The 118243-nt window shown below is 45.1% G+C and overlaps 4 protein-coding genes and 2 pseudogenes across 5 annotated transcripts; 3 read left to right on the top strand and 3 right to left on the bottom strand.

Annotated features, from left to right (window-relative positions):
- Positions 1 to 32265: 32265 nt before the first annotated feature.
- Positions 32266 to 64919, bottom strand: LOC136491415 (serine/arginine-rich splicing factor SR34A-like; annotated as a pseudogene).
- Positions 64920 to 69660: 4741 nt separating this feature from the next.
- On the top strand, positions 69661 to 107813 carry LOC136491410 (protein FORGETTER 1-like). Of its 2 annotated transcripts, none has more exons than XM_066487694.1 (32): positions 69661 to 70332; positions 74436 to 74501; positions 74622 to 74795; positions 74874 to 75004; positions 75117 to 75193; positions 75586 to 75767; positions 75873 to 75950; positions 76708 to 76840; positions 77455 to 77515; positions 77719 to 77800; positions 78339 to 78461; positions 78738 to 78881; positions 79003 to 79105; positions 79487 to 79615; positions 84345 to 84415; positions 90249 to 90418; positions 90510 to 90603; positions 91893 to 91990; positions 92081 to 92216; positions 93507 to 93613; positions 94309 to 94404; positions 94483 to 94570; positions 94652 to 94769; positions 95347 to 95458; positions 95527 to 95650; positions 95725 to 95802; positions 95944 to 96062; positions 96549 to 96602; positions 96771 to 96873; positions 97465 to 97593; positions 106974 to 107085; positions 107337 to 107813. In XM_066487694.1, the coding sequence occupies exons 1-32, from the start codon at positions 69760 to 69762 to the stop codon at positions 107366 to 107368; spliced, it is 3897 nt and encodes a 1298-aa protein (XP_066343791.1). In that variant the 5' UTR covers positions 69661 to 69759; the 3' UTR covers positions 107369 to 107813. The 2 variants fall into 2 exon arrangements, with proteins under 2 accessions (XP_066343791.1, XP_066343792.1); XM_066487695.1 differs by lacking the exon at positions 107337 to 107813 and adding an exon at positions 107202 to 107324.
- Positions 71005 to 73656, bottom strand: LOC136493841 (uncharacterized). The gene is made up of 3 exons (XM_066489974.1): positions 71760 to 73656; positions 71557 to 71675; positions 71005 to 71472 (listed from the first exon to the last, which is right to left on the bottom strand). The coding sequence occupies exons 1-3, from the start codon at positions 73654 to 73656 to the stop codon at positions 71005 to 71007; spliced, it is 2484 nt and encodes an 827-aa protein (XP_066346071.1).
- Positions 85622 to 87189, top strand: LOC136494949 (uncharacterized). The gene is made up of 2 exons (XM_066491120.1): positions 85622 to 86528; positions 86762 to 87189. The coding sequence occupies exons 1-2, from the start codon at positions 85820 to 85822 to the stop codon at positions 86794 to 86796; spliced, it is 744 nt and encodes a 247-aa protein (XP_066347217.1). The 5' UTR covers positions 85622 to 85819; the 3' UTR covers positions 86797 to 87189.
- LOC136493837 (uncharacterized) lies at positions 101028 to 106793 on the top strand. The gene is made up of 5 exons (XM_066489971.1): positions 101028 to 101204; positions 101704 to 101968; positions 102039 to 102197; positions 102276 to 102643; positions 106755 to 106793. The coding sequence occupies exons 1-5, from the start codon at positions 101028 to 101030 to the stop codon at positions 106791 to 106793; spliced, it is 1008 nt and encodes a 335-aa protein (XP_066346068.1).
- A 1664-nt stretch (positions 107814 to 109477) lies between the features above and the next one.
- LOC136490762 (uncharacterized) lies at positions 109478 to 117480 on the bottom strand (annotated as a pseudogene).
- Positions 117481 to 118243: the final 763 nt, after the last annotated feature.

Here is a 118243-nt window from a genome sequence, read left to right as displayed (position 1 = left end):
GTAGAAAGCCCAACATTGCATATTTTCGGGTCTTTGGTTGCAAATGCTATATCTTGAAGAAAGGCACTAGATTGGGCAAGTTTGACAAGAAATGTGATGAAGGATTCCTACTTGGTTACTCCACTATAAGCAAAGCATATAGAGTTTAGAATTTGGATAGTGGTACTTTTGAGGAAGTTCATGATGTTGAATTTGATGAAACTAAGGGTTCACAAGTAGAGAATAAGAACTTGGAAGATGTTAGAGGCATTCAACTTTCAAATGCCATGAAGAACATGGATATTGGTGAATTGAGGCCTAGGCAAGTGAATGATGATGAAGATGATCAAGTACAAGTGCTCTCCAACTCAAATGTGCAAGATGATACGAATCAAGCTAGTGCAAGTGGCTCTCATGACAATGAACAAGATCAAGTGGCTAGTACATCATCTCAACCAAATGATCAAGTAAGTGCAAGCAATCAAGTTCTAATCCTCTAACCAACAAATATTGCAAGGGATCATCCATTGGACACTATCATTGGAGATATTTCAAGAGGTGTGCAAACTAGATCAAGATTGGCATCATTTTGTGAGTATTTCTCATTTGTGTCATCCATTGAACCAAAGAAGATAGATGAAGCTTTGAAGGATGTTGATTGGGTGAATGCTATGCATGAAGAATTGAATAACTTCACAAGAAATCAAGTATGAGAATTAGTAGAGAGACCAAAGGGACACAATGTGATTGGAACCAAATGGGTCTTTAGAAACAAGCAAGATCAAGATGAGATAGTAGTAAGGAACAAAGCAAGATTGGTAGCATAAGGCTATACACAAGTTGAAGGTCTTGACTTTGGAGAAACATATGCCCCGGTTGCTAGATTGGAAGCAATAAGAATCTTGCTATCCTATGCTTGTACCCACAACATTAAGCTCTATCAAATGGATGTTAAGAGTGCATTTCTAAATGGCTACATTAATGAAGAAGTATATGTTGAGCAACCTCCCGGTTTTGAAGATGATAAGAAGCCCAACCATGTGTACAAGTTGAAGAAGGCATTATATGGCTTGAAGCAAGCACCTAGAGCATGGTATGAGAGATTGAGGGACTTTCTACTCTCTAAAGGGTTCACAATGGGCAAGGCTGACACCACTCTTTTCATCAAGAAGATTGGAAAAGATCTATTTGTTTTGCAAATCTATATTGATGATATCATATTTGGATCAACCAATCAAGATTTTTGTGATAAGTTTGGAAAGATGATGGCTAATGAGTTTGAGATGTCCATGATTGGAGAGTTGAGTTACTTCCTTGGTCTTCAAATCAAGCAATTGAAGAATGGTACATTTGTGAGTCAAGACAAGTACATCAAGGATATGATCAAGAAGTTTGGCATGAGTGATAGCAAAGTCATTAGCACACCAATGGGAACTAATGGCAACTTAGATAGTGATGCAAGTGGAAATATGGTGGATCAAAAGTTGTATCAGTCTATGATTGGAAGCCTACTCTATGTGACCGCATCAAGACCGGATGTCATGTTTAGTGTATGCATGTGTGCAAGATTTTAAGCCTCACCAAGAGAAAGTCATTTGAAGGCTATAAAGAGAATATTGAGGTACTTGAAGCATACACCAAATGTTGGTTTGTGGTATCCCAAAGGAGCAAAGTTTGAGCTAGTTGGTTACTCCAACTCGGATTATGCGGGATGCAAGGTTGAAAGGAAGAGCACCTCGGGCACATGTCAATTGTTGGGAAGATCACTTGTTTCATGGTCATCAAAGAAGTAAAATAGTATTGCATTATCAACCATCGAAGCCGAATACATATCCGCCGATAGTTGTTGTGCACAAATACTTTGGATAAAGGCCACTTTGAGTGACTTTGGAATCAAGTTCAAGAAAGTGCCATTGCTATGTGACAATGAGAGTGCAATCAAGTTGACAAACAATCTGGTTCAACATGCAAGAACAAAGCACATTGATGTCCACCATCATTTCATAAGAGATCATCAATAAAAAGGAAACATTTGTATTGAGAGTGTAGGCACCGAAGATCAACTTGCCAATATATTCACCAAGCCATTGGATGAGAAAAGGTTTTGCAAGCTAAGGAATGAGTTGAACATATTGGATTTCTCAAATATGTGTTGATGCACCCCCCACTCATATGGCATGCCTCTCCTTTGAGCAATTCAAGGTAAAAGTTGATTGGCATAACAATACATCTTTGGTAAGGATATGATTAGTGCATCTAGTCACATTTTCAATTTTATTAGGACCTTTCAAGTGGTTCTATTTTATTAGGCTCATTCATGAAAATCAAATGATTTTGATGTCTATATGGTATCACTATTGTTTCTATGCTTATTTTGATCTAGTGGTAGCATATGATATGTTTGTGGGCTTGTAAACCTAGTGTTTAATCTAGAAAATAAGCTATAAGGGTTTAACTCAACATGGTACAAGATAACCCTTATTTGGAGGTGTGAAGAAGCTTGTCCTTGGATCAAACCGAGTTAAATATCTTTGGCAAATGATCTAGATTGGACCAAATTTGGGAAAATGATCCTCACCCCATTGATTGACATTGATAATCTCTACCTATCTATATTTTGAACCTTTGTGGTCATTGATGACAAAGGGGGAGAGAAACAAAGATATAAGTAATAGGGGGAGAGTTTGACATAGGGGGAGAGATATGACAAAGGAAAGGGATCAATTAAAATTTTGAGCACACAAGTAGAGGGAGCAAGCTCATAAACTTGTATGGTACATTTGAATGTGCATTTTATATGTTTGCTTGCATGGCACAAGTTTTAAAATTTAATATCTATGCTTGTATGGTGTATGCTAGTTGTCGGTTTGAATGATGAAATGAAAACTAGCATGTATAGGATATCTAGTGATTTCATTTCCAAATATTTCCAAGTGGTATTGAGCTAACTATGGTGCTAAGGATGGTATATTGGTGCACTCCGATTGGTATCATGCTTCAAAGGTCCATCTTTTATACCTTAGCATCATTTGGTAGACATTGTCTCCTATATTTCCTATCTAAGCATATGTGCAAGCTACAATCCAAACTCTTAGCACATATGTAGGGGGAGAAATTGCTACCATTTGGAGTTCATGAAACTTGTCCATATCCTTTTACACATGGTAAATATGCTTAGGCAAGCAACATGGATTCAATTGAATTTCAATTCATATCTTTGTGTAAGGGTTGTCATCAATTACCAAAAAGGGGGAGATTGAAAGCTCTAGTTTGGTTTTGGTGAATTGATGAAACCCTAAGTGCTAACTTAGTTTATCAAGTGATCATGAGATAGGTAGCACACTCCAAGTCATGAAGCAAATGAAGATCATAGCATGATGAAGATGTTGCCATGATAATGATCAAGTGCTTCGACTTGGAAAGAAGAAAGAGAAAAATAAAAAGCTCAAGGCAAAGGTATAAACCATAGGAGCTATTTTGTTTTGGTGATCAAGACACTTAGAGAGTGTGATCACATTTAGGTTTGATAGCCGTACTATTAAGAGGGGTGAATCTCATATCGAAATGCGGTTATCAAAGTGCCACTAGATGCTCTAACTCATGGCATATGCATTTAGGATCTAGTGGAGTGCTAACACCCTTGAAAATGTTTGTGAAAATATGTTAACACATGTGTACAAGGTGATACACTTGGTGGTTGGCACATTTGAGCAAGGGTGAAGAAGATAGAGTTGAAAAGGAGTTAATCGCGCTGGTTACAGAGTGACCGGACGCGTCCGGTATGATGACCAAACGCGTCTGGTATTTGGCGACGAACTCAGCGACCGAACACGTTCGGTCGCCACACCAGACATGTCCGGTGTGAATCAGCAAACGCAGTGTTCGACAGAACAGTTGATCGGATACTGGCAGCGTCCGGTCTGGTGTGACCGGACGTGCCCGGTCGAGCGTGGATGCTTACTATACTCGACCGAATGCTGAGGCTCAGCGTCCGGTCAGTTTCTAATAGACACGTCCTAGGGGCTTACTGGAGTCGACCGGACATAGCGGCTCAGCGTCCGGTCATTTGTGTTTGTGTGTCCGGTATGAGCGTCCGGTCATCGGCAGAATGGGCAGCAACGGCTATGTTGGTTTGAACTGGACACGTGGCAGTCTAGGAGCTACCAGACACATCCGGTAGGCTGACCGGACGTGTCTAGTATTCGCGGTCGGAGCGTCCGGTGTATTCTGACCAGAGCGTCCGGTCGATGCGCAGTCAGCCAAATATTTGAGCCAATGGCTCTATTTCATGGGGGCTTCTATTTAAGCCCCATGGCTAGCTCAAGCTCACTCTCTTGGCCATTTACATTGACATAGCAACCTTGTGAGCTTAGCCAAAGCCCTCCCACTCATCTCTATCATTGATTCATCATCTTTGTGAGATTGGGAGAGAATCCAAGTGCATTGCTTGAGTGTTTGCATCTAGAGGCACTTGGTGTTCGTGTTTCGCTGTGGGATTCGCTTGTTACTCTTGGTGGTTGCCACCACCTAGATGGCTTGGAGCAACGAGGATCATCGAGCGGAGGGTGGTGATTATCTCCGGCTTCGATCATGGTGATTGTGAGGGGTTCTTGACCTTTCCCCGATGGAGCGCCAAAAGGTACTCTAGTGGATTGCTCGTGGCTTGTGTAATCCTCATCTTGTATTGGTTGTGCGGCACCCTATTGAGGGTTTGGAGTGTGATGCCAATTAGCGCATGAACCTCCAAGTGAGTGAATCACCACAACGAGGAGTAGCTTGCCGGCAAGCAAGTGAACCTCGGTAAAAATCATTGTGTTTATCCTTTGATTCCGAGGTGATTGGTCTTCATTGTTATTCACTCTTGTGATTGATTGATTGGTTCCTTCATCTACACGGCGATATAACTTTCTTGATCACTCTCTTTATATTACCGCAAACTAGTTGTCAAACTCTTTAGTGTAGCTAGTTGTGAGAGCTTGTTTGCTTGGTTAGTGTGGCTCTTTAGTTAGCCTTTGAGAGCACACTAACATAGGGTAGTGTCATAACTATTACGTGAATAGATACTTTCTAAACTAGAATTGTGGTAGGTGGCTTGCATTTTGAGTAGGCTAGCGCAACTCTTGTTTTGCCTCATAATTATCTAACCATTTAGTTAAGTGTTGTTGTAGAAATTTTATTAGGCTATTCACCCCCTCTAGCCATTAGGACCTTTCATCTACTCAATAGGGTAAATTGGCTAGGTTTGGATTGATGATGTCAGACATTGTCCATAATTGTGCTTGGATCCTTAGTGTCTCAGATATGGTAGCGAGGATAGTGTATTAGCGTTTCCATTGGGATGGTGGTGTTAGTGGATTGGCCGGCTCACTTGGATGTTGAAGTTTTCAGTTTGAGCTGACTGTTTGTTTATGAGAGGGAGATATCCTTGTAATGTGACACTTCACCAATGAGCTCATGTAATATGGCGATGGGCTTAATGCTGGACCTTGTTGACCTAATAACATGGTTGGTGAATGCAGCTATATGTTCAATTAGGACAACAGAGAACCTATATAGCTTCCAATTTTACACCTAAATTTATACAGCTTCCAATTTATAGGGTGGAGCATACATTTCTTTCTCGAACACGTAGGAGAGCTGTGTATCATTTCATTAAAAGGAAAAGAAAGAGCCGTACATAGACCTAGAGACACACACACGCACCTGCTAAAAACCTAATAAACTGGTCACCTAGAAATTTTAAAAGAAATGATCGGACCAAAATCAGCAGCCCCTAAAAGACATGCAACACAAACTTTATAAAGACAAGGTAACAACTATTACCTTGGCATCAGCACAATGTACCTCCACTATCAACCCTCAAATGTGTTTGCAATTCCTGTTCATTTCTATATCTTAGGGTTTTCTGCTTTGGGTTAGCAAGTAGGAACCACTTACTTTTGAATTGAATTTGGTTTGTACCTCAACCATCAAAATTTAGTCCTTAAACTGTTGTATAGCCTGCAATGTAGTATTATCTTATCTACAATAATTCATTAGGACAGGAGACATGAAGCCTAGAACTAAATTTTCATGTTGCATCTTATGGTTTGTTCTGAATTTTGATTGCTGCAAACTTGCCTAAATGTAGAATCCTAAAATGGACAAAATTGTTTGCATTGTGAAAATAGGATTTAGCAGGGTACAGTTCATATGCTAACAGATCAATGAGTGGTTGTACATATTTAACAATTTGATCTCTGAATGTGAGGTCAAGCAAAGCGCTCAGTTTCGGTGTGTGTCTCAAGCACAAGGCTATATAAATTGTGGGAAAACTACCATGCTGCAAGCAAGCTTCGTCGATGTATTTGAAAATCAACATCTCATGACAAATGTATCCACAAAATTGCTCAGGTGCTGTACATGAGAATATGTTAATTTCCACTTTATGTGTCAAACATTTTGAAAAAGGGGATTTTGTGAACTGCCAGTTGAATATACAAGAACAAGAGTGAGCTGGCAAATAAGAGCGCACGGCCTATATCGGCGCGGTGGCTCCCTAGCGCGGTGGTGTGCTAGTGCCCTATCTCTCTACCCCGAAGGTGAGGCAGCCACGATCGGTGGTGGTGGTTCCGCATGGAGGTAAGAACCGGCTGTTGTGGTTGCATATTAAAGCTAGGGATTGTGACGGCGTGACACACGGAGGCAACGCTAATCGGTGGCTGTTGTGCAGGGAGGCTCAAAGGGGAAGGCCATGCCTATGACCGCATCAGTGCTCGCCGCCACCTATAGGTGCTCATGTAAGTTTCTGGTTCCTCTTGCTTGGAATTTTACAAAAACGCTAGCTAAATAGTCTGTTTTCGTGCCCCATGTCAGTAGGTGTTGGGTGAATTTTGGTGCTGCGCATGTTTGTATTTACCATTCCAATAGGTGTTTATGGTAGGGCTTCAATTGGCAACGCCAGACGCGATCATAATCACAGTCAACAAATAGATCATTTGGACCTAACACCACACACACAACTAATTCTCATTGGACATAACACAAGAATGGACAGTGGGTCTAACATACGAAGAACTATTTCTAACCAAAAAGGAAACTACAAATCCAAGGGATGGTCCCTCTCAAAACAATTGTTCATTGCCTAAGTAGCTAGAAAAAAATACTTCTTGTTGTTCCCATGATGGTTGTCAGTTAGGGTGGCTACCTCAACGCCGGTGGTGGCAGCAGCACCATCAGTACCTGGCACTGTCGCCACCAGAGGTGGTGCCGACAGTGCTCCTGGTACTGCGAGGCACATGAGGGGTGCGAGGAACAGAGCACACCTTTGGCCATAGTCTGCAGCGATCACCCTGATGGTGGCTATGTTGAGGTGGATGCGAAGGTGGTCAGGGATGGTAGGGCGCTGGATGGCTGGGAAGTTGAACTTGCATTGTCTGGGGAGGCACTCACCATAGTAGCAGAACATGGCGGCATCATAGGCCAGAGCGGCCTCATGGGCATGCCAAAACCTACCAATCCAGAGCCTGAGTCGGGTGTGTGGGATGTAGATCTCCGTAGCCCAGCTGCCCCAACTCTGCTCTCGTACGCCCGTCCAGCCTAGGGAATTCTGTGGGCGACGACAGGTGGACATTGTTGGCACCGTAGTGGGATGCTCTCCACAGTGCCGTTGGGAACGTCCCCTCCTCGCTGGTGCTACGTTGCTAGTTGGCACAGCTGCTGCGGACATAGCTCATCACCTGCAGTGTGCAAGAAACTTGAGCGAGGGTAGAGCGGTGGTGTTGAGTGGAGATGAATGTGATAGAGGGTGTGTTTTTAAACGCGCGGTCAGAGATAGACCGGTGTACTGCTACCTGGCTGGTCAATTACTGAAGTACGAAGTTAAAAACGGAGGGGACCATATTTCGATGTTTTGTAAGCACTAACTCGACCCTGAACCTACTGGTGTGGTTGTGCTAGATTCTCTTCTCATATAGTAAATGCATACACGCACCATTTCAGAATTCTATAGGTTGTTTTACTTGCTGGCAAACATAGTTTTCTGGGTTTGTTCTTGTTCCTATGCTTGTTACCTGCAAGGCATTTAGACCTACACCTCTTACACCATAGTGGTTATTAGCACACAAGGTAAGTGATGCTCTGATAAAGGTTTTAGGTGTGGGTGTATTGAGAGTGTTTCAGTCGGCGTCAAATTAGTTGTTCCGCTTTCTTGTATTTTTAAACAACTGATTAGAGCACCACTAAAATGAACTGCCATTGTCCATGCTTCAATGTAGCTGGGCATATTACCAGATAATATATCTGGATTAGGGAACGGTACTGTTGTTCCAATATGGAATACATGCCATCACAAACACCCAACACATATATTTATCTCAAGGTGGCAAATAAGGCCATTGGACAGTACATATGCGAGAATACACACAACCAAAGGTACACACATAGGTACTTAACAATGCACATGCTAGAATAGCATAGGAGACTAAGACTGCTAAACAACATATTGGAGACCGAGACTCTAGGTGGATGGAATGAGGCATGGGCTTCTAGCTGCACATGTGCTGGTATTAGCGATGGAATATTCGCTGGATGGTACATAGCATTGTGCCATAGCACTAAGTTACAACGTCCTCAAGAGACTGCTAGGATAGCATAGGGCTCTATACATAGCACCCCCAGACTTCCTAGAGAGCTCTGGTGATTGTGTCCCTGCCAGGGAGTGCATAAGTATAGGTTAGCAAGTCATTCAGAAGAAAACAGAAGATTGTTTAGGAACTGGCGCAAACCAAGGAGCATGCATACCTTTAAAGACTCCCAGAAGGGATGTACATAGGTGTGCCCTCTTGCTCAAGGCTGAATAGCTGTTCAACAAGCTGGACATACAGCGGGTCTGGTCCAGGACAGGGCTCTGTTCTAATGGATGTAAGAGGAGCCGCTAACGAAAGGATATCACCATAGCTTGAACAGATGGAGTCGAGGCGGTCAAGAAGTTTTTTATGAGACTTTAATAGATTGTTCATCTATACGCACAGCATATCATACCTGGTCTAAACAAGCTAGGACCAGGACATGAAGTGGTTCAGTTGCTTGTATGTTTCCTTAAAGGCAGGATAAGTTAGATCATTGATGCAAATATTCAGCCTCACTATAAAATAGCAGATTGCTTGCTCAAAAACACTTTCTTGTGCCTTATATTCGGTCATGCAAGGGACACTGTGGAAAGTCTGAACTTCCTGTAAGCCCTTGCTGCCCGGTTGGGAAGGAAGCTCAATGCTGAGCCAAGCCATCGTTTTCTTGCTATCCACCTTAGCTGCTCCCTCGGTGCGAATAACTGCGCCTATCTTGGGAAGGATCTGTCTTAGAATGCTTGTGCATGATATGTCAAGTAAAACTGGATCCTACAACAAAGTTAAGCAAATATGAAGAGTCAGAACATCTTCGCATGTATAGGTGGACCTAGAGAATTAAGCTACCACCTGAACTCATTTAGGCACGTGAGCGGGGTAAGCCAATACCATCATTCTTCATTCAAAGCCAACTAAATAAAGTAGTACCTAGGCCATAGGGACATGGGCACCCAAGCCGCTCGATGGAAGTGGTGGCACGGGGACATGGGCACCCAAACCAACCAATGGAAGTGGTGGCACCAGGTCATGGGCATCTAAACCATCCAATGGAAGTGGCGGCGCTGGTTCCTCGATGACGCTCTTACCCTTATCCATGTTGATGATGATGCTCTTACCCTTATCCATGTTCCTACCAGATGAGAGGGAACCTACTTTGTGAGAAATATAACATACACTGGTGCATACATAGGCCACATAACTTTTAGATTTAAAACAAAAGCAAATATAGTTACGACTTCATGTTTGTAGTTATATTTGTTCCAAATAAAAATTCACACCGGCACATGCTAAGCCCTGAAAAGAGGACCAAATAAGATAAAGTTGCTGAAAGTAGCATTAATGGTTTCACAATGTATATTCTTGTAATTTATCTAGTGGACCACCACCTGGCACATGGACCACAGCAAGCGCTGTTTTGCTATCTATACCAGGAACCTATCACAAGGAGAAATTTGGAAGGCTGAGTGACCCAGTGCTGACCTATGCCTGCTTGCAGACTACCGGTGCAGTCCTAAACATGGAACATGCCATATAAATAGAGAAGCCTACGCAGGTGTAGTATTGGCAGTGAACATGAACCCATGGGTAGGTGAACTACATGCACGACAAGGATGGGCTACTTGAGTAGATGGTGGTACTATTAACAGTACGTGCCTTCAATGAGATGCACCTCAGGCACGCTACTAATTTGGGAGGGCATAACAATAATGTCGGATGTAGTGCATCGCCATGAACATGTTAGGCACGAGTGGGTGCATGCGTGACTGTGATTACACGAGTGGTGCCTTTTGTCCACTGGCAGGGTCACCTGAGGCCCTTCTAGGTGCCACCTCCTACCCTACATAGGCTTCTAGGAGTCTGTGTCAATGTGTAGTAGGTACACCTGAGTTGTCCCATACCGTAGATAGGTTTGGGTGCCTACCCTAGATAGGTTTTTAGGAGTCTGTGTTGGTTCCATTATGGGCACACGTGCACAGAGAAGTACATTTTTGGCCGGCTACATGCATCTAGCCACATGCTGAGAAAGCACACATTAGGTACCCCTTGTGTATTAGATCTCTCACCCTGCTGATGGTAGTGCGAATGCATGGCCATATTTCACTTACTTAGTTGCTCTATTACTTCCATTGACCGGCTCGTGTACTGACTTAATGGTCAATGGTGGAAGCCTCAGCCGCAAAAAACGTAAGCAGTTAACAATAACCTATCTTGTAGGTCCACACTCACTCGGTATGGTGCCATGACCTACACACACACAAAACACAAACATATCTAACAATACACTAATGTAGCTTGTCAGCCCTTGCATCAAAGTTTGATGGATGCGATATTTAGAAGCCATCATCATGGCTTGTCCATAGAGCTAAATGGGTAGGGTGGGTCAGGAATTGGGTTCACCAATTACGACGTAGTTCCATTGAAAGGTCATGCTGCCTCTTTCTTGGTCAGTGAGAGGAAGCCCCACATGCGCTCAATGTGTTGCTGTTGAAGTATGTGGAGGGTCTGACGACTAAAAACAACACGCATCCAATGAAACGTATGAACAATTGATGGGACATGCATAAAAGGACAAAAAACACCTACCCTTCCTAGGTAGGATTGTTACTACGGTAGGAGAAATTTACACCATGTGTCTACTTCCCTTATATACAAATTTACTACCAGCTGCTCCTTTACATGTAGGCAAACTACTATCAGCTACTGCATTCCTTTGCATGCAAAAAATTACTATCAGCTACTCCCCTGCATGCAGGAAACTCACTGTTGGCAGCAAGAATTTACAGCGCATCTAATGCCTTACATGAGGCAGACAAAATGTGAAATAGGAACACAGCATGCAAGCCGCTCTGAGGGACAGTACAAGGTATGGTTAGGTACCTCATAACTCCTCCCCTGTGTCCACATCTATGGACATGCTAAATAATAAGATCTGGCATCAACTAAACATTGGCGGTGGTGAGACTGGTAAAGCACAACCCCAACTCCATCATCCTAGTTTCTACAATCTCAATGGCGAAACTTTCCCATTCTCTATTTTGTTCCCATTCACCAATTAGAGCACAGCCAAGAGGTACAACCCTCCTAGGGAGCAAACCACACAGACTTATATTGATGATGATGTTCTTACCCCTATCCATGCTCCTACTAGATGAGTGGGAACCTACTTTGTGAGATATATAACATACACTAGTGCATACATAGGCCACATAGCTTCTAGATCTAAAACAAAAGCAAATATAGTTACGAGTCCATGGTTGTAGATATATTTGTTCCAAATAAAAATTTAGACCAGCACATGCTAAGCTCTGAGAAGAGGACCAAATAACATAAAGCTACTGAAAGTAACATTAATAGTTTGACAATGTATGTTTTTGTAATCTATCCACTCGACCACTTCCTGGCACATGGACCACAGAAAGTGCTGTTTTCGCACCTACATGAGGAACCTATCGCAAGGAGAGATCTGGAAGGCTAAAGTACCTACTGCTGAGCTATGCCTGCTTGTAGACTGCTGGTGTAGTCCTAGACACGAAATGTGCCATATAAATAGAGAAGCCTGCGTAGGTGTTGTATTGCTGACTTACATGAACCCATAGGTAGGTGAACTACATGCACGACAAGGATGGGCTAGACGATTAGATGTTGTTACTGCTAACAGTAGCTACCTTCAATGAGATGCACTTCAGGCACGCCACCGTGTGTAGTAGGTGCACCTCAGCTGTCTCATACCGTAGATAGGTCTGGGTGCCCACCCTAGATAGGTTTTTAGCAGTTTGTGTTGGTTTCACTATGCACACCCGTGTACAGAGAACTACATTTTTGGCCGGCTACATGCATCCACCCACACCATGACAAAACACACATTAGGTACCCCTTGTGTATTAGACCTTGCACCCTATCAATGGTAGCGCAGATGCATGGCCATACTTCACTTACTTAGTTGCTCTATTACTTCCATTGGCCAGATCCTGTATTAACCTAATGGTCAATGGTGGAAGCCTCGGCCACAAAAAACGATAGCAGCTAATAGGAACCTATCTTGCAGGCACACACTCATTCGGCAAGGTGTCATGACCTACACACACACACAAAGAAACATATCTAACAATACATTAATGTAGCTTGTAAACCCTTACATAGTTTGATGGATGGGATATTTAGAAGCCATCATAACGGACTATCCATAGAGGTAAATGGGTAGAGTGGGTCAGGAACTGGGTTAACCAATTATGACCCAGTTCCATCGATAGGCCATGCTGCCTCTTTTTTGGTCGGTGAGAGGGAGGCCATATGCGACAAATGTGTCTCTGTAGAGGGTCTGAGGACTACAAGAAAGGCACATCCAATGAAGTGTATGGACAATTGATGGGACATGCATAAAAGGACAATAAAAAACCACCTGCCCTTCCCAGTTAGGATAGTTACTATGGTAGGTGAAATTTACAACACATGTGTCTTCGACGGGACATGCATAAAAGGACAATAAAAAACATTTGCCCTTGCCAGCTAGGATAGTCATGTGTTTTCTTCCCTTATATACAAATTTACCATCAGCTACTCCTTTACACGCAGGAAAGGTACTATCAGCTACTGTATTCCTTTGCATGCAAAAAAACTAATATCAGCTACTCACCTGCATGCAGGGAATTTACTATCGGTAGCAGGAATTTATAGCGCATCTAATGCCTTGCATGAGGCACCCGAAATGAGGAACAGAAGCACAACACGTAGGAGGCTGTGAGAAATAGGACAAGGTATGGTTAGGTAGGTCATAACTCCCCTCCTGCGACCACATTTATGGCCAGACTAAATAATAAGATCTGGCATCAACTAAACATAGGCAGTGGTGAGAGCGGTAAAGCACAACCATCATAGGTACTAAACATCTCACTTTGATGCTTGGCAATTTTTGGCAGGGCTTTCATGCACAGGCCATCCAAAATCTAGGCAACTGGGCAATGCATACTGTTGAATGACAGAAACAGCAAAACAATCAGGTCAGCATTCATCGCCCCTACTCCGTCATCCTGATTTCCACAATCTCCATGGTGAAACTTTCCTGCTTTCTATTTTTTTACATTCACCAACCAGAGCACAGCCAAGAGGCACAATCCTCATGTGGACCAAACCACACAAACTTATTAGCACATAGGACTCAAGGTGTGAGTGCACGCATTGCATAGATAGTAGTGTAATGTACAAGGAGCTGGATACGTTCACAAGGAAGACAATTGGACAGAACACTTTAATTGACCTGAAGCTAGCACACACGAAGGTAAAACAAATAGGGGGGCATACAGACTATTTCTTCGAGCTCAGTAACCAAAAATGGCTGGTGGCAACACAGCACCAAGCTACTCTGGCCGATAGGTAAAGGCCCTAGTTTAGGCACTGCACCTAAGACAAAGACATAAAGATCCCTATCTACTAAACTGGCATAGCGAACAAATAGATACATGAGCCTAGGGATCTCCAAAGTTCAACACAAGTAAGGACTCATAGGCCAAGTTCATACCATAATGGGACACTACCCAGTACATGACACACCTAAAACTGGAACACCGACTATGGCACCAACATGGATCGCATAGAGCAGCATCAGATTCATTAGTTGAAGCTGTGTAGCCACAGGTGGTTGATGGTGGAGCCCAAGGACATAGGCCTACTCATCGCTGCAAATTAGAAATACTTTGTCACCAAACTGATGGAACCAAACAATAAAATAGTATAAGAATGAATAGGCTACCTTGCTCTGGCTTTCTTTGCAGGGAATAAATCCCTATGAGCAGACCTTGATCTCTTGCCTAGAATGGTTCTGCAAAAAAACTATATAAGCAAATCACCCATACATGGTCCGTACTTCACCCAGGAAGGTGACCATAGCCACACTTAACATTCAATGTTGGAGGAACCTAATGTAATACCTTTTAAACTAATTTCGAGGGGTGCAAAGAGTGCACTACATGGATATGGCAAATGATTTAGATTACTTAGTACACAAAGGTACATACCCATGCTCCTCATGGACATCAGAGGGTACCTCCTTCCCCTTGCTAGATGAGGTTTTGGTATTAGCCACTATGGTAGGGGTAGGAGGAGGGGTTGAGCCACCATCTACATTGTTAGGAACCTTAGGAATGATAAGAACATGTGTCTGATCATCTTTTCTAGAGGCAACACTTGATGTCCCAATCTTGTTCATAGCTTTGGTATCCCTAGGATCATGCGGCGAATGTCTGGTAGGACCACGAGCCTCAGCAACTGTTGGATCGGGGAACACCCTCCTAGCTTGGAAGCAGAGCTGGCCAGTCCTAAATGTTTGCTCACTGATAACCACCTGGAAGACATACTTTCGACCAACAAGGCCACGAAGGGGTGCAGGCAGGAAAATCTGATTGGATGAGCTTTCTTCAACAAGCTCAGCAGCAGTCCACCGAACAACCTGTTCAGCTACTCCTCTGAAGAGAAATATTTTCACATGGCCAGTGGTATCCTCAATGATCACACTTAGCTTATAGCTTGGGTAGGAAAGAAGAAGACACATCAGAAACAAGTTAGCTACCTTTGTCTGTTGGGGAGGGACAGTAGCGTCTGAAGCAAGGATTACCTAGGAACAACCACTGGTCTAGCCTCATTGCAGTTAGTGCATTCAAAGCCATAGAAAGTAGCCTTCAACCCCCGCTTGCATGTATTGCAACCTTTATACCACCAACCGTTGGAAATGTCTATTTCTCTTACAACTGCGCTGCAGGTGAAACGAACAGCCTACATGGAAGGGCAGACTAAATTTTAGCAACCCGACATGAGTAGCGCATATAGGTAATTGCTATGAAGGAGGCAATACATTGCTGTCATGGGGATCCAATGCTAAGAGCTCGGCAACAATTTTCCTGTTGGTGCCTGCTTCATCAACAACACCCACATCTGCATCATCATCGCCGGGCAGGAACACAACTTCGGAGCCTCTTCCTTGTAAACTAAGGATAAGGACAACAACCATTTACACACCCTGCAAATCGGTAAAGGCTGAACAGTAGGGGAATCGTATTACCTAACACGAAAAGCATTCATTTCTAGAAGGTCAATGTTCATGTACCATTTAGTGCCATCACCGCTCACACATGTTGTGGCATCTACATTGGTAGTGGGCTGGACAGGTTATATCAGGAACTGGGCGTAATGCAGAGGATACATGGAAAGGATATGATAAATAGCATGCACCTAAGTATTGCTTCACTTGCACCCCATCAAAAACCATCACAACGGGTTCATCTTTATCAATGGTTTCAATAAGGACCTAGTCTTCAAATGAGGTTGCATGCTTGCCCCATAATGTAATTTGTAAGAGATGATCACTGCAAGCATAGCCACAATAAGTTTATGCTAACCAGAATACTCATAAACTACCATGGAAGCAACCTTAGATCATGTAGCTCCACCACCCTCCGCACGCACACACCATTTAGCCCACTAGATCGCAACACGGGATGTATGACTATAAGCTGCCTGATAACATCTATTGGGAATGCAAACACCATGTTACCTATGAAGTAAATCAGGGAAAATAGGAAAAGGGAACCTGAATAGGCAAGGCAAGGGCAGTGCATACCTACTAGGCCATGTTCGTTCCTCTATCTATGGGTTAATTCTTCAAAGTCCACAAAATTGAAAACATAGAGGGGAGGCTGGGTGGCCATCTCTATAGGTATCTCCTCTACAACAATCCACGATGTAAAATAGATTGTCTATGGGTTCAGTATAGGGCTATACTTCCTTGCTTGCCTACTAACTTGGAACTTTTTAATCATATAGGAGCTGCCTTTAACTAAAGAATCAGCAAATTTGCTAAGGTCTTTATGCCCGATGCAAGCGGTAATACCCATGCCCTGATGTAGAGAGCCTCAAATTGCATGGCCACAGTTAAGGGGAAATACCATATATCCACATGTAGCAAGGGACATACCTCTTCATCAACCAGAACAAGTTCCATGGCAGTTACACCCTTCCACTTAGAAGTCGAAGATAGTTTCCACATCCTAGCAACTCTAACCTTGATGGTCCAATTGTGCCTTGTTGGATTAATCTATGATACCAAGGTGTACTCCATCTGGTGGCGGCCCATCACCAAAAGAAAAAGAAGTGTATTAAATAAAGCACCATAATGCAGGTAAGATAGGAGACCATAGCCTGCAAAGGTGTGGGTCCAACATATATAGGGAAAAACAATTTACCAGAGCGTCCGAAGGACTTCTTTGTAAACAATGTTTTTAGTAAGGTTAGAGGCCAGGCCTGTGCCGTCGTCAATCAAAACATGTAGGCCATCTCTAGATGTGACACGGGATATAGCAACATACAACTGCCCATGAGAAAAAAACTAGGTGCGGTAGGTATAGGCCAACGCTATGCAAAGTTTGCCCTTGGCTCTTGTTTATAGTCATTGCATAGCACAATCTTATTGGAAATTAGCGTCTGCTAAGAACAAATGGCCATTTAGTGCTTGACACATGCAACGAAAGCCTAGGGAGCAGAACTTTGTCGCCAATGTGAGAGCTAGTTATTATCTGAGCTTCCAACATGCGGTCACCTAACTGGGTTATTATAAGAGGTGTACCATTGCAAAGGCCAGCACTCTAGTTTAAATTGCACAGCAACATTATGGGTGAGCCAACCTTAAGCATAAGTTTATGAGAAGGAATGCCCTTGAATTGTAGGGAGTTTAGGAATTCAACAGGGTAAAGTAGGTCTGCGTTACCATGGTCCTTGGAGGTTTCAACCAAAGAATCAGAACTAAGGTATACCTTTTTATGTCCTAGGATTAAAGAAAGGATGCAGTTATTAATCTCATTGATGGCATCATTTTTTGGAGCAATGATAGCCCATTCCCTTAGGTAGTTTGGGTCTGAGTAGAATGTGTGTAAGTTGGGATAGGTACATCTTATGATATTATCAATAGGGGAGCCAAGTTTTGGAACCAAGATATCATGAGGTATCTCAACCAGATCAGAGTCTCCATCATCAGTATGATTACTACCAGCAGCAGTGCCATCCCCAATACTCAACACCTAATCATTAAATGCTCTCACCTAATCAGTTGGCAAACCACTACGAGACATCCCAAGTAAGCGCATATTGATTGTTAGCTTTAGGATCTTAACATGTTTCCATAGATAAGAGTTAGTTATGGACGCATCAATGGTGTCTAACCTGCTGCCTCCCTCGACCACAGGCAGCACTTGGCGGAAATCTCCACCGAGCACCATGGTCTTACCACCAAACAAGCTATTAAGACACGAAGAGTCTGTCTCCCCAAGAATGTCACACATGCTACGATCTAAAGATTCGAAGCAATGTCAGTGGGTCATGGGCGCCTCATCCCATATGATCAAAGAGCTATGTGCTATTAAGTCAGCAAGAAAAGTTCCCCTCTTAATATTGCACACGGATGACTCATCAATAACTATAGGAATTTTAAACCAGGAATGGATAGTATGGCCTCTAGGTAGTAGTAGGGAAGCAACTCCAGATGAGGCCACAGCGAGGACAATAAGCCTCTCGGATCACAGGCATGAAATAATTGCATTCCAAAGGAATGTCTTGCCGGTGCCACCGTATCCATACACAAAAAAACACTGGCCTGATTTCCTATAGACGGACTGTGTGACAACATCATAAACATTTGTTTGTTCAATGTTCAGCTGACCAACAAGGGTACCATGGATTCACATGAGATCCTCATAGTCATAGGCTAGTTCCTCAGCTAGAAGCCTATTTGTAACTCTACTATGCATGGTTCGATCAGGCTCTGGTAAACCATAATCAGTCATTAAACCACCATTTTTGACAAACAAGCTATCCAGTTCAAGCAATCCATGGTTCTTTAGGTGGTCCTCTAGAACATTATAGGTAGGCAGTTGCACCATCCTTTTTATGCTATAAAGTATATCGTTAGTAAAATATTCATAGAATTCATTAAAGAGGGAGGCTACATCGCAGACAGAGCAAAAAAGGATTATAGTAACAAGAAGTTGTCGCATCTGAGCAGCTGATCCCCACATAGATGCTTCCCTAAGGGCCTCACGCCACTCACTATCATCGCCAAGAAGACCCATAGACTGGCACGCATCCTTAAATGTTGGATATAGGACACCGCTAATAGTTCGGAGGTCTGCATACGAAGTAGCACCCTTGGCAACATTGAGGAGCATACGAAGGTAATATAGCTCACCACAACTAGGATTGATATATATAGCCCTACCAATTTTTGTAGGCCCCTTGCATGGGCGCCATTCCTTATACTTTTTATTCTAGACCCACTTTGTTGGGAATTCTATATACGTTAACTCTTGAGCGCATGGGAACTTCCTATTAGCAGAAAACCATTTAGTGAGGGTTGTCTACATGTAACTATGGTCATGTACAATAGTAGACAAGGGTTGGTTAGCTAGGTACACAACGTTATTCATGAAAGGAAGGTGCACAGCCAGCCTTTCCACCATAGGGGTCCTATAGTGAATATCAAATTCAAACAAGCACCAGATAGCTTCATGCGAAGATAGATAGCGGCAATCGATGTACTCACAGACCAAATCCACATCCTCAGCCTGCCTCTGGGAATCTAATGGTTGGGCACTAAGGCAGCTACTACCAACCTCAACCTGCGAATTGTCCCCAGTTACGTTAGGTGCACACATTTCAATGATAGCCTTAGCATGGTCTGGCCCTTTTGTAATATATTTAAACAAGTATTTTATAAGATGTGTTTTATTACACCATTCAGCATTTATATGTGCTCTAAATCTTTTCAACAACGTCATATTGTATGGGACAACCCATTCGTTATCAAGTTTAACACCATATCGCTCGACAAAGTGCCCTATGTCAGGACGACGCCTATACTGCACAAAGCCATCCTCACCAACAATTGTGTTAGGTTGAGTGCCCTTTGGGAAGAACTTGGAGCACTTGTTGTTTTTCATGCACGGGCAATTCTAATTCAGCTGACCACAAGGGCCATGCACCATAAATTCATCGACAAGACTATAACCTAGTGGGTCAGATGCCCTATCCGGTATCTCTGCACATATTATTGAGTCAATAAAAGAAGGACGAGGGTCTTTAGTGTTACCTTCAAGCCAAACCAGAATATGAACGTGGGGCAGGCCATGCTTTTGGAACTCGATGGTGTAGAGCACTGAAACAGGAAATGGCGGTACCAGGATTAGAACGATGGCAGGCAATCAAATAAGTCATTCCATGGGACACTATTACCATGTACGTCCCTAACTAGATGGCAAGGAATAACATATGGGACCACACCTAGACAAATCAGCTACCCAAATGGTTTGCCCTGGTAAATCCATTGTGCAGTAAGCATCCACTAGATGCCTGGTGAAGCCTATTTTCCAAATAGGAAACATAGTGACAGAGGGTGGGAATTGCTAGCTATACCTGCACGTGCCTTCCCAAAATAAGTTCCTTTCTTCAACCCAGAAACAAGCTTGACCACCTTTAGCTTGAAGACTCGACTAACTATATCAGGTCTAGTGTCAGGCCTTTGCCCTAGAACAAATGTAAGGGCATCAGCTATTTCTTGCCACTTTGGATTACATGTAAAAGTAATAAACATATCTGGAGGCCCATATGATCGGCAGATGGCCATTGCATCCTAGTAATTCTGAACCATATACCGTTTGCTCCCTGTAAAGCTAGCAGGCAAAATAACCTTCTTACCAAGGCCACTACCATCAACATCACCCTTTCGAAGCACATCCTTGAGGCCCTTGTACACCTCTGACCTCAGGTTCTTATTGTTTCTAACTATAAACCTAAGCCTATTCTCCTCCACGGATGTGAAGGCGTCAACAATATATTGCTAGAATAATCGGTCACCACATATCAATGTGGTTGCCTCACATCTACGTTGTTGTAATATATAAGCATAGTACTCAAGCATTGTGACCTCACCTCTAGCTCCAACCCTCAAGGGCGCTGACCTTTTGTACCTAATTCCTATTTTGAAGCCCTAGTCCCCATAAGGGAACAAAACCAGGTACTTCAATGCCATATAGTTTGCATGTAGGTTGCTAATTCGTTTAAGGCCGCCACCCCTAGCCTGAATGATTATATCTGGGCTCTTTTTTTCCTTAGAAAAGTCCCCGACTATCAAAGCAGCTATCTCAGACCCTGTCGACGCACTATATTGGGGCACATTCTTGGACCTATCATGTAACAGCCTAAGATGTAACGGCTGACACTGGCTCTGTACCAGTAAGTCCCTAGCTACCCTAAATGATTTTACCAGTGCATTTGATTCATCAAACATTCCTACCAAGCCTTCAACTATCTGTTTGTCAACCTGCTTACCATCGTCAGACTCCCTATGCCTATCAAAAATCGCCATTCGATTTTGAACTTCATTTTCAGTGCCAAAAATATAGAGCTGTGCATAAACTAGGGACGCGCCCTCATCCGGTAGCAAAGAGCCAATTCTATGGTGGACCTAACCATTAATCTTAAACACATATGGACCAAGCCCCTTGTTTACACCTGTGTCAATCTTAGCACCAAGTGATGTGAAAGCAAACATAGAATTATATGATCGAACAGATTTAATAAAATATTTGGAAAGAACACCACCATTTGGATTCAACAGCCCATCTAGGAATGGAGGAGGGTCTTTTTGGAAAGGCAAACTGACCTTACCTCCTTTGTAGCAAAGATGGGAACGAACAATGCTTGTGTCACCTGGATATGACCTTTTCACACGTTCTTGGTACCAAAACTGCGCACCACAGTGCTGGCACTCATGTGCTGGAGGGCCGTAATACAAAGTTTCAGTGGAAAGGCAATCTAGACAAGGCACAAGCCATCAGACAACCTAGGAATCTATGTTATCACCACCTAGTACATATGTCTGTAGGGTAATCATAGATTTGTAGGCCATATATTGGCACCTGGTTTTTGCTGAGGCCCACCATAATTTCCTGCTATGGAATCAAAACTCGCATGTTAACATAAGGGGAAAGCAACGCAACAGCTATGCACACACACCTATACAAATGAGAAGGTACACAACTAACCTTTTTTCTTTAGCCGTCTTTTAGAACTCAGACGTTGCTGCCTTTCACATGCTGTCCCCTCAACTATACCTAGAGGCAGAGTGCAGAGAAGACAGCCAGAGCGAGGAATGTCTAATTAGTGCTGGGACCAGCGTGAATGAAAGGGGAACAGTAAACAACCAAACACCTAGAACTGAAGCTGCACTCTCCCCACGCTGCCTCTTGCTTGGCCGACTAGAGGAAGCTCCTTCCATGTGCCATCAATGTGTGCCTGCACACGTCGTTCGGAGCACCACAAAAATTATAGAATGATGAGACTAAGGTTAGGAGAGGAGAGGACCCACGCAAACAAAAGGAAAAGAAAATAAGAGAACATGAAACTAGATGTACAGCAGCAAGGCCACGAGCAAGGCTGTAGGCGCCACTTCTGAGGATCAAGATCATGCGCTAAACAAATATAGGCATAGCGGAACGATTTGGTCGGACATGATCAGAACATGTCTATATGCATAGAATGTGCTTATTATGTTCATATGCACACACTAACTAAGCGGCGTCTAATTCAAAGCTTTGTCAAGCAACTCGACACATTCATAGTTAGGCGTTAATTTTATAGAATCTTTCATTACGATAGGTTCACAGCATAGACCTATTGTGTCGTACTTCCTAGGCAGGCTATGCTGACCATGACATTATCCGTTCCTAAGAAATGCCATGGTATCTATGCTGGCAGTTTTAGTGTAACAAAGCCTAGGAACAATAGCACAAGCTACTGTAGGGGCGAGTTATATGAACTACAAGGAGGGGGGTTGCAAGCAATGGTAGGAAGCGATGAAGCACCGGGTGGCAGACCACATGCTTATATAGGCAAGAGCTGGAAGCTTGGATGAGGCATGGGTGCCTCTACTACCACCAGGTGCAAGGACCTCATCAATGGGAGTGGGGTCCAACCTAAATAAGGTGCGCATGCACGCTTGGATGGCTATGCAGTGCATTGGTATGAACATGTTAGGGCCTAGTGGGTGCATGCGTGACTGCGATCACACGAACTATACCTTTTGTCCACTGCCAGGTTCACTTGAGGACCCTTCTAGGCGGTGCCTCCTACCCTACCTAGCCTTTTAAGAGTCTGTGTCAGTATGTAGTAGGTGCACCTTAGCTGCGTCATACCATAGATAGGTTTGGGCGTCTACCCTAGATAGGTTTTTAGGAGTTTGTGTTGGTTTCACTATGCGCATGTGTGCATAGAGAACCACATTTTTTACCGCCTACATGCATACACATTAGGAACCCCTTGTGTATTAGACCTTTCACCCTGCTGATGCTAGCGTAGGCATAGGAACACGAAGGTGCCCACAGTTCTGAAGCGAAACTATAGCCGCACACATCATTTTTTGATTTTTTTAGACAACCATTCGAAAAGCCAAACTTCTTGGTCCCTGCTGAATTCCACTAGAGAAACAAGCCTCTGGTGTGGCCACAATTGATCAATAAGTGGTGAAGCTTGTATTTTCACTGCTTGTTAGGCACAAGGGTGATTTGTACGCACCCAACAACAAATCATGTGTTAGCCATGGCACCGGCGCCCAGTTTTACTGTGAACCATCACAGGAAAGAACCAAATTTGTCCAGTGGAATATCTTTTTCTGATTACTTTGATTTGAAGCTAGCTGATTACGATAGCATCTATTGATTTTTGCTATCTTCAGTTCTACTCGTAAATGTCTAAAAGGACCTGAGAAGGAGCTACTTTAGTTTGCAGCGTTTGGGGAACTACGTCCACAATTTCTAGGTGTCCAGATTCACACTGAGCTTGTGGGACCAGAAGTTCCCCAGTCTAGGTAAGGGACACAAGCAGGTTTTTGTTTTGGGCCTATACTCCTATGATATAGGAGAAGCCTAGCATGCAATTTGGTGTTTCCTTCTATTTGTCTGACATCCAGAGTTTGATATTTGCCTTACCATTTCATCACAATAGCTTTCCCATTTTATATCTCTGAACAAAAACATTTTTTAAAAAGCAATCTGTATGTTGATAAGCTTAGTGTTTTTTTTACCAAGCACGCAATAGATCTGTTTATCATTATATTAAGAAGGAAAAGGGGAAGAACCCTTACAAACCACACACCCACATTCCCACAAAATGTTCTTCATCTCATCTTCTTATTTGTTTGTTGTATGCTTTATTCAACAAGATCTACATTTTAAATTAGCTACTATATGCTCCTTAGCGATATATTGGTTTGAGCTTATGTTCTTTTCCCTGGTTCTGTAACTGGTATTGTTCACAAGGACAGTGAAGTTGTAAACATTTTCAAATATGCATGTTGTTCTGATGAGAGCTGCTGCTGTAAATCTTCTATTGGTTCCAAAGACTTGACCTGCACTGCAACGACACTCAAACTGTGGAAGGTCTTCTATCATGAGAAATGCAGCGATACAATGAAGGTTCTCCCTACAACCACCACTATTTTCTGAAATTATGCGAAGTCACCCACCATATTATAAACCCAAGCATGCCATTGACTGGAAATTTTAGAAGCAATGATAATACTGATAAGCTTTCACATGCATCACCTATAGTTCTATATTGGCTGGTGCTGTGCATAGGTCTAGATCCAGTTAATTCTAGAAGTACTAAGTTACTTGCAGTTTTTCCTTCTGTTGTAGCCTGTATGTTCAGCTCTCCAATAATCACTAGAATGTGTAGAACTCATCTCCTAGCAGGTCTATTTCTGATTTTCTTCTAATTTACAAAATAAAGTAAGAAAAGAAAAGAGCACCGCTCACCCATGAGCCTACCGCCGCTGCTTGCTGATCCCACCAGAGCTACAACTACCTTGTGCGCTGAACCATAGACCTAGTGGCAGAGTGTAGTGGAGGCGAAGCTAGGCTTTAGGCCCCCTGCCTGGCGCTGTCACAATCACATCTGCTACTTCTACAGGTGGCTGCAAGCAATAGGACAAGGTACGGTTAGGTAGGTCATAACTCCCCTCCCGTGTCCACATTTATGACATATGACAGTTTGGCCAATATACCACTCGGGTTGTCTACATTTATGGGACATCACAGGTTGTCTAGTATACCACTATCATTTATGATGCAGCCTAGTTTGTCCAATATAGCAATACCACCAAGTCCCTTAAGTAGCCATTCTTGGGACTGTAGTGCGCAGATAGTTCGTGCATCTTGCGAATCGAGTCCCCTTATTAGAGTCTAGAACAAACATTGTGCAACATGCTAGGTGCTGAGCGCATGGCAGCATTGGATGGCAACCAGTTTTGCCAGCCATGCCCACTGCACCATAGAGCCTACAACTACATCTGCCTGGATTGCCAAGCACTACATCAAGAAGCTTTGTGCCTACACTACCAAGTAGACCATGTATCCCACCGGACCCTATAGGTTCTAGGGTTCGCCCTTTATACACAACTCTAAGCCTTTCTTTATGGCCATCCCTAAGTAGCTTATGTTTAACTGAATAACCGCCTAACTCAACGTGCAGGTGCTAAAGAAAGCAACGAGAGACGTGTTACGTGTACGAGATGTGTCGAGTCTTATTGACATATTGGAGGTGCAACAGTGTGTCTGTAATGGGTGCAAAGTTGTTTACCTCAAGAAATGGTTTGGTAGTAAAGGCTCGGTGTTTAGGCCCAAGCCTCGGTACCACTAGATGTCTGCATGTGTTGGTTGCAGACGGAGACTGAAGAGCGCATACAAGTTTTGCTCCATTGAGTGCAAACACATAGGTTCATGTTTCTTCGCTTTTAATAAATAGTCATGGCCCTAAGCCTGCTGATCATTTCTTTGAGGCATTGTTATGTAGGAAGGGACTGCAACTCACATGGCACAGGACGCTAGGCTGCCCAAGCACCCATTCAAGGTGGAGGATGGCGCTAAATCTAGCCGCTTAGCGCTTCCGAGGACATCACGCAAGGGCCGCCCGATACACCCACCATTTTATTGACGCATACGCAGTGGAGGAGGAGCATACAGTTGGGAGCCAGTATGGAGAGCATAGTTCTATAATCAGATACATCGTTACATGTCTATTGATGTTTGTAATATATCGACGTTTGTAATATATGGATGTGGCAACTTAGATCTTGTTTTAGGTAGAAACCGGGCTACTGCATCGCACGGCCCACTTGTGCGCATGCACCGCTGGTATGCTATCCATGTCTCGCTTTTTAGCATGCAAACAATGTGTGGGCAAGAACTAATTGTGGTTCTAAGAATGGAAGCAAGGGCTCACATAATAGGTGTTTACATGTGTTGGTAGCACTATGTTTTTTGGCCATGCGTGGGCAACATCTAAGATTTTCTGGATATGGCGACACTGCCATCGACCGGCTTGCTAGGCAAGGTAGGGCCCAACCTACCAGAGGTGCAAGCACATGGCTTCCGCCTGGAGGTGGTAGGGGGCAGTGGTGCTGCCGGGCCAGGGCCTGGGCTAGCAGACAGGCAACCGACTTGGGCGCTGAACTGGGGCCAACTGGCACTTGGGCATAGGAACCTAGTAGCCGGGTACGTAGGCAGGCAAGGCTGGGCAAGCAGCGGATGAGCAGAGGAGGGTGTCAAACCTAATCAAGTTCCCTAGCTGAGATCGTGATGTCATGGAACATCACCTATAGAAGCCCTAATCAACCACGATCATACAATTGAACTCTGGTTTGGCTGAAGCTTTGCAAGTAGAGTCATTCTTCTTCTAACCAAGCCATCCTAGCCATCGGCTAGACCAAGCCTCTTTCTCATGATGAGTGAGTTATCACTCGCAGACATTGGTGGCCTAAACAGGTAATCAACCCATCTACACATGATCTAAATGTTCCATGATAGTATGTCATTTCGATTTACAAGACGCATGTTTATCCCGCTCAAACGGTTATTCCGCCCGATTAAGTGTTCATTTGGCCCAATGGTTAAAAGAGAAGCGGTCGACTATTTATCATCTAACATTTAGGATGACACGAGCATCAGAGTGCTTATCTAGTGCTTGCACCTAGGATGTCGAGTATGTGATTCCCACATGCTCACATATAGTCAATGGAGATGGGGATGGCCAACCCCTACCTAGATCTGACTAGGTTTGGAGGTAGAGCTCATTTGGCTAGGTTTGAAGGTGAGGGGGCCACGTGCCTGTGCGGCTAAGAAATGGAGATGGGGATGGGGATGGGATGAGAACTAGAAATGAGGATGAGTTGGGGCTAGGGCGCTGCATAAGTGCACCTGCACACACAAATCAACAAGTGATGCATGCATGCAAAGAAAGCACGGCCCCAGCAGCATGCATGTATGCGTACTCGGATGCATGCCGACCACCATGCTAATTAAGCACCAACCATGCATGCCGACAATCCATCGCCTCCTGCTATGCGCCATCGTCCATTTGCATGCCGCATACCATCAGAGGCACCATACTTCATTTAATGCAGCCACTTACTCATGGCATAGCAGCTTTTTTATGTAAAGGACACGTGAAAGCACTGTGTTGTAAATGCCCATACCATAGTAACTTTTTACATGCAAAGTACACCTACAGGGAAGCAAGCAAGCAAGGCCCCAGCATGCATGCAAAGTACGCAAATAGATACCTCATGCATGCATGCAAAGCAAGGCCCAACAGCATGCAGGCACGCGTACTCGCATGCGTGCCGACCACCATGCCAAGAATCCACCACCACTTACGTGCCGCGTACAATCACCTTCCAGGGTATTCCATGGCTACAAATAGCAAAGTAATATATAATACTACGAAATTGTTTCTATGTGTGTGTATGCATGCAGCTACAAGGAGGTGCTGAATCCCCTGGTTTTCGTCATGAACAGCATCCAAGACAATGAGGTGGCAGTCCAATCACGAAAGGTACTACGTACTACTCTATACTGTAATTCGATTGGCCAACTTGAACCTAGCGTTACTAAGAAATGCAGTAATAATCTCTACTGAACTTGTTTGTTTCTCTTATACGTATTGTTAGGGAATGGAAAAAATGGCAAGGTGGAAGAGGATGGCTAACCCAACCAGCCTGAATTCTGTAGGAGAGACGTAGATCCGTGTGCAATATAATTGGTAATATTGATCGTCATCATGCTTTGGATCATGTATTGCAAAATAGGAGTATATTGTTGGTCCCATTGAATAAATAAAGAGCCCTTTCTGTCATTCTGTGTAGGGCCACTCTTAGTGGTAGCTGTATTCTCAATTAATAGGGTGTCAACTAAGCAAACTTGGTGGCATGGCAAATAACTAAACAACAGAGATGAAATGAGAGTTTCATATAGGTGGGATGAAACTTTTCCAAGTCTGAATGTATCATAGAACTAAATGCAAATATGAAACACAAAAGAAACAAAACTATGCACTGTAGAAGGTATTTCAACCATTAATCAAATGCATTGAGAATGGCATACCAATCATTGTGACTTGGCTATGGAGTAAAGCTCTACGCAAGTGCTGAAACTGATCGCCCATGTATCAAATGCATTGAGAATGGCCTAACCACTGCTGCCCGCGCTTCGCTGCGGGTGATGTGCTTGGTATAGGTGGCTCATATGTCTAATATGTTTTCTCATCGTGTTGGTACAAAAGGTTGGTCTATTTGGTACATTAAATGGGTAAATATGGGAAGGAAAGGTAACATGGCTTTTTTATTACAATGTTGTAAACGAACATAGAGGTCGGTTGTCATTACATGGTGCCTATTGTAGGCCAGCAAATTAATGGCATGTTAGTGGAAAGAAGTATTTGATGGAGTTGGGCTAAAGCAACCAAAACACTTAGATTCGAAGCACAACATTGGCTAGGATTACATTATAGGTGGAAAGAGCAAAAACTACAACACAAGTATGTCTCATAACGTGAGGGTTTACAAAAGAGTGAATTACGATCCACTCCCCTTAGGCGAAACTACAACACATTTCATAAATCTGGAATCACATGAAAGATTACACGACGTCGAACACTAAATTACATCAGGATTTAAAGTTACATGGTCAGGAGCAACCTAGTACAACCAAGGCTTACTCCAGAAGTTGGGATAGACGAGGGCAATGGAGAAACAACAAGATAATGATTATCCAAAACATGGCGTATGACCAACAGATCCAGAAACAGGAGACCAAGAAGTCAAACATCGTGAACCCTAAGACCAAACTAACCAACGGTAGACTTGAACTTCTTTGAAAACCAGACCCTTCTTCTCAGATTACACCATCACCTTTGTCGGACGAACCCAGTTCCACAATGACGACTGGATCTCATAGCTCTGCTTCAGATTTGAGAGGGATGAGGATGGAGGAGAAGAGCAAGGACCAAGGGCATCTTATAGTGGCGAACAGAGATGTGGCATAGCGCACTAGAAGTGGAGATGGTATGGATGGGATACACTACTGGTTAACGCTATGGGGATACAGTCGGCCATGGCATGCTTCCTATGCAAGCGAGCGGAGGGGGGGAATAAAGGAGAGGAGAGAGGGTTCGCTTGACAAGGGAGGCATGTGGGCGGCCTTGTCCCCAAAAGAAGAAAGAAGGGAGGGGGTCCGGTACGAGGATGAGGGCGAGTATCAAGAGCAGACTAGAGGCTGAGAAAAGTAGAGGCGCACAATGCGTGTGGACGGTGAGTGCGGCACGATGTCGCGGCCATGCGAGGACAGGGTGCTAATGGGCCCGACACCAACGGTGTGCGCGGGGCACGCAGTGGCAGCGACCCGACGTGCGTAAGTTGGTAAAGTTGCCTAGCTAAATGCTTATGGTGCCGCGACAAAACAGAGGGCCCCTATGGAACAGCTACCACATGGCAAGGCTGAGGTGGTTAACCAGGCACCTTTGCCAAGTTACACCATGGTATCGCTCTCGCAACAGAATATTCTCCTTTGAAAAAATATCCTTGTGTTCTAACAGGAAATCCACAATGGGTTGATGAAGTAGTGCTTTTTTGAAGTAACTGAGTTAATACAGTTTCTAAAGAGAGAGAAGAGCAACAAGGAAAAGTTAGTATTTGAGTAGTCTGGAGTGATCGAAATGCTTAAATCGATGCCATGTCCCAATCCCAATGTCCGGTTTGACCACGCTACGCACGCATCGACACCTGCGGACGCTGTCGAGACCGGGACCCACTTGCATTTAGCTCTCATTTGGCTATGCCACACTCGCCTTGTTCACTCGCACAGTTCATTTTCTCTCCTTTTCCCGCACTTTGTCGGCTCTCAACTCTCGCCCTTGCCCCCATACCAGACCCGTCCCTTTTCTTCTTTTTGGGCATGGCCGCTCGCACACCTCCTTGTCGAGCGAACCCCTCTCCCCTCCTTTTTCCTCCCTCCACCCAAGCTCATGCAGGGAACGCACCATGGCTAACGCTCTCCCTACCTCGTGACCCACCAGTGTTTCCCTTCCATGCCGCCTGCACTTCCTGGTTGCTTGGGTGCGCCCGAGTTAGCTACATTTACTCCACACCTGCTGTCTCTTATGCATCATCACCCACCGCACGTCGCACCACCACCCCCACAACATCACTCGTGATGTCACCTCCATTGGGCCACTGCTGCCGCTGCTGTCCCCTACAAACCTGATTCCCTCAGGCCCCGATGTTGCTCAGTGCCGATGATAATGGAGTGCACCCACCCTCTAACCCGCCGTCAACCGCCTATGAAAAGCCCCCCAGCTCCCCCTTCACAACAATACACTCCACACTCAACACCAATCACCTGCATAAGCCCCCTATCCAAATGCCAACCTATTTCAACATTTTTAGAAAAACCATAATCTGCAACAATTGCCAAGTAAATTACGGAAATGAAGAAAACATGCATGAGGTCCAGAACAACATGATTCTGTCAACAATAGCACAAATCCACAGCATGCATTCAACAATCACTAATATAAAATTAAGAAAAGTAAATGGGCACGTCAGCGAACTATCCAACACAATAGTGCCAACATAGGGGGTCCATCGATACAAGTTGATACTAATAGTTAATACCAACAATTCTGGTACTGTTGCTAAGACAAAGATGGAAGCAGAACAATATGGAGGACAAGCATCCAGAAAAGAAGATCTCTAGACTCCATCTACAATCCTCAACAGCATATCAATTTTATTTAGGTTTCACCTGCAAATTTTGATCAAATTGTTGTCAGTTCAGCTGTGTTTGCTATTAACAAGTAGAGAAAATAAGAATAGAATCATTTTACATCAAGAGAGCGTGAGCCAGATGGGCTCCTACTTGGACTCTACTTCTTGGGGCTCGCTGCTTCACCATTTGCGGGCTATATAGACATTTTAGCAGATATAAAATTAAGCAACAAAAATAACAAAAAAATATTATCAAAATCATGAAGGGAACCTACAGAAGCATTAGGAGATTTGGATCTTGCTAGTGATCTACAAAATGTTCCAGAAACAACTGATTCAATATCCAAAATGCATCTTTAACAACTTGGTTCCAAAAGGCATGACACCACATGGAACGAAAGCAATAAAAGCTCACGAAAATTGAAGCGTTCAGTTCCATGCAAGTGTAACATTGTTGTATAATAATGTCAAAAGTGCATATATGAACTACAGCAACCATCTGCAGTGTGCCCGAGGTAGGAAGAAAACTCATTCCCCAAGCATTGAACTCCATGTACATTCCTAGTCACTATACCACCATAATCCAGATCACCAATCCTTAACGCTCCTATGTCCAGTATTCCAAACAATGCGGTTATGCCCCAGCTCTTATGTCAATAAGTTAGAGGACACTAGGTAAAATAATGGGATGATTTTAGCTTTCCATAGAAGCTCTCAATTAATAACCACACCTTACAAAACCAACTGAACTGTAGCAAATCATGGAAATCCCATCCTCAATATCCTAATGCGCAATTCCTAGATGACCGCATAATCCCAGATAAAAGGGCGAGCTAATTGAGTCTTCAAAAACAAAACAGAACAGACTAAGCAGTTCATATCGTTCACTGAGAGTCTAAGTAGTTGAGAAGGAACCCCAAAGAAACCAGACTATACAGCAAGCCATCATCATTGGTGCATGCCTAGGAGTGTAACTATGTTAACCTAAGCATAACTGATTTGCTTATTAGAGAATGATTAGATACCAAATATTCAGACCAATGAAGGATACGAAACAAAGATGATACTTCAGTAAAGACTGGTAACCACTGTTTTAGGCTAAGACAACAGCAATCTTTGGGGGAAAAAGGGCCCAGAGTCGGTAATAGGTAATTACGATACAGAAGTAGGCATATTTGTAATTTGGCCAGATACTCCACTAATGCATATATATTGTGCTTTTGTCAAAACAGTAGAAAAGAACTTGACACATAAGGATTCAAAGCATAAAAGTTGGAACAATGTATGTTACCTAGACGGAGAACGTCCTTTTGATGCAAACCTTGAATAGGAACAAACAGACCTCGACCAGGATCTAGATGCTGGACGGCGAGTCCTGGGTGGTTTGCTGCAAAGTATATTCCGTGTTAGTATTAGTTATCAACAAGGTTACCCATGACATATATCCCTTGACATGATATACATATCAAAGATTAGGGATTGTAGAAGGTCAAAAGTAGATACATGAAAAAAAACTATAGAATGAAATGATTCACCCTAAGACAGAAGGGAATGTATCATGGACTTACAGCATATTTCATATCATCACAATCTGTGTAGTCCACAATTCCTATGGTGCCTGTAACAAAATAGAAATATATGATAAGAACTTGAAAAAAGAAAAGAAGTGTTAAGAACATATATAGCATTACATCATATTCCTTGAAGAAGATAAGGTTGAAAACCAAGCAACCTAAAAGGATCAAGATGCCCAAGAGGGGGGTGAATTGGGCTAATTCTAAATTTTCTTGCAATAATCAAATCCTACGGTTAGTCCAATTAACCACTTGTGCCTAGAAAAGTGTTTCTATTAATCTAACGCATAAAGGACTTGCAACCTATGTTCCAAACTTACTCTAGCATGGCAATTCTATGAATATAAAAACAAGTATTGAGTTGCTCAAAGTAAATGCTCAAAGTAAATAGAGAGAGAGAGGAACGCGGCGATGTTTTGCTGATGTATCAGAGAGTCGCCACTCCCCACTAGTCCTCGTTGGAGCACCTGCGCAAGGGTGTAGCTCCCCCTTGATCCGTGCAAGGATCAAGTGCTCTCTACGGGTTGATTCTTCGACACTCCATCACGGTGAATCACCCACAACCGCTCACAACTTGAGTTGGGTCACCCACAAGCTCCGCCGGGTGATCACCAAGCTCCCAATCACCACCAAGCCATCTAGGTGATGGCGATCACCAAGAGTAACAAGCACGAACTCTCACTTGACCATGCGAAGCCTAATGAGAATGGTGGATACACACTTTGCTACTCTTGATTCACTAATGAGGCTACTCTCTTGGATTCTCAAATCTCAATCACCTCACTAGGACCTTGCTCTTCTTGGCACTCACAAATGTGTTTCTTAGCTGTTGGAATGAGCAAAAGTAACTCCACATATGAGTGGAGCTTCTATTTATAACGCGGGCTAAAAAACGAACCGTTATATGCCTCTACGGGGTGACCGGATGCTCCGGTCATGTTGACCGGACGCTCCAGTCAGTTCAACCCGCACACTAGTGTTTAAGTGTTGACCGGACGCTGGCAGCGTCCGGTCAGACTAGACGCGACCGGTCACATTTAACCCTCACTAGAACCTTACTGTACTCGTCCGGACGCTGAATCCCTAGGGTCCGATCAGTACTGATCGGACATGCCCGGTCATAGATTTTCTCTTCTGGAACCTTACTGGAGTCGACCGGATGCTGGACCTTAGTGTCCGGTCACTCGACCACTTAGCGTCCGGTCGCGCCAGACGCAATTTCCTTAATCAAATGAACTGACCGAACCCCGTAGCCAGCGTTCGGTCCGACCGAAGCCAGCGTCCGGTCCGACCGGAGCCAGCGTCTGGTCAGCATTTGACCCTCCATTCACTTCCAATCTTGATCATATGTGAATGAAGTTTGCTCCATAGGATCATAGGGCTGTTGTGGAGCTACCTAGTGCTAGTTTTAATAAGTGTGCACCACACCTAACTCACTAGACTCATCTAGGTTAAGCTACCCGTCCATACCTCCCTTAATAGTATGGCCAAAGGAAAAACAAAGTCCTAAACTACTCTAAGTGTCTCTCCAACTCCAATCGACACTTAGAACTAGTCATCCTTAACCTTGTCATCCATCCTTTGAAAACCGAAACGATTTCCATCGTAGGGGCATGACCACCTTGATTGCCCAATTGATCTCCATTACCATGACCTAACTTAATTGCCTCTACAAAACACATGTTAGTCATAGTAATCTTGTATTGTCATTAATCACCAAAACCCAACTAGGGGCCTAGATTCTTTTAATCTCCCCTTTTTTGGTGATTGATGACAATACCACCTCGAGTATGTGAAAGAGTGAGGTTTTTCACAAGCTTGGTTCATATAAGCTTTTGTCAATAAGAACAAAAGAGTTAGGCAAGCTTATATGACCCAAGCCAATATAATGTACTCAAAGGATATGAAATAAGCATGGGTATAAGTAATAAAGCTCATTTGCATCGGAGTAAAGCACGGAAGCAAAAGCAAATGAGCATAACACAAGTGATATGACATATAAAGGAATTCAAAGTAGAGAGCACACATGTCATATATCACAATCACATAGATATCACTATCACATAGATATAGTTTAATGCATGAAGGTAAACACACGAATGCATAATAGTAATAGTGTATCACACAAATAAAACTCCAAATGTATATAAAAGACTAGTAGCTACTAGGCTCCCCCTAAAAGTCGCTCCCCCTGAGTCTACATACTCGAACCCTCTCCCCCTTTGGCAACAAGCACCAAAACCTAAGGGTCGGTCGGCGGGGCTATAGCAGATGAGCCAGGTGCTGAGGTACAAGGAGCAAGTTGGAACTAGGTGCCATCATCATCTGACCCTGAGCTCTATACTAACTAACCCTCTGTGGCTAGAAGCATCACTGAAGCGGTCTAGGTCTGAGCTGGGGTAGGTGCAGCCTATGATGCTGCTGGTATGTCTATCGTAGGATCTGAAGATGCAACAGAAGAAGGGAGCCTCTGAGTAGTCACGGCGACGGGAGCTACTATAGAAGGACCTAGGGCATGCATATGTGGTGGTGTAGGCATCCCTATCAACTCACTAAAAGATGCTCCAAGACTTCTAGAGACTGACGTGTCAGGCACAAATAGCGAGGGTGACTGATACGGTGTGAAGCCCATCTAAAAAGGTGTGAACTATGAGGCTACCACTGGCAAGGATAACCACTAGGACACCTGTACTGTGGGAGAAGCAAGCTGAGCTAGAGGCTATCCCTGACTCTGAAGCCCACTGGGCTATACTGCTAGAGTCATCATAGTGATAGTAGGCTGACCAATCTGAGGCGAAGGCTATGGCTGTGGGGCCCCAATGGCTGTCACTACATGCTGTATGAATCCCAAAAGCTGCTGCTGCATGAGTAACTGCTGCTGATGCATCTGCTGTTGCTGCTAGAGGACCTGCTGCTATCGCTGGAACTCGTCCTGACGAGCCTAAAACTACACAAAGTTGGCAGCGGTCTCCTAAGCCTATCTAGCCTGATCCTACTGCATCCGCTCAAGGATAGCAATCAAAGCAGGGTCCATCTGTGGTGCAGGTGGAGCAGAGCTGGAACTGCCAGCCTCTACATCATGTCTGCATGGAGGCATATGAGGAATAGGCAGGTAGTCGTCATCCGAACTGTCACTAGACTCGCTCACCTCCTGCTGTGCCTCAAGCTACTCCTCCTCAGTAGCTGCTATGCCTCTAATAATCTTATCCTGCTGAGTTGCAGACTCTGGCACGTCAGGATGATGACGTGGCTGACTGGGTGCCTATGGTGTGCTATGCCTGATCCTTTATGCCATGTTATAAGCTAGAAACTCTATGGTGGCACCTCTATACTCTGCAACCATCTCTGGTGTCCTAACTTGCAAGCCTTGAGAATAAGGAATGTGATCCAATATGCATATGGAAGCTACCTACGACCCTTGAAGCCCTCAGCTATAGTATTCTCTATCTCTGATAGAAGGAGGTCTCAAATATCAAACATTGTCTGCTGCATCAGGGCATTAAGGAGCCAAAGCTGGAGGCGAGTCAAGCCCTCTCTGTATCCTATCCTAGGAAGTAGTGTCCTCCTTATGATAGCCTCTAGCACTCTAGCTTAGGAGTAAGGTCACTAGGGTTCCTCCTCGACCCCTCACCAAAGGGCTCCTTAAAGTAGTGTTGCACAAGATCTGTAGGGGGCACCAAACCACCATGAGGACGCCTGGGAGGCTCTTGCTGTCCATAACATACCTCATGTAACTTGACAGGCTACTCCTGTAGCCTCAGTATCTCCCTAGCCCTCTGACTCATCATCCTATAGTCTCTGCCTATGAATGCAAAGTGTATAAAGTTATGGTGCGGGTCAACATAGAGCGAAGCATAGAACTGTCGAACCCAAGATGGTACATACAATCCTGTCCAGCCAATCAGATTTGTCAGCCCCGGTAGATATGCAAGGTAGGGGCGAATGTGCTCTCTAACTACTATGACTATAGCCTCTATGCTGCAGACTCTCTGAGATCTGAAGACTACTCTACTGTTTAGATAGGCATTATAGAAATCCTCCTGCAGTGGTGTGTAGAAACCCTCTGTTGCTCTCTCATCCCTCCTAGGTGGAAACCACACATCAAACTCCATGAAGCAAAGCTGCTGAACCTGCTTGGCCGTGGCGGCCCTCAAGTCAAGGTGGGTCACTAGAGGTGGACCCTATGGTCTAGGCGGTGGACGAGATCCCCTCTGCTGTGTCGGTGGCCTTGGTGAGACTAGAACACAGATATGACCAGAGCAGCGTAGCTGGGGTTGTGGTGCCTGCTCTGTCTCCTCGGCCTCCTAGACCTGCTCACCCTCCTGAGACTATTGTGATGGCTGTCCCTCCTGTGTCTCCTGAGCAGGCTGAGGCTCCTGAGTCTGCTGTGGCACCTGCTAAGACTCCCCATATGGTTGACTCTCATCAATAGCATGACACTTTCCTACAATCATGATAGTCCTAGGTGCACCACCATGAAGGTGCTCAACTAGCTCGATTCTAGCCCTTGCGTCCGGTGAAAGCGGCTGATCTGCAATGACAACTCCACTACGGGCACCTCCTCTCTCGGCATGCTCTACAGCCTCAGCAACTACAGCTGCTCTCGTTGTCTCTGCATCAGGGTACTTACGCTTCTTTGATGCAACCTTCTTCATTGCCTTGCCTTTAGGATCTATAGGCAGGCGAGGCAGAGGACTCCGATCATCATCTCCTGGACCACCACCAACATTTTTGGTGCGAGCCATCTGATCTGACTAGAACCACTGCCGCTGACAAGATCAACTATCCACTGACACTTTCAAGGCTTGGCCTCGATCCATACTCACGATCTTGGCTTTGAGTTAACTGACAACTGCCACATGATCTCAATGGCACCGACTCGCTGCACGATGGAATAGATAGATATACGAATAAATATGATATTTCTAATAGATGCAAAACCCTAAGAGAGCAAGCAATGTAGGTATGAAATTGAAGCGACTAGCTTGCTACCTGATGAACTGATGATCCGAAGAAAAGGAGAGAAGCGTCACGCGGGGGATCACTGGGACTGCTAGGGTTAGGGTTCACGATGAATCGATGGCCCTAGTTGCAATTTGAGGTCAATGCTTGTAATAGCAGTGCGGGTTAGGGCACGACGGCATTAGAGTAAGGCCTTACTGATGCTAGTGGAGTGCAGCATGGGCACGGCGGCGCAAGTCCGGTTGTGGTGGCGCTGGGAGGTGCTGTGGTGCACAGAAGCGGCGGCGTGCAGATCTGGCACGATGGAGGCGCTGCGGTGATGGCACGGCGGCTGTGGAGGCACGCGAGAGAAGCCTGGGAGCATGGGGAGGCGCTGCAGTGGTGAGCTAGATGGCGTGGTGCTACTGAACGATGGCTAAGGCTTGAGTGGATGCGGTGCAAGGTACGGTACACGCGAATATATGGGTCCCCCAACACGACGAGAAAGGAAAGGAGAAAAGAGATTGAAAGCCACACGAGATCTAATGACCGGACGCTCTAGTGGTAGTGACCAGACGCTACCACCTAGCGTGTGGTCAATTCCAGAGAGGTTCAATTCCTCTGGAATCGCGACCGGACATGTCCGGTGGACACCGACCGAACGCAGCCAGAATTCGATCAACTCAGCCTGATCCTTCTCCAAACGACCGGACGCTGAGACATCTTCTGACTAGATGTAGAAAGACAGAGTCCGATCACTCCTTCGCAGCAAGTTCACCTCCTGTGAACTGACTGGACACTGGACATCAGAGTTCGGTGCAGCGTCCGATCACTCTTTTCCAGCAAATCTTCAATGATCCTTCACACTGCCTGTTCCCAATCAAGTCCCAACTTGAATAAGATCCAAATAAACACCAATTGGGACTGATGTGAGTGACCTCTCTCAAACCCTCAAGTTTTTCAAAATATTTTGCCTTAGGCTATAATTCTTTTTATGAAAATAGGCAACAAAAGGGCAAATGGAACAAAATGACAAAACAACATTCATGCATATGCAATACTTGTAAGTAAATCTAGTTGCTTGTTAAGTTTGATCCAAGGTTAAGCTTCTTCACACGCTTTTCGGCGGTTATCTTAACCATGTTAGACAAGCCCTATATGCATTACCAAAAATTAAACATGTTGTATATTACAATGAATGCAAGGAACAACGCAAGCTCATCTTTTAGTGAAGTTACTAAAATCAAGTACATTGAGCTCATTCCGCAATCTACAGAATGTTGCCTCATCTAGCGGTTTAGTGAAGATATCCGCTAATTAATCCTTGGTCCTTACACCTTCTAGTGATATATCATTTTTAGCAACACGATCTCTAAGAAAGTGATGGCGGATATCTATATGCTTGGTGCGAGAGTGTTGAACTGGATTATTTGCAAGTTTTACCACACTTTCATTATCGCACAAAAGAGGTACTTTCTCTAGAACTACACCATAGTCTAGCAAAGTTTATTTCATGTAAAGTATTTATGCACAACAAGCACCAGCGGCAATGTATTCCGCTTCGGCGGTGGACAAAGCTACACTATTTTGTTTCTTGGAGGACCAAGACACAAGTGATCTACCAAGCAAATGGCACCCCCGAATGTGCTTTTTCTATCAACTTTGCAACCGGCATAATCCGAATTGGAATAGCCAACTAATTCAAATATAGCTCCTTTGGGATACCATAGGCCAATGCTTGGTGTGTGCTTAAGATACCTAAGGATTCTTTTTACGGCAATTAAATGTGTTTCCTTAGGATTAGCTTGAAATCTAGCACACACACTAAACATGATGTCGGGCCTAGATGTGGTTAAATATAACAAGCTACCAATCATGGAACGGTAGAGAGTTTGATCAACTGGGTTACCTCCCTCATCTAGGTTGAGATGTCCATTGGTAGGCATTGGTGTCTTGATTGGCTTACATTTATCCATCTTGAATCTCTTGAGAAGATCTTTTGTGTATTTTTCTTGAGAGATGAAGATGCCTTCTTTCATTTGCTTGACTTGAAAACCAAGAAAGAATGTAAGCTCACCAATCATTGACATCTCGAACTCCTTTGACATCAATTCACCAAATTCTTTGCATGAGTCTTCATTTGATGATCCAAAGATGATATCATCAACATATACTTGACAAATGAAGATATGCCCATCAAGCTTCTTGGTGAATAGTGTGGTGTCAACCTTCCTAATGGTGAAGCCCTTCTCAATGAGGAAGTCCCAAAGGCGCTCATACCAAGCTCTTGGGGCTTGCTTAAGCCCATATAGTGCCTTGAACAACCTATAAACATGATTAGGATATCTAGGGTCTTCAAACCCAGGAGGTTAATCAACATAGACTAGTTCATTAATAAAGCCATTTAAAAATGCACTTTTCACATCCATTTGATATAGTTTCATTTCATGATGTGATGCATATGCAAGTAGGATATGGATGGCTTCTAATCTTGCAACCAGTGCAAAGGTCTCTCTAAAATCCAAACCTTCAACTTGGGAGAACCCCTTTGTAATTAGTCTTGCCTTGTTCCTCACAACAACACCTTGATCATCTTGCTTGTTGCGGAACACCCACTTTGTTCCAATGACTCTTGCACCTTTTGGTCGCTCTTCAAGAGTCCAAACTTTATTGCGAGTGAAGTTGTTCAACTCTTCATGCATGGCATTGATCCAATCCGAATCTTTAAGAGCTTCTTCTATCTTGGTAGGCTCATAGCAAGAGACAAAAGAGTGATGAGTAATAAATGAAGCAAGTTTTTGAGATCGAGTCATTGCACCCTTTGATGGACTCCCTATAATGAGATCTTGTGGATGATCTTGTAGGAGAGATGTATTTCTTCTATTGACCACTTGAGGAGGAGGTTGTGGAGCATCAACATCTTGTGCTTGTACAACCATTTGCTCATGGAAGATATGAGTATCTTCATTTTCTACTCTCCCATCTTTTTCACCATCTTGTAGCACACTTGATGAAGAAGGTTGATCAATGACTTGTACATCACCTTCATCATCTTTTGGCTTGATGTCTCCCATCGAAATATTCTTCATAGCCTCCCTCAATGGTTCATCACCTACATCATCAAGATTCTCATGTGCTCCTTGGGAGCCATTGGATTCATGAAATTCCACATCATATGTTTCTTCAACCAAGCCAGTGGCATGATTAAATACTCTATATGCTTTAGACTTTGACAAGTAACCAACAAGAAAACCAATATCACAACGTCTTTGGAACTTCCCTAGGTGTTGCCGCTTCTTGTAGATGTAGCATTTGCAACCAAACACCCTAAAGAAGGAGATGTCCGGCTTTTTCCTATTGAGCAACTTATAAGGTGTCTTGCCAAGGAACTTTTGAAGGAATAGGCGATTTGATGCATAGCATGCGGTGTTGATTGCTTCCGCCCATAGAGCTTCGTAGGTGTTGTACTCATCAAGCATTATTCTAGCAAGAGTGATCAATATCCGGTTCTTCCTCTCAACTACACCATTTTGTTGAGGAGTATAAGTTACGGAGACTTCATGTTTGATTCCAACTTCATCACAATAAGCTTCTATGTTTGTGTCATCAAATTCTTTTCCATTGTCACTTCTTATCTTCTTAAGCTTCACTTCAAATTCATTTTATGCTCTCTTGGCAAACTTCTTGAAGCAAGATGCAACTTTGGATTTGTCATGAAGGAAGAATACCCATATATACCTTGAATAATCATCAACAATCATAAGACAATAAAGATTTCCTCTCAAACTCTTATATGTTGTTGGTCCAAATAAATCCATGTGAAGGGGTTCCACTCTTGTAGTTGACATGAAAGCTTTGGTTGGATGAGTATTTGCAACTTGCTTGCCGGCTTGACATGCACTACAAAGCTTGTTCTTCTCAAACTTCACATCCTTCAACCCTCTCACCAACTCATTCTTCATTAGCTTCTTGAGTGAGCTCATCCCAACAGGAGCAAGTCTTCTATACCATAGCCACCCAAGTGTTGTTTTGGTGAATAGGCAAGTCTTCAAATTTGCATCTTCGGAGGTGAAGTCCACTAGATATAAGTTGTTGTATCTAAATTCATTGAATATCACTTGATTATCATTTACCTTGGATACAACAACCTCTTTCTCGGTAAATAAGCATTGGAAGCCAAGATCACACAATTGTCCAATGGATAGCAAGTTGAAGCTCAATGAGGCAACATAAAGCACATTGGAGATGGAATGATCATTTGATATTGCCACTTTATCCAATCCTTTAACCTTGCCCTTTGAGTTATCTCCAAATGTTATTCTCTCTTGTCCATCTACCTCTTCATCTAGTGAGGTGAACATACAAGGATCACCGGTCATATGTTGAGTGCAACCACTATCAATAACCCAATGACTTTCACCGGTCTTGTAGTTCACCTACACATAAGAGATTCAAGCTTTAGGAACCCAAACTTGTTGAAGACCCTTCACCTTCTCAACAAGTGACTTAGCCACCCAAATCTTCTTAGGCCTATTCTTGTTAGAGGGTCCTAAGAACATGACTTTCATCTTTCCACTAGAATCCTTTTTAAGTATGTAGTGAGCATTGAAGGCAAAGGGTCTAGCATGCTTGGGCAAGGGTTGTGGCGGTGGAGTTTGGCACTCATGAGCAAAGTGGTCTTCTTGTCCACACTCAAAATATCTCTTTGACTTTGGCTTTGGCTTTGATTGTTGTTGTTGAACTTGAGCCTTCTTCTTCTCTACACTTGCCACATATCCAATGTAACAGAACTGACCAAATCATAAGAACGTAAGTACAAAAACAATCACCGAAGTGATCAAATTCCTGTACTTAAGATCCCATAATCCCGGTAGTCTGGAAATCACGAAGGATTTCAACCAACTCTTGACATACAAACCAAGACCGTAGTGATTCAACACAACATATCATTCGTTACAATATTTCACAAGTAGCATTTGGATTACATCCATCAGAGTTCAAATAAATATTACAAACCAAGTTTGAATTTGCAGAAGCAACATAGTTTAGTACATAACTTCATAGTTTCAAATACATTGCCAGATCTGAGTCATGTCCCACAAAAGCATCTTTAGATACGAGAACTATGAGAGACCATGCCCAAAGGTCTAGTCTTCATCCCTAGCTAGGAGAAGGCAGTACTTGCAGCAACCAAAGTAGAACTGGTCATCTACAACAGGTGGGAGATAAACCCTGAGTACGAGAAGGTACTCAGCTAGATTTACCCACCAAAACCAGAAATAAAAGACACCAAGGGTCATGCAAGGCTTATGAGGTGGGTTAGCTTGGCATAGTTGCATAAAAGAGCTTATGATTATAGTAACCAATTTAAACTTAGCATCAAGCTTATCATCATTTACCTGTCCACTAGATTTACACCTGTACTAGAGCACCCACTTATTATGAGCAAACAATATTAACCATAGCAGGTATAATAAGGCTGTCATCATCATGTCATCACTTCTGAACCATTATGTTATTTAGTGTATCTACATTGGAGATAAGCCCATCAAGTTCTCACTAACCGGGAGAGACGGCGACTCGAATCAAATTACAACTCAGCTGAGGGGGTATTACTAACTCTCACACTGGCATACTTAGCAAGGGTAGCCGTGGGTCACCTTTGGAACAACTCAGGAACCAAATTTGTGGGTTCGATCAGTGCTAGCACTCTTAGGGATTACCCTTCTACCAGGACAATCAGGACTTTTAAATCACCTACCCTTGGACTCACGCCTACGGCTCCCTTCCGAGGCGCATTTTATACTTATCGACTCCCGGTCTGAGGTGAGCTACTCGGCTTCGAGGTCGGTCATCAGACACGGCCAACTAAGAGAGAGGCATGCGTTCAACATGAACAGGAAAGGCTCCAAGATTCAGTCCTTAATCGACACAGATGGAGTCACTACAAACCGGCAAGCCTTCGTCCGGTCTTCATTTCAGATTAAGACTGGTTCTTTTCCATGATAGCAAATATAGCCAATCGTGCCATATGTATCTTCCTATATCTCGTAGGTGACAGGAAATCACCTGACTTCTACCATGTTTGAGCAGGGCTAAGCACTACATGAGCCTGAGCTACATAGGATTCAGGGTAACAATATCTAGACAAGGATTGAATAACCAATGCAACAAGTGTTTGCATCCAACACCTAAACTTAATGCAACAATATATGTAATAATAATACTATAACTACATTTTAGAAATTAGGAGGCTTAATATGCTCCAGGGCTTGCTTTTCACAAAGTTGCACGGACGGTGATCCGGGCACTCAACAGCGACCTCGTCTGGCACTTCTCCTGAAGGCTGCACTTCCTGAACCTCCGGTGTCGGCTGCTGCTGCTCGCTCGGTTCCTCGAATTCCAGCAGTGTTACTCCTTCCGGTACACCTATTGCATGCCGATGCACAAGATAAATATTATGGATGCCTAAGGAATGACATGATGCTCATGATGAATGAATCACAATAAGTGTTTACGAAAGCATCACTGGACACCCGTTTATCGAGTAAAATAGCTCTATTCAAATCACTTTAAGCATGTATCTAACTTAACTTAAAGAACAAGATCAACTTACCTAACTTGCATAACCTAAGATAAAGATGCTCATCTTCAGTTAAAGGCCTAACACCTAGGAACATTACCACAAGCTTAGGAAATAGTAAAGGCATACTTAAATCAACAGTTAAAGTTTCATATGCACACGGGTAGTTCCTTAATTCAATCATAACCAGAGTTCTATAAATTCAAATGACTTGCAAGATGACATTCTGGAAAGCTTATGAAATTCTCTACACTTCATTTATAAACATCAAAGCATGATTCTTACGTTAACCAATCGAATTCCAGTAAACCTAGAATCTGTCCAAAAATGATAGGGTTACTAAATTAAATATTTAGTGATGATGCAAAAGCATAATTGGACCAAACCAAGTTTACCAACATGTTTTGCATACTAGAGAAACATTAAAAAGTATAGTGCCAACTTCTAAATAAATTATTTAATATCCTTTTCAAATTTATTTAGTTAATTAGGTGATTAAAGCAATATATAGTAAAACTATTCAGAAAAATCTACAAAAATTACAGTAGCTATTTCATACTTTACATAGACTACCATAAAAATTTCAAAGCTATTGAGCAAGCAGAACTTGCTGTATCCAAAATAATAGGTGACATGTCTATTTTTAGCATAATTAGGAAACCCTATTGAAAAGTGTCAAGCAACAGATTTCTAATTTTTTCTAGCATCATTCTAGCATAAGAACAGTACTCACCAATTTTTACCCTAACTGGATCTATAGAAAAATTATGAAAATTCACACAAGATCCATCCATGCAAACAAGATAATTTTCTATCTCCTACAAACAGTGTCCAAAATTTATGAAAATTTAACTACAAGCTATTAATGATATGAGCAGTACACCATAAAATTTTCATGCCATTTGGAGCTACATAGAAAAAGATATAATTATCCCTATTTCCTACATGATTAAAAGAGATAATTAGCAACTCCATTTTTCATAACAGAACATGGCACATATTATATTTTTAATATAAACTAGACATTATCATGAACTCAACAAAATTGAAACCACATCATTTGGATCTACCAACTAGGAGATACATATTTTTGAAAATGTACACAAATCTATGAAAATAATAAAACAAAACAAAAATAAGAAAATCAACTCCACTGCTGGTGGGCCGGCCCGAAGAACGGCGGCCCGCGAAGCAAGCGCTGGCGTGGCCCAGAAATGGCATGGCCTAGCTAGGCTCCTGCCTCTACCGCGATGACTGACACGCAGGTCCCGCTCGACAGAGAGACAGACTGGGGAGGAGAACAGGGCGGCGGCGAAGCTCATCGCCGGTGACCCCTCTAGCGAACCCGACGGCTCAAGCGCGCTCCCCACACCAAGGCGCACCTATCTAAGCCCTCATTTCAAACTCTACTGACCCCTAGCAAGGACGACAGCATGAATGGCAAACGGCGGCGCGGTCCGACGATGCCCCGGCGAGGTGACGACGCTACGGCTCTAGTGGGTGACTCTACGAGCATCAGCATCGCACCCAGGACCTAGCACAAGAGAGAGAGAATGGGAAGGCCACAGTGGCAGTTGTCCATGTGGAGCGCCATCTCCGATGTGGTCAGCCATGGCGGCGGTGGAAGAAAACGACGATTTCGCCCTTACCAAGGCCAAATTGGCACGACGGTGGGGTGGAGGAGGTCGAGGAGATCACTGTGAAGCTACTGACGAGCTAGGCAACATGTTTTTGCGAAGGGGCATGAGCTAGGCGAGGGCGAAGGTTTGGCCAGCAATGGCGGACGGCTGAGGCTCGGCGCTGCGTGCGGTGAAGGCGAGAGGGAAGCAAAGGGAGCTGGCGAGTGCGTCGGGCAGGCGCTGGCCTTCTTCTGGAGGTCAAACGCGTGACGTGGAGGCTTCAGCCAAGCATGCACGCCACATGGCGAGAAGCTCCTATGCCAGTCGGCCATGACATTCACTGAACGTTTTCTGAAAATTGTGATTTAGTGCTCGAGGATGATGACTGACAGTGAGTATTCGACGTGTCAACACAGCTAATCCAATGCTCCTTTGCAAAAACTGTATACATGAAAAATGTAGGCCTACCATCCATATACAACTTCTTTTCAAGGACCATCATCTAATTCACCATGGATCAGCAGTTACATCAAGCCAAAGTTGGCTTGATCCACTGAAAATGTAGTTATGACTTAGAATATTTTCTAAGTGTGAAATCAGCATGGAATTCTGACTTGTGGGCCAAGTTTGAGCATGTTCTAGCCATTTTCATGAGATGATCATAAAACAACTTTTGTTCCTTGATAAATTAGCTACAACTTTGGTAAAGAGTACATAGCCATGCACGGTCTCTAAGCTAGTCTTTTGAAACAGTCAAACAGTGGCACTCTAAGGGTCAATTCAAGTCAAACCTCTCCTAAAGGGCAATTTGGTCATTTTGGTCCACATGACCAATGTCCAAACAATTACCCTAGGTGTAGTTAAGGTGTATTAGACCATAATCAACCACTTTACACAAGTGCTATACCCATGTCAAATGATCACATGTGGTGAAACAACAAAACAAGCAATTCACCCAAATGTTGCAATGCAATGTTTCACATGTTTCATGACTTTGTTGTTATTTTACACTTGTCACATTACTACCATATTGACATGTTTCAAGGTATGAGAAATTCATGTTGCATTCACAGGTTGCACTACTACCATTCTCAAGCAAATTAAGTATGAAACAACAGAATTGCGAATGTTGCATATGCATGTTTCAGTGATAATGGCATGATGACATAGATGATGCATATGTTTATGAAATGAAATGCAATTTAGTGGAAGCCAAACACCTAGGGTGTTACAGCCTTCCCCCCTTTGAAAAAATCTCATCCCGAGATTTGGAAAGCATACCAATCAGTATAGAAAGTCGGATAGTTTTCCTTTAAATAATCTTCCCGCTCCCAGGTTGTATCCCGTTCACTATGATTACTCCAAACTACCTTATATAACTTAACTACTCGCGTACGAGTCACTCTTTCTTGAGTATCCAGAACTTGCACGGGCTTCTCCTCATAAGAAAGATTAGATTTCAAGTTGATTTTCCTTGTTGCTATTCTTTCCTTGGGAATACGGAGACACTTCTTTAGCTGAGACACATGGAATACCGAGAATATAGCTCCCATCTCATGTGGTAGATCGAGCTTATATGCTACTCTTCCACTTTTCTTGATAATATGGTAAGGTCCAACATATCGAGGCTTAAGCTTCCTTTTGATTCCAAAACGTTTTACTCCTTTCATAGGGGATACCTTTAGATAAACATAGTCACCTACTTCAAACTCAATAGGTTTTCTTCTCTTATCAGCGTAGCTCTTTTGTCTAGCCTGAGTGGCAGTCATATTCTTCCATATAGTTCGGACTTGCTCTTCGGCTTCTTTTATAAAATCAATCCCATAGAATCTTCTTTCTCTAGGTTTCACCTAGTTTAAAGGAGTTCTACACTTGCGGCCATAAAGAGCTTCAAAAGGAGCTATTTTGATACTCTCTTGATAACTGTTGTTATAAGACAATTCAGTGAAAGGCAACCAGTCCTCCCAAGAGCCTTTGCAAGAGATAAGACAAGCTCTAAGCATGTCTTCAAGAATTTGATTAACACGCTCAGTTTGTCCCGATGTTTGCGGATAATAGGCAGAACTGCGGATTAGATGAGTGCCAAGATTCTGATGTAAGCACTCCCAAAAGTGAGCCATGAATTGCGGTCCTCTATCTGAAATAATGGATTTGGGTACACCATGGAGACGTACCACTTGTTAAAAGTAAATCTCAGCATAATTGTGAGGGTAATAGGTAGACTTGACCAAAATAAAGTGAGCAGATTTAGTTAGATGATCTACGATAACCCAGATAGAATCACAACCCTTTTTGGTAGTGGGTAATCCAACAATAAAATCCATACTAATTTCTTCCCACTTCCAACCAGGAATAGAGAGTGGCTGCAATAATCTAGGCCTCATGTGAATAGCCTTAACTCTGCAACAGTTATCACACCTTGCCACGTAAGCTGTGATTTCTTTCTTCATCTTGGTCCACTAATAATACAGCTTGAGATCTTGATATATTTTACTGCTACCAGGATGGATGGACAACTTAGAAGAATGGGCTTCAGCCATAATTTGATTTCTAAGTTCTTTGTCTTTGGGTACTACAAGCCCATCATTAAACCAGAGAATTCCTTTGTCATCGACCCTAAAGTGCTTGGTCTCCTGATCTTTCATCTTCCGCTTGATATGAAACACACCCACATCAGTCTTCTAGAGTTCTATAATTCGACTTCTAAGAGAGCAATCCACAGTGATATTGTGGAGTACTACCAGATGAAGAAGGTGTGCCAAATGAAAGTCTTCACTAAGGAATTGCAATGGGCCTTTCTGCTTAAGGCATCAGCAACCACATTTGCCTTACCAGGATGGTAGTGCACTTGAAGGTTGTAGTCTTTGATTAATTCTAACCAGCGTCGTTGATGCATGTTCAACTCGGGTTGAGTAAAGATATACTTGAGGCTTTTATGGTCAGTATAGATGTTGCACACATTACCAAGCAAGTAATGTCTCCAAATCTTCAGGGCATGAACAACCACGGCTAGCTCTAAGTCATGGGTAGGATAATTGATTTCATGCTTTCAAAGCTGTCGCGAAGCATAAGCAATGACCCGGCCTTCCTGCATAAGAACACATCCTAAACCGGTGCCACATGCATCATAGTAGACATCAAAAGGCTTCTCGATGTCAGGTTGTGCTAATACAGGAGCAGAGGTTAATAAGGTCCGTAAAGTGTGGAAAGCCTCTTCACACTTCGGAGTCCACACAAACTTCTCATCCTTTTGAAGTAGTCAAGTCATGGGCTTAGCGATTTTTGAGAAATCCAGGATAAAGCAACGATAGTAGCCAGCCAAACCTAGGAAACTTCAGACTTCTATGACCGTAGTAGGTGCCTTCCACTCTAGGACTTCTTGCACCTTAGTAGGGTCAACCAAAATTCCATCTCCAGATAACACATGACCCAGAAAAGGTATCTTGTTCAACCAAAATTCGCACTTGCTAAACTTAGCATAAAGCTGGTTGTCACGTAACCGAGTTAAAACAATTCTCAGATGTTCAGCATGCTCTTCTTCATTCTGAGAATATACAAGGATATTATCAATGAACACGATGACGAATTTGTCCAATTCCAGCATGAATACTGAATTCATTAGGTACATAAAGTATGCCGGAGCATTTGTCAACCCAAAGGACATGACAAGGTATTCAAACAAGCCATAACGAGTAGAGAAAGTTGTCTTAGGTATATCTTCAGGACGAATTTTGATCTGATGGTAGCCAGACCTCAAATCAATCTTAGAGAATACCTTAGCTTTGGAGAGCTGATCAAACAGAATATCGATGCAAGGAAGAGGGTATTTGTTCTTGATGGTAACAGCATTAAGGGGGCGATAATCCACGCACATGCACAAAGATTCGTCCTTCTTCTTCACAAAAATAGCCAGATAACCCCAAGGAGAAGAACTAGGCCGAATCAAACCTTTCTTTAGTAACTCATTTAACTGACTCTTCAGCTCAGCCAACTCATTGGGCGGTATTCTATAGGGCCTTCAAGAAATAGGAGCCGTACCCAGAATGAGTTCTATCTTGAATTCTACATCACGGTCTAGAGGTAATCCAGGCAAGTCATCAGGGAAGACATCTAGAAACTCATAGACAACCGGTATATCTTCAATGGCTTTAGCTAGGGTAGCATTGGCTGTATTATGGACAGAGATATCACGAGGTAACTGTACTAGAAAACCCTTCTTATCCATAGGATCCCTCAACATTACCACACAGGTTGATGTATCGATCAACACTCCATTCTCGCTCATCCACTTCATTCCTAGGATTACATCTATTCCTACCCCCTAGTAGAACTACAAGATCCGTAAGGAACTCTCGATCTCCAATCTCAATCTTTACATCTTTAACTACTTGGTTAGTTAGGATATTATTTCCAGCAGCACTAATACAATAACCACCCTTGACAATTGTAATCACATTCATCTTATGCATAGACGCAAAAGTAGAACTCACAAAGGAATGCGAAGCACCCGAATCAAAGACCACAACTACAGGGTGATCATTAACAAGGAACTTACCAGCGGTGATCACTTCACCAGCAGGAATTTCCTCCATAGTAGTGTAGTGAACACGCCCCTGATGGATGTTTCCCTAAGCATTCTGCTTGGAAGGATAGGGACACTTATTTGCCCAATGACCAGGCTGGTTACAGTTCTAGCATGGCCTGTTAGCTGGTGGGACATTGGTGCTGCCCTACCCAGAGGTATTCTTTGGCAAGGAAATTGTGTACCCCTTGCGGAAACTAGTTTTAGCTTAATTCTTCTTCTAAGGTGGGCGGTACCGGACATTAGCATTGGGTGGATGGTACTGGGTCTTGGATACCACCGGTGCTTTGGACTGAGAAGCACCTACCTCAAAGTTTCTTTTATGGTTTTTGGAAGCAGCATATATCTTATCATTATTCTCCTGAGTCAGGGTGTCACTGATAAACTCATTGAAGATGACACACTTGCAGTTGCCCATAGACTTCATTAGTTTAGGGGAAAGTCCCCTCTTGAAGCTAGCTATTCTTTTAGCGTCAGTATCAACGAACTCGAGAGCATACCTTGCCAGGTTGTTGAATGCCTGGATATATTTATTAAGACTCTTGTTGCCTTGGGTTAGCATTATAAACTTGATATGCTTAATGGCCATGAGACCAGGAGGGATAAAATGTCCCCTGAAAGCTATCTAGAACTGGTCCCAAACTATCTCAATGTTTGTAGGGAAGGTGGTCCGGTGATGGGTCCACCAGATGCCTATAGGGCCTTGGAGCTGGTGTCCTGCATATGAGGCCTTCATGCCTTCTGTCAAACCTTTGCTCTATCGTGCTCAACCATTAATTAGCTTGTAATGGTTCTTCTACCTCATGAAAGATAGGAGGCTTTGTGTCCATGAAGTCCTTAAAGCTGCTTGTACTGGTTTGGCTTGGGTCCCTGGCAGACATGTCAGTCATCACGGTTAGCCATATGGCGCATAGCCTCAGCTAGCATGCGCTGACTTTCAACAACTGTCTGCATTAGCTCAGCTAGTGTGGGCGATGGAGGAGGTGGTTGTTCCTCATCTCCCATGCTATGACCGCGACGAAGGTTATAAGCCATCTACAAAATGTATAGCCAATGAGCACTAACGATGTGGAAATTTTTATAGATGAATTGTATAATTATGTCAAACTGATTCCATTGGAGAGAATGCATTTATATAATCAACAGAGGCACAATCATTCATCACAATCACACAACTCATCAAGCGCATCAATTGACGCATTAATGCGATGAACTTAACCAGCAATGAGATCGATAGACTGCACAGATGGAAATTGTCAAAGGCCCACATACGTGGAGCATAACACGTTTGATAGGTTACATCCAAGCCATAGTGGTTCCAAACTGACATCAAAGATAACTTAAGATTCAATATTACATCCCAACGATTAACTTATTACAAGCTACTCGTTCATGCATGAGGATCCACAAAAGACTAGCTCTAGCGCATTAGCTAAGTAGTAAGCTAAACTACGCATCGTCCTCGGAGTTAGTGTCGAAGATCTCTCCTCCATCTTCATCACTAGCAGGCTCTAACTCCTCATCTTCCTCCTCTTCAGGTGGAATGTCCTCAGGTCCATTGACCTCAATGCCATCATCACCTTCAGCCATGATGACACCAGAACCCATCTCATCCTCATCATCAGGTGGCAGGAGAGGGTGAAGTTGATTGTGTAACAGGTGAACCTCCTCATGGAGATGGTCATTGTACTCTTCGACAACTGCCAACTGCTGCTCTAGCTCCACCTGTCGTGCCCTCAACACATTCTCTTTGTGCCAGGCTTCATTCTGTTGGTTCATTACGTGAATCAACATACGTTCACAGTTGCGGTGAGCAACTGTCAACCTTTGAACCTCCAGGGTCTCTTGATCCCTTTCTTGTGTTACTTGCTTCAGACGGTGCTGAGCTGCATTCCTCTCAGCAGTCACCCGGGCCAACTCTACCCTCAGCCTTTCTACCTCAGTAGGCTCAGGACAGGGCTCACAAGGAGCTAACCGGTGACAAGGTGCCCTACCTCCAACAGACTTGTGAGCAGTGAGTTTCGTGCACGCCATCTATAGCAAAAAGTTGCAATGTAAGGGGAGAATCATTTAAGGGATACGAAACTTAATTAGTCGGGACAATCATATTTTAAAGGAGGGAGTAATGCAAGAAATGCCATGTATGCTTGAACATGATGCATGCACGATCCGTACGTCCTCACAAACCTAGAAAAATTTAAAGGCTAGCAAAATATACGGTGGCATACATACGTTCTCTCGTATATGGTAGCTAATCGATCTACAATGATACGTTGTTAGTGTACCTGCAGAAAATTTCATTTTAGCCCAATAATTTCCCAAAAAGGCATATAAAGTAAGCAGTAAACTAAATACTTTCATACATACATCCCCCAATGTATATACTCTAGTATCATAGCTACCTGTCAAAGACACCCACATTTAAGTACTCTCATAGGTACATGATCGAACATGTAAGTATGCGAGCAACCACAACTACTCTCCCCTAGACCGACGGTTGGATGGTCATGCTCTCACAACTCCCACTTACTAGAGCGTAGAGGTATTTTATCCATACATTACCACCCAAGTGGATGGCATCCATATTATAGCACGCCGTATAGACGACGAAACAAAAACAAGCAGGAACCCCCAAGTTAATACTTTAATAAGCCACCTAAGAGTCCTTATTTGGGCATAAGGGATATGACCACTGGCAATACTTAGTATTTAATTTAGGATTTTCACAAATACTTTTGTTTTAAATACCCAAATGACATGTTTAGTGTCGAATCTTGCTCTGATGCTAGCTGTAACAGAACCAACCAAATCATAAGAACGTAAGTACAAAAACAATCACCGAAGTGATCAAATTCCTGTACTTAAGATCCCATAATCCCGGTAGTCCGGAAATCACGAAGGATTTCAACCAACTCTCGACATACAAACCAAGACCGTAGTGATTCAACACAACATATCATTTGTTACAACATTTCACAAGTAGCATTCGGATTACATCCATCAGAGTTCAAATAAATATTACAAACCAAGTTTGAATTTGCGGAAGCAACATAGTTTAGTACATAACTTCATAGTTTCAAATACATTGCCAGATCTAAGTCATGTCCCACAAAAGCATCTTCAGATACGAGAACTACGAGAGACCGCGCCCAATGGTCTAGTCTTCATCCCCAGCTGGGAAAAGGCAGTACTTGCAGCAACCAAAGTAGAACTGGTCATCTACAACAGGTGGGAGATAAACCCTGAGTACGAGAAGGTACTCAGCTAGACTTACCCACCAAAACTAGAAAAAAAGACACCAAGGGTCATGCAAGGCTTATGAGGTGGGCTAGCTTGACACAGTTGCATAAAAGAGCTTATGATTATAGTAACCAATTTAAACTTAGCATCAAGCTTATCATCATTTACCTGTCCACTAGATTTGCACCTATACTAGAGCACTCACTTATTAGGAGCAAACAATATTAACCATAGCAGGTATAATAAGGTTGTCATCATCATGTCATCACTTCTAAACCATTATGTTATTTAGTGTATCTACATTGGAGATAAGCCTGTCAAGTTCTCACTAACCGGGAGAGACGGCGACTCGAATCGAATTACAACTCAGCTGAGGGGGTATTCCTAACTCTCACCCTAGCATACTTAGCAAGGGTAGCCGTGGGTCACCTTTGGAACAACTTAGGAACCAAATTCGTGGGTTCGATCAGCGCCAGCACTCTTAGGGATTACCCTTCTGCCAGGACAATCAGGACTTTTAAATCACCTGCCCGTAGACTCATGCCTACGGCTCCCTTCCGAGGAGCACTTTATACTTATCGACTCCTGGCCTGAGGTGAGCTACTCGGCTTCGCGGTCGGTCATCAGACACGGCCAACTAAGAGAGAGGCATGCGTTCAACATGAATAGGAAAGGCTCTAAGATTCAGTCCTTAATCGACACAGACAGAGTCACTGCAAACCGGCAAGCCTCCGTCCGGTCTTCATTTCAGATTAAGACTGGTTCTTTTTCACGATAGCAAATATAGCCAACCGTGCCATATGTATCTTCCTATATCTCGCAGGTGACAGAAAATCACCTGACTTCTATCGTGTTTGAGCAGGGCTAAGCACTACACGAGCCTGAGCTACATAGGATTCAGGGTAACAATATCTAGACAAGGATTGGATAACCAATGCAGCAAGTGTTTGCATCCAACACCTAAACTTAATGCAACAATATATGTAACAATAATACTGTAACTGCATTTCAGAAATTAGGAGGCTTAATATGCTCCGGGGCTTGCCTTTCACAAAGTTGCACGGTCGGTGATCCGGGCACTCAACGGTGACCTCGCCTGGCACTTCTCCTGAAGGCTGCACTTCCTGAACCTCCGGTGTCGGCTGCTGCTGCTCGCTTGGTTCCTCGAATTCCAGCAGTGTTACTCCTTCCGGTACACCTATTGCATGTCGATGCACAAGATAAATATTATGGATGCCTAAGGAATGACATGATGCTCATGATGAATGAATCACAATAAGTGTTTACGAAAGCATCACTGGACACCCGTTTACCGAGTAAAATAGCTCTATTCAAATCACTTTAAGCATGTATCTAACTTAACTTAAAGAACAAGATCAACTTACCTAACTTGTATAACCTAAGATAAAGATGCTCATCTTTAATTAAAGGCCTAACACCTAGGAACATTACCATAAGCTTAGGAAATAGTAAAGGCATACTTAAATCAACAGTTAAAGTTTCATATGCACATGGGTAGTTCCTTAATTCAATCATAACCAGAGTTCTATAAATTCAAATGACTTGCAAGATGATATTCTGGAAAGCTTATGAAATTCTCTACACTTCATTTATAAACATCAAAGCATGATTCTTATGTTAACCAATCGAATTCCAGTAAACCTAGAATCTGTCCAAAAATAATAGGGTTACTAAATTAAATATTTAGTGATGATGCAAAAGCAAAATTGGACCAAACCAAGTTTACCAACATGTTTTGCATACTAGAGAAACATTAAAAAGTATAGTGCCAACTTCTAAATAAATTATTTAATATCCTTTTCAAATTTATTTAGTTAATTAGGTGATTAAAGTAATATATAGTAAAACTATTCAGAAAAATCTACAAAAATTACAGTAGCTATCTCATGCTTCACATAGACTACTATAAAAATTTCAAAGCCATTGGGCAAGCAGAACTTGCTGCATCCAAAATAACAGGTGGCATGTCTATTTTTAGCATAATTAGGAAACCCTATTGAAAAGTATCAAGCAATAGATTTCTAATTTTTTCTAGCATCATTCTAGCATAAGAACAGTACTCACCAATTTTTACCCTAACTGGATCTATAGAAAAATTATGAAAATTCACAGAAGATCCATCCATGCAAACAAGATAATTTTCTATCTCCTACAAACAGTGTCCAAAATTTATGAAAATTTAACTACAAGCTATTCATGATATGAGAAGTACATCATAAAATTTTCATGCCATTTGGAGCTACATAGAAAAAGATATAATTATCCCTATTTCCTACATGATTAAAAGAGATAATTAGCAACTCCATTTTTCATAACAGAACATGGCACATATTATATTTTTAATATAAACTAGATATTATCATGAACTCAACAAAATTGGAACCACATCATTTGGATCTACTAACTAGGAGATACATATTTTTGAAAATGTACACAAATCTATGAAAATAATAAAACAAAACAAAAATAAGAAAATCAACTCCACTGCTGGTGGGCCGGCCCAAAGAACGGTGGCCCGCGAAGCAAGCACTGGCGTGGCCCAGAAATGGTGTGGCCCAGCCAGGTTCCCACTTCTACTACGGCGACTGACGCGTGGGTCCCACCCGATAGGAGATAGACAGGGGAGGAGAACAGGGCAGCGGCGAAGCTCATCGTCGGTGACCCCTCCGGTGAACCCGATGGCTTAGACGCGCTCCCCACACCAAGGCACACCTATCTAAGCCCTCATTTCAAACTCTACTAACCCCTAGCAAGGACGACAGCGTGAATGGCGGATGGCGGCGCAGTCCGACGATGCCCCGGCGAGGTGACGACGCTATGGCTCTAGTGGGTGACTCTACGAGCATCAGCATCGCACCCAGGACCTAGCGCAAGAGAGAGAGAGAGAGAATGGGAAGGCCATGGTGGAGGTTGTCCATGTGGAGCGCCATCTCCGGCGAGGTAAGCCATGGCGGCGGTGGAAGAAAACGGCGATTTCACCCTTACCAAGGCCAAATTGGCACGACGGTGGGGTGGAGGAGGTAGAGAAGATCACTACGAAGCTACTGATGAGCTAGGCAACATGTTTTTGTGAAGGGGCGTGAGCTAGGCGAGGGCGAAGGTTCGGTCGGTAATGGCGGACGGCTGAGGCTCGACGCTGCGCGCGGTGAAGGCGAGAGGGAAGCAAAGGGAGCTGGCGAGTGCGTCGGGCAGGCGCTGGCCTTCTTCTAGAGGTCGAACGCATGACGTGGAGGCTTTGGCCGAGCATGCGCACCACGTGGCGAGCAGCTCCTATGCTGGTTGGCCATGACGTTCACTGAACGTTTTCCGAAAATTGCGATTCAGTGCTCGAGGATGATGACTGATAGCGAGTATTCGACGTGTCAACACGGCTAATCCAATGCTCCTTTGCAAAAACTATATACATGAAAAATGTAGGCCTACCATCCATCTACAACTTCTTTTCAAGGACCATCATCTAATTCACCATGGATCAGTAGTTACATCAAGCCAAAGTTGGCTTGATCCACTGAAAATGTAGTTATGACTTAGAATATTTTCTAAGTGTGAAATCAGCATGGAATTCTGACTTGTGGGCCATGTTTGAGCATGTTCTTGCAATTTTCATGAGATGATCATAAAACAACTTTTTTCCTTGATAAATTAACTACAACTTTGGTAAAGAGTACACAGCCATGCAAGGTCTCTAAGCTGGTCTTTTGAAATAGTCAAACAGTGGCACTCTAAGGGTCAATTCAAGTCAAACCTCTCCTAAAGGGCAATTTGGTCATTTTGGTCCACATGAACAATGTCCAGACAATTACCCTAAGTATAGTTAAGGTGTATTAGACCATAATCAACCACTTTACACAAGTGCTATACCCATGTCAAATGATCACATGTGATGAAACAACAAAACAAGCAATTCACCCAAATGTTGCAATGCAATGTTTCACATGTTTCATGACTTTGTTGTTATTTTACACTTGTCACATTACTACCATATTGCCATGTTTCAAGGTATGAGAAATTCATGTTGCATTCACAGGTTGCACTACTACCATTCTCAAGCAAATTAAGTATGAAACAACAGAATTACGAATGTTGCATATGCACATTTCAGTGATAATGGCATGATGACATAGATGATGCATATGTTTATGAAATGACATGCAATTTAGTGGAAGCCAAACACCTAGGGTGTTACATCCAATGCTACTTCTATCCATCTTCATGATGGTGTTCATGAGTAGCTCACTTTGGAGATGCTTGCCTCTTACAAACTTGCTCAATCCCATCTTGAGATGCTCTTTCTTCATTCTGAGCTTCTTGTTCTCTTCCTTGAGAACATCATTATTCTTCTCTTCCTTGAGCTTCTTGTTCTCTTCTTTGAGCTTCTCATTCTCAAGGATCAACTCTTTATCGTGATCAAGAGTTTCTAGCACAATGGTGTTGTGGCTTTTCATCTCTTCAAGATCTTTCATGAGCTTTTCATTTGCATTCTTGAGCTTGACATATTCATCATAGTCATTGCACTCAACAACTTTCTTGCCTTTGCCACTAGATCCTTGCTCAATGCTCTCATCAATTAAATCATCACATGATGTAGCTATATCAATCTTAACAACATGGTTAGTAGCATCATGTGGCTCATTTGGTAAAAATTCTTGAGCAATAACAAGAGTATCATAATTGATCTTTAGAGTTGTATATTCATCTTTTAGCTTGTTGTGGCTAGTGATGAGCTCATTGTGCACCCACTCAAGTTTATCATGTTTATCTTTAAGCTCTTTCTTAGAAGATTTGAGCTTCTTGAGTTTGGATGATATAGCATCATTTGTTTCTTTAAGCTCAACATTAGGCTTTTCCAATGTATCGCATTTTGCTAAGAGTGAACCACTTTTAGCATCAAGCTTTTCATTTTTAGCTCTACTCTTTCTAATGATCTTAGTGTATTGTCTTAGTATTTTGACAAGATCATCATATGAAGGTGAATCATCATCGCTATCGCTATCATCATCACTACTATCATCATTATTAGTTACCTTGCGTTCACCCTTGGCCATAAGGCATAGGTGTGTAGAGAATGATAGTGATGGTGGCGGTGAAGATGAAAGATCAATAGCAATGGCGGCCACCTTCTCGTTTTCACTATCATCATCGGATGATCCACTAGATGAATCAATGTCCGTGAGCCAATCACCGACAATGTAGGCCTTTCCACTTTTCTTCTTTTTGTGAAAGTCCCTCTTTTTGCCATCTCTCTTCTTGTATGGCTTGTTCTTCTTCTTCTCATCTTTATCTTTGTTACTTGAGTCATCTTTCTTGCCCTTGTTCTTGTTCTTGAACTTGTCTTTCTTGGGCTTGGTGCATTGATGTGCTAGATGACCAAGTTCACCACAATTGAAGCAATCTATTTCGGAGATTGGCTTTCTTCTAGAACTTGTAAAGAACTTCTTCTTGCCATCGAACTTGATGCCACTCTTGTTTAGCTTCTTTAGCATTTTGGCGGCTTTCTTCACCATGAGAGCAAGATCCTCATCTTCATCTTCTTCATCACTTGAGCTCTCATACTCAAGTCTTGCTTTGCCCTTATCTTGGCTAGCTTTGAATGCTAAGTCCTTCTCTTTCTTCTTGGTAGAGGATGAGCCATCTTGTGGTGTGATATGCATGTACATCTTATGAGCATTGATCTTTTCTAAGATTTGTATCGGTGTAGCGGTGGAAAGATCACCTTGGTGTAGCATAGTCACAATATGTCCATATTTGTCAATAGGGAGGACACTCAAGATCTTTCTCACAACGTCGGATGGTGATATTTGAGTAAGTCCAAGCCCATTAACTTCCTCTACAAGAACATTCAAACGTGAATATATCTCATTAGCACATTCTTTGGGAAGCATCTCAAATGAATTTAGTTTTTTAATTACAAGATGATAGCGTTCCTCACGCTCACTCTTGGTTCCCTCATAGAGCGCACAAACGTCCGACCATAGTGCATGGCCGTTGTAACATCCTAATGGGCCAAAGTGGGCCCAATTAAATTTCAGTATGGGCCGGTGCTACTGTAGCAGAGGGTGTCGGGTCCTGTAGCAGATGGACTCCAGGCTACTGTTCACCGAACCACTGTTCACCCGAAAATGGGCCGGCCAAATTCGGAGTACTGTTCATGCGGTACTGTAGCACCGCGAAAACACTGCGCAACCAAAGTTTAGTACCATACTGGAAATCCTGAAATCGCCGGATCGACTTAAATACCAGGGCCAGGGACGCGTAGTAACCTTCGGTTAACCGTTTTGAACGAAGCGAGGACGAAAGTTCAAGCGGGTTGCTACGCGGGTGGGACCACTCCTAGGAAGAGTGGGCCTGGGCCATGTATGTCGGGACTGGACGTTACATTTGGTATCAGAGCCGACTCTCGAGGTTTCACGGGCACGTGGGGACGACTGCGCGGGTATGTTGTGTGCATGTGCATGGGCCCGTCGTGGACACGGCATGGCATACACATACACGACACGGGGCCACACAAACGTGTTGAAGAGAGGAGGATCCTGGATTAAATGTCCCGAAAGGGTAAGCTGATCTAGCATTCGACGGGGACGTCGAATCTTTAGGGGGGATGATTGTAACATCCTAATGGGCCAAAGTGGGCCCAATTAAATTTCAGTATGGGCCGGTGCTACTGCAGCAGAGGGTGTCGGGTACTGTAGCAGATGGACTCCAGGCTACTGTTCACCCGAAAATGGGCCGGCCAAATTCGGAGTACTGTTCATGCGGTACTGTAGCACCGCGAAAACACTGCGCAACCAAAGTTTAGTACCATACTGGAAATCCTGAAATCGCCGGATCGACTTAAATACCAGGGCCAGGGACGCGTAGTAACCTTCGGTTAACCATTTTGAACGAAGCGAGGACGAAAGTTCAAGCGGGTTGCTACGCGGGTGGGACCACTCCTAGGAAGAGTGGGCCTGGGCCATGTATGTCGGGACTGGACGTTACATTTGGTATCAGAGCCGACTCTCGAGGTTTCACGGGCACGTGGGGACGACTGCGCGGGTATGTTGTGTGCATGTGCGTGGGCCCGTCGTGGACACGGCATGGCATACACATACACGGCACGGGGCCACACAAACATGTTGAAGAGAGGAGGATCCTGGATTAAATGTCCCGAAAGGGTAAGCTGATCTGGCATTCGACGGGGACGTCGAATCTTTAGGGGGGATGATTGTAACATCCTAATGGGCCAAAGTGGGCCCAATTAAATTTCAGTATGGGCCGGTGCTACTGCAGCAGAGGGTGTCGGGTACTGTAGCAGCTGGACTCCAGACCACTGTTCACCGAACCACTGTTCACCCGAAAAATGGACCGGCCAAATTCGGAGTACTGTTCACGCGGTACTGTAGCACCGCGAAAACACTGCGCAACCAAAGTTTAGTACCATACTGGAAATCCTGAAATCGCCGGATCGACTTAAATACCAGGGCCAGGGACGTGTAGTAACCTTCGGTTAACCGTTTTGAACGAAGCGAGGACGAAAGTTCAAGCGGGTTGCTACGCGGGTGGGACCACTCCTAGGAAGAGTGGGCCTAGGCCATGTATGTCGGGACTGGACGTTACAGCCGTCTTTGTGGTTCCTTACGCGGTTGAACACATCTTGGCAAAGGCCTCTAAAGATGGTGTTTCGAGCCTTCGCATTCCACTTTTCATAATTAACCTCATCGCCTTGTAAGTGTGTAGCATCTTGAGGTTTTGGGAAGCCTTGTGAGGCGGCTCTAAGTATACCAACATCTAGAGCTTCTAAGTACGCCTCCATATGGATTTTCTAATATAGAAAGTTGTCCCCCTCAAAGATAGGAGGAGGTCCATCCCTGTGAGACATCTTGCTCTAAGCGATTAAGCTTAAAAACATGAGCACGAGGCTCTTATACCAATTGAAAGGATCAAGATACCCAAGAGGGGGGGGTGAATTGGGCTAATTCTATATTTTCTTGCAATAATCAAATCCTACGGTTAGCCCAATTAACCCCTTGTGCCTAGAAAAGTATTTCTATTAATCTAACGCACAAAGGACTTGCAACCTATGTTCCAAACTTATTCTAGCATAGCAATTCTATGAATGTAAAAACAAGTATTGAGTTGCTCAAAGTAAATGCTCAAAGTAAATAGAGAGAGAGGAACGCGGTGATGTTTTGTCGAGGTATCAAAGAGTCGCCACTCCCCACTAGTCCTCGTTGGAGCACCCACGCAAGGCTGTAGCCCCCCTTGATCTGCGCAAGGATCAAGTGCTCTCTACGGGTTGATTCTTCGATACTCCATCACGGTGAATCACCCACAATCGCTCACAACTTGAGTTGGGTCACCCACAAGCTCCGCCGGGTGATCACCAAGCTCCCAATCACCACCAAGCCATCTACGTGATGGCGATCACCAAGAGTAACAAGCATGAACTCTCACTTGACCACGCGAAGCCTAATGAGAACGGTGGATGCACACTTTGCTACTCTTGATTCACTAATGAGGCTACTCTCTTGGATTCTCAAATCTCAATCACCTCACTAGGACCTTACTCTTTTTGGCACTCACAAACGTGTTTCTCAGCTGTTGGAATGAGCAAAAGTAACTCTACACACGAGTGGAGCTTCTATTTATAACGTGGGCTGAAAAACAAACCGTTATGTGCCTCTACGGGGTGACCGGACGCTCCGGTCATGTTGATCGGACGCTCTGGTTAGTTCAACCCGCACACCAGTGTTTAAGTGTTGATCGGACGCGTCCGGTTGCATTTAACCCTCACTAGAACCTTACTGTACTCGACCGGATGCTGAACCCCCAGGGTCCGATTAGTACTGACCGGACACGTCTGGTCGTAGATTTTCTCTTCTAGAACCTTAGCGTCCGGTCACTCGACCGAACGCTGGACCTTAGCGTCCGGTCACTTGACCACTCAGCGTCCGGTCGCGCCAGACATAATCTCTTTGATCAAATGAACTGATCGGACCCTGTAGCCAGCGTCCGGTCTGACCGGAGCCAGCGTCTGGTCAGCATTTGACCCTTCATTCACTTCCAACTCTCGATCATATGTGAATAAAGTTTGCCCCATAGGATCATAGGGCTATTGTGGAGCTACCTAGTGCTAGTTTAAATAAGTGTGCACCACACCTAACTCACTAGACTCATCTAGGTCAAGCTACCCGTCCATACCCCCCTTAATAGTATGGCCAAAGGAAAAACAAAGTCCTAAACTACTCTAAGTGTCTCTCCAACTCCAATCGACACTTAGAACTAGTCATCCTTAACCTTGTCGTCCATCCTTTGAAAACCGAAATGATTTCCATCGTAGGGGCATGACCACCTTGATTGCCTAATTGATCTCTATTATCATGACATAACTTAATTGCCTCTGCAAAACACATGTTAGTCATAGTAATCTTGTATTGTCATTAATCACCGAAACCCAACTAGGGGCCTAGATGCTTTCACAACCAAATGAAATAAACCTCCACAATAAATAATAAGAGATGCTAGTAATCATGTTATGTGGCATTTATATGCGCCCAAATCCTAGAATAAACACCAACGATGAGTACTTTTTTGGACACATCAGATATGGGAAGGCTAAGTAGGTGCTCTTTTTAAAACTTTATAAGAAGTCATCAAAATGGACGTGTCCTTATTCCAGATCAAGGGGAGAGAGATTATTGATGAAACGATGGTCTTTTATGGGGATTGAGAATATAGGATGTGTGATGAATGTCCCCATAAATTGTGGGTAGCTTACAGTTTCACCAACAAAATAAGTCCATTTGCAAATTTCAAATGCAATATCCTCAAGCATTCAGTTCTCAAGCTGCTTGAATCATAGGGATTAAGTATGGCAAGCACATTACTTCAATAATGGCTATGAGCTCTAGTTATTGTCCCAATACATTTGATCCATTCAAGTGGTGCTAGCATGCTAAAATTGTTGCTGTAGTACATTGGGTTATTATGTACCCAAGCAAGCTTGAACTTTCTTGTGGCAGTATCATTCTTGCAATCCCAAGCATTTTTCAACCGTTCCTAAATTACCTTTAACTAAACAGTTAGTATTTTATCAATCAGTATTTAAAAATATCAAGAGCTAATAGTTTCCTGAGAAATGAAAATACAAAGATAAAAATAAAATGGAACACAGGGCACCTCGTATAGCCATATATGGATCCCCAGTATGTAACAGGATACGTGCCACTAGTTTTGTCACGATGATCACACCAAAGGGGCAGAAAGATCAAACCTTATTGCTTTTGAAAAAGAAATGCACCCCAAAAATATTTGTGCACCTCTGTTTCTAAATATTTCTGTTGAACATTTCCAAACTGTAATAAAGGCAGTGGCTTTAACCAAAATGCTACTTACCACCGCCTTCGCGATACACTTCAGAGAAACAAACATCACCAGCCTTCCGCATATGATCCTGGGAATGAAGCCATAAAAACAATAAAGTAAGTGGATTTTTCTGTTCTCGATAGTTCCATCTATTTATGAATTTATAAAAAACACAAAATCATGAAGCAACGATACAGTCTTATGGAAGAACATGAGGGAAAAAGTTTTGCCTCAAACCTTTAAATCCTGCCATGATGCAGAAGAAGGCAGTCCAGTGACAAGAACTGTTGCCATGATTCAAGTTAAAGGTTGCAGACAGACAAGAGAAGAGCAATCACTTGTGTTCAACATGAATAGAAAACATACCACAATACTCTGAGTGTCTCGACACACCACGACGTGCTCCACCACCACCACCAAAGCCACTTGAACGATCATACGACTATACGAGGAAGTATTACCTCTACCACCATGAGCAGCCTCCACCTAAGCACAGAAGTAGGCATTGGATCAACAGATTGAAGAGAAAGAGAGCAATCATGTAGCTTATCGGAGCACTGATTGGCTTACTCTTAGACGGTGTCCATCAAAGTTGTATCCATCCCACCCAGCAATTGCATCCTCAGCATCACGAGGATCTTCAAACTACAAGATTAGCAAAGCACCTTAAATTTGCTGCTCGTGACCAAAGTCATCAACCAAAACACGATAATCTTTTGAGGGGAAAAGATGACCATGTTATTCAACATATTTAGATGAATCTTACCTCAACAAAAGCATAACTAGGTGGCCTTGGGGGGACCTTTAGGTCGACGTCAACAATTGTACCATACTGTGTTCACAAGTTTTATAAAATTGGACCCTATTAGTATAAAACCATGCAACCTTTCAAATGAACAACAACTATAAGCAACATTCTCAAGCACAAGCCATAGCTTGAGGTTCATAGTGAATGTAGCAGAGGAACTTGGTGGACCCTGATAGCACAAGGTTATCCAAGCCACCAGTTTTCTACGATTTAAGGGCAAGGCCATAAGAGCACGACAGTGCATCACATCCTATTGCATTAAGAAAGCAGTATAAGCATCGGAGGCACTGAATCTAAGAAGCACACGGCAAGTGAGCCCAGCCTAATATGGTAAGATGGGTTGTGCTCTTTGCTAATGATTAATAGGGTAGCAAGGAATCAAACAATTAAAAAAATTCCCCACCTTCTAGAACAGATCCTCCACCTCCCTCTCCCGGATGTCACTGGGGAGGTTGCCGATGTAGATCGTGCGGCTCCAGCGCCTACTCATCCTTCACCGCTGACCTACCAATGAAGCAAGAAGGGAAGAATTAATCAGCAAATCAGCCCTCGACGCGTCCACGTCCGCACCTGCATCTATGCAACCCGACACACCCCCCACAAGAAAACAAATCTAGAAGGCAGCGGGATACGAACCACCCGAGGAACGACGAGGAAAGGAGATTCCTACCTGAACAGCTGTGGCTAGAGGGAGATAGAGGTCGAGGCTAGGGTTCCGCTGTTGCGACTCTCAGCCCTTCCACTGCAGAACATGAGGCCGTCGCTGCCAGCCAGCCTGCCGCAGTCACATCAAAGAAAACCAAATCACTGAAGCACGGGTATTGTGAAGATGCAGAGAAGGACAACGAGGATGATGGTGTGATACCTAACCTAGGCGAGTTCAAACCTAGCTGCCAGCGATGACCTCACCGGCACCGGCACCGGATCTGGTGGGTAGATCGACGGATACGACCACGGAGTCACCGGAGCAGTGCCGGGTAAAGATGGCAACGGGGACCCGATCCCCGATTCCCCGCGGGGAATTCCCCTATTAGGGGACGGGGATGGAGTCAAATATGCCCCCACGGGGATCTAAACGGGGAGAAAATGTCCCCCGTCGGGTTTGGCGGGGACGGGTCTGGGGGAGCATTCCCCGTCCCCGATACCCGCATCCCCGCCCCGTTTATATACAGGCTTTGCTCTCTTTCCTGATGGCCCAACCAGCCCACGAAGGCCCAATGTCTTCTGAGTATATATAACATCAATAACCCTAGTTCTACACCTTTGTGATGATTAATATCCTGCTTCTTGCTATTTAGCTATTTTTGGATTGTGATTCGTGGTGTACTCTAATATTGTGTCGATGAACTCATGTGAATGATGATGAATTAACCTGAATGGTGATGAACAAATGCGGGGACGGGGATCCCCGACGGGGATTTTTCCCCTCGCGGGGGCGGGGATGGGGGAGAAATCGTCCCCGTGAGCTTTGGCGGGGACGGGGACGGGGATTTTTTCTCCCCGCGGGGACGGGGATGGGGAGGCAACCTCCGACGGGGAATTCCCCGTTGCCATCTTTAGTGCCGGGGGAGAGCAGGGGCTCGGACACCGCTGCGGCCACCGGCGTTGGACAGTGCACCATGGCGCCGTGTCGGGGGACGTCGCTGCGCCGTGCACAGGGTGCGGGGAGCCTCGGCGGTCGTGACGAGGAGCGAGGGAGAGAGCGAGAGCACGGAGAGGAGAGAGAGGAGGGGAGGAGCGGAGCTGCTGCCGCCTGCCATTCACTCGAGAGAGAGAGGAAGGAGCACCATTTTACGTGTGACGACCACGGTGGAGCCTAGCTCTGCAAAGCAAACAAGGGCCATCAGCATGCATGCACGCATGCGTGCCGCCCAGCACCGACCATGCATCTGCTACGCACCACCGTCCATTTGCATGCCACCTATGACCAGAGAAAACCGTACTTCATTTAATGCGTGCAGTTGCTTCATCTATCTACTACGGAATGCACGGATGAAGGCCGGTTGTGACACTCCTCATCTGTGTCGTGGAATTTCGATATAACGCACCAAATAAAAAGAGCTTACGTGGACACCCTAGAAGGCAGCCGATTCGGCGTGCCTTCATATCTTTAATTCAATTTCGATTTGGGAAATATGGACGCGGCGCGGCGGGATAGCGGTGCGTCATATAATTATTCAATTTCGATTTGGAAAATATGTTCGGCTGGTATTAAATCGGCTTCTATTGATTTGTACAGTTGGTTTGTTGTGAAACAAAAAAAACTGTTCCACGGTTGATTTGTACGGATTAAAGCCGGTTGAATAGCACAAACGAACAGACCATGCAGCGGCACTAGAACCTGCAGAAGATACGGAGATGAACCAAGTCCAATTATTCATTTGTTTCTATCAACGAAGCCAGAGGCAACTGAATATATACAGTTATGACCGTCTATAGCAGTGGCTACAACTAAGGGCATCCCCAACGGCGCGTAAGAATATGTAGCTGACGTGGAGACTGGAAATAGTTAAAAAAGGAAAAATCAAGTTAGATAGTTTAATGAGGTTGCAGACATGTCAGAGACCAAGAAGACTTCGGGGCATGACCGGTCTAGGCTCTTGAGGGCTCGCTAGCGCGGTATTTCCTTATTATCTCTTCTTCCGATTGGACAGGTACTCTTCCGAACTAGCGATTCTTAACACCGTGGGAGACACCCTAAGTGTCAATCCACCTACTATTGAGTGTAGTGGGATTGACTTTGGGATACCTTTAATGAAATGCCCTAGTACACAACAAAACGACCTAGAGAAAAAAGAAATTCCAATATACCTATTTAATCCAATCTCAATATCACTACATGATGACCTCTTCGTGGCCCCAGCCTTTCAATTAAACAACATTGAAAGTTGTCCTTCCATCCTGTCCTGTTTTCATACCTAAAAACACCTATAGAAAAAAGAAGTTTCCATCTACCTATTTAATCCAATCTCAATAACACAACATGATGACCTCTTCATGACCCTAGCCTTTGAATTAAACATGTGAAAGTTGTCATTCCATACAACTCTCTCAGAGCTACTTGTCCTTTTCTTTCAGATTGTATTATAAACTCATAATAAATTTTACATTTATGCTCTTTGTGCAGCTTGTCCCTCAACTACTTACTCCCCATATTTGCATGCTTCTTAAGGATAAGAGCAATCTTTGAAACAACACAGGCAGTAGTAGGTGCAGTAGTCCTCCCTGCAGTCAATGTTACGACATAAAATAAATAACTAAATTAAATTTTTTATCAACAACGCATAATGAAACAGAAAACATATGAACATATTAAACAAGTCAATATTATTATGGTATTCCCAAAGTTTTTTTTAAAGAACAGGAGGGGCAGGGAGCCCCTACTGGAATATATTAAAAGGTAAAGCAAACAAAATGAGTACAGAGTTACAAAAGAAAGCTATACAGAATAGTAAAGGAGGTATTCCCAAAGTTGCTCGTGCTCGATAATATGCCATGGGTTTCCTTCTACTTTACAATCCCTAGTATATCTTTTTTGGCGTGTGTTAACAATTTTTAATTTAATTTTCTCATCTATAGCAAACTGTCGTACCGTCAACTTAAACTCCTTCATGCAGGGGTGCATGGTACTAAGATCTATGTTGGCCTAGTTCAGGTTATACAAGATCTCACTTCCTACCCTGTGGTATGTCATCATCAATCAGAATAGCAGTACCAAAAGTATCCTCCAGAACAAACACTTTTCCTTGTCACCATCAGTGGGAGCTGCCTTGGCAACCTCCTTGGCCTTCTCCCCAATCCCAAAAAGCTCATACAACTTCTCATCACCAATGATTTCCATCCTAGTAAAAAAGCTATGCTTCTAGGTGTTGGTGTTCTGCATTTTGTAACACCACCAGCAACACACAGGAGATCAATAAGAGCTAAACTAGCCTCGGGCTCATAAGCCTTGAGAAAATAGTTGATAAGGAGCGAAGTTAGATGTGCACCCTACTAATTTCCACAAAACTTAGGTAACACTACTCGGAGTTAGTTGCTACAAAAGTTGCACGTTACACTACCCACATTGCAGGGACGAAATCAAGCCAATGGCATTCAATGGCTATTGTATTATGTTAAGACTAGATTTTAAGGTTCGTGAGCACATATATGAGGTTTAGAAAATCAATCGGTGCATAAATCAAACTGACCTAACCTCTATGCAGTTAGGGCCATTTTGCACCTATACCATGGTGACGTCGGAGGGGGCGGTAAGGAGCGGGGGATGAGGGTAAACTTGGGACGGGCTTGGTCTGGGCGACGGGGCTAGGCTTGCGTTGGGTTGGAGGAGTGTCGGCGAGAAGGTGGAGGTGGGTCGATAAAGGGGCTACGACGAGGCAACACTAGTGGGAGCGTGTGTCCATCCCATTCCTTTTGACGTGCGGAGAAGAAAATGAGTGCATGCATCCGTCACTTGGCCAATGAATGGATAGAGTGTCAAAGGTAAGCGTCTGCTCGGTTCCCGATGGAGGCTTGCCTTGCCTCGCCTCGCTACGCTGGTGCGAGCAACGAGGAGCTCGTCCGAGTTACGGAGCCGATTTGACTCTCCTGCACTTGAACCTTGCCCACGTAGTCCCCGAGGCGTTTCAAGGGAACCAAGCACGCGCTCTCGCTCGCTATTCTCGTTGGGCAACGCGTAGCAGTGCATAGCAAAAACTAAGTAGCCCTTAAATAGTCAGACCATGTGCCTACAAATATCAGGAATGACAAACAGTTTCAAAACACATCGAAATAGCGTGAGCCTGCATTCATAATGGCATATTGGCGAAACATAGATTTTGTATGGTATTTAGGCAAATCCTACTTCTAAAGTTGCTTAAACCACAAAATTCTTGACCGTCCCAAAATACTTAAAGGTCCTAAAATAATTATCATTATCATTTCTCAATGCACTTTTTTTTCTCTTTCTAATACATATCTATCTCTTCTTTTTCGTTTTCTATGCATCATATCTTTTTTTATTTCTCTTTATTAATCCCTGGACTAGAAGGTTAATTATTTTGGAATGGAGGGAGTATGGTTTTTTTTTTTTACATCATGTTATTATAAAATTTATATTATACATGCAGATATATATATATATAAAAAACTTAATGTCGCATCGTGTTTCAGTTTCCCATTTGTCACCCAACCATTCTCGAAATCTTCAAATATACCGGGCCAGACCAACCATCCCACTCTGGCTGTACCGTTTCGGTTTCTCTCCTCTGCTCTTCCCGAGCGTGGAAGGAAACCGAGACCAGACACCCCTGCTCCGCTGCCCCGAAACCCTCGCCGTGCGGTCGCCGCCGATGGCCGGCGACTCGTCCCCCTCCCCGGCTCCCGCATCCGTTCAGGTGCTCTGCGCCGGTTGCCGCGGTGTCCTCGCTGTCGGCCCCGGCGTGACCGAGTTCATCTGTCCCAAGTGCCGCATGGAGCAGCGCCTTCCGCCACAGCTCATGCCTAAGTCCACCTCGACCTCGTCGCCTGCGTCCAAATCCCCCGCGAAGCCTTCTCCCCCTCCTCCAACGCAGCCCCGGAGGGGTGCGCCGCCGGCTCAGGGGGTGGACCCCACGAAGATCCAGCTCCCTTGCGCGGGCTGCCAAGCCGTCCTCAACGTGCCCCACGGCCTCGCCCGCTTCCGCTGTCCGCAGTGTGGCGTCGACCTTGCCGTGGACCACACCAAGCTACAGAAATTCCTCGCCTCCTCCAACAGCACCGCGCCATCGGGCCCCGCGCCGACCTCGGTGACTAAGACGCAGCCGCCTCTGGCGACATCCCTCCCCGTGTTGCCGCCTGGCGTGGCGCAGCCGCTGCAGCTAGTGGCTGGCGCAACAATTCCCATGGTGCTGCCTGCCGCCGAACCGCCCGAGGAGATCAATGAGGTACGCTGTTGTGTGATCATGTCAGTACCTTGGGAAGTAATCGTCTGGACAGTCAACACGAAGGGTGAACGGTGGGCAATGTTTTTGAGGCGCCGCGGTTTGAGGCGCCGTGGCGAGGCGCGGCGCCCGACCCCCTTCACAACGCCTAGGCGTTTATGGCGGACGCCTAGGCGACGCCATACACACGTTGTAAGGCGCTGTAAGCTAGAGTTTTATATAGTAAGTGCAGCACATACATACCTGGTTTGTTCCCAATTCTGGAGCCCAGGTTCCTTTCTTCCCTTTCCAAAAGCTCTTCTCCCATGTAGCATCCATCCCCCTTGAAGCAAACTACATGACAATTCCAAAATTCAGCAATCTATGACATGAAGAAATGTAAATGAACATGTTACATTGTTACCAGCTGCTGAGAATTAAATAAGAAACAATACACAAGAGGCAATACAACAAATTAGCAAGCATTAGTGGCTTAGTGCATTAGTTCATGCATGAGCATGACAAATGACATCATAGTTTGTCTCTAATAGTCCACAAACTTAGAGACTGAAAGTCTGAGGTACTGGACTCTAAAGCATTCTAATTACTAGTCAACTACACCAAAGCCATACAACATGAGTGCAGGACAAGGGTGTAGGACACAAAAGGGCTGAGTGCAAATCTCTGTTTCAGCACTCAAAATCCATCATCAAACTCATCAAGATCAGCAGCGTCGTCTTGATCAGTAGCAGGAACATTGCTAGCTTCTTCACACTCGCTCACTTCTGCATCATCATGTGGGTCTTCAACTTCGTCTTCCTCTTCGCCATCTTCAGCAGCAGCAGCAGCAGGAACATTTCTGTGGCGTCTATAATACTGAACAGGAGCAGCAGCTCTCCTAGGAAGGTTACGACCCTGCAGCGCTTGTGATGCACCGATGGCTTCATCAACATGCTGCCATGTGAGGTCATCAACAGCATCAGACCCTCGAGCACCCGGAACAGGCACATGCAATGAATCAGCCCATTCATTGTCCCAATCGAACTCCTCAATGACCAAGGGGTCATATTTCTTGCACCTTGTTCTCATCTTCCGATTGTCTGAAACAAAGACAATATCATTCAATCTCTTGTGCAGCAGCCTATTCCTTTTCTTTGTATGCATCTACAAAAAAATCAGATGGGAAGCAAAACAAAAAATCAGATTGTATGCATCTAAATATAAACTGTTAGTCACAAGGATACTCACATGACTGAAGGTACTCCAACATCTCTCACATCCTGAGGATGAAGCACAAAGACTAACTATACGCTTAGCAAGTCTTTGTAGTTCAATGGCTCGGCCACCATAAGAACGCCACCAATCAACTGGATGAAAAGGACAACACATATTAGGTGTTTGGAATGCAATTAAGTTGCTGAAATTTACAAGCTGAGATAAACAGCACTTACGAGGATTCATTTTGTCATAGCTTTCCTTTGCCATTTTGTTTGAGAAGGCTTCTCCACGTTGCTCTTCATACTCAATGGCCTGCCTATTGATCTTCATTTGTGTTTCCACATCTGGTATCATTCTTCCAAGCACTTCAATAAAACAACCTCTTAGCTGCCCAACAGTGACATCATCATTAGCTTTTATCAGAGGAAACAATTTTCCCGGGTTCAAATATAGTGCAGCCCCATACAATGGATGGTCCATTTGTTTCACCCAACGCCTCTCAATAATTTCCATGATCTTCTTGAGTAGGCCATCCTTGGTTGGTATATTGAAGCTTTGCTTTATCCTCTCTTTTGCATGATTCATTAGAGCCCATACCTCTGGCATTGCAGGCTTCTCATCACCATCAACAGCCCTCAAAACAATTAAGAGTGGGGCTGAAGCTCTTAGGCAATCTTCTACTGAGTTCCAAAACTCAGTAGATAGCACAATGTCTTGCACTTGTTGACCTGCTGCAGTTGTACACAAGTTGTTCCCAGTCCATGCTTCACTAACAAACAAGCTCTTCAAGGCATCCTTGTTCTTGTACAAACTCTTCAATGTCAGAAATGATGTGGCAAATCGAGTCGTTGCTGTCCTAACAAGATCAGTCCCACCTGTTTGAGCCCTCATTGCACTAAGAAGCCTTCCATGCCTATAAATGAAGTTGGTGACACGCTTAGCACGTGCAATAGGTTTCTTGAATGCCTTCAAGTTCCCAATTTCTTCCAACATCAGATCCAAGCAATGTGCAGCACAAGGACTCCAAAACAGTGTGGGAATCCTATCCATCAAGATCTTACCAGCAGCCTTATAGTTAGCGCCATTGTCGGTCACAACTTGAACAACATTGTCCCTTCCAATGTCCTCAATCTTCTCCTGTAACAAATCAGCTAGCATTGTTGCACTATGAACTTCACTTGATGCATCAACTGACTCCAGAAAGTACGTTCCCTCAGGGCTATTCACAAGAAAATTAATCAGGTGGCGCCCTCTCATATCAGTCCATCCATCTGACATTAGTGTACAACCATATTGCTTCCAGGCCTGCTCATGGTCCTTCCTCATGTCACTTGTCACCTTAACACATTCTTGGAGCAAAGGGTCACCAAGCTGCTGGTTAGTTGGAGGCTTGTACCCTGAACCATATTGGGCTGTTGCCTCACAAGCAATTTCAAATTGCCTTGAATTTGCTGCATTAAAGGCTACACCACACTCCATGAACCACAGTGCCCATTGCATATCCACATATTGCTTCTCCTCCTTAGTCTTTGTGCTGGACTCAATGGTGGGCTGAAAGTCCTTTGCACGCCTTTGATCTACTATCTGTCCAGGTGTTCTTCTAAGCGTACCAACAACTAACTTTGTTGCATTGGTCTTTGGTGTCTTTGGTGTAGAATTGACACTGCTAGCTGTTGAAGCCTTGAATTGGAAGATAGCATGCCTTTTCTTAGCGGCTGTCCCAGAACTTGGTTTTTTTGCAGCCACTTTTGGTGTGGCATTTGCTGCTGCTGCTGCTTGTACATCTGCAGCTGCTACCTCCACAATTTCATCTTCTGGTTCCCCATCCTCCTCAATACCATCCAAGTACAAAGGCCTTCTTCTCTTCTTTTGCAAGTAAGCTTCCATCTCTTTCCTGATTTCAGTGCTAACTTTTGGACAAAGGATAATATCTCCATATCCACCAGCCAAATGTTGCTTGAAACTCTTTATGCCTCCTGAACCCTCATGTCCACACAGGATACATGTCACCCAGTCTCTCCTAGCAGGGTCCTGCCAGTAGCCATATTTCCAGCCTGGATCATTGGACTTTGCTTTCCTTGCTGGATCAGTCTTGGGATCATACTCAGGTACTTCAACTGTGCTTGCCATGTTGCTTGCTGGATCAGTCTTGGGATCAAAGAAAGATCTGTGCTTTGTGTTGTAGCAGGGTGTGTGACAGCCCAAGCACAAGCAGGCATTTGTATATGTGAGTACCCATATAATATAAAAAGCAAGCATCAGCAAAAGCAGAGCAGACAGCAGAGTGCAGAATAAATATTAGAGAAGGGACAATGCATGGTAGTTCAATTGACTGGTCAGTAAGCACTTCTAGTTTTTTAATTGACGGTCAAGTTAGCTCAGTTCATATTTGACATCTTTCAGATTATCTATGCTATTTTGCACTATTGTTTTATTTGTTGTACTCTTAGTTGAAGGATGTTTTGTCAATTTGTAGTGATCAACACAGGTAACAAATATCTGAATTGTGCACTGCTTCTTTTCCATGGTTTTCTTCTTTCATTTGAGGTAGTTGAATTGGACTGTCGGTAAGCACTTTTAGTTTTTTAGTTGATGGGGCAAGCTAGCTCAGTTCATATTAGACAGTTTTCAGATTATCTATGCACTTAGTGCACCTTTTTTTTGTTGTAGGTTGAAGGATTTGTATAATGTTTCGAATGTGCACAATATGTTTCTTGGTTTATGCGTAGCATTCTCCATTGTAATTGTTAAAGTATGATCATTGCATGCAAAATTTCGACAAGGTTTTATCATAAACATCCAGCTTGTTTTCTATGTTTTATCGTACTAGTGTCTCAGGTCCCAATGGTTGCTTCATAATTATATCAAGAAGCTTTCAACCTTTAACTTACTGGGACTTTGTCAAGCAGGTTGCCATTGATGTTGAGCGTGATGAAGATGAAGGTGGCACTGTTGGAGAAACTTTCACTGACTATGTAAATACTCTATCCGTTGACTTAGATGCTGAGTACACACTTGCAGAATTGCTTTCTGTGCTTATAGATATGTTTTGTCCAACTGATTGTGAATTTTGCTATGTTTGCACTTATTTCCAGAGGCCTCCCAAGCTATCACTTGGTCTATCTCATCCAGATCCAGTTGTAGAAACTTCTTCTTTGTCAGCTGTACAACCTCCTGAACCAACTTACTGCTTGAATATCATGGATGAATTGGATGAGACAAAGGCATTGTCTTGTTTGCAAATCGAAACAATAGTTTATGCTTGTCAGGTTGGTTACCATCCTATGATTATTCTATGAAGTTTTTATAATATCACACATGTAAATATTTGTTTTGTTGTATGACAGAGGCACCTTCATCATCTCCCTACTGGCCATAGAGCAGGTTTTTTCATTGGTGACGGGGCTGGCGTTGGTAAGGGCCGAACAATTGCTGGATTAATCTGGGAAAATTGGCAGCAGGGAAGGCATAAGGCAGTGTAAGACTTGAAAAATCATATTCATCAGCTATTCTTGATGATTTTCCAACAATTTCTTAAGTTATGGCTGCCTTCTTCATTGCTTGATCTTAGCTGTTGGTTGCAATTCCAGGTGGGTATCTGTCGGTTCTGACTTAAAGTATGATGCTCGAAGAGATTTGGATGATGTTGGTGCAAAATGTGTCCAAGGTGTGAGACCTTTTCACTTCGAGTTGTAACTTGATTTATATTGCACCTTCAACAGTATGTCATTTTGATATAATATTTATCTAGAATGCTTAGATTAGTGTGACACAGTGATGAGGAAATAAAGTTATTGAATAACAAGTGCCTGAATCTCCTGATACACACCTCTTCCCCCCCTATAATTTCTGGGAGTTGGGAGGTCCTTGATGAATTTCAGTAGTAACATTTTTTGATAACATTTAAGCATCTAGTCTGGTCTAGTGCTTTGTACCATCAAAGGGACACACACAATTAGTTAATTATCAGAAGAATTTGCTTTCTAGCTGTTAAGCAGATTGATTTATCTATATCTATTATTGGTATTTACAACTGATGTTGCTATATGTATTATGCAGTGCACCCTTTAAATAAGTTACCGTATTCTAAGCTAGATTCGAAGGCCATTGGAATTAAGAATGGGGTAATCTTTGTAACTTATAGTAGCCTAATAGCATCGTCTGAGAGAGGCCGCTCCCGCTTGCAGCAATTGGTTCAATGGTGTGGGCAAGAGTTTGATGGTCTCCTTGTGTTTGATGAGGTAATGTATTTCACTTGAATTATCATCATTTGGTATAATATGCATTTTATAGCCAGATCTTTATACCTGAATATGTGATGTATGCTGAAACAATGTCTCTTGCAGTGCCACAAGGCCAAAAATCTGATTCCTGATGCCGGAAGCCAGCCCACTCGCACTGGTAAAGCAGTTCTTGAGATCCAGGTGTGTGATTTATAGCTTGAGCTTATCGTAATCTGGCTGGGAAGAAAACCTTTGATCTTTCTATTTCCAATTTAGTGAGTCTTAGTCATCACAAAATACTAGAGAAACTATGCTTAGCACTGAAAAAAATTGTTTGTGATTACATTAGTGAATTACCCTTATAGGAATCGTTTTCTCTTAAATAGAGTTTTTCGTGCATAATTTAAAGGAAATTCAAGGCACAATACATTTAAGAAGATGCTTTAATCTGATTCTGTTTGTTCAGTTTGTGAGGATCATTTCAAGAAGATGGTGTAATCTGATTCTGTTTGTCAAGTTTTTGGTGCATAATTAAAGGAAATTCAAGGCACAATACATTAGTGAATTATTTTATAGGGTCTGATTGGTTCCTTGCATTAGTATTGCATTGTATTAGGTGTTATGCAGCATACCTTTAACCTGCACAAGGCTATGTAATTAGCTGTTGTTTGGTTCGTCTGAACAGTGTTATGCGTGTGATTGATTTCTTGCGTAAGTGGTCAGACTGAGCCTTGGGCTGTAGAGTGGGTGCCGAAGGGAGGGTGCAGAGCTGGATATGCATGATTTGGCCGAATTGGGGTGAATTGCACTACAGGGGCATGGATAAGGGGCTGTGCAGACAACCAAGCAGACTTCAGACCCATAGAAATCATTTACTCCTAAAAAGAGCAACGATTATTTTATTTATTTGCACTAGCCAGGATTCAAACTATCATTGTAACATGACCAAACATGGCAGGAAAAGTTACCTGAGGCTCGGGTTGTTTACTGCTCAGCAACTGGTGCATCAGAACCACGAAATTTGGGCTATATGGTTCGGCTTGGACTTTGGGGTGAAGGAACATCATTTCATAATTTTTCACAATTTTTAGGTTTGTTGCTTCATCCTTTTTATGTGAATCTTTCCTTTTGTTTTAAGTTCTTTTATCAAGTTATCTTGCACTCAATAAGACAATAAGTAATTGGTGCGTCCATGCTAGATTGCTAGCAGCAAACATACTTCTTTTTCCCAATTGAGATTGGCCCTATTTCCATTAACAGCGCAAACATACTAGTGGCACTAAGAGTCTAGAGTATTAGACCCAAACCCGATACTGGACCCTAAATTATGGTCACAATATACCTTAAAAGGAATTTCAGCTGTAACAGCATGCCAGTTTGATGCGTAAAGGATGGCTCAGTTGGAATGAGCATATCATTTATGGATCGCTAGAACATATCATACTAGCAGAGCTGTAGGGACAAGTTTGGTTGACCTGTTCTCTTAATAACTCAAGCTGCACTGATAGTTTAAATTATCATTTAAGAAGTGGGTCTAGTGCTGTATTTTCAGTTAGGTTATGTTATGCTTGTCACTTATTGATTCATGTTTCGTTCAGGACTAGTCTTTGTACTTGAAGAATCACATGCCTTGAATTATTTATGTAGGTTCTGTGATTCATTATAAATCTAAATGCAGTTGCTCAGATTTATACTTACTTTTTAGGTGCTCTTGAGAAAGGTGGTGTGGGAGCACTTGAACTTGTTGCCATGGACATGAAAGCTAGGTATCTTTTCTTATGCCAAATTTTAATTGTTATGTACATGAAGAGCCCATCTGTAATGGGTAACATGTCCCAGTCGTGCTTTCTTTAAATGGGAACTGATTAGTTTTCATCCAGCCTTTTGTCTTTATAAGTATAAGTACTGGCTGGTGCATTCTGTTCATCAGTGCAGCTTGTTGAGTACTTCTATCGTTAAACTGTTGCAGGGGTATGTATGTATGCCGTACATTAAGTTACAAAGGGGCTGATTTTGATATAGTGGAGGCTCCACTTGAGGAAAGAATGATGGTAAGACCATACGGTATTGACAACCTTTCTGCATTGAAACTAAATTAAATTGAATTGTATTCTCAGCCTTACGACTGGCGTTGGCACTTTGCCCTTTCATTTGTTTTACCACATCAGTGTTTTTCTTCTGTTCTATGAGTGCTTTTTGTAGAGAGGAACCATTGTCTGAAATCTTCCTATTATTTTTCTTTTGCCAAAAGTTTCTGGGGAGTTCCGCACAATAGAATTTATAACATAAAAGGTGTATGTACAGCAAGTTAAATGCTGGAATCTTTTTATATTGTATCTACATAGCGTGCCTAACCATCGAAAGACTAACGAATGAAAATCTTCCTCTATCCTGTGCAAATGCAGGACAACATATCTTACTCTATTCATTGTTTATTTTTGTGGTAGTCTATCCAAACTTGCTTGGGACTAAAAAGTTTTCTCAATTTTTAGTAACATCCATGTGCAACTTCAGCTTATGTAACTATTCCTAGGCTGTGGATCTATATGTAGCTCATGATAAAGTTTCTTAATCTTATTTGTAATGCAGAACATGTACAAAAATGCTGCTGAATTTTGGGCTGAATTGCGCCTTGAACTCCTATCAGCAAGTGAATTATTTGCTGACGGCAATTCAAATCAAATATGGCGGTTGTATTGGGCCAGCCATCAGGTATTGCTTCCTTACCTCTCCAAAATGAGCTTGTATGAAATTTTATGGCCTTTGCATACTTCACCTTGACAATCCATGTGTGCATTGTTTTCCAACATAACATGACCCCTATGTTTTGCATGGTTGAACTTGAGAAATAATTCTAAATTCTAAATTTGTATAGTGTGAATAATACACACATGGAAAACGTGACCCCTATGGTAGATAATAATTGCCTAACATGCTTAAATACTTGCTGTTCGTTATGCTTCATAACTGATGAACTACGTTTTACAGCGTTTCTTCAGGCACATGTGCATGTCTGCAAAGGTACCTGCTGTTGCGAGGTTAGCTAAAGAGGCCTTGGCAGAGAACAAATGTGTGGTGATTGGTCTTCAGAGCACTGGAGAAGCTAGAACTGAAGAAGCTGTCACAAAATATGTCTGTTCACATTTTCTACTGAACACTTCCTTTTCTTTTCATCTGTAGCAATCATAGATCCTTGCAAATTAGATTACTGCTCCAAAAATCTGAATACTTGATTATTTGAAATTTGAATCAGGGAGTTGAAATGGAAGACTTCGTTTCTGGCCCTCGGGAGCTCCTTCTTAAGTTGGTAGAAGAAAACTACCCTTTACCTCCAAAACCCGATTCTTTTCAGCAAGGTTTGTTGCTGTTATTCAGCATGTAAATCTCATCCAGTTTTTACCATCCTTGGGTCCAACTTGTTTGCAAACTACTGTGTAATGCTTAAAATGCTGGTACTTGTAAGTTAAGTTTACGATTCAATGGTCTTTCCTTCTGCTAAATATGCATGCCATATTCTAAAATCCATTCCCACTTGCGTAAGCAAAGTCATGCTCTGGGGTTTGGTCCTTTCTCATCTAGCTAATAGGGGTTAACATCTGGTAGAAAAGGGGATTCAATATTTTCATTGTGCCTACTTATTTATATTAAAATTCTGCTGCATCTTTTATTTCTCAATTCTTATGATTTTCCCTGTTGCCTGCTCTGTTGTGTTTTTTTAATGTAAATTCTTCTTTTAGGTGAAGAAAAAGTCACAGAGATCCAGCGTAAGCGCCATTCTGCACTGGATGTATCGTTTAAAGGGCGAGTTAGGAAAGTGGCGAAAGTGGTAGATGTGAGTGATGATGACACCGATGATTATTCTCCATGTAAGTTTCCTGGTAATGACATGGTTTTTGTTTCATGTTTTTCGCCATGTAGCAAACAAATGTTAGTTACATGGTGTGTCACTTACGCTTACAAGTATGGCTTTATATTGAAATAAAATGTACTAACTGGAAGAAAATATCTCAGAGAAACAGAAAGTAATCAGTGAAGGAATTAATAGGTATGAGATATGATTCGAATGCAATACTGGGAAAAAATGAATGAAAATATAAATAATGAGGTAAAAAAAGTTAACTCTGTGATGAAAAAGAACATTAACTTGCCCTGTAGGTTGGTGCATTGAAGACCCATTACGAAACAATCGAGATATATGGACGAAAATGAGTTAGAGAAAAAGGAAAAAGAATGATGACTAGATGTTTAAATGTTCCAAGATGTCCCTGGTAGGCAGATGGACATTGGGACTTTCCATGTGATACTTAGTATTAATACAACAACAACAACAACAACAAAGCCTTTAAGTCCCAAACAAGTTGGGGTAGACTAGAGTTGAAACCCATCAGAAGCAATCAAGGTTCAGGCACGTGAATAGCTGTCTTCCAAGCACTCCTATCTAAGGCTAAGTCTTTGGGTATATTCCATCCTTTCAAGTCTCCTTTTATTGCCTCTACCCAAGTCAACTTCGGTCTTCCTCTGCCTCTCTTTACGTTACTATCCTGACTTAGGATTCCACTACGCACCGGTGCATCTGGAGGTCTCCGTTGCACATGTCCAAACCATCTCAACCGGTGTTGGACAAGCTTTTCTTCAATTGGCGCTACCCCTAATATCTCACGTATATCATCGTTCTGAACTCGATCCCTTCTTGTATGACCGCAAATCCAACGCAACATACGCATTTCCGCGACACTTAGCTGTTGAACATGTCGTCTTTTCGTAGGCCAACATTCTGCACCATACAACATAGCAGGTCTAATCGCCGTCCTATAAAACTTGCCTTTTAGCTTCTGTGGTACCCTTTTGTCACATAGGACACCAGACGCTTGCCGCCACTTCATCCACCCTGCTTTGATTCTATGGCTAACATCTTCATCAATATCCCCGTTCCTCTGTAGCATTGATCCTAAATATCGAAATGTATCCTTCCTAGGCACTACTTGACCTTCCAAACTAACATCTTCCTCCTCCCGAGTAGTAGTGCCGAAGTCACATCTCATATACTCAGTTTTAGTTCTACTGAGTCTAAAACCTTTGGACTCCAAAGTCTCCCGCCATAACTTCAGTTTCTGATTCACTTCTGTCGGGCTTTCATCAACTGGCACTACATCGTCCGCGAAAAGCATACACTAAGGGATGTCCCCTTGTATGTCCCTTGTGACCTCATCCATCACTAAAGCAAACAAATAAGGGCTCAAAGCTGACCCTTGATGTAGTCCTATACTAATCGGGAAGTCATCCGTGTCTCCATCACTTGTTCGAACTCTAGTCACAACATTGTTGTACATGTCCTTAATGAGCCCGACGTACTTCGTTGGGACTTTATGTTTGTCCAAAGCCCACCACATAACATTCCTTGGTATTTTATCATAAGCCTTCTCCAAGTCAATAAAAACCATGTGTAGGTCCTTCTTCTTCTCCCTATACCGCTCCATAACTTGTCTTACTAAGAAAATGGCTTCCATGGTTGACCTTCCGGGCATGAAACCAAATTGGTTCATAGAGACCCGCGTTATTGCTCTCAAGCGATGCTCGATAACTCTCTCCCATAGCTTCATAGTATGGCTCATCAACTTAATTCCCCGGTAATTCGTACAACTTTGAATATCCCCTTTATTCTTGTAGATCGGTACCAATATACTTCTCCTCCACTCATCAGGCATCTTGTTCGATCAAAAAATATGGTTGAACAGCTTGGTTAGCCATACTATAGCTATGTCCCCGAGGCATCTCCACACCTCGATTGGGATACCATCCGGTCCCATCGCCTTACCTCCTTTCATCCTTTTCAACGCCTCTCTGACCTCAGATTCTTGAATTCTCCGCACAAAGCGCCTATTGGTGTCATCAAAAAAGTCATCCAACTTAAAGGTTGTGTCCATATTCTCACCATTGAACAATTTGTCAAAATACTCTTGCCATCGATGTCGGATCTCATCCTCCTTCACCAAGAGATGCTCGCTTTCATCCTTAATGCACTTAACTTGGTTGAAGTCCCGTGTCTTTCTCTCACGAACCCTAGCCATCCTATAAATATCCTTCTCTCCTTCCTTCGTACTCAAATGTTGGTAAAGATCCTCGTACGCTCTACCCTTTGCCACACTTACAGCTCGCTTTGCAGTCTTCTTTGCCACCTTGTATTTCTCTATGTTGTCCACATTCCTGTCATGGTACAAGCGTCTATAGCATTCTTTCTTCTCCTTAATAGCCCTTTGGACTTCCTCGTTCCACCACCAAGTATCTTTAGCCTCGCGTCCCCTTCCTTTGGTAACTCCACACACCTCTGAGGCTACCTTCCGAATGTTGGTTGCCATCTTGTCCCACATGTTGTTTATGTCGTCTTCTTCCTTCCAAGAGCTCTCTTTGATAACCCTTTCCCTAAATACATCTGACGTCTCCCCTTTCAGTTTCCACCACTTTGTTCTTTTAATCTTAGCTTGTTTATCCCTACGGGCACGCACCTGAAAACGAAAATCTGCCACCAAAAGCTTATGTTGAGAAACAACACACTCCCCCGGTATCACCTTGCAATCCAAGCATGCTCGTTTGTCCTTTCTTTTTGCGAGGACAAAGTCAATCTGGCTACAGTGTTGTCCGCTACTGAAGGTCACTAGATGAGATTCTCTCTTTCTAAAGAAAGTGTTGGCTATCATCAGGTCAAAAGCTACCGCGAAGTCCAGAACTTCGTCCCCCTCTTGATTCCTACTACCATACCCAAAACCTTCATGAACTGCCTCGAAACCTGTGCTTGTAGTACCTACATGCCCATTAAGATCTCCTCCTATGAAAAGCTTCTCACTACTAGGTATAGCTCTAACCAGGCCATCTAAGTCTTCCCAGAACTGTCTCTTAGCACTCTCGTTGAGGCCTACTTGGGGGGCATACGCACTAATTACGTTCAAGACCATATCACCAACGACAAGCTTGACTAAGATAATCCTATCTCCTTGCCTTCTCACTCCCACCACACCATTCTTGAGGCTCTAATCAATCAAAACTCCAACTCCATTTCTATTCGCGATTGTCCCTGTGTACCAAAGCTTGAAACCTGTATTGTCCACCTCCTTCACCTTCTGACCATTTCATTTAGTCTCTTGAACGCATAATATATTTACACGCCTCCTAGTCGCGGTATCAACTAATTCTCTTAACTTACCTGTAAGTGACCCTACATTCCAACTACCTAAATGGATCCTAGTTGGTTCGACTAGCTTCCTTACCTTTCACACCCGTTGACTCAGATGCGAAGACCCTTGCTCATTTTTCACTACACCCGGGCGCCGATGTAGCGCGCCACTAAGGAAGCGACGACCCGATCCTTGGTCACTTGACACCATGCCCAGATCACGACACGGCGCGTCACGGGGGTGACGACCCGGCCCTTGCCCATTTAACACCATACCCGGGTTCCGATATGGCGCGTCGCTAAGAGGGTTACGCCCCAACGATTTTCTTTCGGGTTTCATCTCCATTAAAGTGGCTAAGTTTTTACATTGGCTCGCCACGCCTAACACAACCCTCCTCCTTTACCAGGGCTTGGGACCTGCTATGCTGGGGCACCAAAGGCGCCCAATCTTAAAAAAAAACTATAAATTGTACAATGTTGCTTTAAAACTTAAGTGTGCAATAAATGAGTAGTACCCAAGAAACTGGTACTTCTCTGAATGATCCTGCTGCACGCTATCAACAGTGGCACTTGCTGTGGCATGGTATATCGCTACAGCCTGACTCCACGTGGCCATACTTGTTGATCAGCTACTTTGAGGCGCCTTGACCAAATTTCACCCTAATAGCCATTGTGATATTGTTGTAATACACAGTACTTTGTTTTTAAAATATACCTTATAGAAATTGCTACTCAAAATATCATCTTGTAGACCATGTAGGAATGCCCTAGATGACTAAGATTTCCAAACAGAGGGAGTACTTGAAGATGAGAGGAAGTATACTTTACCATATAGAAATTGCTACTCAATATATATACACAGGCGCCCCCAGGCCCCAGGCCCTTTGGTTGTTTGCGTAGTTGCCCTCATCTCTTCTCTCCCTCTCATTTCTACATGTTGCTTTTGAACTGTTAGCTACAGGAGATGAGAGGAAGTAGTTGTTTTTTAGGGCTGGACTCTATAAGATAAGTATGCCAGGCCCCAGGCCCTTTGGTTGTTTGCGTAGTTGCTCTCATCTCTTCTCTCCCTCTCATTTCTACATGTTTCTTTTGAACTGTTAGCTACAGGAAATGAGAGGAAGTAGCTGTTTTTTAGGGCTGGGCTCTATAATATAAGTATGCCAGAATTTTGTGAATGAAGCAAGGAATGAAGGAATAATCTAATCCACTATAGATAAGTACGCCAGAACTTTGTGAGTGAAGCAAGGAATTATCTAATCCACCAAATCAGGCTGTTCAGACTTCAGAGCCTCTTCATGAGGATGAGCACACCTCCACCTCCTGCTTACCTTTCAACCAAAGTAGCCATATCAGTAGTTTAGTACTATTCTTACATGGATGCTTTCCATTTAACAACATTAATATTCTAATACTTTTAAATGTTTCAGCTGAGTCAGATCATGAATCAACAGAATCTGATGAGGAGTTCCACATGTGTCAAATCTGCAACACAGAGGAGGTGACTTTTCTTCCTTGGTATTTATTAATTATTTACTAATACAGAGATGTTTGCATTTATTCTGTTCCACATTCTTTTACCTTCATTGAGGATGATATACTTTTTTGATATGCATAATGACCTTGCCTGTATTCATAATTATTGATTTCCAAATTTGTCCATACCATTTCTTGTATACTACTAAGTGTTGGAGTATGTGTGTATTAAGGCCCATATATGGCCCATGTATGACTCCCATATAGCTACCCTTCCAGGGTTAGCCCAAGATAGAGGAATTACAATTCTATCATGGTATCAGCTTAGGTTTTCCCTTTCCTCCCTCTCCCAGCCGCCAGGCAGGCAGCCGCCGCCGGCAGCCGCTGCCGGCAGCCGCTGCCGCCATGGCCGGTGGCCCACCACCTCCTCCCCCTCCCTCCTACTTCCACTGCTTCCCCCCTCTTCCTTCCACCTGGGCACAAATCGCGAGCCGCGCGCGCCCCGGAGACCCAGCCGCCGCCGCCGCTTCTCTTCTCGCCACCGTGGCCCTTCCCGGCGCGGATGCGGGCATCCCTGGCGCGGCTGCGGGCCTCCCCGGCGCGGATGCGGGCGGCGCGGCTGCGGACGGGGCGGATGTGGGCCTCCCCGGCGCGGATGCGGGCGACGCGGATGCTCGCGCGGCTGCGGGCTTCCACGACGACGCCGCACGCGCGCGCGCGGACTTCCAGGCTCCTTTTCCCGCCCCGCCTCCTCTGCCATTTCACGCAGCGCCTCCACCGGACTCCGCCCTCGCAGCGGCTCTCGTCACCGCCCGGGCCGCTGCCGCGGAGGGCCAGGCACGCCTGCGCGCGGCGGCCCAAGCCTGGGAGCGGGGAGCGCGATGCGGCCGATGTTCTGGCCCGTCAGATCGCCGAGGCGGAGCAACTCCTCGTCCATCCGTTGTACCACGACACCACTGCCACCTCGTCTGCTTCACGTCCGTCCCCTACAGTGGCTCTCTGGCCCAACTCGGCTGATCCCCTCGTCGCGCAGCTGCACTACCAAGCCGGTGGTGTCCAGAACATCCGGAGCCTGGTTCCTGTCGTCCTCGACCCTGAGTCGCCCTCCTACGCCCGCTGGCGGGACCTAGTCCTTCTCATCCTCCGCCGCTACGCCCTCGACGACCACGTCCTCACCGACGCCCCGCCTGTGGCTCGAACCCCTTCATGGCTGCGTCTCGACAGCATCGTCCTCTCGTGGATCCTGGGGACCATCTCCCTCGACCTTCACGACCTCGTCCGCAGCACCCCTGAGAGCACCGCCCGCCGGGCCTGGCTGGCGCTCGAGGTCCAGTTCCTGGGCAACGCCGAAGCCCGGGCCCTGCGTCTCGACGCAAGCTTCCGCACCTTCGTCCAGGGCGACCTCTCCGTTGGCGAGTACTGCCGGAAGATGAAGACCATGGCAGACTCCCTCGGTGACCTTGGCTGGGCCGTGGAGGACCGGATCTTGGTCCTCAACGTCCTTCGCGGCCTCAACGAGCGGTACAGCCACCTCCGCACCTGGATCACCCGGCAGCGGCCCTTTCCCACCTTCCTCCAGGTCCGTGACGACCTTGTCATGGAGGAGCTCACTCAGGGCATCATGCCTGGGTCACTACCCGCGCCGGGGTCCTCGTCTCCCTCGACTGCTCTTGCCGCCACTCCTCCGCCACGTCCTTCCGCTCCACCAGCGTCGTCCCTTCTTGGTCCTCCTCCTCCCGGGCCGAGCGGGGGTGGGGGGGGGGGGGGGCGTGGCGGCCGTCGTCGACGCGGGGGGGGGGGGGGGCGTGGTGCGGGCCCTGGCTATGGGAGTACTCCGACGGCTCCACGGGGTACACCCTGGCCCTCCTTCAGCAACCCTTGGTCAGGGCGCATCTCCATGTGGCCCTTCCGGGCTCCCGGGGGCGAGCCTGGTCCACCGGCGGCCATGCTCACCGGCGCCGTCCCAGTCGCCCCGTTCTCGTCGCCGTGGGCTCCACCTACCTGGACCACGCCAGGGCCTGTCGGTTGGGACCCGACGGCTTTGGCCCGCTCTTTCGGCACCATGACCCTGACTCCTCCAGTCGGCCCAGACTGGATCGCCGACTCGGGTGCTACCTTCCACACCACCCCCAACCCTGGTATACTCTCTTCTGTTCATCCTCCTTCTTCCTCCCACCCTTCGTCCATCATGGTCGCCAATGGTTCGTGTCTTCCTGTCACTTCCATGGGTGCCGCTCACACTCATGGCTCTTTTCGTCTTCCGGATGTCCTTGTTGCTCCCTCTATGGTTCACAACCTCCTTTCTATTCGTCGTTTTACAGCTGACAATTCATGTTCTGTTGAATTTGACTCATCTGGTCTTACTGTGAAGGATTTGGCTTCCCGGCGTCCTCTTCTCCGATGTGACAGCACGGGGCCCCTTTACACCCTTCGGTTTCCTGCGTCTGCTTCCTCCGCTTCGCCCTCCGCTTCGTCAGCTGCTTTTGCCGCCACCACTTCATCCACTACATGGCACCGGCGTCTTGGGCATCCTGGCCGTAATGCTTTGACCCAGCTTAGTCGTAGTTCCGACATACCATGTACTCGGCTCACGATGAGCACTTGTGTCAGGCATGCCAACTGGGCCGTCATGTTCGTCTTCCTTTCCCTACCTCCTCTTCCCATGCGACCCATATTTTTGATCTTGTACATTGCGACCTATGGACGTCACCTGTTATGAGCATTTCTGGCTATAAATACTATCTTGTCGTGCTTGATGATTTCTCTCATTATTCTTGGACTTTTCCCTTGCGTGCTAAGTCTGATGCATTCCTCACGCTTCTCCACTTTTTCGCCTGGGTGTCTACTCAGTTCGGCCTCACCATCAGGGCCGTTCAGTGTGACAATGGGCGTGAGTTCGATAACTCCAACTCTCGTGCTTTCTTCCTCTCTCACGGTGTGCAGTTACGCATGTCATGTCCCTACACCTCCTCCCAGAACGGTAAGGCTGAGCGCATGATTCGCACCACGAACGACACCATGCGCACCCTTCTGTTCCAGGCTTCGCTTCCTGCTCACTTCTGGGCTGAGAGTTTGCACACCTCCACCTACCTCCTTAACCGCCTACCTTCCGTTGCCTGTCCGGCTCCCACTCCACACCACGCTCTCTTCGGTACCCCCCCTCGTTACGATCACCTTCGTGTCTTCGGGTGTGCGTGTTACCCTAACACCACTGCCACTGCTCCCCACAAGCTGGCTCCCCGTTCGACTCAGTGTGTCTTCCTCGGGTACTCCCCGGATCACAAGGGGTACCGTTGCTTTGACCTCACCTCTCGTCGGATCCTCATCTCTCGCCACGTGGTGTTTGACGAGTCCGTCTTCCCTTTCTCCACCACCTCCCCACCCCCCTCCACCACCGACCTTGACCTCTTCTCCCTATTTCCCACTAACACGGTGGACCAGCCACCATTGCCGTTGTGTCCTGCAGGTACTACTCCACCGTGCCCTTCGCCGGCTCCGTGCTCCGGCTCGACGCCCTCTGGTGCGGCCCCTGACCCTGCGCCCAGCGCGGGTCCGGCGGCGCTGGACTCCGGTGCTGCTCCTGGCCCTACGCCCTGCGCGGGTCCGGAGACCTCGGCTTCAGCACCTGCTGCGCGTTTCGCACAGCCGGTGCGTGTCTACCACCACCGTCGCCGCCTCGGTCACCACCGGTGGCCTCTTCTCCGCCGTCGACACCTACGCCGCCACCTCCGCCCCCGGTTGCCCGTGTCGCGCAGTCGGTGTACCACCCGCCTCTCCTGCACCGACACCCGCGTCATGTTCACCCTATGGTGACGCGGCACGCGGCTGGTACCCTGCGGCCCCTGGCTCTCACAGCGATGCCAGGCGAGCCGCGGGTCTCTCCTGTACCCTCTTCCGTTCGCGCCGCCTTGTCAGATCCGCACTGGCGTCGCGCGATGGAGGAGGAGTACGCGGCACTCCTCGCCAACCAGACATGGGATCTGGTGCCCCGTCCGCCTGGCTCCAACGTTGTTACCGGCAAGTGGATCTGGACACACAAGCGGCGGGCTGATGGTTCCCTTGATCGGTACAAGGCTCGCTGGGTTCTCCGGGGTTTCACTCAACGCCCTGGCGTCGACTACGATGAGACGTTCAGTCCAGTGGTGAAGCCAGCTACCGTCCGCACGGTTCTCTCACTGGCTCTCTCTCACTCCTGGCACGTGCACCAGCTCGACGTCAAGAATGCCTTTCTGCACGGTACTCTGACTGAGACAGTCTACTGCAGCCAGCCTGCGGGCTTCGTTGACTCTTCTCGTCCTGATATGGTCTGCCGGCTCAACAAGTCCCTCTACGGCCTCAAGCAGGCCCCTCGGGCTTGGTACTCTCGGTTTGCTGCTTACCTGCTGACATTGGGATTCGTGGAGGCAAAGTCAGATACTTCTCTGTTTATCTATCACCACGGCGCTGAGACTGTCTATCTGCTGCTCTATGTTGATGACATTGTGCTCACAGCCTCCAGTCCGTCACTCCTCCGGCGTATCATCACCTCTCTTCAACAGGAGTTCGCTATGAAGGATCTTGGTGTGCTCCATCACTTCCTCGGCGTCACAGTTCAGCCTCGTCCCACCGGTCTCCTTCTTCACCAGCGACAGTACACTCTTGATATCCTGGAGCGAGCTGGGATGACTGACTGTAAGCCCTGCTCCACTCCAGTTGACACTCAGGCCAAGCTGTCAGAGGCAGCGGGCAACCCAGTACCAGACCCCACTGCGTACCGGAGCCTTGCCGGAGCACTTCAGTACCTCACCTTCACCAGGCCAGACATCACCTATGCAGTTCAGCAGATATGCCTCCACATGCATGATCCCCGAGAGCCCCACCTCACTGCTCTCAAGCGCCTCCTCCGCTACCTCCGAGGCACTGTCGACTACGGCCTGCTACTCCACCGGTCTCACTCCACCGATCTCGTCGTCTACACTGACGCCGACTGGGCCGGGTGTCCAGACACTCGACGCTCCACTTCCGGCTATGCTGTTTTTCTGGGCGGCAACCTGGTGTCCTGGTCATCCAAGCGCCAGCCGGTGGTCTCCCGTTCCAGTGCCGAGGCGGAGTACCGCGCTGTCGCTAACGGCGTGGCGGAGGCCTCCTGGCTCCGCCAACTTCTTGCCGAGCTCCACAGTCCCCTCTCCCGGAGCACGCTTGTTTACTGCGACAACGTCAGTGCGGTGTACCTCTCCACCAACCCTGTTCAGCACCAGCGGACCAAGCATGTGGAGATCGACCTTCACTTTGTCCGTGATCGGGTCGCCATCGGCGATGTTCGGGTCCTCCACGTCCCGACCGCCTCCCAGTTTGCCGACATCTTCACCAAGGGCCTCCCGTCCTCCACATTCTCCGAGTTTCGCTCCAGCCTCAACATCACCGGTGGCTAGTTGCGTCTGTGGGGGGGCTCGTGTGTGTTCTTCTTTTCATGTCCAGTCTGCAACTCCGCTGTGACGGTAGTTCAAACTGCGGGGGGGTGTTGGAGTATGTGTGTATTAAGGCCCATATATGGCCCATGTATGACTCCCATATAGCTACCCTTCCAGGGTTAGCCCAAGATAGAGGAATTACAATTCTATCACTAAGCATGCTTTTGCTGTATTCATAATTCTTTCTTTTCATATTTTGTACCATGACCTTTGGCTGTAATGCTGTATTCAGAACATCTCTTGCTGTGGCTTGATAATAACGCCGAAAACTTTTTGTAGTTGTAGAATGCTTCAGAACAATATCACACTTTTTTACTTTAGAAAAAAAGGTTAAATAAAAGTTTAATGCCATCTCTACTTTTTTAATATTTTTTTGTGAAATTCTCTTTACAATATCTGATCTATCAGGAGAAGAGCCTGTTACTTCATTGTTCTGGTTGTTCTCGGCATGTTCACCCTAATTGTCTAACACCACCTTGGACTGGGATGATTACGGATGATTGGGCATGCTACACATGCAAGATAGTAGAAGACGAGGAAAAAGAGCAAGATGTCCATGTAGCTGATTGTTCAAAGAGGTGCATATTTCATATTTGTTAGACGAATTGCGATCCTTATAACTTATGCTCAATGGCCCCAGTTTATGCTAGTTGCTTTTGTGACTTGTAGGTACGATTCTGCAGTAGAGAAAAGGTTGAAGATTTTGGATCTAATACGCTCCTTGGATCTCCCCAATAATCCCTTGGATGATATCATTGATCAGGTAGTTTTGGTTTGTTGGCAGTAATAATGTTGAACATTACAATCCGTACTGTTTCTCAAATTTATGATTTTTTTGGCATTTTATTCATGTATGGTATCGAAGGATAATCTATGTGGTTCTCTAGGATAAACTGTATAGGTAACTCCCAACATCTTAGTTCGTTTCAGGGAATCACGCCACGGAACCCACTCTCGGAGTGATTCCCTGAAAACTGCCATTTGACAGAGTTCCCCCTGGAATCATTCTAGGAGCTCTTGGGGCCCAATTGTAGTGGAGTAGTGGTGGGATTAGTCCTGCATCGAGAGTTTAAAGTGCAGAGTTATAGCATTATATCCTTGACAGTGAGAATGTAGCAACTCCAGGTTATTTTTTGTTAAGCAAATATCTGGCAAGTTGTTTTTCATACATGTGTAGGCTTTGTGCTTGGGATGAGATTTTGATGAAATTTGGACCTTTGGATTCTGTAAAGATTCCCATTTATCTAGCTAGTTTCTACGAATTCATTGGTTTATATTATGGCTCCTCATGTTTTTCTATCCTGTCTTCTATATATATGCTCCTCTTTCTATTCCAAAATGATATGTATTGTAGATGCTTGTTACATGCGGGTACCAGCCTATCTGGCTAATGCCTGGCATACATTCCAAAGCAGCAACAGGGGCGGTTGGAGGGGGCCAAACTATTTGTTTACTGTCTGAATAAGGGATGTTTGGTAAGTTAAGCTGTCATCGACTAGGTTTAAGGTTCAAATCATCCCAAGGATGACCCTGTACCTCTCTTCTCATAAAGCAAGGTATTCCCAGTCCCAGTCAATCATCTCTACCCATGCTGCTTGTGGTTTTGCTGCTTGAACCGTAAAAAACCAATCTCTAAACTAAAGGAAATAGACAACAACTCAACAGTACCATCCCCAAGGAAGAACATGTGTTGTTCTTATGGGCCCTGATGGGCTGGATATGACATTCGTATATCCCAACTCGAGCTTTCTCAGTATAGAGCTCTAGCACCTGCTAACTAAAAATTAGTGCTTTGTGGCATCCATTTTGGCTGAAGACACGAGCTTTTTCATTGATTTTGCTTTGTTCCTCTAACTTCTGTTCATCATCTAGTATCTTTCTGTTTTATATCGTTTCACTTCATATGTTGTTGTAGAATATGGAAGCAATGATAAGCAAGATGATTTGCATATAAGATCTTAATTCAGTCTATTCTTAGGTGATTAGGTCCCACATACTCTTAGCATCAGATTGTACATGCATTAAGAACTTTCCACATTTGTTATCTTGTAGCTAGGGGGACCTGACAATGTTGCTGAAATAACTGGACGTCGTGGAATGCTCATAAGAGCTTCAGATGGGAAAGGCGTGGTTTATCAGGCGCGGAACGCGTGAGATAGATTACTTATGCCATTATGTTTTATGTTCTGGGCTTCCGGTTCAGCGAATCCCATGTATAAAATTTGTTCATTACTCTGTAGGAAAGAAGTCTCGATGGAGATGATTAATATGCACGAAAAGCAGCAGTTTATGGATGGCAAAAAACTAATTGCAATTATATCTGAAGCAGGGTCAGCTGGTGTTTCTCTCCATGCTGATAGAAGGGCAAAAAACCAGGTCTTATGTTGCTCCATTTTAGCTATATGTGACAATTATGCCAGAAGCCAATCTATCAAAATAATGCTCAAACTACAATAACAACAACAACATAGCCTTTCAGTCCCAAGCAAGTTGGGGTAGGCTAGAGTTGAAACCCACCAAGAGCCTCAAGTCACGGTTCAGGCACTTCAATAGCTACTTTTCAAGCACTCCTATTCAAACATAGATCTCTAGGTATATCCCAAGCTTTCAAATATCTTTTTATTGCCTCCCCCCATGTCAATTTTGGTCTTCCTCTACCTCTCCTCATATTATTAGCTTGGCTTAGGACTCCACAATGCATTGGTGCCTCTAGAGGTCTCCTTTGGACATGGCCAAACCATCTCAACCGATGTTGGACAAGCTTTTCTTCAATTGGTGCTACCCCTAGGCGATCACGTATATCATCGTTCCGAACTCGGTCCATTCTTGTGTGACCACAAATCCATCGCAACATACGCATTTCTGCAACACTCAGTTGTTGAACATGTTGAATCTTTGTAGGCCAACTATCTGCTCTATACAACACAGCCGGCCTAATCGCCGTTCTATAAAACTTGCCTTTTAGCTTTTGTGGTACCCTCTTGTCACAGAGAATGCCAAAAGCTTGTCACTACTTGATCCACACTGTTTTGATTCTATGGCTAACGTCCGCATTAATATCTCCATCCCTCTATAGCATCGATCCCAGATACCAAAAAGTATCGTTCTTAGGCACTACTTGACCTTCCAAACTCACATCTCCCTCCTCCTGTGCAGCTCTGCCAAAGTCGCATCTCATGTATTCGGTTTTAGTTCTGCTCAATCTAAAACCTTTAGACTTAAGGGTCTGCCGCCATAACTCTAGTTTTCTATTTACTCCCGCCTGGCTTTCGTCCACTAACACTACATCATCAGCGAACAACATACACCAAGGGATATCCCCTTGTATGTTCCTGGTAACCTCATCCATTACCAAGGCAAAGAGATACGGACTTAAGGCTGACCCTTGATAAAGTCCAATTTTAATCGGGAAGTAATCTGTGTTACCATCGTTTGTTCGAACACTAGTCACAACATTGTTGTACATGTCCTTGATGAGGGTCACGTACTTTGATGGGACTTTAAGTTTGTCCAAAGCCCACCACATAACATTTCTTGGTATCTTGTCATAAGTCTTCTCCAAGTCAATGAAAACCATGTGGAGGTCCTTCTTCTGCTCTCTAAACCGCTCCATAACTTTTCTTATTAAGAAGATTGCTTCTGTGGTTGCTTGCGTTAATTTTGCAGAGAAGAAGAGTACACATAACACTTGAACTCCCTTGGAGTGCAGATCGTGCAATACAGCAGTTTGGGAGGACCCATCGTTCTAATCAAACTTCTGCCCCTCAATATAGGTCCGATATTTATTTACATGCACTCTTTCTTGTACATTTGAATTTTGATTGCACACTGTTGGCTGCTGCACTTCACTCGGATGAGGGTTTTGTGGTATTATTTCCTTGCAAATGAAGACTGAAAGGGTGTAGAGCCAGATCAGAGGAGTTTTTTTTGGAGGAATTGAATAAAGCACCTGCAATGATAGCTAGAAGTTAGAACAATTATTGAATTGTCAACAATCGATTGTAGGTGCAGGACTCCTTTTTTGTGCTGGTAACTACTGATGGCTGCTGGCTAACCTGGAATAGTTGATGACTTTTCAAAGCATTATATGCAGTAATTTGAATGAGGGTCTCTGTTTTACGTAGCCTACATGTTGGAATGCATATGAGATTGTTTTATCAATATTTTTTTGTTTTATAACCAGCAAATTTATGCGCGGTCTTATTTAGTTGTCTATTTGGAAAGAAATTTTTTCCACAAATGTGATGTTCTCAGAGTAGCTGTGCATCAGTCAAATGCTGAGATAATCAAGTGAACTGTTTTCTAGTGTGGGGAAAACACTTTTTTTTTTTATAAAAAAAAGGGATCATGGCTCTCTCAGTTCTCACATGTTTGATTTATACTATTTTCACATTGCAAACTGTTTCATATGATGCATGAACCAGATAAAATTGTCTATATATCTGAAAAAATTGGAACTCCACTGTAGGCTTCTTTTTACAAATCTCGGTGGTGAAAAGCGATTTGCATCAATTGTGGCAAAAAGGCTAGAGTCCCTTGGTGCTTTAACACAAGGAGATCGCAGGTTTTTATTGATTTCAATTAAATTGGGAGAAAAAAAATCAGCCAGAACATTTAAGAGGCAAGATTTCTACTTTTGCAGGGCTGGGCCTTCTTTGAGTGCTTTTAACTATGATAGCAATTATGGGAAAAAGGCGTTAACCATGATGTATAGGAGAATAATGGAACAGGTTTATACTAGTACAATTAATTTTATGGTATTTCCTTTTTTGTGCCTATAACATTCTAAGAGTTGGTTTCAAGGTGATCAGGATTCTTTTCCAGTTGTTCCTCTGGGGTGTTCTGATGATGAAACTAGCATCCAAGAATTCATCAATGAAGCAAAAGCTGCTCTAGTATCAGTTGGAATTATTAGGGACGCTTTCATATGTAAGTTAATTAAAAATCATTTTAACTTAAGTTTATGCTTGTTTTGCTAATTTGCTAACATACTACTAACCTTTTGTTATGGCTTTATTGCTTCATTTGAAGTTGCTTAACTGCTTATATTTCACACTTTTCACATAATGACAAATAAGAATGCTTGATATCTTCTATCTGTTTGTATACTTCTTTTGGTATTATTGAATTGAAGATAAAAGCTTTTCCTATGATATGTGTTATTTATTAATTTTTCATCGGTATTTATTTATGTATCTCCTGTACTGATGGATTTGTTAGCAGCCCTTGAAACATTTCTTTACCAGAATAGCCCTTGAAATGCTACAATTCATTAAGCATATTGATAATTGATTGAACAGCACATGAGAACTATGATTTACAAATTGTCTGTGTGAGAATTGAGCAATTACCCAGTTGGTTGAGCCTCCTGTCAAGGAGGCCGCCCACCCGCCCTCAACACCTAATGCTTGCAAAGTGGAACTGCCCCCTAGCCATCCAGGGCTATGTGTTATTCTACATATAGTTAAGTTATAAAAATTATGGCTCACTAAATGATTTTCCTCAGGCAATGGAAAAGATCCTGGGAAGCTTTCTGGTCGGATTGTAGATTCAGATATGCATGATGTTGCTCGTTTTCTCAACCGCCTTTTGGGGTTGCCTCCGAACATCCAGAATAGGTGAGTTTGCATGATCCACATATCTTCAAAGAGTTGGTTGGACCATTCTAATACATTCTATGTAACAGGTTGTTTGATCTCTTTACAAGTATACTTGATATTGTCCTTCACAATGCAAGGATAGAAGGGCAGCTAGATTCTGGAATTGTTTATATCAGAGCTAAGAATGTCGAAATGAAAGAATCACCTAAGGTAAAGTTTTATTGTGATGACATTTGCTTTGGCAGCTCTATTTCGTTAACCATCAATGAATGTTGTCCATGCAGACTGTCCACACTGATAGCTTGTCTGGTGCTTCGACGGTACTATTTACTTTCACCATCGACCGGGGAGTTACTTGGGAGGTAAGCAGACAGTTCAGGAGCGCCATTGTTTGTTTTTCCTTGAGAACTTTGATATCATTGTAGTTTTATGTAAGTGCAATCCATGTTGTTGCAAAACTGTTGTTTACCTGCATAATTCCCTTTTTGAACATGTGTGTAAAGTTGGCAAAAGCGAAGCTTGAGGAAAGGGAGAAAGATGGTGCTGGTACCTCCAATGATGGGTTTTATGAGTCCAGAAGGGAATGGATGGGGAGAAGGCACTTCATTCTAGCTTTCGAAGGGTATGTTTTGTATGATGACTAATTTTTCATTTGTTAGTTATTTCGTGTGGTCCACATACATATATGAAGAGAGCAAGAGAGATTAGTAAGGACCTGGAAACAAGAATTTCGAGTTTAGGTTACCCTTTTTTGTAGAACTATATCTATACTCTAGCTGTATTTTAGGATTTTGCATTTACCCAAATGTGCAATTTAGCACACACATAAATTGAAGTCAAAATGGAAGATAAGTCAATGAAAAGGAAAACAAAAAGAAGCCTTATTGTTTTCTTGAGGACTATGATGCATCTTTATAAAAGAGGAGAGACAAGAGTAAAAGTTAAAATTTTCTGTTTGCAAACAACGAGGGATGGAATGAGTGACAGAAACTTGCAAGTATGAAACAGCGATATACATGAATAAAAAATATGAGGTTTACTGTAATGTACTGTTATTTATTTGATCAGATGTTAGGACCTGAGTTGTTCTTAATTCTTATTGAACCAGCTCAACTGAAGGAATCTACAGAATAATCAGACCTGCTATTGGTGAAGCATTGAGGTATGAATCATACCAATTTTTTTTTCTTGGCAAAGTTTAGTGTTAACATTTTACAGTGAATAATAAAGCTACATGATTAATTAATAGCTAAGAGCCTATCAGGTTTCATATCTAATGTAAAGGATGGCAGTTCCTACTTTTTGTTACTACTCCAGTTTACTTTTGCAGGGAGATGCCTTCAACTGAACTAAAAAGCAAGTACAGGAAGGTGTCATCAATAGACAAAGTTAGTAAAGGATGGCAGGAAGAGTACGATGCTTCATCGAAGCAGGTAACACCACAAATTCTGTTTCCTTGGTCTATGAACGTAACATGATGTATTGGTTTTTTTTAGCAGAACATGATGTATTGTTATTCTGTAAATTGTTGTACTGAGGGTTCTTTACCCAGTGTGTAATTTCTGTAGCTTACATACTTTGGAGACATGTAAGTTGGTAAGAGTCTTTTCCTCGTGTTATTAGTGCTGCACTTAGAAATATAAGTTATTTTCAGCATTGATGTTAAGGAAAATGGAAAAATTAAGTATGCTGTCACAGCACTGGAGTGTTTGGCATATTTTTGCGACTTAATTTCTTATGCAAGCAACATCTTGTTGTCTGGTCTCCAAGGGATTTTCAAGCTGCATAATGTCTGTCTCCATATGCAAACCTCTGTTGGTGCTGTTTATGGTGAATAGCTATATGTTTGTGCACTCATTCTATTTTAGTCCTTGTATTGAGTTTGTGACTAACTTTATTTTCCATATTCTATTTACACCCTTAATTTCATTTAAGTTTGACTAAATAGATGATGAGTTTATTGTGTTGCTTTCTTTTTTCTAGTTTGTGCATCACTGATCCAGTGCTTCTTTACCTCATTTCAGTGTATGCATGGATCTAAATGTAAAATTGGGAGCTACTGTACTGTAGGAAGAAGGTTGCAAGAGGTTAATATATTGGGTGGCCTCATACTTCCAGTTTGGGGTACAATAGAAAAGGCCCTGGCCAAGCAGGTTTATTTCTATGCCTATTTACTTGCAAGTTGCACTATATTCAGAGTTAAATGTTGTGATTCATCTATATTCAGCTGCTTGATCTAATTCCAAGACATGCCATCTTACCTATATTTTTGTATCAGCCCCTCTATGTTCTACTAGTTCCAGATAGATATGCAAACCACTTCATTACTCCTTAGGGTAAGGACGCAGTAGTCTTAAGGATTCCTCTTGAAGAATAATGGTCTTCAAATAACAAAAGCTGGAAGTTGTGGGATAATCAGGAAAACGGGCTGTCGGTGTTTCGGACCAGGGGGTCCTCAACCAACTAGTGAATTTGAACTGCGTGCCCCTAGTCCCGGATGGTGATACAAAGAGACACAAGGTTTATACTGGTTCAGGCAATCGATGCCCTACGTCCAGTCTGAGAGATCGATCTTGTATTCCTTGCACCGAAGTGCTTGTAGTAGGGGGTTACAAGCACTGTGAGAGAGGGAGCTAATCCCAGGTCTCGGCGAACCCCGTTCGCTAGGGGACGGCTAGCGGTCCAGAGACACACTCCAAGAGTACCGGAGGATTTCTCTAGTGGGTGCCGAGGCCGTTCGCTGGTGGTGGCTCGGTGCCTCCCTACGGTGGGATCCCATTCGGAGACCTTCCTGCCGGTCTCGGACACGACTTTGGGCGTCCCAAGCGTTTCGCTTGCTTGGGTCTCGGCCCCGTATAGGCTCGCCCGCGGTCGTCCCTGACTCGGTTATCCTGGGGCGGCTGTCGAAACCCCTTGGGGGCCCAGCCTTCGAACCCCTGGACCGTAATGGGCTCAGAGCCTGGTTCCTTCATATGAAAGGAATAGGCCAGGGGGGAATATCCTCCCCGTTGGCTCGGCAACGGGTGGCGCGCCTTTTGAGGCGGTTTTCTGGGGAGGCGAAACGACGCCTGCTGCCGTAGTGGCCGAGCGTGACGTGGTGGATGGGACGTAACTGTTCTCACATTTAATGAGGAAGACGTGGGCGCGTGGGCCGGCGAAGTCGGTACGTGGTTAACTGCGCCGGATCGGGGGGAACTTCCTCGATTTCGTCGCCCGTTCGTTTTGCCTCCTCCCTGCATAAATACCCGAAGAGTCTCGCCCCTCCTCGTCTTACCTTGCCTGCATTAGCACTGCCTCCGTCGAGCCGTCGCTAGAGCAGCGGGTGCCGGGAAGAAGAGGGGAGAAGAGCGAGCCTAGGGAGAAAGCGAGAAAAAAGCGAGAGCGTGGGAGAGAGAAAAACTCACCGCCGCACCCGATTCCTCCATCGCACCCATGCCGGCGACATCGTCGTTGTCGAGGTGGACCCCTGGATCCATCGGACGTCACCGAGGAGATGCTTCAGTCGCTTGTCGACGGTGGACTCCTCCGCCCGGTGACAGACCCCACCAGGCCGGAGTGGATTGCTCCGTACGGCGAGCCAGAGCTGAGGCCCCGCGACGGCTACGTCGTGAGCTTCGTCTCCTTTCACGAGCGCGGCCTCGGCGTCTCGGCGGATCGGTTCATGCGGGCGCTCCCGCACTACTACGGCGTGGAGCTCCACAACTTCAATCCCAACTCCATCGCTCAGGCGGCTATCTTTGTTGCCGTCTGCGAGGGGTATTTGGGGATTGCTCCCCATTGGGAGTTGTGGCTCCACCTATTCCGGGCGGGGCACACTACCAAGCCGGCGGGCACGTCGGGTAAGAGGAAGGCGACGAGGGCCGACGGCTGCACTCTCCAAGTGCGCCAGGACCGCCTGCACCTCCACATCCTGGCCCAACTCGCGTCCTCCAATCGCCGGTGGTACACGAGTTGGTTCTACCTTCGCAACGACGACGGAGGACTTCCCCCCTACACTGGGCGGATTGTGGGGAGTTGCCCGGAGAGATGGAAGTACGGCGTCCCGAAGGACGACCAGCCCAAGCTGCAGCCGCTTCTGGAGGGGCTGGCGAGGCTGCGGGGCCACGGTCTCACCGTGGCTGTTGTCGTGGCCGCCTTCCACCGCCGGAGGGTGCTGCCGCTGATGGCTCGGCGGTGGCGGCTGTCCGAGATGAAGCCGGGTGAGCCCATTGAGGGCACCCGGATGTCCTCCTCTGCCCTTTCCGACGAGGAAATTCTTCGTCGGGTGGGGGAGACGGTAGAGGCGAAGCTGAGGGGCAGCAACTTGTCCCCTATCGCGATGCGGCCGTCGCGGGGGTTCCTCTCGCTGGTAAGTCGTGTGCCGCTGTAGCCTCCGAGCCTCCTCAATCTCCCCTTACCCCTCTTTTCCTTATGCGTGTCCGTCGTTCCTGCAGGGGATGAGGGACGTGCGCTCCTCTCCGCCGCCCGTTCCCGAGGACGCGAGGCGGCGGGCGATCAACCGCGCGCACGCCGACGCGCAGAAAAGGCGGAAAGACGCCAAGGCGGCGAAGCGCACGAAGCGAATCCTCGCGCGCGAGGAGCTGGATAAGCGCCGCCGTCAACAACGGAAGGATGGTCTCCCGTTGGAGGAATCCCCGTCGACGTCGCTGTCGACGGAGGCCTCGGACGGGGATGACGGGGGCGAGGTGGGGCGAGGTCCCCTGGACCACCTTCCTGACGTAGTGGAGGTGGCGCCTGGGGCGTTGGCAAGCAGCCCGGCACTCCCGGGAGGAGGAGGAGAAGCGGACCCGGGGCCAGCGGTTGCCCGCTCCGGGGCCGAGGCCGACACGCCCGAGGCGCGGGCGTTGGGCAAACGCGCCGTCAGCCCGGTGGGCTCGGCGGCCGTGGTGGAGCAAGTGGCGGTGGAGACGACGCCACCGCCCCCGCAGAGGACTGAAGGGGCGTCGGGGTCCATTGAGGACCGATCGGCGCCGATGGATATGGAGGCGACGCCTCTGCCGCCGCCTCCGCCGTTGCGGACGAGGTTTGCCGTGGCGAAGCGGTTGCCGCCCCGTTCAAGGTAAGTGTATTTTTGGCGGGGTCATAGTGCCTTCCGTTCGCTTTTTTGGTCTCGCGCTGACCCTGTAGGTTATTTTCCCTTAGTCAGAAGCGGCCTGCGGACAAACTCCCCTTGGCGCCCCTTAAGGCGCTCAAGGCGAGCCCCGGCTCCTCCGCCCACTGGGTGGCGGAGGCACAAGCCGCTATCCAACGCGGCGCGGCATCGGCGAGGGTCGACCCGAAGGAGCCGGCCGCCCAAGGAGGGGCTGCCGAGGCGACCCCTACACAGACGAGGGAGGGAGTGCTTCCGCCCCGCGAGGGCGAGGCTCACGAGTCGGATGGGGCCGGCGTGCCCTTGGTTGCCGAGGCCCCCGGGGTCTCCGAGGCTGAGGCGACGGAGGCCAGGGCGCCCAAGACCGCCGAGACCGCAGTGGCCGCGGTCGGTGTTTCTGCGTCCACCGAGGCCACGAGGGCGGAGGCCGGAGCCCCCGAAACCGTTGAGGCCATAATCTCGGAGGTCGGAGCCCCCGAGATCACCAAGGCCGTTGTGATGGCGGTGAGGCCGTCTGTCCAGGAGGCGGAGATGAAGGCGGCGGAGGCCTCGGTGGCGCCCTTGGTTCAGGGGCCGCCGCTGTTGCGAGAAAGCGCCCGGGAGACTAAGGTCTATCCGATCTCCGACGATCCTTCCCGGGCGCGGGAGGTGGTCGACGCCGAGGATGCTGGTGCCGTGGAGCAGCCGGCGCCGATCTTGGACGAGGGAAGCTCGGCCCTCGTGCGGGCGCGACCCGAGCCTCGCGGGTGGGATCACCCGCGGGTACTGTGGCGGAGCCGGGACGACCCTGAGGGGGAGCCTCTGTTCGCCCTCGAGGACGCAGCCGAGGGCGGGCGCTGGGGCACCTTCGAGCAATACCGCCAGCTGTCGGAGCGGTCGCTACGGACGGCCCTGTCCGTGGTGGCCGACGACCTGCCCGGAGTCGCCCAGGTTCGCGTTTACCTTCCTCGCGCGACGTTGTCCTTTTCTGGTTTTGTTGCAATCAGTGACCCCTGTTCTGCTTCCCCAGGAGCTCGAGACCCGGTCCCTTGGGAAGTCGGTCTTTCTCCGGCGGGAGAGGGGCGTCTGGGACCAGCTTCAGCGGCAGAAGGGCCTTCTCGCCGGCGCCAACGAGCTCCTGTTGGCGCGGAGCGCGGAGGTAGAGGACCTCCGCCTTCGTTGTGCCGACGCGAAGGTTGAGGCGGCCGCAGCCCAGACGCAGCTCGCCCCTCTGGCGGCGCGGGTCAAGGAGTTGGAGGAGGAGCTCCCCCGCGCGGTCAGCGATTGGGATGCCTTCAGGGGCCGAGCCGTTGAAGCTACGGCCTCGGCCGCGGCTCTCGCGAGGCAGCTGGGGGCGGAACAGAGGGCGCACCGGCTGACGAAAGGTGCCTTGGATGAGGCCCTTGCTGCAGCTGAGGCCTCGCGAACCGAGGCTGTGGTTTGGAGGGGGACGGTCGAGGGTGAGTTCTAGTCCCCTCATTTTGTTTTCTTTTCCTTATGTTTGCTCCCTAACTCCCTTGTGTGACGCAGAGCTGGGGAGTGAAGCTTCCAGAGCGGCCGAGGCTTCTCGGGTCGAGGCCCAGCTCTTGAAGGAGGAGGCTGAGGCTTCCAGGGCCGAGGCCCTGCGCTGGAAGGAGAAAGCCGAGGCCTGTCAAGTCGAGACCCGACGCTGGGAGCAGAAGGCCAAGGGTGAGTTCTGTGGGCTTCCGCCCCTAACTTAGGTTGTTTTTTCCCTCGCTCGACCTCATTCCATTTTCCATGGTGCAGAGTCAGAGACGGAGGTTACTCGGGCAGCCGAGGCCTCCAGCGCGATGCAGACGGTGCTCGAGACCGAGATCGGGGAGCACGAGGCGCTGAAACGTGTTGCCCTTTCCGCCTGCGAGGCCTTAGAGGTTGAAGGGGTTCAGTCAGGCAGCTCCCTAGGGAGCCGTTTGATCGCGCTGAGCAACCAGATGCGTGAGCGGCTCCGAGGAGCGCTGCACACGGGTGTCAAGCGCGCGCTGGCCGTCATCTCCTCTCACTACGTCGGCGTCGACCTCCCGGCCATCAGTGATGGTTATGTCCCGCCTGATGATGACGAGGAGGCTGACGCGGCGGTCACGAAGCTGATGGAGGTGGCGGAAGGCCCTGGCACGGCACTGACGACGCTCTTCGAAGAGGAGGTGGTTCCTCCCCTACCATCTGCCGGTGCTGAAGGCCCTGAGCCTTGATCTGGGCCCCGAGGGTCATGTAAAAATAGAGTAGGAGTTATTTTTGTATCGTAACGCTTGTGGCCGCCGAGGCCTTTACTTTTGAAGTATTTGTGTTTCTTAGTTGTTTTTCTCATGCTTCCGAGCCTCTGCCCTCTGTTGCTCCTGATCAGATTTCGTTTGCAAAACACCCCTTTGGGGCCTTAGCCGTCCCTTGTGCGAGAGGTAGTGAGGGAGTGCCGTAGCCCGGAGGCGTAGGCCGTCTCGCGACTCTACCGGCCTCTTGCTTAGGAAACAGACCTTGGTCCGAGGGGTTTTTACAACCGATTCGTCAGAGAGCATGCTAGAGTCTTGGCGTAGGAATTTTTGCGAAAAACGACTAAAGAATGGTGCGTGGGACATAGGGGGAGTCCCCCATCTAGCCCCCGAGGGAGGCTTGGTTCTGCCGAGGCAGAGCCGAGTCTCCCTTGTCGTGTTACTGTATTGCCGAGACCTACGATGGGCTCGGGGGGTTTCTCGAGAAATCAGATCAACTAAAGAACGCTTTTTAATTGTATTTCGAGAAACGACATATACAATGCTTGGAAATTTAGGGATAAAAGCGACGTAGCTGTTATATGTTCCAAGCGTTGGTGAAGACTTCGCCCTTCTCGTTGGCCAGCTTGTAGGTCTCGGGCTTCAGTACTTGGGCGATGATGTACGGTCCTTCCCACGGTGGGGTTAGCTTGTGGCGGCCCTTGTTGCTCTGTGCTAGCCTCAACACCAGGTCGCCTACCTTCAAGTCTCGACCTCGGACACGTCGGGCCTGATAGCGCCGTAGGCTCTGCTGGTATTTGGCCGAGTGTAGTAGCGCGACGTATCGGGCTTCCTCTAGTTGATCGAGGGCATCCTCTCGGGTGGTGCGGTTACTTTGTTCGTTATAGGCTTGTAGCCTCGAGGAACCATATTCCAAGTCCGTGGGGAGGATGGCCTCAGCCCCATAGACCAGGAAGAAAGGTGTGAATCCCGTGGCTCGGCTTGGAGTGTTCCTCAGGCTCCAGATGACCGATGGGAGTTCGGCGAGCCATTTCTTGCCAAACTTTTTCAACCGGTTGTGAATCCTTGGCTTGAGGCCTTGTAAGATCATGCCGTTGGCACGCTCTACTTGGTCGTTGGTCCTTGGGTGTCCTACGGCTGACCAGGCCACACTGCTATAGAAGGAGTCGGTCTTGTTCGACCTTGGCCTGGAGCTCATGGAGCTGTTCCAGGTCCGAGCGTTGAGGTCGCGCAGGAGCGAGGTTCTCGTTCCGTGCTGCCGGCAGGACAGTGCGCGGAGGTGTGGCGGCGCCTGTACCCGGGTGAAGCGGGGAACGGCTGCCCGCCCCCTCGTCCTCCTCGCCCGCCCTCGGCATCCCGAGGCCGACGTGAAAACACTCGCGAGTGGGGTCGTAGGTGCCCTCGTCGTCGGAGTCGGAGTAGCCGAAGCAGTAGTCGTTTGCGGCCAGGAAACGGCGCATAGCCCCAGGGTCGTGGAGTCCAGAGAACTCCATCCCGGGCCATGCCTCGTCCTCCTCCGAGGAGTCGGCGTGGGCGTTCAGGTCGAGAGCGAAGCGCTGACGGCGTCCCGAGGCATCCTCATGAGCGGCAGTGTAAGCGTAAGCATAAGAGGTGGTGGCATTTCTCAACCCAAAGGGGTATGGGGATGGTGCCGCCGCCGGGCTCTGCTCCGCCGGAGTCGGGTTCTCAGGGGGGGGTGGAGCGGAGCTTGATGACTGGGCGTTGCCGCGTTCCACCGGCGTTTTTCCCTTGTCCAAGCTCAGGCTAGACAGGTTCCCGACCAGGGACCTTGCGCCAACAGCTGGTTGTAGGATATCGGCGGGGAGCGGCGTGCCGCCTTGGACTCGCGTAGCGTCGGGGTGATCTTGCTCGCGTCGTGCCTGCCTGGCGAGCGCGGCGAGAGCGGCCGCCCGGGCGCCGCCTGCGCCTGGGTTGCCGGTGCGTGACTTCGTCGTCGGTTGGTGAGGCTCGGGGAGTGAGAAGTACCATGTCGTACTCATGCCCCAGAGACATGAACTCTAGGCTCCCAAACCAAACCACCGTGCCGAGACGCAACGGTCGTACGGGGTCTGCCATCCGGAACTTGCTGGGATGACGAAGCTGACACGCAGAGGCCCCTACCTGACGCGTCAACTGTCGGTGTTTCGGACCAGGGGTCCTCAACCAACTAGTGAATTTGAACTGCGTGCCCCTAGTCCTGGATGGTGATGCAAAAAGACACAAGGTTTATACTGGTTCAGGCAATCGATGCGCTACGTCCAGTCTGAGAGATCGATCTTGTATTCCTTGCACCGAAGTGCTTGTAGTAGGGGGTTACAAGCACTGTGAGAGAGGGAGCTAATCCCAGGTCTCGGCGAGGTGTCGTGTGGACTGCTTGAGACGTTGCTCTCAGGTGGCTGGGATGTGTATATGTGTGTTACAAAGTGTTCTTCCTTTTTTTCTCTCCCTAAGAAGTCCTCTCCTTTTATAGTTGAAGGGAGGACAAGGACAGTACATATGCTGACTATATGGCGTCGTGCCAACAGGGGCAGTGTGTCCGAGCCCTGTGGCCTGTTCCTGTGGCAGCGTGGTCGTCGGAGTGGTCCGTCCTTGGAGCACTGAGGCGGCGTGCTGGTTCCATCCGATCCTGTGCGTCGTGGGAGCCCCGGGACTGCCTCGGAGTGGGTGCAGCAGTGAACGTGCGAGCCGCTGTAGACTGACTGTGCGCAAGGCCGAGGCTTGGTCGGTGCCGAGGCTGCACCACAGTGGGGGTCTCGGCGGGCACGAACCCTGAGATAGTCGAGACCTTGGTGTATAGTGCCGAGGCCCCGAGAGGGCGGCTGATCTGGCGCGTTGGCTTGGAGGCGGTGATGACCCGGGCCAAGTAGTCCGCGCGATGTTGTTTTCGAGGCGGGGATCGCGGGGTACAGCGCTGTGTGGGCGCTGATCGTGGGCACAGCGTCAGGATACAGTGACCGGTAATCCCCGCCGTGCCCTGTCTCAGCCGGTATGGGGCCGATGCGACCTTATGTCCCGTCGGCCATCGTCTGGCTGAGATTGCGGGAGTGGTTGAAGTATTAATGGGATATGACGTGCTGTCGGGAAGACCGGCCGAGGGGAGGGGGGCGACGGACTGTGGATAAGCTGACCTCACGCGATACGGAGAATGAAGCCTTGCGCGAGACGGAGAGCGAAGCCTCGCGCGAGACGGAGATCGGACTCCTTGCCGAGGCCTCGCGCGAGAGGCCTCGCGCGATACGGAGAATGCTCCCCCTGCCGAGGCCTTCCGTGGAGAGCCTCGCGTGAGGCGGAGATTGCGTCAGGCCGTCGAGACCTCCTGCGCGAGGCTCGAGGCGAGGCGGAGGGCCTGGTGGGCTCGGACGTGGCGGGTGAGGGGCCCATGACTTACCTTCTTGCTTTGTTTTTTGATGGGACTTAAGTGACCCCTTTGATGTTCGCTCGGGGTACCCCGTTCTACGGTACCCGACACGGGCAATTGCAGTTTTGAAGCTATGGACCTATGGTGGCAGCTAGGCATGAGGCAATTCACCCATGGGCGTGGCATAATCTCCATGTAGGATTGGGGTGGAATCGGGACTGACAAGAGACGAATTACCAACATGGGTGCCCCTAGTGACACATTCTGAATCTAGATTTTATTACTCCCTCCATTTTTTTTGAGCATACTCCCTCCATTTTTTTTTTTTTTTGAGATTTTTAAATATATGATGTTTAGGGCAAGCTAATTAGTGTCCTAACACCATATATTTAAAAATGGAAGTAGTGTATTATAGATTCTGATTTGACAGCCTTTGGTGTTTGTTTAAGCTGATATTTTATCTATGCATTGGTTTTTAAATTAACCTTGATTGCTTCTGTTGGGTTTCAACTCTAGCCTACCCCAACTTGTTTGGGACTTAAAGGCTTTGTTGTTGTTGTTGTTGTTGTTGTTGTTGCATTGGTTTTAAAATTTTAGTACTATATGTTTACAAAAGTAGTATGCATATAGTGCTCACATGAACTGTGTTATTTGTAACTTCAGGCATCTTACCCTAAGAGTTTTTTTCCTGTTTCTGGATGAACTTTATTGCTGCCTCTGATGAAGGTAGATCGATCTGGAATGAGCCTTTTTTTAAACCAAACATAGGGTAATTCTAGGAAACCTACATATCACAATATTGCAAAGTTACAGATTGAGTGATTTACGCACCCCTCTTTCTGAATGTTGCTTAATGGCCCTTTGCCTTCTGTAACTGAACAGGTACGCCTGATTCACAGGAGAATACGTGTTGTCCGTTTAGTCACAACAAATGACAGTCAGCGAATCGTTGGACTGCTGATTCCAAATTCAGCAGTGGAGTCAGTACTAACAGGTTTGTTTCTGATGTCCCAGCAATCCTCTCAATCTCATGAGTATTAGTTGTGGTCAGAACCCAACAGGGACGATTTGTAGCCTTCTTAAGAAAATTGATTTTGTTTGCTATTGTAGCTGCTTGGGAGTTGGGAGGTTTAATTGTATGACACTCCCTGTATCTACAACATGTGCTAACTGCTAATGCTCAAGCTCCGTTCGTCATTTTTATTTTGGCATGCATAAGCTCAATTCAAATGCTATCTTCTGCAGGCTTGCAATGGGTCCAGGATATTGATGACTGACATGGAAAGGCTTGAATTTTGTTTTTCATATGCATTCATTTTACTGGGGTTTTTTCCAACCTTTTGACACTGTTCTGATGTTTGATGCAGCAGCATTTAGGGCCTCTGCATATTTGATTGTGTTTCTAGGTAGATAGCAAGGTAACTTACGCGAAGCGATGAAATTCTTAGCTTACAGGTCAGGCAGACAACTTTTGTATGTAAAATATGCGGTGCGGTACCGCTGTTATCTCCTCTTTCCTTTCTTCTTTTGTTCTCTACCTGGTTTATATGTTGTATAGCATGTAAAGCTACTAAAAAAGGTCAGGTTAACCTCAAAGAAAGTAGCACCTCACAATCTGGTGCTGCCATAGTGTTTCCAGTGGAGTTACTGCTGATGCTGAACTGAACAGCACAAGAAAAACTAGGGCGCATTTATATTATGATCAAATCATGTCGTGCAAAACTTTGTCCAGTGACATCTGACAAGATGCGTCTGTTGACTCTGTTGATGATGATGTTGGAGTGTTGGACTGATTTTTGACGTTCGGCTTGAAGCTTCCTGAAAAATAATGACGTTTGATGATGCATTTTTTTTTTATTGTAGATGTATAATAAAGGGTACACGAAAGTGACGTTGGTTCTCTGATGACACACATAAACAATCACTTGAGATAGAACTTTGTGCCAGAAGCTTCCGAGTTGTTCTTGACGAAAGGACAGGGAAATGGTTTGAAAATTGCTGCCAGTCGTGGGGAGAAATCACCAGAAATCGCAAGCCACGAATTGCGGTTGCTGCTAACAAAAAGTAAATTCTTATCAAACCTAAGCTAGCCCATCATTATCCGATGTTGGCTCTTCAGGTGATGTGTCAGTGCGACGATCTTGACATGTTGGCCACACACTCGCGAGTCGCACCTACGCCACTTCCGGGCAATCAAACAACGCACTCGACTACTACACTCGCTAATCGAACGGCGGCCACTACGACTACGAGACTAGGAGTGTAGGACTACAAACACCACTCACAAAAGTTGAAACACCATTCACACAAGTTGAAGCACATATCCTATATACCCCCTACCGATCCTGGGCACGTGAAGTCTCTCTAAGCCTTCTCTTAAAATTTTATGCATATATGTAACCTCTATTATTTTGTTCAACATTTCCTAATTTTTTATCTAGCTTCGTCCCTGCCTAGATAGGAACACTCCATATCACTGATGCATGCAAGTGAAACTTAAAAGAAGAAGAAGCAAGAGAGGAAAAAACAAATCGCAGCTCAACTAATCATCTTTGCTTGTTTCATAATGTCGACCTCTAAATATCCAACTTCCATCGAACACCAACACTGCATGTACAATAGCTGTTGTGCCGAAGCACAACAAATGATGACACGTGGAAGCTTTCAGTTCGCCAAAGGCCATGCTTAGTTAAGTTGTGGTTGTGAAAAAAGTCTTACGAACAGCTTAATAACGGCAAAAGGCACCATACGTGCTACATAGCTACATACTCCTCTATTTCAAATTATAAGACGTGTTGACTTTTCACGTTGCTTTTGCTATACATCTAGAATAGTCAAAACACTTTATAATTTAAAATTGTTGGAGTACATAGCAAAACTGTAAAGGGGGCATCCGAGCAGGCTGGCGGGTCACATGCACAGTGGTGCAAAGCAAAGGCAGTCATCAGACTCGATGACGACGCTGCAGCCTTCGGTAGGCGTCGTTCCCTCTTTCGGACTTCAGAGGCATCGTTATACAATGCTCCATCTGTCCAAAAATAAGTGCATAATTTGAAAAGCCAATTAATCTTAAGTTTAACTAAATACATAAAAAATACTATTTTTATGATACCAAATAAATATCATGAGATTAATCATGTCATATATTTTTATAGTAAACATATTTACGAATGTTAATATTAAGAACAACAACAGCAAAAGATCTCAAATCAAGGTCCCTACTTTTGAGCCCTGTTGTCTTGATTGCACTCCAACAACAGCTCTCAAAACTAAGCTCCTATTTCTCAATTTCTACTATTTTCTTCACTGTCTATGCATATGTATTGGACAAAAGCACAATAGACAATAAAATATTTATGATTTCACAATGAGCAACAATATTTAATCTACAAATTCAAATACAAATATTTAAACTTGTTCTAAATTTAAATTGGAAGCACAAAGTTCATGACATAACATCAAATAAATTGCTTAGTCCATCATAATATGTAAAATAAAGTCTACGATGCGCAGGTTCCCACCATGCATGTCTCACGGTACCACTTGAGGACTAGGCATCGAACCACGCCGAGCCTTCTTGCGTTCCCTTTCTTCAGCATCAGCAAGAATGAGCATAGCCACAACCAAATCATCATCATCATCATCTGATTCTCTTCCTCCCACCATTGCTCAAAAAAATCATCATCATCATCGGTAAACACCATCTGCAGTAAAGGAAATAATAAGATCCATGAACAGCATAATATTTTTTTTTAAAAAGAACACATATATAGCCCTCATTGCTAACACATATGCCTTTACATTGGAGTCCAATGTGCTGACATCAGAAAAAACAATCTTCTGTTCTTGCTCCCACATCAGCTTCCTTTCCTTAATAGCAACCTTGTGCTCTTGCATCTTCTTCTTCTCCTGCCATCTAGCTTCTCTAATTTTTTCCTTTTCAATAAGCAATTTTCTCAAGCATCCCTGCATACTTATATTCTTCCCCACCCTTTTTCACCTTCCCTTTGCTTGCTTCCTCCCCATAGGCCTTTTCGCACTACAGAAGGATGAATCAGGAGTTTGGCTATTGCCACTATCATTATCTTCTTGATCAAGAACATCAAGTGGGTTTGAGTTGTTTGTTCTAGGCCTTTCGGAGGACGGAACTGTTAGATACTTTGGACCATCCGTGGCGTAGATCAGTGTGGTTTCATTGGGTTTCTCGTAGAAATGGTGTGTACGGAGAGGGACAGAGAGGGAGAGGGAGAGTTAGGGTTAGGCACAGACCATCGGTAGGCATTGAGGAGGCGGATCCGGCCATCACAGGATCGCCGGTGAAGATCTGCGCACGGGCAGCGACGGTTGGTGTAGCGGTGGAGACCGGCGGTGGTGGCAAAGGCAGTGGCGCTTCCCGCCACTGGCAGTGGCTCCCTCTCGATCGGACTAGGGTTAGACAGTGTGGTTGTGGCGGCGGCAGTGAACCTCATATACCGAGCCGTTTTGCCCCACCTCCTCTTTATAGGCACTGTGCGACGGGGGCCCACTAGCCACTAGATGGCTGGACGTCCCCGATCAGGACGCGGTCAAGGGGTCCGTCTCGACCGTTGGGTCAAGACGGATGAGATCAATTCTAACATTCTCTCCTTTGATCTCAACTCATACTTTAACTTTAAACTTTGACTTTAATCCCTTTCACTTTTATTTGTTCCATCATAGATTAGTGCATAGAGCATGCTTCATCATCATGGTCAATCGCCGATAGATTTAACAGCTACAATACACGTCTCTGTTCTGAAACAGATTATTTAACTTTGGGCCCTTTATTGTCCGGAAATCATAGGTTTTCCCTTAAACCCATGTCGACTGTGTGTTCTCTGAACACACTGGGTGGTAAGCCTTTTGTACGCGGATCCGCAAGCACTTGCTTGTTACTTATATGTTCAATACTTTTAGTATGATTCTGAACTTTCTCCTTCACAACGTATAACTTTAATGTCAATGTGTTTGGCGGCACACTTGACCCGTTGTTATAAGAGCGAACTACTTAAATGGTTATTGCTGTTGAATACCATTATCAATTCTGGGTGTAATTTCTTTTAACCATTTCGCATGTCCTTAAGCCTCATAACAAGCTATACTGTGGCCTGTGGGTATGCATCTTTGATGACACCACAACTATTTCTTTAGAGCTTTTTCACAATAAAACTCCAACGGCGAGTGTTAGCTACTATGTGGGTTTCACTAAACATCTTGTCAAAATTTAACATTTGTACCCACAACTATTTGAAAGTGCTTATTCTTTCTTACTCACCATGAGGCCTATAAATCTTTGCACAATTGCAAAACATTCTCAACTCTATTCCAGTGATCTATATCTGGACTGGACTTCTGCCAAAACATCCCGGATATATGAACTATGTCAGGGTAAGTTCTTACTTATAAGCACTCATTAAGCTTCCAACAGCTGAAGCATATAGGACGTCCTTTCGATCTCACATTGGTTCTTGGAACACTGAAAGTTCCCAAAACTATTTCTCTTTACTATAGGAACAGGCGCAGGTTTACTCACATATACATACTTTATTTCTTTAGAATCTTCTCTAAGTATACACTCGAGATAGTTCTAATACCCCTTTTCCTTTTGTCTCGGTAAGTTCCAATTTCTGGAACGAATGATGCTTTACCAAGATCATTCTCATTGAAACTTGAGGACAAGAACTGTTTCTTCTCCAACAATAGATTAACACCACTATTAGCGAGTAAGGTGCTACCCACATGCAGGATTAGGAAAATAAATTTCCTAGGTTTAAACTTAGCATAAATACAATTGTCCTCTACATTCCCTTTAAACCCAAACTTTCTTATTGTACTGTCAAACTTCAAGCATCAATGTCTTGAAGCTTGCTTTAATCCATAAATGGATTTCTTTAGGCAACATCCCTTACGTTCTTTTCCTTCCATGACAAAACCTTTTGAGTTATGTCATGTAAACTTTTCCATACAAATCCCCACTGAGGAATGTGTCTTTACATCCTTCTGATGTTACTGTAAATCATAATGTGCCACTAACACCATTATGATTCTAAAAGAATCCTTGCATTCTTATTATAATCTATTCTTTCTCTTTGTGTAAATCATTTCGCCACAAGTGGCGCTTTATAGCTTTCCATATTCCCTTTAGAGTCACATTTATCTTGCAGACCCATTACAGCCTACTGTTTTGGCTCTATTGGGAATTTCTTCTAAGTCCCAAACATCGTTGGTATTTATCAATTTCATTTCATCTTCCTTTGCTTCTTGCCATTTAGACGAGTGAACGTCTCTCATGGCCTTTTCAAATGAGGTGGAATTACCCTCCATTTGAATTTCTTTCTTAACATTAACTCCTTAGTCACCAGAAAAATCTGATTTTCTTATTCTTTGAGACCTTTTGGGGCCTCGTGGCACTTCTTTCATATGGGGCTATTGTTACTCTTTATTGCCAAAAGGCAATTGTTCTATAGCCTCCTGTATCACAAGATCCTTATTTACTTATTCATCTTCTTTAAGAGCTAACATCAGGTGTTGTATATGTCATACAACATCAACATGTATTAAGCAATTTGTTGCTCTAAAACACTGTAGTGGATATGTAATCCCACTTCTGTTCAAGCCTTAGGTATCTACATACCATGCTCCCCCAGATTACTCTACCTTCTGTAAAGATGGTGTATCTTTAAATTTCTTATTTTGGGTTTAATCTGCTAAAAAACTCATATGGCGCGTTTAGCACCGCCTTGATAACTCTGAACTCGTCTAGTATGAATACTAGCCGACTATGCTATCTTCCTATCAGAACTGTAAAAGGTCTAGGAATTTAGCTATTTCTTTACTTTAGGGGTATCGTTATTATGACCGTCTTACTCCCTCAACGATCACATTCATCTTTTATAGATCACTTTTACCTTCAATGCATAGTATGCATTGCATTATCTGAAGTATGGGGAAGTATCTTTCTTAATTGTCTTTCTTAATTAATCTCACATTTCTCTTCCTCGAAATGTGGTATGAACTTTTCTACCACAATTTCAAAAAACATTCAGAACTCTTGTTAATGAGGAAACTTTGATTACTTACTTCATCCATATGATTATATCATGCAAACAAAATTCGTATGGGAGTACATTTTCCTCATTTCATTTCAAAACTCAACATAGTCTATTATTATCAATACTTCTGCAAGTCACGCTTGCATATCATTCTTATCTTTTGGTTCACATGTAACTTTCTTTTGTTTTTAAACTCATTGAGTACTTAATGACCATGACACAATCAGAGTATATGGTCAATACTAGGATAGCATAAGAGCTATCCCAAACTTCTCTCCATGTGCAGGATACACTTAGAGCACATGAGTCATCACATCCTTCTCCCACCACGCGGGATAAGTACTATGCCAACTTTACCCCATCATGTGGGTATTTTCTCAAACTTTTCCCATCATGTGGGTACTATCACAAACTTTTACCGTCATGCGAGATAATTCCCTTAAACAGACATAAATGCCAGGATTGGCTCGTGTTCAATCATCAAATTCAGAAATAAATCCGAATATTCTTTTAACACACATGTTTAATCCAATATTGGTCAAATTAAACATGTATATGACTTTTACAACTCTCATAAATGAAACTGAAAATAAATTCTTCTTCACAGAAAGTACATAAAAGACATTTCTCAATAAAGACTCTCATTGATCTATCTCTTTTCTTGGATCAATATCCTAGAATTCTTTTCTTTTGAAGCTATTCTTTAAAGAGAACACAGTCCCTTAAATAATGACATTCTTTCATACATAACTTGCCCTTAGGCATTTCATTATCTGAGTCACAAGTACGTACCCAGCTCATTTCTCTTACTGCCTTCAAGAATGAAAGCATGGAGGTCTTTTGTCTGAAAAAATATTCAACAATAATGCTCATTAAACTTTGAAATCTTTATGTTCTATTCTATATCACCGTTGGGCAGAAATAGAATAAAACATCATTCTTCTACATTAATTCCATATCACCGTTGGACAGAAATGGAATTAATATATAGAACCTCAATAATCTTGAAAACATAGAACTGCTCCTCAGAATTAAATTCTCCCGTTGGTTCAAATTTAATTAAAAGACAATCAACTTCATTGCAGCAGAAACATGAAAATACATTTCTCTAGTATAAGAGCATTCCTTAATCTTTATCTTTTCTCTGAAAAATTGGTCACTTTGATGCAAAATTCATCAGAGATTTAAACTTTAAACATATAACTCATAGAATTATAATATTGTTATCATCAACGTTGGTCAGAAAATAACAATACCATAATTTAACTTTAACTATCAACCGACTATTCCTCCAATTAAAATTTTCCTGTTGGTTCCAATTTTAACTAGAGGATTAACTTTTCATCATTTACTGAATAACTACAACTGCTCTTCAAATTAAATTCTCCCGTTGGTTCGAATTTAATGAGAAAATAATAAACTTTAACTTCGCAGCGGAAAAAAAAGAACTCATTTTCTTGAATTTTACCCATAGGGAAAATCACTTTTCTAATTTCTTTTGAGCCAATTTCCATTTTTCAATCTTCTGGAAAAAAAAGAAAAAAAACAAAAAATCGGCTCGCGGGCTCATTCTAACTATTTCGGCCCAATAACCAGCAAAAGCCAGCTCGGCCCACCACTCGAGCACGCGCAGGCCGCACCCAGGCCACAACGTGGGCCTGGGCCGGGAAAGCTCCGCGCGCCAGCGCGCCCGCCTAGGCCGCGACGCTGGCCCGTTCGATCTCGACCGTCCGCGCCGATCCAACGGCCGAGCGCGCATTTCGCTCGGATAAAACGCCGACGCCGCGCGCCCCCGAGGAAACCCTAACCTCATTCTCTTCAGCCCTCTCTCTCTCTCTTCGCCTCACTCCGCTCTCTCTTCGCAGCGCAGCAGCACCGAGCGAGCAGACAAGAACGACAACGGCGAGAGCGAGCAGAGAGCCCCAGCGCCGTCGCCGGCCCCCTTACCGGCGTGCGCGCTCCCCAGCGGGTGAGCGCACCGCCGTCGAGTGGCCTGGCCGCGGCGCTCCTGAGGCCAGTTCCGGTGAGCAGCTCCCCCCCAGGTTCGGCCCTCTTTTCCCCGCGCGCCGTTCTGCACGACGGCGATGTAGACTCTCTGGGTTTCCCTCTTCCCCTTTTCCCCTTCTTTGGTTCTCGTTCTCTTTTGGTTTTGATTCCACCGATTTGGGGATTAGGGTTAGGGTTTCGGTTCCTATTCTTCTTTCCCGAGTTCGAGTCACGGGTTTAGGGTTCGGATCAAGCGGTCTTGAGGCCGAGCCCCTTCTATCTTCACCCGGTTAGGTTTAGGGTTAAGGAACCCCTTCTGTCTGCTCAGATCCGAAAGATCTAATCCGTTCTTTCTTTTCTGTTCTTTTGATTCTCTTCCCGCGCGTCAGCAAGCCGGCGGCGGGTGCTCCATCCCGCGTGAGGCGGTAGTGACGGCGGCGAGGAAGCCCTAGTAAGACTTCCCCCGGACCGTCCAATTTCTTTAGGGTTAGGGTTTGGGTTCACTTTTCCGAATCGAATTCGGTTCTTCTTCATCTTTGCTTTTCCCTACTTGATCTACACGGAACCTGGCTCTGATACCAATGTTAGATACTTTGGACCATCCGTGGCGTAGATCAGTGGAGTTTCATTGGGTTTCTCGTAGAAATGGTATGTACGAAGAGGGACAGAGAGGGAGAGGGAGAGTTAGGGTTAGGCACAGACCATCAATAGGTATTGAGGAGGCGGATCCTGCCATCACAGGTTCACCGGTGAAGATCTGCACACGAGCAGCGACGGTTGGTGTAGCGATGGAGACCGACGGTGGTGGCAAAGGCAGTGGCGCTTCCCGCCGCTGACAGTGCCTCCCTCTCGATCGGACCAGGGTTAGACGGTGGGGTTGTGGCGGCGGCAGTGAACCTCATATACCGAGCCGTTTTGCCCCACCTCCTCTTTATAGGCACTGTGCGACGGGGGCCCACTAGCCACTAGATGGTTGGACGTCCCCGATCAGGACACGGTCAAGGGGTCTGTCTCGACCGTTGGGTCAAGACAGATGAGATCAATTCTAACAGGAACAACTGTGAACTTGGTGCAATTCCTAACCTTCAACCAACAATGATTGAAAGTGAAACCCTTCTTGTTTGGCTCCTTGTCTGCATATATAGTTTGTGCTTCTAGCACCTGAAAGCAAAGACATGTGTGAGTCAGCATGTTTGGTATATTAATGAATTGATCCATGCCTAACCTTCAATACGAAAGGATTTCTTACATGTTCCTGGAAAAACACACCACTAGGATGGCGACGCTCAACTTCCTCAAAATAACCCTGAAACTTCTGCACCTCCTTGTAAATTATGCCCCACCGATGCTCAAGAGAGTTGGCAGTCCTAGTAGATTCAAATTTCTTGTTGGCATGGTAGTTATCATGAATTCGCTTCCAATAAGCTTTACAAGGTTGCTCATTTCCAGTGATAGGATCCGTGCTAATATTCCCCCATGACTCACATAGCTGGATATCCTCTTGTGGAGAGTAGTTGGTAGCACAGCTTGCCTTCATTTTGGATGCACTAGGTTCACTACCAATTGGTTGAGCACAAATTGATGAAATGTCAATATCATCAATCTCAATGTTCTCGGACATCATCCTTGACCCCTGACTTTCTTTCGACATATCTCAAGCTGTGGAAACCAGAATCAAGAAAAAAAAAGCACATACATGAACTATTCAGATCCAATCTCACTGACTTGTAATATCTCAAGTACATATATTTCATTCCATGTCGCTACAAATGTGTCAGCAATGCAAATGCAGTAATATCTTATAAATAAAAAAAATAAATTTCAATAAATATTGCATTCCCAAATGATAGCACCAAATATTTTATTGGATTTCATTTTGGCATCAAGGGTTCCATATACATCTACTATGATCTCCATCAAAACCAGCAAAAAAGACAAACTACAGGAAGAAGCTGATAACTGAAGATGAGGACCGCACGTGGAGGATCGGACCTGAACTTCTGCGCAACAGGGATCCCTGTATCTCTCTTGCTCTGCTTTCCAAGCCTGTACTTCTGCGCAACAGGGATGAGGCCTGGGAGCACGAATCAGCACCAGGCAAAGAGATACACGCACAACATTTACACATGAATTTGCAGAGAAGAGATCGGAGCAGCTGGTACCTGCAGATGAGGACCTCACGCGGGGGATCGGACCTGGATCACGCGGGGGAGCTTGAGGACCTGGAGCACACGGAGACGGACGACGCGCGGGGAGGGCGGCGGAGGCACGCGGGAGGAAGGGCGCGGGAAAACTCTGGGCGCGCACGGGACTAGGCGGCGGCGCGCGAGGAATTTTGCCGAGCGCGGGCAGGGCGCGCGGGAAAGTTTAGCTGGGGAGGGGAAAAAACGGAGCCAATCTTTTTTTTTTTTTTTTTTGAAAAACTAAAAACGGAGCCAATCCCAGGATGCGAGCGCTGGAACTAGATTTCTTTGGCTCTAAAATCTGAGTTTGGGGGGCCAAGGTTTTGCTAGAGTTGCTCTAAATCTAGTGAAATTTTAAGATTGGATTGACTTGAAGTGTGAGATGTATACTCTCTACATCCATTTTTAATTGTCGTTCTCACTTCTCATCAAAGAGTTAAACATATTCAAACTTTCGCTCTGTTCGCTTGTCTTATAAGCCGTACTTTTTCAGCCAATAAATAGTATTTTTCTTTCACAAAAATCAATCAATAGTACTTCCAGTCATGACTTATCAGCCAAGCGAACAGAACGTTTGACTAAACATATATAAGAAAATATTAATATTTTTAGTACATAATTAGTATCATTAGATAATCATTGAATTTATTTCTATAATAAATTTATTTAGAAATATAAATATTGTTAATATTTTTTATAAATGGGGACGGCGACCACAACGTGGTATCGTCTCGTCCTTCCTAGAGGCTGGAGCCTGGAGGCATCATTTTGGTGAACCAGTTAGATTTAAGTACATGTGAAACAAAACCGTAATTAGTGCGTATGTTAGTCTTCGCCTCCCTGTGTAATCCACCTCCATGTGTGTACCACAGTACCAAAGCTCAGGCATCCCTGATGGGTCCAAAATTCACCA

This window comes from Miscanthus floridulus, chromosome 11 (genome assembly GCF_019320115.1).
Source record: "Miscanthus floridulus cultivar M001 chromosome 11, ASM1932011v1, whole genome shotgun sequence".
In the NCBI taxonomy this organism is placed as follows: domain Eukaryota; kingdom Viridiplantae; phylum Streptophyta; class Magnoliopsida; order Poales; family Poaceae; genus Miscanthus; species Miscanthus floridulus.
Note: the sequence above shows the minus strand (reverse complement) of the source record. Positions and strands in the feature narration are given on the sequence as shown.

Coding starts and splice junctions, on each gene's coding strand:
- LOC136491410 (XM_066487694.1), top strand. CDS start 69,760: ATGGCCGGCGACTCGTCCCCCTCCCCGGCTCCCGCATCCGTTCAGGTG. Junction 74,796..74,873: donor CAATAGTTTATGCTTGTCAG/GTTGGTTACCAT, acceptor GTTGTATGACAG/AGGCACCTTCATCATCTCCC. Junction 79,616..84,344: donor CACCGATGATTATTCTCCAT/GTAAGTTTCCTG, acceptor TAAATGTTTCAG/CTGAGTCAGATCATGAATCA.
- LOC136493841 (XM_066489974.1), bottom strand. CDS start 73,656: ATGGCAAGCACAGTTGAAGTACCTGAGTATGATCCCAAGACTGATCCA. Junction 71,676..71,759: donor CTATGACAAAATGAATCCTC/GTAAGTGCTGTT, acceptor CTTTTCATCCAG/TTGATTGGTGGCGTTCTTAT. Junction 71,473..71,556: donor GTTGGAGTACCTTCAGTCAT/GTGAGTATCCTT, acceptor ATTTTTTTGTAG/ATGCATACAAAGAAAAGGAA.
- LOC136494949 (XM_066491120.1), top strand. CDS start 85,820: ATGAAGACCATGGCAGACTCCCTCGGTGACCTTGGCTGGGCCGTGGAG. Junction 86,529..86,761: donor CCACACCACCCCCAACCCTG/GTATACTCTCTT, acceptor CTTACTGTGAAG/GATTTGGCTTCCCGGCGTCC.
- LOC136493837 (XM_066489971.1), top strand. CDS start 101,028: ATGGCGGTGAGGCCGTCTGTCCAGGAGGCGGAGATGAAGGCGGCGGAG. Junction 101,205..101,703: donor ACGCCGAGGATGCTGGTGCC/GTGGAGCAGCCG, acceptor GCCGACGCGAAG/GTTGAGGCGGCCGCAGCCCA. Junction 101,969..102,038: donor TTGGAGGGGGACGGTCGAGG/GTGAGTTCTAGT, acceptor TGTGTGACGCAG/AGCTGGGGAGTGAAGCTTCC.